Genomic DNA, 121,896 nt, shown 5'->3' on the forward strand with positions numbered 1-121,896 from the left:
AGTCAGAGGAGGAAGGTGGCTTTGTGGAGGAGGAGGAGGAGGACCAACAGGAGCAGGCTTCCCAGGGGGCTAGTGGTGACCTTTTGGGGACCCCTGGTCTTGTACGTGGCTGGGGGGAGGAGACCGTGGATGATGCAGTCCTTGATAATGAGGAAGCGGAGATGGATAGCTCTGCATCCAACCTTGTGAGAATGGGGTCTTTCATGCTGTCATGCCTGTTGAAGGACCCCCGTATCAAGAGGCTTAAGGAGAAGGACCTGTACTGGGTCGCAACGCTACTAGACCCTCGGTACAAGCATAAAGTGTCAGAAATGTTACCAACATACCACAAGTCCGAAAAGATGCGGCATTTACAAACCAGCCTGCAAAACATGTTGTACAATGCTTTTAAGGGTGATGTCACTTCAGGAACTCATCAACATTCCAGGGGCAGAGGTGCCAGTAATCCTGCCACGAGCACACCTGCAAGGACAAAGCCCTTTGGCCAGTCTGTAACGTCAGACATGCAAATGTTTTTCTGTCCAAGGCAGCGCCACAACCCTTCTGGATCCACCCTCAAAGAACGCCTCGACCGGCAGGTAGCGGACTACCTGGCATTAACTGCAGATATCGACACTCTGAGGAGCGATGAACCCCTGGACTACTGGGTGCGCAGGCTTGATCTGTGGCCAGAGCTGTCACAATTTGCCATGAACCTCTTGTCTTGCCCAGCCTCAAGTGTGCTCTCAGAAAGGACCTTCAGTGCAGCAGGAGGGATTGTAACTGAGAAGAGAACTCGCCTAGGTCACAAAAGTGTCGATTACCTGACCTTTATTAAAATGAATGAGGGGTGGATCTCGGAGGGTTACTGCACGCCGGAAGACTTGTTCTGACTTCTATGCAGCTGTCCTTCTCTTCAAGCCTCATGACTCCACACACAGCTGTCCTTTAGCGTCCTCCTCCTCCCTCCGCCACCGTTACAAACTAGGGTGCAAACCCTACTGGTTTAATTTTTTCTGGCCTCTGTGCTTCAGTGGCTGCAACCAAAAAAACTGGGCAAACAATGTCTACAAGGTCAACGTATGGCAAAAAATGACTATTTTCAGCATTTATATGGCATATTTTTTCTGGCAACTGTGCTTCAGTGGCTGCATCCAAAAAAATGCATATTTTCTGCATTTATATGGCATAATTTTTCTGGCCTCTGTGCTTCAGTGGCTGCAACCAAAAAAATGCATATTTTCTGCATTTATATGGCATAATTTTTCTGGCCTCTGTGCTTCAGTGGCTGCAACCAAAAAAATTTATATTTTCAGCATTTATATGGCATAATTTTTCTGGCAACTGTGCTTCAGTGGCTGCGACCAAAAAAATGACTATTTTCAGCATTTATATGGCATATTTTTTCTGGCCTCTGTGCTTCAGTGGCTGCGGCCAAAAAAACTGGGCAAACAATGCCTACAAGGTCAACGACGTTGACCTTGTAGGCATTGTTTGCCCAGTTTTTTTGGCCGCAGCCACTGAAGCACAGAGGCCAGAAAAAATATGCCATATAAATGCTGAAAATAGTCATTTTTTGCCATACGTTGACTCAACGTATATGGCAAAAAATGACTATTTTCAGCATTTATATGGCATATTTTTTCTGGCAACTGTGCTTCAGTGGCTGCGACCAAAAAAATGCATATTTTCTGCATTTATATGGCATAATTTTTCTGGCCTCTGTGCTTCAGTGGCTGCAACCAAAAAAATTTATATTTTCAGCATTTATATGGCATAATTTTTCTGTCAACTGTGCTTCAGTGGCTGCGACCAAAAAAATGCATGTTTTCTGCATTTATATGGCATAATTTTTCTGGCCTCTGTGCTTCAGTGGCTGCAACCAAAAAAGTTTATATTTTCAGCATTTATATGGCATAATTTTTCTGTCAACTGTGCTTCAGTGGCTGCGACCAAAAAAATGCATATTTTCTGCATTTATATGGCGTAATTTTTCTGGCCTCTGTGCTTCAGTGGCTGCAACCAAAAAAATTTATATTTTCAGCATTTATATGGCATAATTTTTCTGGCAACTGTGCTTCAGTGGCTGCGTCCAAAAAAACTGGGCAAACAATGTCTACAAGGTCAACGTATGGCGAAAAATGACTATTTTCAGCATTTATATGGCATATTTTTCTGGCAACTGTGCTTCAGTGGCTGCGTCCAAAAAAACTGGGCAAACAATGCCTACAAGGTCAACGTATGGCAGTTGTTTAAAGAGAACAGTAGATTACTAGCCAGCAAAGCTACCTAAGCTAAAATGTCCCTCAAATCCCTGCAGACTTCTGTCCCTCCAATACAGAGCAGTATCAAGCAGATTACTAGCCAGCAAACTTACTATCATCTGTCCCTGAAATCACTAACAGCTCTCCCCCTACACTATCTCTTCCAAGCACACACAGGCAGATTTTTCAGATACATTTTTGCCCTTGATCCCCCTCTGGCATGCCACTGTCCAGGTCGTTGCACCCTTTAAACAACTTTAAAATCATTTTTCTGGCCAGAAATGTCTTTTCTAGATGTTAAAGTTCGCCTTCCCATTGAAGTCTATGGGGTTCGCGAACCGTTCGCGAACCGCTCGCATTTTTGCGCAAGTTCGCGAATATGTTCGCGAACTTTTTTTCCGACGTTCGCTACATCCCTACTCACAGAACCAGTATAGGCTGAATCCCTGCAGGCCAGGGAATATACAGCAGAGAGTGTTGCAGCTTGTGAGGGGTATTGCCCAGTTTTCAGGATCTCTTTCAGTGGCAGTCTAGGGGAATTCCTATCATCCCTAGTCTCAACACTTTAGTCCCTACTCTGGGTCAATAATACCCTGGGATCTTAATCCCTCTAATATCCTTGTTGAGCCTTGAGCTGCTCAACTAAATAACCTCTCTATCACTCCTAGAGTGATCTATAAAAGAATATGCTATCTAATTACTAGGGCCAATGCGCCTAGGGTCAACATGTACCCATTCCCTTCCAGCCTGCTTGGTTGGGCTAAAGTAATGGACCCAGACCTCATGGTTTCCAAGACCTTTATACTCTGACACAGTGCCATCTGGTGTACACTGTGAGAACTACAGGGGTTACATAAGCACAAGGTCCCCATCAGGACCCACTTAGGCGTCCATATTACTAGGGATGTGCCTGTCAGTAATGTGTAAGGGTGTCTAAATTTTCACATCCCTATAGATAGATAGATAGATAGATAGATAGATAGATAGATAGATAGATAGATAGATAGATAGATAGATAGAAAAGGTCAACGATGCCCAGAGTCAAGGTAGTTATATCAAGGAGCCATGTACATTACAGAATCCCTGATGTCAAGGGATTGGCGCTGCCTTTATGGCTTCTGATATCAATGAATAGTGATGGGCGAATTTGCGCCGTTTCGCTTCGCGGAAAAATTCACGAATTTCGCGCGAAATTCGCGAAACGTCGAAAAATTAGCGAAACGGCGCCGGCGTCTCGTTTTTGACGCCGGCGCCCGTTTTTTTGACGCCGGCGAATTTTTTCCGCGAATTTTCGCGGGCGTTTCGCGAATTTATTCGCCTGCCGCGAATCGCGCAAATTCGCCGCGAATTCGCGCCTGGCGAATAAATTCGCCCATCACTATCAATGAATGTTCTCTTTGAACAATCTATTTACAGAACGTAGTAGGAGTGCAGAATGTTTAAAGAAAAACTGCGTAAAGGAGATAAAAACATCTGCACTTGAGTGTTTATTACAGTTTTACTAGAGGATTCCATAGTTATGCAAAGATTTGCACTTGGTATAATATAACTCAAACATTTGCGCACAGTGGTTACATTGGCTTCTTCCAATAAAACAGGCTCAAGAAAATGTTTCCATTTATACAGACTTCCTAAATATTTATCTTTCAGATAATTATCATCCTAACCTTCACAACATTCACTAACACAGTTTCTGTTTGGCTTTGTGTTAATCCCATTTCCTGATTCTCAGTTTGTTATGTTTCTATGTGGCTGCATATAACGAATATTTAAGAGTTGCACAATATCTCAGCCGCAAGCTCTATAACTACCCAGCCACAAAGCAATTCCACTACTCAGAGGCTCTTTGTATGTCATTCTATTCATCTGGGCAGGATTTATGGCAACCTCCCTGTCTCATACAAAATGGTTAAGATAACCCATTTTGTTAATATAATAGATATGATACTTTATAAATGGGAAGAATTAACCTTCACATGTAAGAATACCCCAGTGATGCTGTATAAATAAAAGGGCACAGGAGACAAATGCATGTGTATTAATTACAGCTGAGCAGCCTGTACAAGATATTGATGGATTGAGAAAATGTATTGATAAATAAAGGGAAATAACCCAAACAAATTTGATCAGAGTTTATTTCTGAAAATAAAGAGATAGTTTGGGATATTGATATTCATAAAAGGGAAGCAGAAATCTGTTAGGACACAACCGAGTGACTCGCACTCAAGGAATTCAAAAAGACCAAACACAAAGGTAGTAAAAAAATCCTTTATTTAAGACATCTCTTTCATACTCCAAAATAACACAGCCTAAGTGCTTTGGAGGATTTACATTCTTTTTTTTACTGCTTTGTGGATTTTTTGAGTGCCCCTCACACTGTAGTCTGTATCTATACATTACACTGCACAATGGGTGCTTAACTTAACTATCTGTAATGGTTTCACTCTACTAACTAAACCTCACATTTCTCTCTGGATCCAGCTTCTATATATGAGCATTTCACATTGTAAGGCTTTTGCTCTTGTCCTTGCTCTTGTAAAACTACTGAATTTATGCTTAGAACCCCTGCCTTAATGAAAATGTTCTGTAATGAAACTGAATTAATTGCTACTTAGCAAGCTTTCATAATTAGCAAAAAAAAACTAGCTGGATGCCATATAAATAACATTGCTCACCCGCCTTCATCCTAACTCTAATTCCATGTAACTGATGTCATGGGCACATGTTGGTGTTATGTACTAAAGGGTCATATTCACTAGTGGACAGATGTAGACTGTGCCGTGCTGGGCCATCCAGACGGACAAACACATTCCCCTTAACGAGACATCTATGAGAGAGACCTGTTAAATTTATTAAGCAATGTAGACACTAAAGGCAAGCTCCACACTTATTACTGGACATACTCCATGAACATAACCCATGTCTAGCAGGACTGTTGACATTTTTCTTGTTTGCTGTTTGACAGTGATCCAGAGTTCAGCAAATCTTCCTCTCTTTCTCCCGTGCACAGAACATTCCTGTTCAGGACCTACTTTTTGCCAGTGAAATTGAAATAACTGAAATCATAAGAAACAAAATATTCTTTCCAAACTAGATCATTCATATTCTTAACCATTATTTATATTGCACTCGTAAACCAATCTTAATATCTTCCACTGACTCTAAGAATAAGTAGTACCCACTGTTTTTGTGGTTGACCGGATTTTGAAAATAAAGGGGTTAACTGAGTATGGCCATCCCAGCAGGAGTGAAAGGAGGGAAATACATTTTGGATCCAGTTTATGAATCATGAATCAGAGTGACGCAGATGTACCAAAGTTTAATCCCCAGATCATCCATGTGGCTCCTTAAAGGCCTGACACTACTGGTTCCTGGCAAGACATCCTGTGCTCTCTCTGACCTCCCCAGCCTGGCCTTCCTACTGTTGTCTGTAGTGGCCAATAAATACAGATATACAGACAACCCTACAAACTGTGGGGAGTGGGATATTATGCACCACGAAGGAAAACAAACTTCCTTCAAAACATACACAACTCTGAAATGGGAAAGAAGCAAGTGTGGGCACAGGAGCACCTATTGGGGCAAATTTACTAAAGGGCAAAGTGACTAACGTTAGCGAAAATTCGCCAGCGTGACGTCATTTTGTTATTTTGTCAATGGGCGCTGGCGTAACTTCGCTAGTGAAGGAGATAGACTCTAGTGATACTTCGCACTCTTACGCCAGGCGAAGTTTCGCTCTGGCCAAAGAAGGTTACTTTGCAAATTCGCTAAGATGAACATTTTACTGAACGTTACCTGTTCCACCAGACTTGCCTTCGCCAGCTCAGAACAGGCGAAGTGCAATGGAGTGTATAAGGCTTCTTAAATTTTTAGTTGAAATTTTTCTAAGTCCCAAAAAATGCTGGCGTCTTCAAGTTTTTAAGGGTGATAGGTTGCAAAAGTCCGTAAATTTTTTTTGGGTACCCGGGCTCCCCCATACATTTCCTAACATATGGCACATAAACTATACACTGGGCTCATGGGTAGGGCATTATAACAACTTTATTTCATTGTATTAAGGTTTCCCTGGGCTTGTGTAGTGTAATGTATTTGCAGAAACCTATACGCCCATTCAACTTTAACTTCCCGCCGTATGCAAATTAGCCAATGTTAGCGCAACTTCGCCAGAGTTCGACGCCCGGAACTAGTGTTGTCCTGGCGAGTCTACCCCTGGTGAAGTGTTGTGCTGTAAGTGAAGCCGGCGCTGGCAAATTTATGGAGTTTAGTGAAGTTGCCCATTAGTGTTGCAGGCAGGGAAACTTTTTTTACTCCAGCTATGTAAAAGACAACTGTGTAGAAATGTATTATTGAAGGCAGAATGACAATTATAACAAATAATAAAAGTATATAATAATAAATAAATAAATAAATAATTGATCACCAGCACTTGGTATAATCCGTGAAGTAGATTTGACCAGCTGGTACAAGCAATAGAAATGTCAGTAGCAAGTGATCTTACTTACCTCAATTACAAATAGTGCATTCTAAATATATTAGACAATGAGTAATAACAATGATGCTCTACTTTGAGCTAAAACCAAGATATTGGTACAATATAATCATATCTCTGAAAGTGAGACTCTCTTTGAGAATAACCATAACACTAGAGGGCAGTGCAGGATTTCCAAACCTGAGGGAGAGAGAAGTGAAATGCTAATTGAAGAGCCTACCTCTAGGGGGGTATTTATTAAAACACATTTTTTTTCTCATTTCTATTAAAAAGAAATTCAACCAAGCACATACGTCCTTAATTTACTAAAAGATCCAAATGAAAACAAAAAAACACATGAACACATGCGGGAAAAGTTTCCCAAAAAACCAGCATCGAAATGCCCGAAACCCTCAAAGATCACGACGGCAAGAAACATCTTCCAATTGTTAAAAGGACCATCTGCCATTGACTTCTACATGACTTTGACAGGTTTTGGCTGCAGTATTTTCAGAATTGTTGCAGCTTTTTCTCATTTTTTGTGACAAAAAGCCCAACCAGAAAATTCAACCTTTGAATGTGCCCCTAAAGATATAATTTGATCAAATCTGCTGTTGGCTGTTACAATAAGTGATCTAGGTAACATCAGGATAAAATGACTATTTGTCAGTAGAACTTGGGGATTGGCTCCAGTAGTCAACAAGCACATTATTAAGGCACCGTGCTTGGCAATGGAATTTATTGAAGTGTGATTGTGATCTTTGTATGGAACCTGCATTTGCAGCATAATTTAAAGTAACGTGTTCCTTCCTCTTTTGATTTCAGCAACTGACTGCAGGATGCATAAGGTGTCCCAGGAAAAACAGCTAAGAATGCAGTTGACTCTCAAATGAGTGTATTTTCTGCCCTTTTACATTATATTTGAAATTTTTTGGTGTTACTGTTCCTTTAAGATCAATTTACTCATAAGTATATTCATATATGGTATATTCCCTATTTAGCCCCTCTGGTGACATAGTGCCCAGTGTGTTAATTCAGTGCATTTCTTATTTCTTTATTCTGTCATGTTTATATGGTTTACTTTTTATTTCTAAATTACACTGCTAATAATTCACTCCAAAATTTTAAATGTTATTCTTGAACCAAGACATTTTTTAGCTGTAATATTGGTGTGGGGCAGCCATCTGAGCTCTGAGAAGGAGCTAGCACTTCAGGATGGAACTGCTTTGAAAAAGCTATTGTTTCTCCCCTTCCCATTGTATTCAACCACGACCCAAGTCACAGGATTTTCCTGCTGGGTTACTATTCTCATGCCTACCACTAGATGGGGCACTTTTAGCAATGCAAACAAATCCTTCAGCAGAGGTGTCGGGAGCTGCTATCTGGTTAGCTACCCATTGTTCAGCTGATGGGCTGCTGGGGGGGTGATATTACTTCAACTTGCAGTGAAGCAGTAAAGAGTGACTGAAGTTTATTAGAGTACAAGTCACATGGTTTGGGGGAACCTGGGAAATGGACATCATGTCCCATGCCAAATTTCAAAATTATATAAAAAAACAATCTGTTTGCTCTTTTAAAAAATTAATTTCAGTGTTTAAAAAAAACAAACATGTTTTCCCACAAGAGTAGTGATGGGCAAATTTGTCCCGTTTCGCTTCAACAAAAAATTGCGGATTTCGCTGAGATGGCGAAAAATTTGCAAAACGCATTGAAGTCAATAGGCGTCAAAAGTCAATGGGAGTCCAAATATTTTGGATGCGCGAACATTTTATTTGCGTGACTATTCTGACGGCCAATTTTTCCTTTCTTTCACCTTCTGTGTTGTTTCCCCTACATATGCAAGGCCACAAGGACACTTAATAAAATAGATTACGCACGTAGAGTCACAGGTGTAATATTTTTTAGTTGGAATATTTTTGCCGGTGTGTGGATATGTAAAACAATCACCTTTTGTGATATTGTTATAGTGTGCACATAACAGACACGGAAATGTTCGCTTTTGAGGGGTACCCAAAAAAGTTGTATCTGCTTCTTTTGCGGCCCTTTATCAGCCTATACCAAAAGATCTTTTAGGGTCAGGGCACACACTCAGATTCGGGGAGATTAGTTGCCCAGCGACAAATCACCTCTTCTTCTAGGTGACTAATCTCCCCGAACTGCCTCTTGGAGTGCTTCATTTTCCAAAGTCGCCCTAAGTTTCCTCGTGAGGCAACTTTGGGCGACTTTGGAAAACAAAGCACTCCGAATGCCATCCCTTTGGGCGATTTACATTCTAGCCAATGGGAGGCAGTCCAGTGTGCACCTGGGTCTGCAAAGAGCCATTTTCCATTGTGTAGCACACTTTCACCATTTCTTATTTTATGGACGCCACTTGTTTATTCTTGGAGTAATATTCTTACACCTTGACGAATAGGCCTCACTTAACCCTGGCCTATTTATAAACTAACTGACATGGCATCCTAGCTATCTATTGCATTGGATATATGTGGAGTTTATGTCAATAATGCTATGAATCTTTCAGTATACTCTCTTTCTACCTATGTGCTAATACAGTCCAACGAGCCAATGTTCCTATTTTAAAGTAATAACATTTAGAGAATGTACTGTGCCTACATAGCTGGGGAAAATAATCCCACCTAGCCAACCGTTGAAATCACAACAATGTAGTTTAACACATGAAAAACACTGGGCTGATGTTCTTTTGTGTCATTTAAATAACAGATGGTCATATCTAAGGCATGGACAGAATTCCAAGGAATTTTCCTATGGTTTCCTCCTGCTTGTCTTTTAATTTGTTAAATGTTTTGCATCCTTGTCTTTTTCCTCTGTCCCTTCCACATAAACTGGCCAATTAAGTCTGGAGGACTTCCAGTGGAAATTTGACAGGCATCACAACGCACACATTCTCCGTGTGTTTATTTAACATTAGACGTTTGCCTCAAACAACGTTTTTCCAGAGGGAAAAAAGGAGACTGGGGAGCCAAAACATTACAAGATGAGTCTACCAGCTATAAGATAGGCTCATTCATGGATGAACAGCAAGAAGAAGGACAATATGTGCAGAGTCAGGAGGACCATGATGGGTTGTGCAGTTAATTCCTCCCAAAGAATACTGTATGGAAAATACAAACACACATAGGGGCAGATTTATCAAGGGTCGAATGTGAAAATTCGAATATCGACATTCATCATGTACTGTCTCTTTAAAACTTTGACCATTCTTCATGTAAAATCTGTCAAATTGCTGCTTTAGCCTATGGGACCTCCTAGAACCTACTTGGAGTCAATTGGTGGACTGAAAGTTTTTCAAATTTAAATTACTTCGAATCGAATTCGAAGCTCTTATTTCGATCCGAACAATCAAATACAGCCTATTCAGCCGCAAAAAAAACATAGATTTTTTTAATACATTTTGGATGGTCTTTTTTATTCGAATTTAGAAGTTATGGAAGTTCAAAAAAACTCCCATTACTTGATAAATCTGCCCCTTAGTGATGGGCAAATTTATTCGGCAGGCACGAATTCAGAGCGAATTCCCACGATTCACAGCCGCCGAATAATTTTCGAAACTGCCAAAAAAATGGACGCCACCATCAAAAATGAGACGCCAGTGCCGTTTTGCGAATTTTTCTCAGTTTCCTGAATTTCGCAGGAAATTCGCAAATTTTTCGACGAAGGGAAACGCCCCAAATTAACCCATCACTAGTGAGAGTAACTCCAGTTACAGCTTCCCGCTGTGAACGTTACACAAATAAGCATCCACCCCATATTGGAACAAATATATTAAAAAAAAGAGAAACTTCAAAAAAAAAAAAGTAAAAACAAGGGTTTTCAGTGGGCAGTTTTCCAGCTGTGGAGCAACCAATATCACAGGGGCTGAGTACTGCCTTTCAGATACAGTAGCTGGCAGTAGATTTCATTTACAAAGCACAGGGCAGAGTGGAAAAGTGCAACAGGCAGGCACATACTGCAAAATAATCCTCATTGGTTGCACCATTATATGAAAGTCTTTGAGCACCAGAATTCATTTCCAATAAATACTGTGCTGAATTTGGAATTTTGTAGTGCGTCAGGTGTACTTTACTGATATATGCAAAGAAACCACCTCTATGACTCAACTGCAATATTCATTACTCTACCAAAACCAACACCCACCCAATACATATAACAAAATTCAAAAGCCTCTAAAAGTCCAAATTGATTAAAAATGGTCCAGTAAGATCAGTGCAGCCCCATTGAATATTAAGAGATATATGTGAAAAAAATAGAAATTCAATTGTTATTAAATCGTCTCCATTCTGTAAAATGTGTGGCTTTTCTATAATTTTTAAAAGCTCTAAAAATTCGAGATCTATTAAGGGGCAGATTTATCAAGGGTCGAAAAGGAAATTCGATATTCGAATACTTTTTATGGTCAAATTGGGAATAATCCAAACTCAATTCGAGTTTGAATTTCGAGATTTATTAAACCATTACCCTGGGAATAATATAAATTTGACTTTTCGCCACCTAAAACCTGCCGAGTTCATGTATAAGTCAATAGGAGAGGTCCAGTAACCCATTTGAAGATGTTAATAGCCTTTCTAACATTAGCGTTTTTTTCAGACAAAAAACTCCATTTGAGTTTAGTCGAATACGATTCGAGTTTTCAGGTCGGTAATATTCGTTCGAGTTTTAGATATTCGGGTTTTTTTCTTAAATAATCTCCCAATCAAATTTTGAGTATATTCGAATTTATTAGAGTAAATTCACACAAATTCAAAATTCGACTGTGTAAAAACCACGAAAACCTGTAACACAAAAATTAGCCAGGTAAAAGTTGTTGAGGTCTTATAGAAGTCAATGGGAGCTGCGATGATCCGTTTTTAATCAGTTTGGACTTTTACATATTTTTGGATATTTTATACCAGTAACTCGAATTTTAGGAGGTTTCAGAGATATTTAAAAAATTTTCTCATCGTTCAGCTTTTTTTTTTTTGTCATTCATACTTTTGATTTTAGAGAAAAGTGAGTTTAGTCGTGGTTTCAAAAAACCTCAAAACCTCTAAAAATATAACTTTAATAAACAGGCCTCCAAGTACCCCTGACATGTGCTCTTTAGGCTCTAGGTGGATTGTAGGCAAATTCCAAAATACTACTGGACTGTGGTGTTACTGGGGGTGGTTTTTTCCCCATGTATCATACAAAAGCTTCTGTACTGTAGAATAATATGCATGGGAAGGTTAGCGTCTTGTCATGAAGTTGACAGCTAATTACTTTACTGCATGTCCTTCCTTCCTCCTTGTGATCACTCGCTCTTGTCATTTGCATGAAAGCATTCCCTGACTCAGGAACATGCAGGGAACTAGATTATTCTCTTGACTCACATTCACAAGTCAGTCTCCTTATGCTCTTAAACATCTGCCATGTGTTACAATACTTTTTGTGTTACAATGCTGTGCCACACACTTATAACTAGCCATTCTTCAAAGAACATTCACGTAGTCATGGGTTGCTATCAGGTAATGGTTTCTATTATGTGACCATCGTAAATATTCCAATAAATGTGGGAATACAAGAGTTCTGTGACCACAAACATCTGCTCAATAAAATGCATTGCTAGTAAGGAAAAGAACAGGGAAAATATCAAGAAAGGGATAACAGCAGCCCCTCTTGGTTGTACACATTCATGATAACTGGCACAAACTTGCACTCATCAACAAGCAATATGCGCCCTTATGCTAATTGCTCATTGGTGGAACCTATGGTGCAGAGATTCGCACTAGTAAGTGCAGGGGATTCTTGTGCATAACACATACCCCAGCAGGCATTAAATACACAGCTCTGGGGCACATGTAATCACTACACACTGCACCTTATCAAAGAGCAAAATGCTGTAGAACAAAACATATTGGTTAGTTAATATCATTTAGGGCAAAACAGCAAGGTGGCTGAATGGTTTGCTTTGCTGCTTTGAAAAGTAAGTTCTAGTTTGTTTCGTGTCCCTGTGCTTGCATGAGTTTCCTTCAGGTACTCTGGCTCCCTTCCACGTGCCAAAAACAAAAAATACAGGCAGGTTAATTGATTCCAAATAACATTGAGTGTGTGTCTGTGATATGAACCTTAGCCTGTGCTCCACTGGGGCAAGGACTAATGTCTAATCTGTACAAAAGAATATATTGGTACTATAGCAATAGAGAACAGCCTAAATACAGGTCTTAAGGATGTAAATTATATCCTTATAATCTACAGTCTGGTCATTTCTCTATGGGACCAGACTGTAAATTATATCCTTATAAACGGTGCGTTCTGACGTCACAACATGCCGTTTATAACACAGGTCCCCGGCTGCTGAATTTGACGCAGTGTGTCCGAATTTGACGCCACTGCGTTCAAACTAAATGCCGGCACGCCCGTATTGGATGCCGACGCACCCAATTTGGACACCGGCGACCAGAATTGGATGCTGAACCCCCCTCTCAACATTTCACACAAAAAGTAGATTATAATGCATAACGTACCCCCCTTCGGCCTCGTGCTTTTATATGGTCACATAACTCCTCGGTGACATAATATCTTTATAAATTACAATAGGGGGTACATTATCCACTATATCATCACTATGAAGATGATATTTAAGCCAAAGCCAAAGGATGAAATGAGATCTCTCAAAGGCAAAGTATGCAGGATGAATAAATGAGGATCTTGGGGCAACGCCACATTAAGGGGCAGATGCATCAAGGGTCGAGTATCGAGGGTTAATTAACTCTCGATATTCGACTGGGGAATGAAAATCCTTCAACTTCGAATATGGAAGTCGAAGGATTTTGCACAAATACTTCAATCGAAGGAATAATCGTTCGATCGAACGATTAAATTGAAGGATTTTAATCCAACGATCCAAGGATTATCCTTCGACCAAAAAAAGTTAGGCAAGCCTATAGGGACCTTCCCCATAGGCTAACATTGACTTCGGTAGCTTTTAGGTGGCGAACTAGGGGGTCAAAGTTTTTCTTAAAGAGACAGTACTTCGACTATCGAATGGTCGAATAGTCGAACGAATTTTAGCTTGAATCGTTCGATTCGAAGTTGAAGTCGTAATTCGAAGCATTTTTTCTTCTATTCCTTCACTTGAACTTAATGAATGGGCCCCTAAGAGTACAGTATAGTACATTATTTTATATTAAAACGTAAATTTTCACACTATTTGGGTGTAGTAAGAAATATGTTTCATGCCACTTCTTCTGCTCATGGACATTATATGTTATTTCTAAATTAAATACACACGCATGGCAAATCAGTGCTGACCATCAGGTTAGAATTATATGCAGTGAGCATTCATGAATGATTTAATGTAGGGGATGATTCAGGGACCCCAGCAGTGCAGGTGTTAAGCAGGTGAATGTCATTACCACGAGAGATGTGTCAGAATGATTCATTTGCTGCTTAAAAGCTGGTGGATATTCACAAGATCTGTTCTCCTGGTGGTCCCCGCACAATAGAATTGCAGCAACATGATTTAAAGAAACTTTTTAGAGTGAAATGCAAGAATATTAGAGTGTGAAATGCAAATGTTTATTCTTGTTTGTGCAAATTGTTTTTCCTTTTTGGGACTTTTATTACATTCCTCCATTAGTATTTTACTTAGCAATTACTGGGGGATAGTTCTCTGATCTCCATGTTGTGGTTGCTCTAGGGCAGTGATTCCCAACCAGTAGCACGTGAGCATCATGTTGCTCTCCAACCCATTGGATGTTGCTCCCAGTGGCCTCAAAGCAGGAGCTTATTTTTGAATTCCAGGCTTGGAGGCAAGTGTTGGTTGTATAAAAACCAGGTGTGCTGCCATGTATGCCAATGTATGTTGATAATCCACATTGGGGCTACAAAATGGCCAATCACAGCACTTATTTGGCACCCCAAGAACATTTTTCATGCTAGCGTTGCTCCCCAACTCCTTTAACTTCTCGATGTTGCTCACAGGTTGAAAAGGTTGGGGATCCCTGCTCTAGGGGTATCAGTCTTACAACTGCTGGAATAACAAAAGCAGTCAAGACTTGCCATAATCCACTGCTCCTTAAATAAAAAGCACCATATACTGTATATAATTGTGATGAAGCTGATAATAATAAGAAAGCATATGGATATATAAAAATACACTTATAAGAAGAGATATATATGTATGACATGTATGTGCATCTCGGTACCTTGTCTGATGTGCCACACAGTTTACTGTGATCAATACACACTGATATTCATGAGATCCCATTCCAAAGGACCTTTTGCAATTTCCCTCCCTGCCCCTAATTTGAATATGCAAATTAGGATTTGGATTCGGTTCGGCCGGGCAGAAGGATTCGGTCGAATCCTGCTGAAAAAGACCGAATCCCGAACCGAATCCTGGATTCGGCGCATCCCTACTTAAAGGAGAAGTAAACCCCAAAAATTTAAGCTCTATGGTAAGTAACTCAAAGCAATTTTCCACTATATATAATCATTACAGACTTTTTATGGCTATAAAGTTATTTGTAATTGTAATTGCAATAGCATTTTTGCTTTCTGTCTCTTGGTACAATGCTACACTGTTTTAGAATGGAGAATAGAAAGGAGGCAAATAATGCTTTCAATAATATTTACAAAGTACTTTAAAACCCTAGCAAATGTATAACAAACGTATATTGAAAAATTGCTTAGAACTGCAATTTTTTAATTAGAAGATTGTTGTTTTTAGATTTGCATCCTCTTTAAATGGCACATTTACAAAGCATTTTCATTTAACAGCTTATACATGTAAAATATAGGATTTCGGTTATGCGTTAACTTCCAGATTAAAGGTGATGTCTATGAAAGTTTTATAAATGTATTAAAATGACAGTAACAGAAGGAAATAAGGCTTAATAGTTCAAGCGCATTCCAAGGGAGGAAAGAGTGATGAAAACGGTGAGAGATGAAAATTGTTGGGTATACTTTCTCTTTATATTGCCCGGGGTGTCTAGACCAGATGTGGATGAGCTAATGGAACACTTGTAGGGTTTTTGAAATATTCTTACTTTGAACCTACAATGGGATTTTATAGAAGCTCTGCTGTAAGAGACTGGGAATGTCTGGCCTATTCATAGCAGCAGCACTATGCGGATGAAACTCGAGGTCATGTAACGACTTGTAAATCAGGTTTGTAGGGGACAACTGTGTAGCGGAAGAGAATGCCTTTCACTTACATTATTTAGCCATGTTACTGGCTCAAGGATATATATTATTTGCCAGCCGAGTGTGGGGTGGGCACAGGATCATTATCTTATTCATCCTCTGCCTACAGTCAGTGTCATTTTACATCCATTACTGCTCCTCCTGCCTATAGCTATCTGCCCCCTCTGCATCAATAAGTAGGCCACTACAGTGCTACGCAATATGTTGGCGCTATATAAATACATGTTAATAATACAGGTCGCATGCTACAGATCATGGATAGATATGGGATCCATTATCCAGAACGCGGTTATCCAGGAGCTCCAAATTACAGGGAGACCATATCCCATATGGTACATTTTAAGCAAATAATTATAATTATTTTATTTTTTTATTAGTTTCTTTTTCTTTGTAATAATAAAACGGTAGCTTGTATTTGATCCTAATTAAGATGTACTTAATCCTTATTGGTGGCAAAACTATCCTTTTGGGTTTATTGAATGTTTAAATGATTTTTAGCAGACTTAAGGTATGGAGGTCCAAATTACAGAAAGACTCTTTATACAGATAACCCCATGTCTGGAATATTCTAGATAGCGGGTTCCATATATTGCTAAAAGGGTAAAAGGGAAAGATGTAAGTTTGTCTGAGGTTTGTGATTGCAAATCCCTAGTGAAACGGCTGGACATGACGGATATGTGGTTTTGTTTTTTCAGTACCGTAGTTAATACAGTATGTCCTCTCTTGAGTGTAATGAGTGTATATGAAATGAAACAGCCTGGTACATGATCTTACATATAACTGTACCGTGCATCCCCTCTCAGTTCATGCCCTCTTTCACGCATATTTTATGTAATAGGAACTTCACAGCGGCATGGCACAAAAATGCTTGCAGATTTACTTACCGTAACAACACGCATAATGTTTCCCATTGAATTTTAGCAAACGACTGAATGAATAACGACTGAGTCAGAGGAAGTCAAGTCATGATCGCAGTGTACTTTTTCAGGACACCCTACACCTAGGATATGGTTTTGGAAGACTAAACATGCCCTTTGTTTTTCAGTATTTTTACTGACAATCCATGAAACTGATTTGAAGAAAATAACCACAGGCTGATTATATATTTACTGTAGTGTAGAAATAGCAGAGCTAACAGGGTAGAAGTTAAATCCCAGCTGCTAAAAAGAATCTTAGCAAAATCTTACTGATGTTTAGTCACCGGTATAACAAGCTACAAACATCTGCACCGCTCATCTTTGGTGAAAAACGAACACAAAATAGAGACATTTAAGAGTGGAAAAATGAAACTGCCTTGCAGATAAATCTGATACAGTATCGGGATCCATTATCCAGACACCCATTATCCAAAAAGCTCAAATTACAGATATTTAATTTTATCCAAATAAAATCCAAATTTTTAAAAATGATTTCTTTTTTCTTAAGTCTTGTCTTGTACTTGATCCCAACAATGATATAATGAATCCTTACTGGAAGCAAAACCTACTGGATTTATTTAATGTTTGCATGATTTTCTTGTAGACTTAAGGTATGAAGGTTCAAATTACAGAAAGATCCCTTATCTGGAAAACCTCAGGTCCAAAGCATTCTGGATAACAGGACATATACCTGTACATGATTTATGTTGCTCTTAAATGTAATTATATATGGGGCAACTCCGGGGTTGTACTGGGCCTGAGGAACACCAGCTAGGGTAAGGGGCCATGGGGGTAGCAGAGGGTGTCGGGGAGCTGAAGGGGGGGGTTGTGAGCCCCTGATGTGGTAGCCCTGGTTTGGGAGCCGAGGGGGTGAGCTTCTGATGGGTTAGCCCTAATGTAAACCTGCAGGTTCAACCATTTCCATAAAATGAACAGGAGTTGATTCTGAGCTATTGTCGCCTGCCAACCAAGGGTTTCAGATTCACAGGAGGAGAGGCATCTCAAAAACCTTTAAAAAGCGCCCATCTAGAATACGTATATTTATTCATCTTAAGGTGCAAAAGATTTGTTTTTTTTTCCAATAGGAGCTGTTACATTTTGTAATTCTCTGCCTTAACCAGTTGTACTGGCGGATACATTAGTTTTAAGAGTTTCTCCCCTGCAAAAGCAAATTTGAGAGGTTTTACATGGGTTTTTTTCACCTCCCTCTGGACCAAGTAGAAGTAAGGCAGGATTTACTTGGTTGATGAATGTTTCTTTTTCCGCCTCATCTTCTTAGTTACTATGTAAGTAGGTATAAAAGGCAATGCTGACAGCACAGAGAATGTTCTAGGATACATATTTCCCTGGGAAAGAACTCTATCCTTTTGCTTGATTGCACAGTTGAAAAGGAGACAAGTACGGCAATGCAGAACCAATTAGACTTTTCCTGTCCCAGCATATTTTATTTAATTATAATAATTATATAAACTCATCAGGGGCGTAACTACAGAGGAAGCAGACCCTGCTCTTGCAGGGGGCCCAGTAGAATAGGGGGCCCAGTGAGGCCCTAATAAATAGCCAATTTTAATATGTCTGGGTAGAACAGGCCACCTTATCAATATTTTGGGGCCCTAAATTTAATCTGCTGTGGGGCCCAGTGACAAATAGTTAAGCCACTGAAATTCATTCTTTCTCTATATGTATTCAATCCAATTTTAAAACCACCAAGTAACTCATCAAAAGGGAATTTCATAGCTTGATGATATGCATGTATGACCTCCTTTATTTTTTTCCCTTTTCATCTTAAAGTTGTAGCCAACATGTCATGCCCTTGCAGTAGCAAGTAAAAAAAAATAAAAAAATAAAAAAAAGACCGTCTGGAAAGTTTCTAAGAATAGGACATAATATACTTAACATGAGGGTTACTACCCCTTTAATATATTTATATTTTAATTTTTCCCCTTCCTTTTATCTAGATAGGTTAATGCTGATTTGGATCATCATTATGGTTCTCCCTATAGATGTAGGGGATATAGTGGTTGAGAAAACTATTCTACACGTGTAGAGTAAAATCAAATATCCAGCTTTATTGGGGTGATTAAAACAACAAACAGGCATCCATTACACCACCTCTGATGAAGTGCCAGAAAGAGGCATGAAACGCGTCAGGTGACCTAACATGTCATAGGGTAGGAGTACATCTGTAATGGATGCCTGTTTGTTGTTTTAATCACCCCAATAAAGCTGGATATTTGATTTTACTCTACACGTGTGGAATGGTTTTCTCAACCACTATATCCCCTACATATGATGTCGACTGGAATGGAGACCAACATGAGGAAACCTGCACACCATTAGGAGTGGGCACAGTGGAGAAGTTGCCATAGCACGGGCATGTGAGTTTTTCTCTTAATCTCCCTATAGATGGGCTGGGTGGCATACACTATAACAAACAAGGGAAAGTTGTGCTCACCACTAGTTTTTAAAACCACTAGGCAGGGGGGCAATGAGCCTGTGACCACAAAATACATATAGACAAATACAAGCATCCTCTGCACTCAACCCATTATCAATATATTTAAGACAGAGACATTTTGTGCATACTGCTACTGAAAAATGCCTTACCCTTTAAACAAAACAGGGATTGTTTGTCCATATATTGCAATATATTTAAGTCATCCCATATCTGACCAGTCCTATGCTCAATATTCATCTGATTAATTAAGAATTGAATTGCTGCATTATTCATTTTACACAGGGACTTAGGGGCACATTTACTTAGTTCGAGTGAAGGAATAGAATAAAAAAAACTTTGAATTTCGAATGGTTTTTTTGGCTACTTCGACCATCGAATTGGCTACTTCGACCTTCGACTACGACTTCGAATCTAACGATTCGAACTAAAAATCGTTCAACTATTCGACCATTCGATAGTCAAAGTATTGTCTCTTTAAAAAAAACTTCGACCCCCCTACTTCGCCATCTAAAACCTACCGAACCTCAATGTTAGCCTATGGGGAAGGTCCCCATAGGCTTTGCAAGCTTTTTTTGGTCGAAGAAAAATCGTTAGATCGATGGATTAAAATCCTTCGAATCGAACGATTCGAACGATTTTTTGTTTGATCGAACGAATTGCGGTAAATCCTTCGACTTTGATATTCGAAGTCGAAGGATTTACCTTCGGCAGTCGAATATCAAGGGTTAATTAACCCTCGATATTCGACCATATGTAAATCTGCCCCTAAGTGTTACCTGCAATTTACTTGCTGCTTTCAAGGTTAAAACTCTCAAACATGGCTGCCCTTTTATTAGCCACCAGTGGGATCACCTGGCTATAGCTCGGAAGGGTGGGAGCTACAACATGGAGCTGGCCACTTCTCCTATATAAATTATAACAAGGAAATACACCACATTACAAATAGTATTCTGGTACAATGAGCAATGTTTCCAGTTCAGGGTCAGACTGGGCCAGTGGACACTCTGAAAAAGCTTTTGTGGGCCCAGACGATCCTTTGTGACTGGAGACAACTTTGTGCTGTCTTCCCTGGCTCTGATCACGAGTACAAAAGTATGTGTGTAGAGAATCAAGGTTGCAGGTGGGGTAGGGGGGCTGCAGCTGAGACAGGGGGCCCGGGGGGTTTGGGGTCCCTCAGGTGGAAGCCCCAGTGGACCCTGCCACCCCCCCAGACAATGCTGTTCCAATTGCCTGGGCTGGGCCATCTGTATAAACTACATATAATAAAAACTTCATTAACTACTAATTCTGCTCTCTAAGAGCTAATGATTATTGGTTGTTTTGTTGTAGTTATGTTTTTTTTTAATATAAAGCCAACCAATTATTCATATTTCCTACTGCTTGAAAGCCTGGTATCTACAATAAGCAGTTTCTTTTGACACAGTTCATAAGTGTTTACATTCTGTGCATACGTTGTTCTTTCCAAAGCAACATATTTGTCAATATTAAAGTTGCCATCTGATATAAAGTTGGTCAATTTATCATTGCACAGTATTATCTCTGCGGGATAGAAACAGCCTGTTCTGGAAACATTAGAGCGCACAATTCTCTGCTGTCAGTGGTGAGAGGCTACTTCTTATGCCAGCATTAAAGTCATTGGGGAAATGTAATTAAAGTCGCAAGAGCAAAACAATTCACACCAATAAGACTAAAAATCCACATCTCGCAATGCAATATTGTTCCTTAACCTCTTAAGAAGTCCTTGAAGGTGTCGTAATATTTTGGAGCAAACATAAATTTAATGTCCAAATTGAATTGCTTATTGGTTGCTATAGGATACAGACTGGGGTTGGACTGGGCAGATGGGACACTAGGAAAAAACCTGGTGGGCCCCCTGACCCAGACCTGCTGTCTACACTGGGCACTGCACCCTACCTTCTCCCCACAGCCCCAATCACGGCCACATAAAGGTAAACTAAGGTTCACGTGGGGGGATAGAAAGGGGGCATTGTGGATGGGGCTGTGGGCCTGCGGGTGGGCCCAGGGGCGGAGTGAAATATTTTGCCAAGTTTGGATGGGAGAAAAAATTTGTGTGTCAAAAAAAATGTTGCCCATAGACTTCAATGCATTTTTCGGAATTTTCGGCAAAGCGAAACAGGGAAGAATTGCCCATCACTAATCACCAGTCATATTTATCTCCAATGTTAGTAAACACACCCCCAAGCCAGGAAAAGGGACCCTGTGCAAGAGGCTTTGATGCCCTTCATGTGTTAAGCTGGCCATAGACGCAAAGATTTCCCTGCAATACCGGACGAATGATCGTATGTCCTCATCTCCCGACCTGCCACTAACCATTCAGATCAAACAAAGAACAGATCAGCCGATGTTCTGCCCCACAGCAATCATAGGAAAGTTTTTGTCCAACAAAGCTGACAGTGACAGTCTCCCACTGAAGATCTTCAGACACGCTATACATGCAGAGATATGATCGTCAGCTGACAGAAATCTTTTAACCTGTCCGATCGACTGAACGAATGATCAGCATGGCAAGATAAATGTCGGGACTCTCCACACATGATCCGAAAATCGTACCAATCGAGGATTCGTACGATCGGATCTTTGCGTCTATGGCCAGCTTAACTCTAGAAGTGAGAAATTTTAGATTTTCTTAAATGCAATAGATAAGTATGTCATTTGCTGGAATTTGTAGTCTAACTAAAGCTCGAAGGATACAGAATCTCATCAGATTGATCATGTTGATAGCCAAGGTGGATGAATACCTGACCACACTTGGGGGCACACTTACTTAGCTCGAGTGAAGGATTAGAATAAAAAAAAAATTCCGACGTATTATTTTGGCTACTTCGACCATCGAATTGGCTACTTCGACCTTCGGCTACGAGTTTGAATCGAACGGTTCGAACTAAAAATCGTTCGACTATTCGACCATTCGATAGTCGAAGTACTGTCTCTTTAAAAAAAACTTCGACCACCTACTTCGCCAACTAAAACCTACCGAGCACCAATGTTAGCCTATGGGGCAGGTCCCCATAGGCTTTCTAACCAATTTCTGATTGAAGGAAAAACGATATTTGAAGTCGAAGTATTTAACTTCGAGGGTCATATATAGAGGGTTAATTAACCCTCGATATTTGACCAATAGTAAATGTACCCCTAGGCATAGGATAGCCAACATAATGCCTACAGTACAGCAAATTAAGAAATGGTTTAGGACTTGCATTGATCTTCTTGGCCTTTAAAGCTTTTCCTTTTTTCTGCTTGGTTCTTTGCAAGTTCTGTCTTCCTCTGTAATGATATGGTCCAGTTTCAATTTTATGCAGATCACAGAAATTTTCAAAAGACAAAAGGGATGATTGATTTCATGGTTTATTTTTTGGCACATAAATCACAGAGACACATCCATTTGTAGTTTGTGGCATGGCAGTGTGAGAGGTACCATGGGGGTATAATCATGTTTGGAGGGGCTACGGTTGCCCTCATAAATGTTTTACTTATTATGCTGGTGTGGAAGAAGCCAGAAAAAATGTGAAACTCTTTGGGAAGTGGCAGATAGTTACATAGTTACATAGTTACATAGTTAAATTGGGTTGAAAAAAGACAAAGTCCATCAAGTTCAACCCCTCCAAATGAAAACCCAGCATCCATACACACACCCCTCCCTACTTTTAATTAAAATTCTATATACCCATATCTATACTAACTATAGAGTTTAGTATCACAATAGCCTTTGATATTATGTCTGTCCAAAAAATCATCCAAGCCATTCTTAAAGGCATTAACTGAATCAGCCATCACAACATCACCCGGCAGTGCATTCCACAACCTCACTGTCCTGACTGTGAAGAACCCCCTACGTTGCTTCAAATGGAAGTTCTTTTCTTCTAATCTAAAGGGGTGGCCTCTGGTACAGTGATCCTCTTTATGGGTAAAAAGATCCCCTACTTTTTTGTCTATAATGTCCTCTAATGTAGTTGTAAAGTGTAATCATGTCCTCTCGCAAGCGCCTTTTTTCCAGAGAAAACAACCCCAACCTTGACAGTCTATCTCATAATTTAAGTCTTCCGTCCCTCTAACCAATTTAGTTGCACGTCTCTGCACTCTCTCCAGCTCATTTATATCCCTCTTAAGGACTGGAGTCCAAAACTGAACTGCATACTCCAGATGAGGCCTTACCAGGGACCTATAAAGAGGCATAATTATGTTTTCATCCCTTGAGTTAATGCCCTTTTTTATACAAGACAGAACTTTATTTGCTTTAGTAGCCACAGAATGACACTGCCCAGAATTAGACAACGTGTTATCTACAAAGACCCCTAGATCCTTTTCATTTAAGGAAACTCCCAACACATTGCCATTTAGTGTATAACTTGCATTTATATTATTTTTGCCAAAGTGCATAACCTGCATTTATCAACATTGAACCTCATTTTCCAGTTTGCTGCCCAGTTTTCCAGTTTAGACAAATCACTCTGCAAAGTGGCAGCATCCTGCATGGAACCTATAGTTCTGCACAATTTAGTCTCATCTGCAAAAATAGAAACAGTACTTTCAATGCCCACCTCCAGGTCATTAATAAACAAGTTGAAAAGCAAGGGACCTAGTACAGAGCCCTGCGGTACTCCACTAACTACACTGGTCCAATTAGAAAATGTTCCATTTACCACTACTCTTTGTAGTCTATCTTTTAGCCAGTTCTCTATCCAGGTACAAATACTATGTTCCAGGCCAACATTCCTTAATTTAACCAGTAACCTTTTGTGTGGCACTGTATCAAATGCTTTAGCAAAGTCTAAGTAAATCACATCCACTGCCATCCTAGAATCGAGGTCTCTACTTACATTCTCATAAAAAGAAATTAAGTTAGTCTGGCAAGATCTATTACGCATAAAACCATGCTGGCACAAACTCATAGTATTATGATTTGCTATGAAGTCCAGTATCTTATCCTTTATTAACCCTTCGAAAAGCTTTCCTACCACTGACATCAGACTAACTGGCCTATAGTTTTGAGGCTGAGAACGGGATCCTTTTTTGAATAGAGGCACCACTTTAGCAATTCGCCAGTCTCTCGGCACTATGCCAGATCTCAATGAATCCTGAAAAATTAAGTAAAGAGGTTTGGCAATCACAGAGCTAAGCTCGCTAATTACCCTGGGATGAATACCATCTGGCCCTGGACCTTTGTTAATCTTAACATGTTCAAGTCTCTTTTGAATTTCTTCATGTGTGAACCATGCATCATTAGTTGTATTACTAGAATTGGGACTGTTAAGAAGGAAACCTTCACTTACTGGTTCCTCATTTGTGTAGACAGATGAAAAATATGAGTTCAGAATCTGTGCTTTTATTTTGTTTTCATCAACCAGCTGACCCCCCTCTGATAGTAAGGGTCCCACCCCTTCCTGCTTAATTTTTTTACTATTAACATATTTAAAAAATAATTTTGGATTTTTTTTACTGCTTGCTGCAATATCATTTTCTATAGCAATTTTAGCTTGCCTTATAGCTTCTTTGCATGATTTATTGGCCTCCTTGTACCTTATAAATGTTTCGGCTGTACCAGCTAACTTGAAAGCCTTAAAAGCACATCTTTTCTTACCCACCTCAACACCAACGCTTCTATTGAACCAAAAAGGTTTTGCTTTGCAACGGCGTTCCTTGATTACAAGTGGAATATACTGACAAGTATATTTATTAAGCAGCATTTTAAAGACTTCCCATTTTTGTTCTGTGTTTAACCCTGTGAAAAGCATTTCCCACTTAATAGGTTGCAGAGATGCCCTTATACTGTCAAAGTTTGCACGTCTGAAATTTAGTGTTTTAGTTACTCCCTTATAGAATTGCTTCTGCAACAGAATCTCAAAGGAGACCATGTTATGATCACTATTCCCTAAATGCTCACCCACACAAATGTTAGAGATGAGTTCAGTATTGTTCCTAACATTTTATCTTTTTATACCTGGTATTGAAACTGACTTTATTCTGCTCCAAAACTTTGTAAAACATAGGTTATTTTTTTTTCAAGAAGTCTCATTTATTTGCAAAATTGTTTATTTACTCTATATGAAAAATGGTTGCTATGATGTTCCTGAGCTAGATTTGAAGTCTCATCCATGTGCTACCTGTTTTTGGAGCCTTAAAGGAACAGTTTGGTGTAAAAATAAAAACTGGGTAAATAGATAGGATGTGCAAAATAAAAATAGTAAGCCAAAAATGTGATATATAAAGATTGGAGTTAACGGATGTCTAACAGAACAGAACACAGCTTCCTGCTTTTCAGCTCTCTAACTCTGAGTTAGTCAGTGACTATAAGGGGAGCCACATGGGACATAACTGTTCAGTTAGTTTGCAATTCAGCTGAGATTCAAAAGCATCAGTTATTTTATGTGCACCCCCCTCAAGTCACTGAGGGGGATTCACGCACTCTATTAGACAGGAAACAGGGAGCTTATGAGATTTTCATTACTCTCCCTTATGAATTGTATCTTTTTTGCCTTGACCTTTCCGGGGTTCACTTAAATACCCTCTGGGTCAGAAAGTTTTTGTGATACTATTATCAGCTCCATGCTGTCTGGTGATCCCTCTGCTGTCCAATATATACCATATAGGAGTTTTTAAAAAATTTGTCTCCATACCTGAAGAACTGTCGGAAACCATGGGCAAAAATGGAAGCCTTTCTTCAGAAAATCTCCAGGGATTAAAATGCTTATGAGAGATCCAAGCTATGTACTTTTTTTTATGATAATATTTTTTATTAATACAGTTTTCCCAAAGAGCAGTCTTCCCAACAGACATGTGCACCCAACAAACTTTTTGAATTTTACACATCTGTTGGGAAGACTGATCTTTGAGTGCCTGCTCTATATCAATTTGGTTTTGATCTGCTCCCCTATCTGAGGATTATTGCCTCTTCCAGCTTTTGGTGAATTATGTTAATCTTGATTGTTTCTCTATATCAGAAGGGATGTTGGCAAGGTTTATATATAGAATGCATTGTGAGACTGACATATGAGATAATGGATTCTGCCAAGCAACAAGATATTATATTTATTCCATGTCACAAGATCTTTCAGTAGGCTATTGATTAGCCCATGATAATTATTGTGGCTAAAATCTGATTACTTTTTACCCCAAGGTATTCAATATATTTGTATTTCCATCTAAAATCAAAATTTATTGGAACACGTTTTTTATTGTTGACAAATGGCAAATGGCCAATGCTGTTGATTTGGAAGGATTGATCACCAGACCTGAGTTGCTGCCAAAAAGCTCTAAAATGTGGCACAGATTAGGTAGTGACATCATTTACTTCATATTGTAGTATAGTATATCATCTGCATAATGGCAGCACTTATATTCATAGTCACCACCTGTACAACCTAAATATCTGGATACTTTTGGATAACTTGGGGTAGAGACCTGCGCGGGTCTATTTTTTTGGACCCGTACCTGCAACCTGCAATCTGCAACCCGGGCCCGCAACCCGCATTCTTACACGCTACCCGACCCGCAAGTACATTATCCACAACCCAGACCTGCGACCTGCTAACCATCAAGAATCAGGAAGTGCTGTCATTGTAAACTGGAAGTTACATCATCGGAAGTAGACGTGATCAGAAAAAAAGAGTAAAAATTGCTATTGAGAAGACCCGCAGGCCGACCTGCGACCCGCCGACCCGCGTCTATACCCGCACCCGGAACCTCTATCCGCAATGCGCAGGGTACCGCAGGTTTTTGCGGGTACCCGACCCACTGCAGGACTCTAACTTGGGTTGGTGGCCAAGCTATGTATTTAATAGGAATCCTCTTTCTCAAAATAACCAGGGGGATCATAGCCCTTTATACTAATAGAAGGCTCAGAAAGACTCCTGTTCAATATTTCCTCCGCTGATAGTTAGGGGGTTATTTACTAAAGCCCAAAATTTTTTTAAAGGGAAAACACAATTTTTTGTGGAAAAAAACCTTATGTTTTTCAAGATGTATTATACCCCAGAGGCTGCTAAAAGTCAGAATACAAAAATGCTCCATCCCAAACCTGCCGAGGACATGTAGAAGTCAATGGTAGATGTCCCTTTTACAACTGGAAGATATCCTGATCTGCGCTGGTTTTCGTACGATAATCTGAAAAAATCATGGTTTTTGAAAAAAGTTTTTTGGCATCAAATCCAAAAAAATCATAAATTTTGATATTTGAATTTTTGAATTTTTTTCAAATTCAAATTGAATTTGGACTATTCCTTAGTCGAAGTACACAAAAATTTGCTTGAAATTTGAATTTTTTAAATTCAAATTTTCACTTCGACCTTTGATAAATCTGCCCCCATATGTATCAATTTAGAACATAGTTGCCTCCCAGAGCTGCTTTAGAAGGTGAAAAATGACATTTTACACTTCAATATTAAAAAAACGGTCACAAATAGAAAATAGAAAGTAATTGGAAAAAGTCTTTATTTCTGGTGAACTATCTGAAACCAACTGAACTGAGAAGGTGAACAACCCCTTTAATAAAATAATGAGAAAAATGAGGGTTTTAGTGAATAACCTCCAAGGTGTTAGTTATACCCATGAGGGGATAATGCACAAATACAAAGACCATCCATTTCTTGCTGACCTTTTAATAATACACTATGGGCGTTGCTGCTGGATAATAATAGGTAGTGGCCAGCATAGATCATGCAGTGAATTAACACACTCATGGAAACTTGTATCATGCCCCTTATTATGTAACTTGTTATTGCACTTCTGGCTTCAGTCATATAGTGCAATTTTCTTTAGGAATGCTGGCCATTTATTAAACTCCTTTCCATTTGGTTAAATACTACTTTTGGTGGGGGGACAATTTCAATAAATGGCATTACTTATAAAGTGCCTAATAATAAAGCAAGTCCTCCAGTGCCTACACTAGATGCAAAAAAAGACACCATACTATTTATCCTTTCATGTTTACCACCCGGTTGGACTTATCATAGTTCCATAGGTAATAATTCTTTAACCCATTTTCATCCCCAGAAATATGTCCACAATAAAAAGCAAGACTTTTATTTCATCTGTGCATCTGTCCTTTACAGACTTCTTTATTGTCTCGGATCTGGTTTCCTCTGTGGCTGCCTGCCACTCCTGGACTGCTGGCTGTGCTGCTGTATAAAAGACTCCCGCACTGTTCAGCACTAACAACTCACATCTACAGGACGGCTGGGAACATACAGCACTTTGGTAAGACTGTGAGCCTGACTGAGAAATCAGCACATTGCCAAATGCTCATGCAAATACCATTTATCATGTGCAAGAGAAGTAATGCCCTGCAGGGTGATATACTGGATACACACACAACTACTGGTTATTGTAGCTACATGTAAATGGCTATGATTGATTTAACTGCTATAGTTTGTTGGTAAATGTATGAAATGCTGTCATGGTCTGACTATGTGGAATACTTTAACACTCTGCCACATTTGCATAGTTAAATGAAAGTGTCGTTGAATGAATTCAATGAATAAAACAGTTGTCTGAGTGCACATAATATAGATGATGGCAAATTAACTAGATACTATGGTAATTCAATCCCTCTAACATTTTAGTGACTCACTAGGGGTCCAAAAGGCTTGGCTCTTTCGTGTTATGTTCATTGTTTTATTTGTTTAATCTATTTATTTATGAAATATATTATATTTACTATGTTTTTTGGGAGCTTGGCTCCTCTTTTCTTTGTGGTGAAATATATTTACTGTGTTTTTACTTATTCACTGTTCAGAATTTAGCCCATTTATTTATCTACGTATGTCAAACATTGTTATTAGTTTGGGGAAATGCATTTTTTTTTATATCTATTGCACATGAGAAGGGCGACCTCCCGTTACAATGCATGCCATGCTGATACAGTGAGAGCTGAGGCTCATTTCAGCTTGCAATCTATTTTGGGTGAATATGCACTAGAGGAGTAAATGCTTCCTTTTTATAATACAAGGATCAGTTTTAGTTGGTTCAGTTGGACAGTCGGGTGGACAGAATGCCTCGTTCATTTCTAAGATGCTGCTTTTATGGGGCAGAAATAAAAAGAATGAAAGCGCAGATACAAGAGATAAATCCACAAAAGAGGCAGCTCTCAGATTATGACAAGTCGCATACTTGATACTGCTCTTAAAATGATGATAAACAGTATATGTTGTGTACAGCACTTGTTACAAGAGAAGCAGCAAACCAATTATATTACATTGAACAGGTTCAGATGTAATGTATTATTGGGACGTATACTGCAAGCCAAGCGCATGGGAAAGCAAGGATCAAATGTGTATTATGGTGTTTCTTTGTCTGTTATAAATAACTTCCAATATAACCTAAAAGAGTAGCTCACCTTAAAATGAAACATAAATGCAGAGTTAGACACAGTATTCTAAGACAATTTACAACTGCTAATCAGTTTTTGTTGTTGTACAGGTATATGATCCGTTATCTGGAAACCCATTATCCAGAAAGCTCCAAATTACAGACAGGCCATCTCCCATAGACTCCATTTTATCCAAATAATCCAAATTTTTAAAAAGGATTTCCTTTTTCTCTGTAGTAATAAAACAGTAGCTTGTACTTGTTCCAAACTATTGAGTTTATTTATTGTTTACACGATTTAGTAGTATTTTCTAGTATTCTGGATAACAGGTCCCATATCTATAGTTCGTATACTGCCAGAGAGTGCTGGATTAGACAAAAGTGACCATTGTGACAGACTTTGACTGCTTTACACAGTGGCCACTTTCTTTTTTCTTGCTATCTACATGCTTGTTGTGACTTATAAAGTTACATCTCTATACATATATATATGGTGGGGAGGGGATACATAATTTAGTCTGGGATTGACCCAAATGTCAGATTTATTAATGGATTTAACCCAGTCCTCAGGACTTTGGTTTCGTTCTGAAATACTTACAGATGTATTGTGAGAATTCTAAACCATATCACACACTTAGGGGCAGATTTATCAAGGGTCGAAGTGAAAATTCGAATTAAAAAATTCTAATTTCGAGATTTATCATGTACTGTCTCTTTTAAAATTGGACTTCGTCCAGTAGCCCACGATTTGAATTTGATTGAAAACATACCTATTCGATCGAAAACTGACCTATTCGCGAAAATGTTGGTCTTTTTGAATTTGAATGTTGACGTTTATCGACCCTTGATAAATCTGCCTCATAGGGGGTTATTTATCAAAATCCAAATTTTTCTAATATTATATCTAAAAAAGGTCCGACCAAACTAGAATCCACGATTTGACATTATTTATTAATAAAAAAGCACTGTTTAATCAGAAAACTCGATAAAATCGAGTGAAAACCCAAATCGCAGTTTTTTTCCGAATCGTATGATTGTTTTGGGTGTTTTCCCAGAAAGTCCCAATTTTTCAGATTTCTGCCCGAAAAGTCTGAAATAGTCAAATTTTCAGGCTAATTCTAGTGCAGACCACAGAAACCTTCAAATAGGAAAGGGACCTCTGCCATTGACTTACATATACAGCCTTGGCAGGTTTGAGATGGTGGATTTTTGCATCCTCGGGGTATAATAAATCTCGAAAAATGTTAGTTTTTTTTCCACTAAAAATTTTGATTTTATAGTAAAAAAAATAGTTTTTAGCATTTGGACTTTAATAAATAACCCCTTAGATGCACAATTTGAGATTTGGTATTCAGCATGATTCAGATGATATATATATACACGATACATATATTAAAATGCATGGAGATTTGTTGTCCATGAGACAGTATGGTACAGCAGAGTTTATATGATGGTGCTCACATGATAGAAAAATGTTAATGCCATTTTGTCCCAATCAACAGTCCTAGTTTTAACATAAACTCACAACTGAAGAACATTGCTGGTATTGCCGCTCTCTATGACCCTAAGGGGTAGTGATGGGCGAATTTGCGCCATGGCGAAATTCGCGAAACGGCAAAAATTTGCGAAACGGCGGCCGTTTTTGACGCCGTTGTCCGGTTTTTCGTAAAAAAATTTTTTGACGCCGGCGAATTTTCACGGGCGTTTCGCAAATTTATTCGCTGGTGGCGAAATGCGCAAATTCACTGCAAATTCGCGCCTGGCGAATAAATTCGCCCATCACTACTAAGGGGCAGATGTATCAAGGGTCGAATTTCGAAGGGTTAGATACCTCGAAATTCGACTGGGGAATAGAATCGAATAGGGAATTTGGGCGAATTTATGCGCTGGCGAATATTCGCCCGGCGAATAGTCGCACAATCGAATATTCGATCAAAGGATTTTCATTCGATCGAATGATCGATCGAATGCCTTTTTATTCGATCAAAAACGTAGAAAAAAAGCCTAATCTAATCTGGCGAAGTAGGCAGTCGAATGATTTTTAAAAGAGACAGTACTTCGACTATCGAATGGGCGAATAGTCGCATTGTTTTTTCGCTCGATCTATTCGAATCATTCTACTCAGGCGAATGTACGCCAATTCGATAGTCGAGGAGCACAAAAAACTCATTCACCCGAGCTTAGTGAATGTGCCCCTAACTGTACTTATAGTTATTTTGTTGGATCAGGTGACAGTAGACACGTCCTAATGTTGTCCCTGTTATCTGCGGAATCTAAAAGAAGGGAAAAAATATCTCTGACAAAACACATCTGACAAAAGATAGGCAGTATGAAAGATGTTAGTGAATAAGCTTATTATTCCATGATATTCCAAAGGTCTCTACCAATAACATCTTAGAGCTGCTGAATGGTACTGCAGAGAGTTCTACAGTTCAGTCCACAATCCTGTCCATGAGCTTAGTGCTATGGCTTAGCGCATCTCAGCTGTATAAATATAATAGATAATATCGATTTTTTTATTGATGTGATTAATATCCATTCTGTGAACTATTCTGTAACTATTGCTAAATTGCACCTCCCAGCACTACACAACACCAGATTGGACATCCCTAATGTATGGGTTTATTGTCTCAGTTTGGAGGCCCCAGTCATCCTACACAGTATCAATAAATTATTCTTAAAGCAATTTTAGACAAGGTGATATTACAAACCTCTAGGCCTTACAGTCACTGATCGGTGACATTATTAAATAAGCAAACGCCAAACCATTCTTTACCCATGGGACAATTGCAGCATACAACATAACAACATTAGTTGCTGTCCCAACAAGACATATCCTTTCCTACTTGCAGCTGAAATAAGTCCATTTATTAATCAGGAGTCCTTTGTATGATTAGGGCTTTCATTCTCCCCTAACTCTGCACATAGCACTGTATACAGTCAAGTACTTTGATTAAAAAGCCTACGTATTGCGTTATGTTTGTGCTAATATTACAGCAGATGAATAACTCCAGCAAAAGCAAAAGAAATATTAAAGCAAATAAACTGTTAAGCGGGGTAATATGTAATTTAAGTTACTTGGAAGATGTCTATGACAGATGGAACCAATATCGCTATAAAATGTTTTCTTCAACCAAGTGTTTTTGTAAAGCTACTGTATTATATATTTGCCATAAATTTCACTTTAATCTAATGACATTTCCAGACCAACAGACTAACCCACTGGGTCTGTGTTGAGGGATCTGAGCCAAGAGTAAATTGCTTTCTAAGCCCTAAGAATTTCAGTTTTTGGCCAAACTATGGTTATTTCTTGCCTGGGACATTGGACTGGGTGTGGGCAGTAATCAGGTTTATGGAGTTTCCAATTCTATTAAACAGGGATAAAAAGCCGAACTAAACATACAGTACAAGGGATCTGGGGTGTTATTATATGTTGATAGGGTGTTAAACCAAGTAAGATCCAAGTGCTGTGTACTCGGCCCACAATGTTAGAAAACATTTTATCATAATATCCACTGTATACAGAATGACCATAAAAAAGAATGAATGACTTTCAGTGAAATGCAGGGAGTTGTAGTTTGTTGTTCACAGCAGCCTTTCTGTGAGATTGAAATCCCTAGTTTAAAGTCTTCAACACGCAATAAAACGCAGAAAGCAACAAGGACTGATTGGGCACTTACTAGCTGAAATACATCCCCAACAACCAGAATTACATCTGTTATGGGGATTTAGGTTTCGATGGATTTTATCTGGAGGGGCTATTATGTGGCTACTGGAACTGCTACCTAACAAATACAAATCACTCAGCTACTCTGATCCATATGGGACCTGAAGTCCTGGATTGTTTTCAGCTGTACATGCCACATGGCAAATAAGAGGACATTGCACTTTCTGCAGGATCACTTAGGTGGCCAAAAATGAATGTGCAGGGCAACAAAGTTCTATAATTGGGAGCATGTACAAAATATTCCAATATCCTCTATTAGATGTTAATCAAGCAAGGATCCTGGGAGATGCAATGCACAACATCTGAAGAAGTAGGGGTCGGACACTCCTGCTACAGACATTTAGAGAAAGGCCATATGGTTAACCTTCTGGGACTGAATATTTTATGATGTGTGTGCTCATATTTTACTGACAAAAGAGAAGCTTCATTCATGGTATTAAAGTGGCAAGTCCGTATTCCATCATAACATTTTATGGTGATTTATTAAGACTCTGCACGAATATCCTTTTTTCCCAGCTTGCACCTGTGCACTAAAGTTATGCACCACATTTGGCGATCATATGATTGGAAGTATTATTTCACAATGTACCCAGGTGGTTCCCAGGGCGAACAATAGGAGCTGTGTTTGGATAGGACATAAGCAAAAAAGCCGAAGCTCTATGATTCTGGAGGAAAAAACATGTAATATTCTGTAAACTGACAAACTGCAAATTAAAATCCATAATGTATTTTTTAGCTTCACTCGGTGCAGATATATCTGTCATGGATTGGCACAAGTTTACACTCGAGACATTTGGTCTAATTTGATGGTTTAAAGTGGAACCATCAGTATTATAAAAAGACTAAAACTATAATGGACATTTAATAAATTTATTTTCTTAACAGACTGTTTTCATTTTTAATTTGCACTTTTTTCTTGATTCGTAGAAAACCTTAGGGGTAGTGATGGGAGAATTTGTCCAGTTTTCCTTCGCTGAAAAATTCGGCAAAAAATTCTGGAAATGAAATGAAGTCAATGGGCATCAAAATTATTTTGACGCGCGGCAACGACAATTTTTATACGAGCGCCCAGACCCGGATTTGTAGAAAGGCCACCAAGGCCCGGGCCTAGGGCAGCAGTATTTTAGGGGGGCGGCATGCTGCCCAACCACACCCACATTGGTTAAAAAATACTGGTGATGCGCAGGAGATACAATAATTTTTTAAATTTTATTTAATTTTCTTAATTTCCCATGCGCCAATCCCCATTGCTCATGTACCAATAAAAGGGACAATGAACGGCATTGGGCCTAGGGGCGCCCGGTATGTAAATCCGGCCCTGCAAGCGCCTATTTTGTCCAAATGCATTAAAGTCAATGGTTGTCCGAATAATTTTGATGCGCGACAATTTTTATGCACACGACGAGCGCCCAGATTTTTCGTCTGCTAATTTTCTCTACAGTTTCATGAATTTATTCGCCAGTGGCGAAATTCAGAAATTCACCGCAAATTCGCGCCTGCCGAATTTATTCACCCATCACTAGATAGGGGTCATTTATGACTCTACATGATGCTTGATCAAAATTATTCCAGCAGCTCCAAAAAATGGAGGGATGGATTTTGATCAGACGAGATGTATGTCCACATCCATCCATATATTCCAGTGTTGCACCCCAGCAAATTAAAATATGGAGGGCTAACATTGGTAGTAAATTGCAGCAGTACCGTTAAAGATGGCAAATTATCATAAATTTGTGTTGATCAGGCTACTAGTGGTGGGTGAATCTGTCCCCCTTTTTTTTCGAAAAAAAATTTACAAAACAGCAAAAATTCAGAAAACAAACATCTCAAAGTGCGTTTTTTTTTTTCAACTTGTGGCACTTTTTTTTTTTGGGGCGTTTTTTTCCGCAGCAAAACCTGACAAAAACATTTGCCTATTACTAAAGTCTACTAAAAGGTAGAGAATGAGTGCCCAAGTTAGTTGGTCAATGCTAGATTGCAACATTACCTGATGCTATTATATGAAAATAATAAATTATAAATAATAATAAAGTTATTTGAAACTATAGTGTTCATTTACAATCACCGTGTTCTACACAAGTATATTTTTTTTTTGGTTTAGACTAATATAAAGCTTTTTATTCAAAAATATGTTTCAACAGGTATCCGGAGTTATATACTCGGCGCTCGGTCACTGGTTTCCAGTGGCACAAAGCACAGTTACGATGAGGTACGAAGGCTTTGTCGCATGTCTGCTGTTCCTGGAATTAGCTTGTGTGTCGGGACAAGGTTAGTATTGACAGAAAGCATGGACACAACCTTAGCCATAGCTATTCACAGAAGCCACAGCTGCCTTGGCATAAATCAGGAGCAATACGGATGTGAAAAAGCAAGTGATAGTGGAGGGGAAAGACCAAGTATACAGTTGCTTTTGGCTCTTATTTCCAGGGCAAGATGTAGGAAGGCTATAGATGACTTGTTCATAGGGGCTCTTAAAACTAACTTTATTAACCATCTTGTCTGACCTTCATAGTTCTGATTCTGTCGGTTCTATTAGTGAGACGTGCTAATATTTGTTTAGCATTTGTTTTAGCTGGGTACATTACTCTCATGGCAGAGCAGCTGGCATGCCTTTTCCTCCTTTTATCACCCAGTCCTCCCTGGAATCTACTATTGAAGGAATTGAAGCTCACAGCTTTTGCTGTTTTAAGACTTACAGTTTCCAGCAGACCTAACTATAGAATCCCTTTGGTTTTGGATCAGATGTCCTGGGCTGTATTTTCAGAGTCTGAAATGCTTCTGCTGTCAAATAATAGATGAAGAATTGTCTATTTCAGTACACATGGCCCTATGGGGGGTCATTCTGTGACAATGATCAGAAAGGACAAGATAGGAGAAAATATAATGTCAGGGATATGGAACCATATTTGCCACTATATTCTTATTGCACAACTCAATCCAGGTAGTGGATCTAATACTATTATTTTCTTTTGCTTCTAGACAGCTATTTTTTTCTAGACAGTCTCTCTATGTAGGCTATAAACAAACGTATAGGGTTGCGCTATTGCTGCAGCTTTTCTTGGTTTTTGCCATGATGAACCTTTAAATTTGCTAATAGATGTAAATGCCCTATAAGAAGCCAGGGATGGCCCTCTAGCAGAATTTCACTATGCAGACTTCTTTAATATTTCCTTCTTGCATACAGTAAAGACTAGTAAAAAAAATAAAAACATTTTAGATGGAGACTAATCTCTAGAATGAAAGTGAACTTTAGATTGTAAGCTTTTGTGAGCAGGCCGCTTCAATCCAATGTTATTGCTGAGCACTTTAAAATAAATAAATATATATATATATGTTTATATATCTTCTGAGACATTAGGATAAATGTGTACTGCTAAAATATTGAATTTTGAAGCAACACCATTGCTCTACTCTTAGGAAAGACACGAGAAAAGGTATTTGAGGTTTGTGATTTCTTTCTTAAACAGAGCAACCAGAGGCAATCCTGTCTCTGCCCCCCACCACCTGCTCCACAGTTAAAACTATAGCATCAGAGAGGGTCAAAGGTGTCCACTTCACTAGTGCAATGAGTGTTATAGTGCTCTCTGCACTAGCAGAGCCAGATTTCCAGAAATTCAGTTCTTAAAATTACAGGAGGTGCTTTTTTTGCCATCCCTGGTAACTGGTTGTTCACTGCCGTTTGCCTCATGGCAGGAGTGGCCTTTAGAGCAACATCAGACCCATTCTCTTCATTCTAACACATTCTCCTGATCGGATCACAGTCGAAAAATGTATACCAAAAATAATTTTTAAACGTTTACAGTTCCTATAACAGTTTAGATATTGTCATTACATTTCAGTTTTGCAGATGGCCATTATATGTACTAGAGTTTACTAAATGCCAAAGTTTGACTGGTATATCTGATTGGAGATTGGGTTTAATTAAGATTTCACTTTCCATTAGTGTTTAAAATTCCATTAAAGGAGAAAGAAAGCTCAAAGACAGTTTATTGCCAACAGATTAGCCACAATAGTGCAAGCTAGAATGCTATATTTATTCTGCAGAATGCTTTACCATACCTTAGTAAACAGCTCTAGACACTGTCGCTGTTTGTTTAGCAGGGGCGTAACTATAGAGGAAGCAGACCCTGCGGCTGCAGGGGGCCCAGGAGGTATAGGGGGCCCCATGAGGCTCAAATTCTTATACAATTTCAATACATTTTGGTAAAACAGGACAACCTCTGGATATGTTTGGGGCCCTAAAATTAATTTGCTGTGGGGCCCTGTAACATCTAGTTATGCCACTGTTGTTTAGGATAGGAGCTGCCATATAAGCTTGGTGTGACATCACTTCCTGCTCACTAACAGCTCTGGGCTCAGATTACAGCAGGGATGGGAGGAGGGAGGGGGAGAGGAGCAAACTGAGCATGCTCAAGCCCTAGCCCTGGAGGTTTAAGCTGAAAACAGGAAGTCTGATACAGAAGCCCATGTGTACACAATAAAAGGAAAGAAATGTGTTTCTTTTGACAGAGGTCTCAGAGCAGCATTACTTTAAGGGTTTACTGGTGTATTTATATAGACCTTTCTGATAAAGCTTACTTAATTTTAGCCTTTCCTTCTCCTTTAATAAAGTTTCATGAATTTTAGGTTTCCAGAAACGTGATGAAGTCTTAAGTCATTCTACAAGGAGAATTCGCACAGGGAAGAGAACCACCAGCTCCCCAGCAAAGAACAAGGCAGAAGGTGCAGAACCTGAACATGCTCAGGGCATGGGGATCATGCAATCAATAGAAGAGTTTGCTTCTTGTCTAGTAACCCATAGCAACCAATAATTCTGTCTGCTTTTATCTTTCTGCCTCTCAGAGTTTTTTGAATGGAGCTCTTGGTTCAATATTGATCACCCCGGTGGCAATGGAGACTATGAGCGTTTGGATGCCATTAGGTTTTACTATCCCAGCAAAGTCTGCCAGATGCCTCTGCGCTTGGAGGCACGGACCACAGACTGGATTCCTGCAGGCAGGACAGGGGAGGTGGTTCACTACAGTGTGACAAAGGGATTCTGGTGCATTAATAAAGAACAAGTAAAGGGCAAAAACTGCTCAAATTACTCTGTCCGCTTCCTGTGCCCTGTAGGTGAGTACACGGACCTGCTGCACACTGATTTAAAAGATCTTTTCAAGGGTAGAGGTAGAGCTTAAATAGAAACAGTAACATATATAGACTACAGTTTCCAAATTTCAAAACATTGTAATAATTGTCTATAACCCATCGCTGAGAATATTCTGGTTGCAAAATTAACTCTGCTCGCATGTTTACTAAATCGTGATGAGACTAATTTGCCTTGCGATAAGTGGCGTTAATTACAAATTGTTTGGTGCTTATTTAGTTTAACTGCATAATCTGCTTTAAATCTTGCAGATTTTTTTTTGGCACACTAATGAATATATATATATATATATGAATTTGTTTATATAAAATAGTAATTTATTACCAGTCGTATTATTACCAGGAATACATTATTTTCCCATTATAGTCATTTTCTTAATAAATTCACTAAAAATACATTTATAAGAATCATTCTTCCCCAGTACAATCACTCATTTTTGCTGCTTATGTTTAAAACACCTACTATACAATTTGTGTCTTTTTTTCACATGACGCCACTCTGTGGGTGGCGATAAAAAATTTTGAAAATGTTATCTATAATTGGCGACAATTCTGCCGATAATCTTTAGTAAACCTTGCAAGACAACCTAAGTAGCATGAATGCGATAATAGGTGTTAATATATATTTTCGCCAGAATATTTGCAAAGACAGAAGTGCTCACACTAGTAAATTTGCTACTGCGCCTTTTAATCGCTGCTTATCACGCCTTAGTAAACTGACACATATGTATGCAATAATCTTTATTAGTACAAGGGAATAGAAATGTTTGGGATAAATAAAAATAGCTAGCGGACCCTAGGGACCAGAAAGAGAACTCTGAACTGGTTTCACAGAAAAAATACCCGAGGACGGTGAAACAGAGACCTGCATTAAAAATTCTAGTTTATAGTTGGGAAATGATTGATAAATATACAAAATAGGATTTGGTTTTTTTCAGTACTCAAATTTAAAAACTGAGGATCAGTGTATCCCTAGCAATAATACACATTTGAAATATTCGTTAGTAAACTAATGTTTACGGTATGAGATCCATTATCCAGAAACCCATTATCCAGAAAGCTCCAAGTTGCCTTTTATAAAAAAATCTAAGGGGCAGATTTATCAAAGGTCGAAGTGAAAATTAGAATTAAAAAAAAAGGGACAAGGGAACAGTCCAAATTCGATTTTGAAAAAAAAAAATTCGACTTCGACTATTCACCATCTAAAACCTGCCGAATTGCTGTTTTAGCCTATTGGGGACCTCCTAGAACCTATTTGGAGTCAATTGGTGGACTTTGAAAAATCAAAGTTTTTTTGGGAAAAATTATGAATCGTACTATTCGAATTTGATCAAAAACAGACCTTTTCGATCGAAAACTGACCTTTTTGGACCAAAAAAACTTTGATTTAATTCCGGTTGGACTTTTGAATTCGAATTTCGAAGTTTTTCAAATTCGAAATTCGACCCTTGATAAATCTGTCCCTAAGTAGCAATATGCAAACGAGTGAGTTGTAAACTGCCCATAACATTTGATTCATAATTATATTGTAACAGTTATACACCCAAATATTCCAGATCAACCTTGGTCTGAATGGTCAGCATGGAGCAAGTGTTCAGCCAGTTGCGGTAGTACTGGTATGCAGACTCGGACAAGGAAGTGTCTAGCAGAGGAACATTGGCAAGAACATTGTAATGGTCCCACAGAGGAAGGAAGGAGATGTGTTGGCAACACCTGTGCAGGTAAACAGTCCACTGCAGCACTGTATATGATAATAAGTTCCCTTGTAATTGAACAATGTAATTACTTACAGTATACAGTAGGTAGCAAACTGTAATAATATGCTTTATTGAAACTAGTCTACAAACCGTAGTGAGTAACTTGATTTATGATATTTGGTGGTAAAGAGAAGATTTGTCATATTCCTCCAAAATACTCTAAAGGTTTCCATAAACAAATTGGACATTTAAGTTGTTTTTAGAAAACTGTGCCTTCATCAACTAATAAGCATTTGCTAACTATGTATAATAAACAGCAGTGATGACTTGAAAAGATTTAATTAAGATTTAATCAATAGGGCATTTTTTTTCTTTTGCTCTTCTTCAGTCTGTGACCTAAGCTGTCCTTTTGGTAAAGTAAGTGCAGACTGCAATATCTGCGTGTGCAAAAAACATATCTTATATGGCATTGCCACGTTGCCTGATGGAGCACCTGCGACTGGAGCCAGTGTTTACATCATAACCAAGAAACCCAAGCAGGTGGCAGTATCAGATTCCCAGGGGAAATTCCAGATTCCAGGATTGTGTCCAGAGACCACAATACAGCTGAATCTGGAGAAGTATTCTACAATCATTATAACAATTCCAGACACTAACGGCACAGCATCCTCCATCAAAGTATCATTCAAGAGGAAAGGTAACAAGCTCCACTTTTAGAATCACTTGGGACTAGTGATGGGAGAATTTGACCCGTTTCGCCAAAACATTTTTGAATTTCCTTTAGAAATTTGCGAAACGTCGCAAAATTTGTGAAGCGCTAATTTTGATGCCCACATTAAAGTCAATGGGCATCCAAATAATTTTGATGTGCGACAGTTTTTATGTGTGTGACGAGCCTTGACGAGCGGCCACATTTTTTTGGACGTGGCAAATTTTCGCAAATTCGCGTCTGGCGAATTTATTCGCCCATCACTACTTGAGACAACGTACTTACAAAGATTCCATAAAATATGAATCTAGTCTACAGAGTCTATATGAGTCTAGATATCATATTGCCACCATCAGACACCCCACTCCACTTCATTCTATTGAGTCTTGTACATATTATACATTTATGCCCCCCAATGGTATGTTCACCACTGCTTAAGACTGCTTCCCAGGCTCACAAATATTAACGGTGGAAATTTGTGCAGCTATAACCTAACGCATGCCCTCAATTAGATGATCAATCATGTTTTTATTACTATATGTTATTCATATATCATTTATATAGTGCAGACACATAGATATATCCGTGCCACACACAGACATGGAGACAATTTGTAAACTCCTTGCAAGCTGGAATCAAACTCACACTGAGTCACTTATCTCGCATGTGTGTAAATAACTTTTCATGGTGGAAGTTGGACAAAGAAAGAACATTTTAAATTCCACAGAATCACCCTGCTTGTAAATAGTGATGGGCGAATTTGGGCCGTTTCGCTTCGCCGTAAAATTTGCGAATTTCGTGCGAAATTCGCAAAACGGCAAAAAAATTCGCGAAACGGCGCCGGCGTCTCGTTTTTTACCCCGGCGCCCGTTTTCTCGACGCCGGCGCCCATTTTTGACGCCGGCAAATTTTTGCCGCGAATTTTCGCGGGCGTTTCGCGAATTTATTCGCTGCCGGCGAAACGCGCAAATTCACCGCCTGTCGAATAAATTCGCCCATCACTACTTGTAAATCTTACTCAGAATTCATTGGGGCCATCAACATAATGAGTCCAGGTGTAAACTAGCATTCTACTAATGTAATGTACATGACATGCTGCATATGGCACTGAGAAGTGTATAGATACTATGCACCATATGGTTCCCAATGCATTATAGATTATATATTTCTATAGAGCTCAGTATTGCATGGAGAATGACATCATTATGGCTTTCAGAGCATTATAGAAGATATGGAGTTATGGTTCTCAATGTTATGGTGGTTAATGGTCCATAGAATATATCTTTATATACCTCTGTGTTGTATAGAGGATATGATGATTATGGCTCTCAAAGCAATATAAAAGATATGCAGCATAGAACCCGTTGGGCAGTATTTATGATATGCTCATTATATTATTATTTCTGAGCAGTATAGGTGATATCTGCAAACATTTGTTATCTACAGAGAAACCTTACATAGTGGAGAACCCTGAAAATAAAGTGAGAAGAGTTGGGCAGAGCGTGACATTCTGCTGTAATGCTGTAGGGGAACCAGCAACAGAGCAGTACCTCTGGTGAGTTGTTTGTCACTTATTATGTCTGTTAATCTGCACCAAAATAACAATAACAATGGTCAGGGATAAAGAGTTGCATTAAGGAAAAAAAATAGAACGCACAAGTACTGTTAACTTCTGTTGAGAAAGTATTTCTATTGAGAAAGTATTTGGTAATATCTCTCTCTTGCCTGCAGGTACCATAATGGATCCCTAATAGACCAGAAAGAACTGAAGTATGGGAATCAGCTGATCCTGCGCTCAGTGCAGATGAGCCATGCTGGAGCATATTATTGCAAAGCCAAAAACAAGGCAGGAGCTGCAAAATCCCAGCCCGCTCAACTCAAACTCATTGGTAATGTTTACCCTTTATTCCACTATTGCAGCAGAATTTGACTCTTTTTCTAGGACATGTTCACAAATACTTCAAAATGTTTTATTTTTGCTCAATGTTCATTTCTTTCTACATCTTCAAACTGTAATGGTTTTTACTTTAATATATTATGCTTAGGGGGAACATGCACCCAAAATTTAAAACATGGTTAACCTGTTTGTCCAATAAGTCTTCCATAAACTATTGTGATACAGTATATTCATTAGCAAATGCCCTTCCACAGCAAAAAATAAAATGATGCCTATAGGTGGTCATACATTTATGATCTTTCCTGGAAAAGATCTTTCCAAAAAAATTGTTCATTTCAACACACAAGTGTAGAGCTGAATCGTAGTAACAAGAAAAATCACAATTCAGCAATTTCCAGTGGCCGGTGTCTGGGTGCCGATCAAAATTTTCTGCCTGGCCCGATCGACACGCCGAACGGTATCCAAGCTTTCTGCCGATATCAGTTGGCTCGTCTACGGCTATACACGTACTGGAAATTGTAAGAAAAAGGGTTTCGTACGATAATATTGGCGCATGTATGGCCACCATTAATCAGCTTGTTAGTTTAGGTCAATCAGACACATGATTAAAATGTTTGCAACAGGAAAAAATGCCAGGCTGAGAAAAATAGTAAACAACAGAAATTTGTTGACATGACCAGTAACTGATAGCTGCAGAAACCTGAATTCCAAAATTTGTAAAAATAATTTTAATAATCTCTATTTGAAATATGGGTCAATATCAGGAGTTTTGTTGGATGTGGGTTTTTTTTTAGCAGCCCAGTCATAGGGTGTCCTGTGTATGTCTGCATTGTGCTTTTTTAGTTAAAAAAGCACAACAATGTGTTTTTGAGCAATATGTCACTGGACAATACTAATGAAGGATTCCCATTCACTCTGAATGATGGGTTGATTTCTAGTTCCTCCTGCAGAGCACAGCTATTCGCCCTAGATCCCTCTCCATTTGTGGTGTGTCATAAATGGTGGTGTTTTAAGAAGTGCTGATTTATATGCCATTTGTGTGTAACCCTGAAATACGTATAAACAAAACCACTTTCAGAAAGTAAAAGTCTGGTTCTACAAAAGTTCTCTTGAAAACAGGACCCCTTTCTTCTGTTGCATCCGAAATACCATTAGATGTTTGCCCTCGTTTTAAAAGAATTATGCAACCACCTGCAGCTTATAGTAAATCTCTGAAGACAGAAATTTGCCTCTGCTTCCCCTACAAAATACAATTCAGCAACACTAATGTGCTTCTTATAAGCAAAGAAAATGTTGCTATGTGAATGAACTTAATTTAGATTTTTAAACCTAATTCTGCTAGATACTGTACATAGAATAGTGTGATTCTACAATAGAGAGGCTTACTGTTATACACAACCCTGTATGCCTGCTAGCATAGTGCTTTAGCAAAGCTGGTTCCAGGCTAACTTTTCCCAATGCTACAGTGTGCCCAACCCTATCTCTCTACCCCTTGTCGTGGCCTACCTTTTATACACCTCTATCCTAAACCTACACTATATTTAGGAGTCGGACTGGGGGGCCCAGGGCCCACTGGTGCTGCTGTCTCAGGCCCCCCTGCAGACCCCTGCCCTCTGCTGCAGTTTTTTTTTTTTTGACGCTTGTGCGCATTTTTATGAGCATGCGTGTTGTTTTTTTTGGTGTGCCTTTTTTTATTTTTTTGGCTGATGATCCAGGGAGCGGGTCTTGGCCGGCGGGGCCCACAAGAGCTGGGGCCCAGTCCGAACCTGTCTGTAAGCATTAAGAATGTCCATAATAATGAAGCCAGCTAACTATTTAATTTCTACCTTTTTACAGGGAAAAAAGATCCACCATGCAACCCAAAACCAGAGAGACATCTTATCCGTCTTCCTCATGACTGCTTTCAAAACTACACAAATTCTTTTTACTACAATGTTGGAAAGTGTCCCTCAAGTGCCTGCACGGGGAATCTGGACAATGAACTGCGATGTAAAGATACAGTACCCTTTTGCTGTGGACTTATCAAGACAGAAACAAAAGAGATAACTTGTCAAGGTTATACCCTTCCTATAAAAGTGGCTCAGGAGTGTGGTTGCCAGAAATGCATAGACACCAAAATAATTGTACGTGGGAGAGCAGTGGCAGCTGATAATGGTGAACCATTGAGGTTTGGATACATTTATATTGGAAATACCAGAGTTGGTATGACAGGCTATAAAGGAACTTTTTCTATTAATATTCCTTCAGAGACAGAGAGGTTGGTGCTTAATTTCGTCGACCGTTTGCAAAAGTTTGTAAACACCACGAAAGTGCTCCCATTCAATAAAAAAGGTGCTGTCTATCATGAGATCCATCTTCTCAGGAAAAAAGAACCAGTGATATTGGACCCTATGAAAACAAACCAGATATCTCTGGGAGATATGGAGGACAGCGATCCCATAGCTGAGCTTGAGATCCCTCCAAATTCTTTCTATAGGCAAAATGGAGAGATTTACAATGGCAAAGTGAAGGCTAGTGTCACATTTTTGGACACTCGAAATATATCAACAGCTACTGCTGCCCAGAGTGACTTAAACTTTATCAGTGAGGAGGGAGACTCCATGCCATTGCGCTCCTACGGAATGTTTTCAGTGGATTTTACAGATGAAACAAACAAGGAATCACTAAATGCAGGAGCAGTAAAAGTCTTCCTTGATTCCTCACAAGTTAAAATGTCAGAGCACCTTGACAACATGAAACTCTGGTCTCTGAACCCAGAAACAGGGCTGTGGGAAGAAGAGGGAGACTTTTTGCAAGCAGGAGTTCGGCGTGGAAAACGGGAAGAGAGAACTTTCCTTGTTGGCAATATGGAAATCAGGGAGCGAAGACTGTTTAACCTGGACGTCCCAGAAAACCGAAGGTGTTACGTCAAAGTTCGGGCATATAGAAGTGAAAGGTTTATGCCAAGTGAACAAGTTGAAGGTGTTGTGGTGAATCTTATCAATATGGAACCTGTGTCTGGTTATTCTTCTAATCCAAGAGCTTGGGGGAGATTCGATAGTGCCATAACTGGCCCTAATGGAGCGTGTTTACCAGCTTTTTGTGATGACAAAAACCCAGAGGCCTACTCTGCCTTCGTAACTGCTACTCTAGGAGGAGAGGAACTGGAAGCAGTGGAATCTTCTCCCAAATTCAATCCAAATGTCATTGGTGTGCCACAGCCATATCTCAATAAACTGAATTATAGGAGAACTGATCACGATGACACTAAAATCAAGAAGACAGCTTTCAGTATCAGTGTAGCAAAACCAAGCCCCAATGTTGCAGAAGAGAGCAATGGCCCTGTTTATGCCTATGACAAACTGCTAGAATGTGAAGAAGCTCCATATAATGCTGGACATTTCAGGTTTTATAGAGTAGAAGGTGACATATATGATTTTAACACAGTCTCATTCAATGAAGATGACCCTATGAGCTGGACTGCTGACTATTTAGCTTGGTGGCCCAAACCCATGGAATATCGGGCTTGTTATTTGAAAGTTAAAATTGCTGGTCCTAAGGAATACATAATCAGGTCCAAAAATATGGGTGGCACCCATCCACAAACAGTTGGGCAGCTCTATGGCATTAGAGATGTACGGAGCACTAGAGACCAGGAGGAATCCAATCTATCTGCAGCATGTGTAGAGTTCAAATGCAGTGGAATGCTTTATGACCAAGACCGTGTTGACCGCACTCTAGTAAAAATTGTCCCCCAGGGGAGCTGCAGAAGAGACAGTATCAACAACATGCTACATGAGTACCTTGTTAATCACCTACCCATAGCAGTCAATAATGATACAAATGAATACACAATGCTGGCTCCTCTTGATCCTCTCGGTCACAATTATGGTATCTACACTGTCACGGACCAGGACCCAAGAACAGCCAAAGAAATAGCTCTTGGTAGATGCTTCGATGGAACCTCTGATGGCACTTCTAGAGTTATGAAAACGAATGTAGGTGTGGCTCTTTCCTTCCAATGCACAGAGAAGGATTTGAAAGACCAAAGTGTGTTCCGTGGAAATGGCCAGGCTGCTTCTAGTGTTGCCAGGGAAGGTGGCAGAAGGCAGCAAAGATCCAGACAGATGAGAAGAAGCAGTAATCAGTCAACAGCAATGCAAGGACAGCGTGTGTCAGCTTAGTAGAACAACAAAGAATATTAATTCTGGGTGTAATTAAGTTTTATTATAACTTGAAGAGGCAAAAGAGATCAGTAGTTGCTCAGAAAATCTGTGGTTCTTTTAGGTTGTGGGGCCTTATTTTTCAATATATCCACATATCAACAATATTTGTATTCAGAACTTCTTTTAAGTATCCACATTCTATGTAAAAACGCAGAAGCAGAGCCTCAAGAGAATGTATGTGACAAAAACGGATTCGGCCTAATCCTTCTGTCCGGCTAAACTGAATCCTAATTTGCATATGCAAATTAGGGGCAGAGAGGGAAATCACGTGACTTTTTGTCACAAAACAAGGAATTAAAAAAAATTTTCCCCTTCCCACCCCTAATTTGCATATGCAAATTAGGATTCGGATTTGGTTCGGTATTCGGGCGAATCCTTCGAGAAGAATTCGGGGGTTCGGCCATATCCAAAATAGTGGATTCGGTGCGTCCCTACAAAAAAATAAACCAAATAAATGGTGAAACAAAAGTCAACAATAGATAGATGGCAGGTCTATTTAAACATTTAGCTGGCTAGCAGAAATAGCTGAGAGAATGACATCTAGAGCACACTAATACAAGAAAATCATGTAGTTGCAGCAGTAAAAATAGGGCAGAAAACCAGTGACACATAGGGATGTATGAAATTGTACTGGCTTATTAATATACAACACATACAATATTGCAGTTATAGATATTTATGTGTATTCTTGCCTCATGTGCTCCCAAATGGTGCCTTAGTGGAAAAACAATGAGTAAATAATGGAAAATCACATGTTAAATAGTCACAATGATTTTATTTTCATCTATTCATATAGCCTGGCCCACAGGTTGGAGCTGGGGAAGAGTAAAATGCTCCAATGTCAAATGGTGTCAACAAGAAAACAGGAAATAAGTCTTTCATTGATTATGTTGTTGATCTTACAGTCTTGCCCCAAGTCAAGGTGCATACCCCAGAACTTCCTTTCCTGAAGCACTTGCTGACTAAAACCAAGCATTAAAAGCTTCCAGCTGTGGGTGTAATTAATATGTGTCAGTGCTTTAAAAACTGCTTAAAGGAGAAGCAAACCCTAAAGTTAAAAAACCCTATCCCCCTACCCTACATAGACCCCCTCCCTCCTCCCCTCAGCCTATGTCTTACCCCAGGCAAATGCCCCTAAGTCTTTACTTACCCCCGGTGCAGATTCTGTCCAGCGGAGTTCACGGACGTCATCTTCTTCTCTTCAATAATCATTGGAATAAGACCGGCGTACCAGCGCCTTTGCAGTTGGAGTAATTTTCTGTTCTGTGACAATTGTGCATGTGCCGAAACTCACAACAATTGCCCAAGCGATAGTCTCATTCCGAAGAGTACCAAAGCGGCTGAAGACGGCTCCCATGAACTCCAATGGATGCACCGAGGGGTAAGTAAAAAGTTAGGGGCATTTGCCTGGGGTAACACTTAGGCTGGGGGGCAGGAGAGAGGGTGGTCTATTTAGGGTAGGGTTTTTTATAACATTTGGGTTTGCTTCTCCTTTAAGAGGGCGGCAGCAGTCCCTGGATCACCCCTGTATTTCTTATATTCACACATTTATCTACTCGGCTGTTTTCAGTGTCAGCGTCACCCTTTCTGGTTCATGAGCACAATACATAGTGAGTAACATTTTGTTTTTACTCCTTTTATAGACAAAAAGATGTAGTTCAAAGAAAAAAAAATTCAGAGCTTAAAAAAAGAAGAAATATTTATGTATTAGTTTAGTCTTAGGTATCATAAGGAAGCTTTGTATATACACAACTACCATTCTACCATAATAACTTGTATATTTGTATACAAGTGTCATAAGCTACTGATTCCCATTCTCTGGGAATCAATTTAAGGCAATTCCTTGAGTATATGTTGTTTTTTTCCTGATGATGGCAACACAATTGCAGTGAATTATAGTTCCCTCATTCTTACTGATAAGAACGTAACTAATTTTAATGCAGTTAGTAGTGCAAATATGGAGCTGCCATTAGTGATGGGTGAATTTGTGGTGTTTCGCTTCACCGAAAAATTCGCAAATTTCCTGCGAAAAACGGTCCTGGCGTCTCAATTTTGATGCTGGCATCTGTTTTTGACGACGGACAAAAAAAGGATGCCGGCTTCCAATTTTTTTTTTTGACGCCGGCGAATTTTTGCATCGGTTTCGTGAATTTATTCGCTGGCGGCGAATCGTGGGAATTCGCCCATCACTAGCTGCCATAGATCAATTACTGGCCAATTTGTCAGCAGTGGGAAACATATCAATGGCAGTGGCTGTGTGCCAGAAAGCTGACTAAGAAATACAGCTTCAAAAACTATCCAGGCTAGCAAATGTGCTATATCTATCATTTCAATTGTGCATGCATGTTAGATTGCTTCCTCTCTCCAATGGGTCTCTCCCTCGGGAACCATTATTCATTCAGAATTCCAACTCTGTAATGTTGTACTTGAAAATGTAAATAAGATTATATTTATTTCAGTGTTTTTCTCCGTGTAATCATTTTGGGATATAGAGCCTCGCATAGTATAGGTTATGGAGTAGTACAGGAATGCTAACATGGTTTCAAATGAGTATTTTATTTTTTTATACTGTCAGAGGTAGGAGCGGGATTAATTACATGTAGTAGCCGCAATGCTGGTTATATGCCTAACAGACAAGAAATATTGCTGCCATGTTATTTATTTAAAGGGAAAAATAAACTTTCTTTAAAAGCTATGTTTATTATCCATGTTGTTCCTTTTCACCGATTATAGAAGAACTTTATATATTCAGGATAACAAGGGAACCCGTGGAATATATTTTATAGGTGTCCTTTATTCCTGGCAGTGGCATAAAAATGGATATAGCAGTCACAGAATTTGCAACATAGAGAACAACATTGTTTTAGAGGTTTTTTTTTAACTTTGACTAAACTATATTTTTAAACTGAATATAAAAACGTTGAACAAATCTGAATAAAGATTTTGAAAACCTCAAAATTCTTGCTTAGGTAAGAATTTTTGTATGATTACAAATTAAAAAAAACTAAGAACGTTTAAAAGTGCAAAGGAAATAAAGATTTTACATCTCCAAAAGGGACAGCTCCTATTGACTGTTACATGGCCGCACCAGCTTTCAGATGGAGTTTACACTTTACGAATCTTTCATGGTTTACAGTCATTTTTCAAATACATCATTTTTAATGATAAAAAGTTTGGGGAAATTTTTAGAAAATATGAACAATAATAAATAACATTCATATATAATACATATTTAAAGGGGGGGAAACTTTTTTTTTCTGCAAGTACCAATTTTTTTCTGTGTATCAAAATCAGAATATTTTGTATCTCCTATCTTTTGCTTCTCATTTTTGTAAAAAAACAGTGATTTGTTTTTTCAATTTGCAATAGCATTTTTGGAATTCCTCATGGATTTTTTTCTAGTGATCTGTCCGGAGCTGCCCTAAATCTTTATAACCTAAGGAGATATTATAGCATATATTTCCAGCTTACTGTAAAAATATTGCTTTGAAAAGTCAGCAGAAATGTTTTTTTCTACAGAATAAATTTAATTAATTTAAGATAAGATGATGGGTAAATCTAGTCTTCGGACAGAATACATTTTTACTATCATCGTAAAATTAAGGGCTGATTTGCTAAGGTTCATTATTGTTTTATTTCACGGTAATGATGAACAATTAAAAAAATAATGTCACCTATAAATATACAGAGGTTTTATCCCTGTAACGGTTCATTACAATGTGGAAAATAGCTTTTCCAAATCACCTCCTCATTGACTGGCTTTGCATTAATTTTAATGTAGTGCTCATTATTCCCTGGGGTTTAACAAGTCAGTGGGGTGTATAATGAGCTCTAGTCAGCTCTAGGTCAGGAGGTGGCAGTAGCTTCAGGGATCCCCTGCATCAAGAGGTGCAGCAGTGCTTAATTCAAAACAAGAAGGACGGAGTGCCGAGCACATCTACTGAAGCCCAAGGTGTGTATTTTGAGGAAAGTTATTTTAATAAAAGTGTGTTAAAGTGATAGTGACACTTAAAATTTTACTTTTAAAAATATTAATCTACATTAAAAGTTACCTATGGTTTATGTTGATTGTTTGTAGCTGATAGTTCTGCTTTTGTTAGTAATTTTCACTTGAAGTTCATAAACCTGACAGTTTTGCTAACCTTTCAGTTAGAGTTTCTAATGCTAATGGACTCCTGCTGCATAAATATGGCAGCCCCCTCATAGAGGAACATGGGGGTAAGAAAGGTAGTGTAAAAGCATAAGGCAAATACTTTTATAGCAAAATTATAAATAGCATTTCAAAGATAATGTTATGGTAGATATTAAAAAAAATATTTTCTGTATCTCTTTAAAGGGATACTGTCATGGGAAAACATTTTTTTTTCAAAATGAATCAGTTAATAGTGCTGCTCCAGCAGAATTCTGCACTGAAATTCATTTCTCAAAAGAGCAAACAGATTTTTTTATATTCAATTTTGAAATCTGACATGGGGCTAGACATATTGTCAATTTCCCAGCTGCCCCAAGTCATGTGACTTGTGCTCTGATAAACTTCAATCACTCTTTACTGCTGTACTGCAAGTTGGAGTGATATCACCCCCCCTCCCTTTTCCCCCCAGCAGCCAAATAAAAGAACAATGGGAAGGTAGCCAGATAGCAGCTCCCTAACACAAGATAACAGCTGCCTGGTAGATCTAAGAACAACACTTAATAGTAAAAACCCATGTCCCACTGAGACACATTCAGTTACATTGAGAAGGAAAAACAGCAGCCTGCCAGAAAGCATTTCTCTCCTAAAGTGCAGGCACAAGTCACATGACCCGGGGCAGCTGGGAAATTGACAAAATGTCTAGCCCCATGTCAGATTTCAAAATTGAATATAAAAAAATCTGTTTGCTCTTTTGAGAAATGGATTTCAGTGCAGAATTCTGCTGGAGTAGCACTATTAACTGATGTGTTTTGAAAAAAACATGTTTTCCGATGACAGGATCCCTTTAAGTGCAAGTGACTTTTTAAAACTGATTTTAGTAGGGCACTATGTAGCTTTTTTAGCTTCTCCCCTCTAGTCCTTCACAGTGCTCATTGAAAACCCAATTAATGGGCTATTTATGTCTGCCTACTTCAATAAACTGTGCTGGATCATTTTGCTATTGCCATGGCCAAGCCTCCTGAATATCCTGTCGGGGTATTAAGTTCCTGCTCTGCATTTGTTTCTGCATTGTCTGACTCACCAATTTTGACCCTTGTCCTATTTTATGGACTTTGATTGCTGCCTGCCCTGACCCTATGTTTCTTTTCAGAAGTGTGTTTTGATTGCTGCCTGCCCAGACCAGTTGCCTGTTCTTTAAAATTGTTTTCTGCCTGTTCCTGTTTGTTTTTTCATTTTCCTTATTAAAACAAGTAGTTCTTGTTAAGCAGCTCAGCACATCAGCTCTTGTCAGCTAATTTAGTGGGTAATTCTGACACTGTTCCACATTTTCCAAAGCTAAATCAGCCAGCCTTTAGGGAAATGACAAGGTTAGACTAAGCATTGAGTATACCTGATACCCTTCTACATACTAAAAGCACTATCACTGTGAGGGTCTGCTTACTTTACGGTTATTTTTTTAACAATCTTTTTTTATTGCTTTTAACATAAGACAAAAAGAAAAACATAACATTAAGATAAAATACATAAAGAGAAAATAGTTGATTACATAGCCTTTGTCTTTTGATTACAGTCTTTTTACATATACGGCCCATTACAAGGTTATAGAGGCAAAATCAAGGTACATCATTAAGATACGAATAATAAAATGGTAATGTTAGGAGAGACTGTCCCAAGGTCTCGTGAGTCTAGCCACGGTTGCCATACCAATCCAAATTTATCAGGTTTACCCCTTTGAATGCACACCAAGCGACATGTGTTCCCACAATATCGTTTTCTACACGCCAGTATCAGGGGATCCCCTCAGAGCCATTTCAGAACAATATATTTACGTGCTAGAAACAATGATTCCTTCAAAGATGTGAGTATATAATGAAATTTTGTAAGATACTGTATGTTATAATACCCAGTAGACATGTCTTAGGGGAGGTGTCTTAGGGGCAAGGTAGTAATTCAGGTAAGCGCTTCACAGATCTCTGTCCAGAATGTAGCGACTTTGGGGCAGGTCCACATTAGATGGAAAAAATCCACACCGGGCATTTTTTGACAAATAGAAAGGCACATCATTTATCCACCATGACAACCAATCAAAAGTTTTTTTTGCACAGTGTCCTTTTTGTATCCCAGAAATCTCTGTCTTCTCCTAGCACTGTGATCATGTTTGAAATATGTGCAACCTAACAAACCAGGGGGGCACAAAATTTCCATTTCAACCAACTGCTGAACAGCAGAGCATTGTCACTGTCAGGAACTTCCCGGTTTATAATAGGTGACCTGAGGTATTTTCTACTAGGTGGTTTGTACAGAGTTAGTTGCTGAATAACCTTTAGCACTAACTGAGGTTCAACAACAGGTTTTAGTAGAAAATTCAGACCAACACAAACCTCAGTAGACAATAACAAGTCTAAGTTCAGGAACAGGTTTGGACAGGCAGCAAACAAACATAAGTACTTAAAGGGGAACTATTGCAAAAATTAAAATGTAATATAAGCTTCCTCATACTAAAGTAAGAAACTTTCTAAATACAATCAATTAAAAATTCTGCTTTGTTTCTGAAATAATCAAGTTTATCTTCACTATCCCTCTCTCAGCATCTGTTTCTGCTCATTCTGTGTTCATGCAGTAGTTGGGTGTCAGATATATGATCCAATATATCTTATAGGGGGGCTTCTTTTCATAGCAGATGTATTAGAGTTAACGCAAATAACTGTTTCCAGTACAAACAAAATAACTGCCTTTTGCACAAATTCTGCATGTAGAGAGACATGATGTCTGGTGATTTTAATAGAGTGAGCTCTAATACATCTTCTAGGCAAAAGGAGCCCCCCTATAAGATATATTGGGTCTAAAGGTGGCCATAGACGTAACAATTACGATCTTTCTTGGAAAAGATCTTTCCAAGAAAGATCCTTCGTTTCAATACACACGTGTAGAGCTGAATCGTCAGATATACAGGTAGATATACAGGAAGAAACAATAGAATTTTACCTGTATCTGACGATTCAGCACTAACAATGGCCGATGTTTGGGTCCCTTCAAAGGCACCTGATCAAAATTTTCCGTCCAGCCAAATCGACGAGCCGACTGATATCCAAGTCTTCTGCCAATATCGGCTCTTTTTCCACCATACACGCAACGAATATCGGCCGAAAATTCGTTTTGTACGATATTATCTGTGCGTCTATGGCCACCTTAACTGTCAATGAATATCTGACACCCAACTGCTGCATGAAGAGAGAATGAGGAGAAACCGATGATGAAAGAGGAATAGTGAAGATAAACGTAATTATATCAGAAGTGGTACAGAACGTTTAATTGATTGTATTTAGAAAGTTTGTTATTCCAGTAAGATGAAGCTTATAATAAATGTTCATTTTCACGATGGTTCCCCTTTAAAGGAAAAATTAACCTATGAGAAAAAACCCCTACCCCCCACCCCAGGTAGACCTCCCTCCTCCCCCCAGGCTAACTACCCGCCCCCGGGGAAATGCCCCATACTTCATACTTACCCCTTGGCGCAGATTCTTCCAGCGAAGTTCCACGCGTCCATCTTCTGCGTCCTCTGTAAGCTGACTGCGAGATCGGTATTTCAGCGCATGCGCAGTTGAAGCAGTTTGGCAGTTTGCACAACTGCGCATGTGCAGAATTACACAGAAATTGCTGATCTCCCAGTCAGCTTATCGAGGATGCAGAAGATGGACGCGTGGAACTTCGCTGGAAGAATCTGCGCCGAGGGGTAAGTATGGAGTATGGGGCATATCCCCGGGGGGGGGGGTTAGCCTGGAGGGAGGAGGGAGGAGTCTACCTGGGGTGGGGGGTATGGGGTTTTTTCCCCACAGATTGATTTCACCTTTAAGACAGGCCAATGGTTAGTGCAGGCAGAAAAGAATAAAAGTCCACAAAATAGGCCAAGGATTAAAAAAATACAGAGAGTCAAAGCACAGGGGGACAAGGGCAAGACAGGAATTGACTTACAGAATGTCGATTCGTACGATTTTCAGATCGTATGTGGAGTGTCCTGACATCAGTCGTGCCATGCCAATCGGTCGTTCAGTGGATCAGACAGGTTAAAAAATTTCTGTCGGCTGCCGATAATATCTCTGCATGTATTGCCGATCTAACGATCTTCAGTGGGAGACTTTCACCAGCTTTTGTCGGACATAACTTTCGTACGATTGCTGTAGGGGCAGAACATCAGTTGATCTGTTACTACTTTATTTGATCTGAAAGGTAAGTGGCAGATCAGGAGATAGGGAAATCCGATAAGTCTGATCGTTCGAGGATTCGATCGATCGGATCTTTGCTTCTATGGCCAGCTTAACAGTCACTGATATTAAGATAACCAGACAGATTACAATCACAGTGCATCCCATGGCTCAACCTAGAGGATTTGTGGCCAAAGTTGGAAACAGGAACTGGAGAGCTGCCAAGGTCAGGAGCAGGCCCAGTACACAGCATGTCCCCGGTTCTAAATTAGGGAGTTCCTGTCATTATTCCCCCTTCAACAATTGCCCTCCAGGCAATATAAGAATGAGGGAATGTTTTTAACAATATGCCCAAATTCAAATATCAAAGCAGGTGATTAAAATGGAGTCTATGGAAGATGGGTTTCCTCTAATTCGGATTCTTGATAAGCGGTTCCCAATAACAGATCCCATACCTGTACTATGTCATTTTGACTTTTCTCAGTACAATATTAAGGAAACCCTCTGAGGCTACTCTAAACCAGCCCTTTTTCTATTTACATATTCTGGGCTAAAAAGGACACTAGAATGCTGAGCCTAATGGCCTCCTTGACATCAGGGTTGACGTAAAAAAATCCCAGGGCCCCGTATGACAAATTTTTCTGGGCCCTGCCCACCCCAGACCTTGCCCAATCCACTGGTGGCCAGGGTTCACCGTACAAGCTAAAAAATTATATTGGTGGCCATGTATCAAAAAACATTGGTGGCCAGGGCCCCCTAGAAGCTGAAAAAAATTGATGCCAGGGTCCCTGGAAAGTTAAAAAATTGGTGCCAGGGCCCCCTACAAGTTAAAAAAAATGAATGGTGCCCGTGCCACCTACAAGTTAAAAAAAAAGCATTGGTGTTTAGTGAAACTTACCCTTAATTTCCTTTCCGTCATGGGCTTCTTCATTCTTTTTGGTTGCGGGTTTCTTTATACTTTTCCAACGCGGTTTCTTTGTTCTTTTCTGTCACAGCTTCTTCGTTCTTTTCCGTCGTGGCTTCTTAGTTCTTTTCAGTTGCCGTGGCTTTGTTCTTCTCTGCTAGGCCTGGGACAATAGTCACCCCTTTGCACCCCTGTTGGCAGCCCTGCTTGACATCCCCTAGTCCAGCTGCCAGAACACTTTTGACTCCCTTTAGCAGTGCTGCCTAACTTTCAGCATCGCTAAAAGCAGGGGGAATAGAAGTTCAGGCCCCTAGACCAAAGAAAAAAATGTGTAATGATATGAGTACAGATACAACATGCAACAACTTTGAGTCACAGCAAATCAATGAATCTGTGGAATGTTACACACACACTAATATATACACACATATAATATGTAGTTACTTAGATACTTGTATACTTAATACCAAACTTTTACTTTACCATACAGCGGCACATTGCTTGCTTTTCAAAAAGGCTGAGAGAATCTGTATTCTTTCTTTGACTTTGTAGGCATTTAGTTCAGATAAAAGGAATTTGGTTTGATTGAAGATAATGCCTTAGCCGTAGGTAACACAATCTGTGATGCTGGTTTCCCGATACCATTAAAATGAATGCTATACATTCATTTCATTTCATAATAAGATACACACCCCCCTCTGCTGGACACATACAGTAGTGCCAAATCAAGTTGTGGTATAATTTCATTTAAATAAGTTTTATTGTAACTGTTAGCTTGTTTTTGTCAGGTGGTTACACATCTGCTTGAGATAAATAAAGCTTTTTGTTTTTTTCTATACCTCTGGTACAATAGTACTAATTTCACTTGACTTAATATTCAGCTCTAGAGACATTTCTTAAAGGGCATGTAAAGTCAAAGAAATAAAATCCAATTTTTACTTTATTCAATTGAAAAAAAACCTATCTCCAATATACTTTAATTAAAAAATGTGTATGCAGTGAAATTCTTCCTTCATTTACTGCTGTGGAATGTGGATAGGAATTGTCAGATGGTCCCTACTGAGCAGGGAAACAATCATACTTATGAACAGTAGGGGGAGCCCCCGCCTTACTTACCAGCCATGCAGAACTCAAGCAGCTTTGTTTATGACGATCCCTAAGCAGCCCAGACCACACTGAGCATGTGCACAGTCTTAGTCTTGCAAAGATGTTTAACAAAGTTACAAGATGGTGACACCCTGTAGCCAACTTTGAAAGCATAAATCATTTGTTTGATTAGGCTTGTGGTGCAGTAAGTTCATGTTTATGTTTAGTATACAAATTACAGCATTTCTAGCTTTATTCTATTTTAGACTTTACATGCCCTTTAAAGCATTATTAGTAATACATTTTGAATGGCAAGCAGGACAACAACAATTAATGAGATTAAGATTAACAGGTATGACTTAGAAAAGTTTAAAGACAGGAAAGCTATGGCAGAGATTCAAATAGTGAATTACTTTATATAATATATATTATAAAATACAAACCATTTGCATGAGAGAGAGCAGAATTAAACAAAGCCTGGAAGTCCAAGGGCAGATGTAGCCTTTTCAAAGCAATTTTTATCTGGCTCAAGCCTGACCAGTGGCTCCAGAAACTTCTTTTTAGACACCTTAATATAACAGAACTTAATACAAGCATAATGTGCAATAGAAGCAGATACAGAGTTGTTGGATGAACTAAGATTTTCTCAGCAAAAAAAGAGAAAAATTGCCAGCGCACAGTTTACCTTTAAAAATTATTATTACAAAAAATTAGGTGTTAGTACCATACTTTGGCCAAAATATGTAAACTCACGTGCCATGTCAAGGCCCCTCATTGTATGTGAGTCCTACACTACCCGTTAGCATTCTAAGTATGTAGTGCATTTAACATCATGTCCCTCAGCAAACAGTGCGATTGAGTAGTAATACCAACAGTGCAATTAACTCAAAAGCTTTAGTGAGACAGCAGGGAGCTTTTAAATTAGAAGCAAACCCTAAAGTTAAAAAACCCTACCCACCTACCCTACATAGACCCCCTCCCTCCTCCCCCCAGCCTAGCTGATACCCCGGGCAAATGTCCCTAATGACCCATCCGTGCAGATTCTGTCCAGCGGAGTTCACAGGCGCCATCTTCTTCTCTTCAGTAATCTTCAGAATGAGGCCGGCGTATCTGTGCATGCTCAGTTGGAGCAATTTCCTGTTTCGCGACAATTGCACATTCTCCGAAACTCACGAAAAATGCTGAAGCGCCAGTCTCATTCCGAAGATTACCGAAGCAGCTGAAGATGGCGCCCGTGAACTCTGCTGGACATAATCTGCATAGAGGGGTAAGTAAAGACTTAGGGGCATTTGTTCGGGGTAGCAGCTAGGCTGTGGGGGGAGGAGGGAGGGGATCTAAGTAGGGTAGGGGGGTAGGGTTTTTTAAATTTAGGGTTTGCTTCTCCTTTAAGTCCCAGCCCATTAACATATAACTATAAATCATTCCCTGAATTAAAGGCTGAATGGCAGCTATCGGCAATATTTGGCTACAATTTGTACACGAAACACAGGAAGAAATCGCCAACGCTCGGTCTTATCCATGTTGTGGTGTTTACCAGCAGCTATGTGCCAGCGCTCAGTCTAACCCTCTTTCTGGAGTTGACCTGCTGCTATAAACGATAAAAAGGCAATATTTGTATACAAAGAAAGAGAAAAATTGGCAGCACACAGTTTGCCTTTAAAAATAATTATTATTAAACGATTTTCTATTTTTCTGTCTATCATTTCATTTCTATACACACATACTCTGAATAACATGCAATACTAAAAGGAGATTGAAAGTCACAACCACTGGGGGGTGCCAAACATTACTCCTCTTAGCAGAAAATTGCAATCTTCCTCTTCTTCTTTCTTTAAAATCTCCGAGCCGACATATGCACACTCAAGTGAAAAAATCTTTTTTGTTTCGGCTTTACGCTCTACTGTGCATGCACCACCACGCGAAGAAGGAAGAAGCAGGAAAAGGGTCACTCTGTGATGCTTGCTAAGAAGAACCCCAGGCCTGGGCAGTTTTCTGCTGATAGGAGCACCGGCCCGGGGTATCAGGTAAGTGAAATCTGTTAATTTTCCTGCACTCGCGGAACTGTTACCCCACTCATACAAATTTTTTCTAAATAGTGGGGGTTCGTTTTTTGTGCACATTTCTCAATAAATTCAAGCTGTCATGTACTTTTATTAAATATTTGTAGTGATCCTGTTTATAATGAATTGAGTTTCAATTCTTTATAGTGAAATTAATAAGATTAGTATTATTGTAGCGGGCAATGCAAATCTTTTTAATATTTATGACTTGGTACTTGGATCTGCTATTCTGTTTTTTTTATTAATTAGTTATTGCTATCCTATCCCCAAAGGAGAGTGGTGGTCTTAAAATACAAGTTACATTTTTCTCCTTTTAATTTATATTAAGAATAATTTACAACAGGCTTTTCACAACAGCGAGACATGGCTATTAACAGCTATATATCTTTATGTTGAGCACTGAATAGTTGTTGGAAAAATATACCCAAGGAACTTCTTATCTCCAAACTGCAGAACAGTTTCAGTAACATCCGTATTCAACTGTCTATGGCAAAAAGGAATCTGGGCTTCTTTCCCTGAAGTCTTGTAATGTTGATTAATCTGAAGAATATTGTTATTTGCTACACAACATTTATCTGGGACATCTCTGGTACTAAAGTACCCAATATGTCAGTGCTCTGCATAAACCTTCTGTATTTCTCTGCCAGCCTGTTGTTTCAACTCTTTATAACAAGTCACTATATGTCCAAGTCATTCACTCCTCCACTGGCCACTGACCAGTAGAGGCCAAAGTAGTTTGTGGGCATACAGTAGGGATGCATTGAATCCAGAATTTGGTCGGGATTCTGCCTTTTTCAGTAGGACTCAGATTCACCCGAATCCATGTTCCTGGTTGAACTGAATCTCAGTCCATAACATCATATGACTTTTCTTCACAAACACAAGAAACTAGAAAAATGCACAGGTTATCCTAGGCCCATCTAGCCTTTTTCTAAAATTATTGTTTGTATTTTATTAATTTTTATTTGCACTCCGCCTGCTGGTAGAAGAAGGCAGGAAAGGCTCCTAGCCTGACCCTGTGTAGAGAGCTTTTTAACTTTTTCTGGCCATAATCTGCATTTGCAAAATAGGATTCAGATTCGATGCAGTATTTGTACAAATATTTCACAAAGAATTCAGGATTCAGCCAAATATATATATATATGTATGGGATCAATTATCTGGGAAACCGTTATCCAGAAAGCTCCAAATTATGGAAAGGCAATAGACTCCATTTTATCCACTTTTTCTCTGTAATAATAAAACAGTAGCTTGTACTTGATTCAAACTAAGATATAATTAATCCTTATTGGAGGCAAAGCCAGCCTATTGGCTTTATTTAATGTTTAAATTATTTTCTAGTAGACTTGAGGTATGAAGATCCGAATTATGGAAAGATCTGTTATTCAGAAAACCCCAGGTCCCGAGCATTCTTCTGGATAAAAGGTCCCATATCTGTATATGTATATATAGGAACACCATTATGCTACAGTATACACACTTGAACTGTGGTTGTAATAGAAGGCATTACAGTAACACAGCAGCAAACTAACTACAGGTATGGGACTTGTTATCCAAAAAGCTCCGGACCTGGGATTTTCCGGATAATGGATCTTTCCATTATTTGGATCTTCATACCTTAAGTCTACTAGAAAATCATATAAACATTAAATCAACAAAATAGGCTGGTTTTGCTTCCAATAAGGATTAATTATATCTTAGTTTGGATCAAGTTCAAACTACTGTTTTATTATTACAGATAAAAAGGAAATAATTCTAAAACATTTTGGATTATTTGATTATTATGGAGTCTATGGGAGATGGCCTTTTCGTATAACGGATCCCTTACCTGTATAGTCCTGCTTGTGACTGACAGGAGCCCCCCCCCTTAAGTATCTCAGGTAGTGCATTTTTGTCAAACATGTTTTCAACACAGGATATTTATCTCTAAAATGCATCGAATGGATAGAAGAATAGCCAAAATGGCAAAGACTCAGCCAATGATCAGCTCCAGGAAGATCAAAGAAGGTGTAAAGTTACCTGTTGATACTGTTACAATTATAAGACACCTATGTGAAGCCAAGCTATCGGCAAGAAGCCCCTGCAAAGTCCCATTGTTAAAAAAAAAAGACTTGCTGAAGAGTTTACAATTTGCTAAAGAACACATTGATTCGCCCAAAGAGAAATGGTGCAACATTTTGCGGATGGATGAAAGCAAGATTGTTTTTTTTGGGTCTAGGGGCCACAGACAGATGTCAGACAACCCCAAACACTAAATTCAAACCAACGTACATTGTGAAGATGTGAAACATGGTGGCACAAGCATCATGATATGGGGATGTTTCTCATACGATGGTGTTGGACCTATTTATCTCATACCAGGGATCATGGATCAGTTTCAATACATCAAAATACTTGAAGGGGTTATGTTGCCTTATGTGAAGAGGAAATGTCCTTGAAATGGGGGTTTTCAACATGACAATGACCCCAAAAACACCAGTAAATGAGCAACATCTTGGTTCCAAACCAACAAGATTGACTTGATGGAGTGTTCAGCCCAATCCCTGGAACTTAATCCAAAGAAAACTAGTGGGGTGACATAAAAAATGCTGTTTCTGAGGCAAAAGCAAGAAATGCAGAAGAATTGTGGAATGTAATAGGTGCCAGAAGTTGGTGGACTCCATGTAACACAGATGTGCAGCAGTTCTCAGAAACACTGATTATACAACTAAATATTAGTTCAGTGATTCAAAGGAAAGCAAAATCTTGAAACATTTTTCAGTTTATACAGTGAATGTGAGATTATAAAGAAGAATGCAGACACTGCTATTTTTTGGAACAGCCTAATGTTCCCATTTCTTCACTGTAAAAGAATAACACAAATTTGATAAATTTTTCTTCATGTTTTGATTTGGAATAGAATGTACAGTTTTCCCCCAATGCATTTGCATGTATAGAAATAAAAGCTATTATGAGATTTTGAGCTTTATTCACTTTATTAAAAACACTGCTATCCTGAACACAACTGTATATGCTAGTCTTGGCATTTGTATCCAACAAGCAAAGATGGTAGTAGTTCCAGGTGTGAACAAGCCCGACCCTATTAGCAATGATATGCCTTTAACTATAATGAGCAGTGAACAAAATGTTAGTGTTCTGCCCCAGCAGTTAAAGGTTTATTATGTTATAATTTATATGTTTAATGCTTACAGTACATGCTTACTCATTATTACGTTGCCACCTAGTGACCAAAGCTATACGGTAGGCTCTGTATTTCCTTGTTTCCAAAACTCCCCCTATTCCCTTTCCTCATGTGTAATTTCAGTTCCTCCCATCATCCTTTTTTGTTCCTGCTTTCCATGAGAGAGGAGCTACTCTGAGGTTAGGTTATTTTTGACCAATGGTCGAACTGGGGGGCCCGGGGCCCACCGGGGCTACTGCCCCAGGGCCCTCCTCTGGCCCCAACCCTGTTGCGCCGTTTTGCACCTCGTCTATGCGCATATGTTTGTATGCATGCGAGCGGCGCAGTTATTGTGTGCATGCACGTGCAGAGTCAAATTCTTTTTTTGCCGCGACCTCCGGCAAAGGGGGACAAGGCATTAAGGGGCAGATGTGGGTACGGACCTGGGCTGGTGGGGCCCACAAGAGCCGGGTACAAATAAAGCTACAAATAAAGCAGTGTTGTGGATTCCAAGTGTCTGGTGAGTTTAGCTATCTGGCAAAGATTGCCCTTAGTGGTTGTTACAGCTCCTCCAGGGAGGTCACACAGGGAAATCAGCCAATATCACAGAGATTGGAGTCAGAATAGTTAGAAAATTAATGTATGTAGAATTTTAATCTATTTATCAGTATTTTGTTTCTCTTGTATCAGTGGTACTTTTCTTGTTAAGCCATCCTAACTTTTCTACACCAGCTGCCTCTGCAACTTCCGATGTCTCTGTGCTGGTTTTAAAGCACTTCCTTAGCTAAGGAATAGAGGATAGAGGAATCTTAAGACAAAGAAGAATTCTGCCATTTCTGTCGAATGAAGACGCAACGTGCATCGTTCGCATTGTTCGCATCCTGCAGTCGTGACGGATGCAATCAGTTTGTAGATGCAACATTTGTATTACTTACAATAGATTCAGCGCATCCGACGTGACGCCTGTGTTTCCTCTCATCATGTCTGATCAGAAGGACACGCACTGTGTAGTTCCAGCCTTAAACTGCTGGGCCTTTGTGCCAAATAAATTGATTGCTGCAGCTCAGGGAAAAAAAAGCAAGAGATAGTCCTAAATATCCAAGAAATAAAGTTTGTTGCATCTTGAGTTGGATTTTTAGACCTTCAAAGTCTTTTCCACATTTTCTATCTAATAAGAAAGCTGGGCAGGTGGGGGTGGAATGTTAGATGTCAGTCCAGAATGGTTGGACCACCCCCACTCTTTTCTGCTCGGAAAACACAGCTAACTGTCAGTACTTGGCCAAGTAAAGCAGATTCCAATTCATCATAATTTCCTGTTTCAGTAACGATACAGAATATTTAATTGATTATATTTATAAAATTTCTTACTTCAGTATGAAGAAGCTTATATAAAATTTTCATTTTTACAATCGTTCCCCTTTAATATTCATCTGTTCAAAGGTTCTGATGCTCCCCGTCTCCTGCCAAATGTTTTGCATTTTCTTTACCCAAAATATCACTTACTTTTCCTATTGATGTATTTATAGATACTGACCTGGAACTTTAACAGAGTCTGGAATTTCCACAAAGTTAAGAAGTTTAATGGGTGAGCCAATCCAGACAGCCTGAAGGGGCATCTATTAAAGAGAACAAGAAGGAATCACAACTGGATTATTGTGTCTTTGAGGTGGATGCAAGAAAGGCTCATTTATTTAAGAAAAGCATGGTTCCAACCTCTGTTTTTTACCATAATACATCTGATTCCCATGGCTTTCAACTTGCACAATCCTTATATGCTATACAAAAGCTGTTAGAAGGAGCATCTGTGGGCTCAAGGCATAGCAAGGGAGTCCAGTGTTATATACTGGACTCCCTTGCCATACCATCACCATTAATAACTGACTTCTAGGTTGCCTTACTGAAAATCCAACAGCTTGTTTAAAACGTATAATCTGCTCTGGCGTTTGCTCTTCCCATTTAACACAGCCCATAGAAGCTGTAATCTTGGGGGCTGCAAACATAAATACAGCGATAACAATGTCTGGACTTATACCATACAGAGTGCTCAGTATGATATACAGAGTATATACTGATAGGCAGTATAATACTAATAAGATGGGGATAAGCTTACTATGAGGAATATAGAACATCAGGTGTTTTGAAAACTATGGATTGTTGGGAAAAGCTCCAGGATTCTAACAGCAGCACAAAATAAGACAGCCTGTGCATTTGAGGTAATAAGAATAATGATTCTAGGATGATTCAGAGTGCTACTAGTAGCAAAAACCAACATCTTATGTACCATAGGCCTACGGTATAACAAGGGAAATGGTGTATGACCAGATATATTTACAAGCTCTAAAGAACAATACATATGCAGAGAATAACAGTAACAAAAAAATATTCCTTATGGAAACGCGTACCAAATGTTTCTCCTCCTTTTGCCTGTTTTGTACTGTGTTCAAGGCACTGGTGTAAATTGTTCAATACAGAAATGAGTGAAAGTGATAAATACAGCAAATTAGCACTAGGCACAATGAACAGGGGACTGCTCTACAGTAAGCAGGAACTCTCCAGTGCCTACAATAATCCATTTGTTCTTTCTGGATATAAATATTTCATAATGGGGGGGTTAGCATGTTTGATGCTACAATGAGCAGTGAAATAACAGCATGCTAAAAAGGAAAACTATACCCCCAAAATGAACACTTAAGCAACGGATAGTTCATATCATATTAAGTGGCATATTAAAGAATCTTACCAAACTAGAATATATATTTAAGTAAATATTGCCCTTTTACATCTCTTGCCTTGAACCACCATTTCGTGATGGTCTGTGTGCTGCCTCAGAGATCACCTGACCAGAAATACTACAACACTAACTGTAACAGGAAGAAGTGTGGAAGCAAAAGACAGAACTCTGTCTGTTAATTGGCTCATGTGACCTAACATGTATAGTTTGTTGGTATGTTTGTGTGCACAGTGAATCCTACGATCCCAGGGGGCGGCCCTTATTTTTTAAAATGGCAATTTTCTATTTATGATTACCCAATGGCACATACTACTAGAAAAGTATATTATTATGAAAATGGTTTGTTTACATGAAGCAGGATTTTACATACGAGCTATTTTATGCAATATATTTTTATAGAGACCTACATTGTTTGGGGAGTATAGTTTTCCTTTAACAACCATGGACAGTATATGGAAAAATGTGATTTAGTAAAATGTATCTTTTGAGCACCAAAAAACTGTCTGGTTAACAGAAAACCCAATCACAGGGTAGTCAGCTTGCCCATTATGCATTGTCTTCCCCAACACCCAAGTATATACATTATTATTCACACCTTTGAGTAAGAGGTCATTAAGCTTTTACCATTTCAGCCTCATTTTTAGAAAGCTTCCAGATCCTTAGAAGTGCACCTTGGGGGAACAGGGTACATCTTCCGCATCACAATAGGGTCAACATCAAACCTTGGGGAATAAAAAGAAAAGATTCAGTTATTAATAACTCTGAATTCATTCAGAAGCAGCAATACAGAAAAAGCAAATGAGCAGAATATCATAATATTAAAAGAAGACAATTGTGGCAACCTGCCATAAATGACTGTGTGTGGCATAAGGGAATGTGCGAGACAGATCGAAAAAAAGACAGATGGGAACCGAGGCTTGAAAAATATTTGGCCTCCTTTTGAGAAACGTCTTGCTTTACCTTTTTTGTCTAATCTGCATGATAGTGACACCCGTCTTCTCATCTCCATTTAGAACAGTTTGGATCACATTGTCCAATCTGGGGCCATACATGGAAAGGGATCCCGTGCGGAAACACGCAGTGCGCCTTCTTCAGATGCAACGCGATGAGAGAAAGTGGATGCGATGAGACAGATGCACTGAATATAATGTAAGTAATAGGAATGTCGGACCTACAAGCTGCGTGCATCCGACATGACTGTCGGATGTGAATGCCGCACTTTGCATCTTCATCCGACAGTCGTGTCACCAATCCGTCGCGTTGCATCTGCTTCCTCTCATCGCGTCGGACACCGTGTGTTTCATCGCTTAGGCAGATGTGTCGACAACGTGACCACCTCCAAAGTTCCAATTACTGATTCATGAGTGGTTTGGCTAAGTAAAGACAAAAAGAATCATATTTAAAGGTGGTGGTTCACATTTAGATTAACTTTTATTATGTATCCAAGCAACTTTTCAATTGGCCTTAATTTTTTCTTTTTTTTTTAGTTTTTTTATTTATTTGCCTTCTTCTTCTGACTATTTCCAGCTTTCAAATGAGGGTCACTGACCCCATCTAAAGAACAAAGGCTCTCTAAGGTTACAAAGTTATTGCTATTACTTCGTTGCTAGGATAATCTGGACCAATTGCAAACAGAATATCAAGGTCTACACTATACTTAAAGGTAATTTCAAGGTGAACAACCTTTTTAAGGGAAAAAACACAAATACAAATCAAACAACTTTAGTTTTTTTGATACTCCTTTATTTAGCAACCTCTAACATCACCTTCATTGTTGGAAGTATATTACAGACCAGCGTCGGACTGACCCACCGGGAAACCGGGAAAAAAACCCGGTGGGCCCCGGGTCTTGTGGGCCCCACTGGCCCAGATCCTTTTCTTAATGCCAGCGTGTAAAAAAAAAAATTTGTGCATGCGCAAAAACGAGGCTACGCGCGTGCACACAGACCCAGCACCGCGCGCATACTCAAAAATGTGGTGCGCCAGAGCAGCAGGGGGGCTGGAGTAGCCCCAGTGGGCCCCAAGCCCTCCAGTCCAACCCTGTTACAGACATATTGTTGCATAAGAAATATGAGCTTTTTATGATTACTTCCACACAATGCTTTTCATCAAAATTAAGGGCTTTCATATACACCATAAATTGTGAAGATAAAAAGATCTTACATACAGTATAAAATGCTGACAATAAATGTTTTAATACAAAACAGGACAATGATGCTAACAAGGACCTCTCAGAACACTGACACCTTGCCAATAAATGAAGGTCTCATAATAGAAAAATCACGTTATAAAACTCAGTGCCAGGAAACCATGGGTGGATCTGCCTTTATAAAGCCATTCTAATAAAATAACTCAGGTTGCATATACAGTAGCTCTCCTGTGCCACTGGATTAGTGTTATGCCATTTACACTTGAAAGTCCAACCTTTAGTATAAGGGCCATCTTTAGCTCAGATATAGCTCATTCTTTCTAAATAACTGGCTCTCACAGAAATCCTGTTTCTCTGCATACAGAATGCATGACAGTTAGAGCTGGAGACAGATGGTGAAAGGGGGATAGTAAAGAGTAACTTGATTATTTCAGAAATGGTACAGAATGTTTTAACCGATTATAGATTTTATAGATCTATATATTTTAGATTTATAGATAATAGAAAATGTCATATTTCTAAGAAAAAAAGCATGAAATAATTTTAGAGGAAGGAATTAGAGGAAACATTGTAAACCGTGATAGTGATCAAGCAGTCAGAAAAATGGTGGAATATTTCATTGTCTTTACTAAGTAATAATCTTAATAAGTACAATAGCCATTCATTGACACATAACCATATGCTACTATCCTGCTGTATTCATTGAAGGATTTGCACTCTTGCAACAGCCCATGAGCACCCCTTATAAACAGTTCCTCCTAATCACCTGTAAGTGTGTTGACATCACAGAAATGTCTCAAATAATATATATATGACATCATCACATTTGCATAAAGTCCGGCACAGTACCGGTACCGGGATGGGTAATTACAAAGTATTACAGCCTTGCGACAATTTCTTGCTTGATCACTGAACCATTTCATCCCAATTAAGTACAACAGAACTGTCAACTACTATGGAATAATGGACTGGGAATGAAAACTGGGTTACAAACCCAAACAGGTAGAACATTAGAGAAGTGGGTGGACAGCTATACTGCGTCATTGAGTTGAAAACCACATTTGGTATGCTGCTGTAAGTCACAGGTGCCCTAATGTGTTACACTTTTTACACTCTTTTGGCAGAACACTAGAACAGTCCCTAATTGGGTTATATTAGAGCATGGAATGGTGTAGTCTTGGGCCTGAGCAGATATACGTTACATAAATGTCCCATATCGAAATGCTGGCAGGTATAGTCTAAGGCTTTTTTTAGTGATTCCACCATGTTACCAATGGTGTAGCCAGTGGGTCACGTTGCAAATTGTTTCCTTATATACTTCTCCCAAACATTTGTGACTTTACTTTATGTGAGTATCTTTATTCCGCTTCTCTAACCAACTACAGTATGGATGTCTACCCCTGCTTGCAGTATTGTGCATTGAATACTTCACATTATACTTTAATATAATTTTTTTGTTTTGGATGTTGGAAAGGAAAGAAGAAAAAATACCTTGGAGGCAATTGCATAATTATATGTTACTGGGCCCCACAGCAAAATTATTTTAGGACTCCCAAAACTTACAAAATGATACCTATATATTTTATATTGAAGTTGATCATGAATACGTTCCCCCTGGCCCTCAAGCCCACTTGCAGGGTCTGCTTCTTCTATTGTTACACCCCTTTTAAAAAGGATGAGAACAAAGCCAATAGGTATTTTAAACGGGGTTAGTTAACGCAATTTAATTATAATAGATCATCTGTTCATTTGTGGGTTTCCCTGCCGAGCAGTTTGATACCACACCAATGCTTTTTCTGTCACCTACTTGGAATCTTGACTACTTGGCCCCCTACAATTCATCACATCTCTATGTATTCTTCTTGCTCTGTATGTACAAATTGCTGTCAGACTTTATATAGGTGTGCATCTACAAGGAAAAACGAATGTAAAAACAGGAAAGTAGTCTGCATGAAACTCTAGTACGAATGCAGTGCTATCACTAAGAGTGAAACAGAGATTGTATCAGGGCTTTGCTTTCTCTGTTATTGGGATAGGCTGGTTACAGTGTAACCAGCCAGTTAGGGTCAAAGGCACTAGAGAAATCAAAAAAGTAATTTGCACAGCCAGATAAGCAGGGTGAGATGCCAAGGGCACAGGGCATTCCCTCCTAGTTGAAATATCAAACACGTGTAACATATTGCCACTGTGCCAATGACTCTTCACCTGTTAGGACCTGATACAGCATTGTAAGGTAAATATTTCTGCTCATGCTTATGCGTCTTTTCATAATGGGAATAGATACTCCTGTAATCTTATTACCTGTCCGGGCTGCTTCATGGTGTGGGGTAGGAACCAGGAGGGCAGGGGTCTGTAGGGTTAGATTGTATTTATGCTGTATGCTTAGAGGAGGTTATTGGTACCAAGAGCACCAGTAACATTCACACGAATCATTGGGTAATGTACAATATACAATACGAAAATGAGCTTATACAAGAATTCTGTTTATTTACTTGTCTTGTTCAAACATAGCACTTGTACCCATACCTATACATGATATGCTTAATGCAAATGGAAACAATAGTAAGAACAGACACAGTGCTGATTTACAGTCCTAAAAGTATTGAAATATGTATTTGAACTTGGTCGAAATTAAGAAACCAGATGCATTTCCAAGTAAAAAAACAGACCATCACTGAAAATATGGTCAGATGGCAACTAAGTTGTGTACAGTTATTTTATGTCAAGTCGTGGTTTGACCTGCATTGATCATTCATGTGACTGAAATGCAGAAAAGTAACTTTTTTGTTAGCAACAGAGATTGTACATTTTACCATTTATCGTTCAGACGGTTAATACTGATGTTATTAATGAATATTCGCTAACAGGGAAGTCCATAACCACCACCATTCGCACCCCTAGTTACATTTATTTTACCATCAGATAGACCAATACCGTTCAGATTTTACCATATAGGGAGATCACCCTTTATACCCCTTTTGGGGATGGATTATTATAGAATATCATCTTTAAAAAGGAACTAGGGCAGCATGGGGGCCACATAAAGCTCCTCATAGCCACATTTGACCCAAGAGCTTACAGGGGGTCAATCCATGAAGCAAGCAATGCACTGAATTCTGTATATTAAAGGGCAAGTCAACCCCAAAATAAAAATTTGCCTAATAAAAGAAAACAGAATTCTAAGCAACTTTCCGATATATATTCATTACAAATTTTAGTGATTTTAAAGTTATTCGTAAAAACAATTGCTATTGAGCATTGGGTTAACTCCTGGTTGTTACTTTTTAAACAATGTTGCAAAACTCTTGATTCCCCAGCAAAGACGGGTCTGTTAATCAACTGGCTTGTCTTACATTGTATTAACAATCTTATACATCAGGACAGAGAATAGAAAGGGACAGACAAACACTGTTTTCAATAGTGATAAAAATAACTTAAAAACCATAGAAAATTTGTTATTAGTGTATATTGCAAAGTTGCTTAGAATAATATTTTATTTTATTAGGCAAAATGTTATTGTGGGGTTGACTTGTCCTTTAAAAGGGGTGCTAGCATTCCAGTCCTGCAGAATCTGTATAGCTCATACTAGGAAAGATTGTTTCGGTCAGTGCGATTGGTTGTTTAGGTTTTATTGGACGTGTTATCCATGTAACAAGTTGCTGAAGCTTTCAGACTGCAGATATAGGCACATATGCTGACTAATTACCATGCTAAAGTCTGAGTGGTTTCTATAAATTGTTGGATTGTAGCTTGGCAACACGATTGCTCCAAATTAAATGGGAATAATCACCCAATGCGTTACTATTATTAGGAACATTTTTAGAGAAAGGCAGAGAGGAGTTTTGCCCTGTTTTCAAGAACATATAGGCTCCTTGGGGTGAAATTCTGATAAAAATAAAGTTAGTTAATTTTAGCATATAGTGCTGGGAGTTTTAGTTAAATAAGAGCTGGAGGCTTGCAAAACTGACATCCTGGGGTGTATCAGGCATTAAAGCCAACTGAGGCAGCGTTCGCAATGCCGCTTCTCCCAACCCCCCTCCCATTTACCTTAATTTCCTTAAGTTTTGCTCTCTGCCCCAGAAAAGCTGAATTTCCAATTTAATTGTGGGAAATTCATCTCTTAAAGTTACCAGGAGCAGCTATTTGCCTCTCCTGGTAACTTCTGGGGAACTGCTCCTAAGAGATCCCTTAATTACATTAATTTCCCTTAGATGTGGCACCAGCCTTCCTACAATGCCATAGGCACCAATTTCTCTAACTCCAGCTATAGTTTCCTTTCTGAATGTACAGTAAGGGAGGATGAGGCTGTAGTTTATTGCATGTATGGGACATTGCCACCGTGCATATTTGCATTTATATAAAGATGTCACCATAGACTGCGACAGACAAATTTAATTTGGATCATTATACATGGCAACTGATTTTAGAAATTAAACATAGATTTTCTCAGACCCATCTCCGTGTTAGAAATGAGTGGTGAGTGTGTCCTCTGAGTCATTCCACAGAACCAGAATAGGATGAGTATCCAGTTAGAGCTCTGTCCTCATACAAATAAAAATGCACTGCTGTTCTCTGTCATTGGCTGGCATCCTACAGTACAAGTGCTATGTGGCGCCAACACTCCTAAACAGCCTGGGAAGCAGCAATCAGTACCATCAGTAAGTGCAATGGTTGGCTGGTGCTGGCAAGTAAAACAAGGTCACTGTCATGTCTAACAGATATTAAGGCTTGGTAAACTAAGCAGGTACAGTACAAATTATTATGACATACATTCTTAGGGACAATATCACATGGGGCAGCTCTCTATGCTGTGCATAGCATAATAATTATTTCTATATCTGTCTGTGCCCTTCACTGATTAAACTAACTACATCTTCTCAATGACATCCTCCTGCCACTTCAAGCTGCTACCAGCTCTACCAGCTCAGGTATGTCATAGGTGTGAGCAATTAGCTGCTCTTGATTTATTTGCCATCAGCCAATAGCAAGGATCTTGTGAGTTTGAGGTTTCCTGGAACAGCTCGTTCCTCCCCTTAGCAGCTGGGTGTTGCTGTGTCACGCTGCACCTTAGTTCATGCCTTGCATCATATTCCCTTATATCCACAACGCAGATTTCCTTCTGCAATTTATTGGGATTGCAGTAATCTGTTTTATCTCTTTGTTACTATTATCTCTACATATATATATATATATATATATATATATATATATATATATATATATATATATATATATATATATAGCACTGCGTATCTTGACAGCGCTATATAAATAAATGATGATGATGATGATTATATATATATATATATATAGTCATAGCAAGAAGCCATAAAAGAAACTTCAGAAGTAATAGATAGATTAACTCTGCTAATGACTGTTTCATTTAGTAAAAGCAAGCTCATTTTCTGGGCTAAACCTCTGGATATAAGGGAAAGAAGATTAATAATTATGTAATATAAAAATATATATTTATTCACGAGTATTCCCATTGCGGTACTATGTTACTTTATTTACCTTATTTACCAGCACCTGGGCAAGTTGCTAAACAAATTGTAAATCAGCAGTCCCCAACTTTTTTTGGCCCAGGAAGCAAAGAAGAGGAGATTTTTTTTGCAAGGACTGGAGGTGGGGGGGGGTCGGAAAGGGGTCGATGAGGGGGTTGGACGGGTCGGCATCCAATTCTGGCATGCCGTAGTGATGGGCGAATTTATTCGCCAGGCGCGAATTTGCGACGAATTTGCGCTTTTCGCTGCCAGCGAATAAATTCGCGAAACGCCCGCTAAAATTCACGGCAAAAATTCGCCGGCGTCAAATTTTTTTTTCGAAAAAAACGGACGCCGGCGCCAAAAACGGACGCCGCCGCCAAAAACGAGACGCCGGTGCCGTTTTGCGAATTTTTCGCCGTTTTGCGAATTTCGCACGAAAAACTGCGCAAATTCGCCCATCACTAGCATGCCGTCGTCCATTTCATTTAATTGTTCGGCGGCCCATTTTCAGGACTGTCCGGCGGTTGGGGACCCCTGTTGTAAATTATATTCTTATAAACGGCTCTTAGTGATCTCATCAGTTATAAATGGAGCTTAGTGATGTCATTTTTGTCATATAACTCACTAAAACTTATATTATAATAATTAAAGTAAATTATGAGGATATTAGAAGTAACCTCAGAGTTCTATGACCTGTATAAAAGCATGAGGCCGAAGGTCATGGTCATGGAACTCCTCTGTGACTTGCAAAATCCTTATATTTGACAATAGGGGGTACTTTATAGAGCAGGGGCATTACTTCTTTGCTACAAGCCCCCCACAATCCCAGGCCCTTTTGACTTGAATGAGTATCAAAGCCTTCTCTTACTGCAGGATTTAGCTATGTTAAAGTAAGAGTAACACCAAAAAAGTAATTAAAATATAATGTACTGTTGCATTCACTACTAGAACTGTATGATTGCTTTAGGCTACTATAGCTTATATAAAAAGGCTGCTGTGTAGCCACGGGGGCAGCCATTCAGTTTATCACAGGTTATATTGTATATCACAGACAAGTCCTGTAGAATCCCATTATATTCTATAGAGCGTATCTGTTATGTACTATGTAAACCTGAGCCTTTTTTCCTTTTTCAGCTTTTAATGGCTGCCCCATGGCTACACAGCAGCTTGTTTCTATAAACTATAATAGTGTTTTTGAAGCAAACTTACTGTTCCTTTCAAACTTGATTAATCTGGGACCAAAGTCCACCTGTACAAACAGTGAGGTTGCCATTCTAGTTAATGACACAGATGATGAAAAGCATTTCTCTGCCAGAGGAAACACTGGAGGTGCCTTATACATAGAAATCAGAAGCTTCCCTAGTTGCTGATGAGCCGTAGCAGCTTGTTCTCAGTGTAAGAGTCATACTCAGCTATTAAATGTATAGTATTTCCTAAGGGGTCACATCAGATACTGCTGAACAGGGTGAAATTCTCTGTGTCCATTGACCTTGGGTGGGTTTACTTGGAAGCAGTGACAGAGGCAGGCAGGGAAATACACAGGGTATGTGGGCAAATTATTCTATGTGACCTGAGGGACATGCACCCAGCAAGAGTGAATGAACCCATGGGACCCTGAGCAGGGGAACAGAGTAGGTGAGTTACGCAAACCTGTCATATAAAGACAGCAGCACAGATCCCTCCCTTATCTTTTCTCTTAGGTATTTAGCTGAACTACAACCACTATCAGGCTTAACATACTGTTCCTTATGATGTTCCATATGAGGCCTCCCAGCAGCTGTTGAACTACACCTTTCAGAATCCCCCCTAGAGTCAAAAGCTAAAACATAATCCAGCAACAACTGGACGTCGATAGGTGGTATAACCCTAATATGTACCTGTAAACGATCATTTGTGATGATTTTTAGTGTATTCTAGATAACAGACCCTATGTAATACAATATCTGTGCATAAATTACCTTAGAATACAGTACAATTACAGTACAGAAGTTCTCTGTTTTATGAAGTTTGAGAGTACAACTTATTATTAGCAACATCATGGAAATGTTGCACTATAAGACACCTATCACACGACCCAGGGGCGTAACTACAGAGGAAGCAGACCCTGCAGCTGTAGGGGGCTCCAGGAGTTATAGGGGCCCCATGAGGGGCAATGTATATTGGTAAAACAGTATAACCTCTGGATACTTGGGGGGCCCTAAAATAAATTTGCTGTTGGGCTCAGTAACATCTAGTTACACTATAAACCTTAGCTATCCAGCTGACTAAGCATGCTGGGAGTTGCAGCTGTAGGGTCACATGGTTAACATCTCTGAACTACTGGAATGTGTCATAAATTATGATTGCTATAAAAAGGAGAGAGCAGGCCGTACCAGAGTGCAATAGCAAAAGATGCACTTTGGAGCCTTTGTAAAGATAGGTAAAGTGAAACCTAATAAGGCCTGTTTATAAGCAGCCATTATCTCAAGATGGATTAAAGAATCTGGATTAAAGAGTCTGTGCACACAACATCCCTGCGTTTTTATTTAGATCAATAAATGCCACAGTCACTGGTTGTGCTGGAGCATTTCTCAGAGCACAGAGTATCAGCCCAAGCAAGCAATATGGTAGCTCCTATCCATATGTGTATTGGCAAAAACAGACTATACCCGTAAACTTCTCTGGCAAGGGAAAGTAATGTAGCTTGGTTTTTATTAAAGGATAAATAAACCTTTAAAAACTGAATGTGAAATAGCTAGGGGGCTTTTCTAAGCAACTTTTGCAATATTTTTTTTTTACTTTCAAAGCTTTTTAAAGAGGATGCTCACTTTTAAATTAACTTTTATTATGACGCAGAGAGTGATACTCTGAAACAGTTTTCAATTCGTTTTCATTTTTTATTATTTGTGGTTCTTGAGATATATAGTATTCAACAGCTCTCCAGTTTTCAGTTTTGCCTAACTGGTTGTTAGGATCCAAATTACCCTAGCAACCATGCATTGATTTGAATAAGAGACTGAAATTTGAATGGGAGAGGCCTGAATAGACAGATGAGTAATAACAATAAATGTGTAACCTTAAAGAGCCTCTGATTTTTAGGTGTGGTCAGTGACCCCCATTTGAAAGCTTGTAAGAATCAGAATAAGGCAAATAATTCAAAAACGATATATAAGAAACAATGAAGACCAATAGAAAAGTTGTTGAGAATTTGCCGTTCTATAACAAACAAAAAGTTGTATTTGAATTACCTCTTTAAGCATTTATTAACTGCCAAAATAGACATACCTTCACAAGGAAATCAGAGAAGTGTTCTAACGTTGCTTGGCTCAGGAAGGGGATCAGAAAGAGCACCTGAGGCTTCATCTCTTTTCCGAGCAGAGCAGGCAGAGCATTTTTCCATTTTCCAGAGCAACATCTGAACACTTTTTTGTTTTGCTTCTGAATGAATAATGTCTGTCACTGTCTTTGACATGTACAGTAACAAGAACTGACCAACAGGTGCCACTTGTTACAAAATTCGTTCTACTGGCAGTTAATAAAAACTTAAATAGCTCTGAAACGAAAACAAGAAATAATGTAAATTGTTTAGAAAAGCACCCTGGGCCATTGTACATTCAGTTTTTAAAAGTTTACTTATGCTCTAGGGGATGTTTAACTTTTGTGAATCCTTTTCCATGCCTTTCATAAAAATGAGCAGGATGATAATAGAAAGTTTGCAAATTTTATAGTTTGTGCCAGTGCGCAGTGAATGTAATAACAGTTCTTACTGAAAAAGATGTTATGTTAGCTCCAAAAGTTTGTGACTCCTTCAAGCTCTTCTTAAAGTGATACTGACACTAAAAAATGAATTTTAGCATATGAATGTACATTAAATGTTACCTATAGGCCATGTTGATCATTTTTTTGCTGAGAGGTTTGTTTTTGTATATAATTGTTAGTTGAAGTTCCTAAGCCTGAATCTCTGACACTCTGACTTTGCCAACCTGACTGTCCCATCTCAGCCTGTTAGTTACAGTTTCTAATGCTAACGGACTCCTGCTGCACAAATATGGCAGCCCCCTCATACAGGAACATGGGGGATCAGACAGGTAATGTAAAAGCATCATGCAAATACTTTATGGCAAAGTTAGAAGTAGCTTGCAAAGCCAATATTATAATAGATGTAAAGGTGTCAGTATCTCTTTAAAAGTGAGCAATTCCCAATTAAAATTTGCAATGCGATAACAGTTTAAAGGGGAACGCCACAAAAACATAACTTAAGCTTTTTGAAAATTAAACATAATTTCAAGCAACTTTGAAATATACATAAATTAAAAAAAATGCAGATTTTTTATGATTTTTAATGGTTTCTGACAGTTCCCTAAACCTAGCCCCCTGCTCTTCTGCTGATTTCTACTTTGCTGAGCTGGCTGACTACTGTTACTTTGTATCAACAGTCATCTGTCCTTAGCCTGCATCCTTCTGTGGAGAAGTTGTTACATAGTAACATAGTAACATAGTAAGTAAGGTTGAAAAAAGACACATGTCCATCGAGTTCAACCTTTTTTTTTGTTTTTTTGTTTATTAACTACCTATCTGCCAGTTGATCCAGAGGAAGGCAAAAAACCCATCTGAAGCCTCTCCAATTTGCCTTAGAGGGGGAAAAATTCCTTCCTGACTCCAAAATGGCAATCGGACTAGTCCCTGGATCAACTTGGACTATGAGCTATTTCCCATAACCCTGTATTCCCTCACTTGCTAAAAAGCCATCCAACCCCTTCTTAAAGCTATCTAATATATCAGCCTGTACAACTGATTCAGGGAGAGAATTCCACATCTTCACAGCTCTCACTGTAAAAAACCCCTTCCGAATATTTAGGCGGAACCTCTTTTCTTCTAATCGGAATGGGTGACCTCGTGTCAGCTGGAAAGACCTACTGGTAAATAAAGCATTAGAGAGATTGTTATATGATCCCCTTATATATTTATACATAGTCATCATATCACCCCTTAAGCGCCTCTTCTCCAGCATGAACATCCCCAATTTGGCCAGTCTTTCCTCATAGCTAAGATTTTCCATACCTTTTACCAGCTTAGTTGCCCTTCTCTGTACCCTCTCTAATACAATAATGTCCTGTTTGAGTGCTGGAGACCAAAACTGTACGGCATATTCTAGATGGGGCCTTACAAGTGCTCTATACAGTGGAAGAATGACCCCCTCCTCCCGTGACTCTATGCCCCTTTTTATACAGCTCAAGACCTTATTTGCCCTTGATGCTGCTGACTGGCATTGCTTGCTACAGCCAAGTTTATCATCTACAAGGACTCCAAGGTCCTTTTCCATAATGGATTTGCCTAGTGCAGTCCCATTAAGGGTATAAGTGGCTTGGATATTTTTACATCCCAGGTGCAGGACTTTACATTTATCAACATTGAATCTCATTTGCCACTTAGCTGCCCAGATTGCCAGTTTGTCAAGATCCTGTTGCAAGGATGCCACATCCTGGATGGAATTAATTGGGCTGGATAATTTTGTGTCATCTGCAAACACTGATACAATTACAATTAACATCAGTGTTTAGTCCCTCCTTCCCTGCCAGGATTTCAAATGATGCCGCTGTTAAACAGCTGGATTTCAGCATAGAAACGGTATTTATTCATACTTTTTGACAAAACAGGTAACTGTGATGGGTATTTTAGGGGTTTCTGTTGTTATGTGGGCCTTTTTATTAAATTTTGGTTTGGAAGCCAGAGTTCCCCTTTAAGGAAGAGTATTGCAAAATGAAATGCAAATTGTTATTCTTCTTTGTGCAAATTATTTTGTGCTTTGCGACCTTTATTACATTCCCCCATATGTGTCAAAATGAAAGCAATTGTGTTTGCTTATAAATCTGGTGCAAGTTGCGGTTAACAGTTTCAGAGGGGGCAATGTGTCCCTTCTTGGCACAGTTTTAAAACCGCATTTGTCTGGTGCAAGTTTGCTGCATCTATTGACCTGCTGTGAACCCTGGAATTACCCCCATATTTAGAATTGTGGTAGCTGCAGGCAGGGCTGTATTTATGTATAGGCAACCAATGTCATGTGCATAAGGGCGGCCCTCTGGTGCCTATATAATTGAAAATAAATTTCAAAATAGTTACATAGTTATATCGGTTCAACCCTCAAAATAAAACACAGCGTCCATAAATACACACACTCGCACTGACCCCTCCATACACTCACATTAAATATATATATCTATATTAATTGTAGATTTTAGTATCACAATAGCATTGGACATTATGCTTGTCCAAGAAATCATACAAGCCACTGCAGGAGACTTACCACTTAAATCCAGCTGGGGGAGGGGCGGCGAGGGGAAGAGAGTCCATTGAGTGACATCCGTTAGTGACGTTTTTGAAGAAGTGACGTAACTGTAAGGTTCAGTGCTTAGAGTGGTGTCAGCCCTAAAGAGAGCCCAGTTGTGCATGAGCCATTAGAAGAGGTATGACATAAATAATGGTGCTTAGCACAACTATATGGAAGTGCAAGAAGTGTGTTTATCTGCAAGTCCCTAACCAATAGCATCAACAAGCACATCATTTCTGGACATTTTAGAATGACCTCGCTTGCTGTAAATTGCCTTTATAGTATTGCAGTAAATACAGTGCATATTCCATGTATAATACCTATTTAAAGAACCAATGGCATTCCATGTATAATACTTCTGCAGGAGATTTATTGATGTTGATTTTGAAAGACTGGCCCTCTCTAAGCACTTCATTAAAATCCACCTACTGTGTGCCCTTCTCTTTGTAGCTCGACCCAAGTGAAACGTTCCTTTCGTTGTTCATTTCTTCTGTTCCAATCTTTTGGTGATATTTCCAAATACCTGTGGTTTAATGCCCTGTTGTGTACTTTTGCACAGAACAACAAACACTGAGTGAGATATTCTGAACCATGGCTGACTCAAGCCAGCAAGATGATATTACAACCACTCCATCTGCAGCCCAAAAGAAGCTTCAGAGAGCGATCTGGTTCTTCCGCTCAGGAGACCGTAAGTAGCACCTATAATCTCGGGGAATGGTTTTGGGAACAAACTGAGTGTTATATGGTTTTGCCTGTTCTGTATATACCCTAAGGATTTAATGAGTATTCTTTCATTTATGTTTTATAGTCACTACCTGGAACTATGCTATTCTAGGCCTGGCGCTTGCTGGACTTGTCTTGGGAATGTTCCTTTTGATACGAAATATACTTGGGAACAGGTAGGTTCAGAACTGATGTATAAAATAGCACCTTGTCATATCCATATTTGAACACACACATATTCTTCTTCTCATCCTGTTGTTTTAGTTTGCAGCGTTAGACAGGTTACCCAGTGTTTCTCATTTGCTACACCACCTGTATTTTGCCCACTTAATCTCTGGCATTTGTAACTGCATGACAAAGAGATAGCAGTGGGAGGTGAGGATACAAAAATAACTCCTTGAATAGCTTCACCCAGCAGCTTTAGAATCCTTTACCAAGGAACAGCTGGGTAACTGTATTAGCCTTGTTCACTTAATTCAGTGAAAACTATTTTACTTATATGAATTATAATACATGATTACCAGTGTAATTGGAGAATGCAGTCCAATATTGAACTGAGACCAAAGGGGATCTTCTGCTGTGTATCTATACAGGGATTACAAACATTGTGTAACGTGCTGAAAAAATGTATTTGTATTCATTTTAAATAGATGGGACCAAAGGCAAAGTGCAAGATACTAGGGCAAAACTTTGGGGCCTGGTTATGATTTCTTGAGCTTTTGGCTCACCATGAGTTTTCGTACTCCCTTTGGCTACGAAAGCTTGGCAAAACATAAATATGTCCATTGTGATTTTGGATACAATGCATTTTGACCCTTCCCCTGCACTTTCTTTACAGGGAGTGTTGCCATGTGCAAACTCTATGGGCTATTACACACAAACGTTCTGGGCTGCGCTCCCCTGCATTCCGTTTTAATCACTTCGCCCACAGGGGAGCACAGCCCAGATGCAGGCAATGCTTCTCTATGGTACTGTCCTCATGATAACGCAAGTAAATGCTGAACACAAGTGGAACACAACACGCTGCATTCCACTTGTGGTCAGTGCTTACAAACATCTGTGTGAGTATGAGCTTGTTTAAATGAATAGAATGCTTTTGCTGCACTCCCCTGTGGTTGACAATATTAAAACTGACCACAGGAGAACACAGCCAAACCCACTCGTGTGCCCTTACATGGAGAGGAAATAATTGTGCCTGACTTTGAATGCTGAACTACTGGCATGTTAATACAGTATATCAACTCACCTGTATTTCCTGGGAGTCACTCTAATTTAAGTCCCCATCACCCAATCACCTACCGTCCTACAGTATGGATGCTGTGTTGTGATATTATGACCAGAGGTTTCAGAGTTCCCTTTTCAGCTGAGACTGAACTAGAATCACAGCACTGGGAGAAAGCAGAGAGGTCCACACATGCCAACAATTGTGTAAACATAAAAATTTAAAAAGTATAGAATATGTTATTAGTAACTTCCAGAAGTACAAAGTCCCAGACTTGCATCTAGTACTTCATTTAAGTTCTTATTTGGGATTTCTATTGCAGAAAGAGGAAGATGATTGAAATGCATAAGAAAAACGAGGGTTCTGCTTTGCCAGAGGAGGTTGATAACAAACAGGCAGAGGTCCACTTGGAAAAAGAAGACCCTTTGACTAAGAATAATCTGTTGCAGCAAGAGATGAAGTCTGGGGATATCACAATGCAGTGGAAGGACGGCAACATTGAATCCCTTTACACCATACTGCCAGAAGAGGACGTATAAGACCTCTGCATTATATTGTATTAAAGGACAGCATGTGCCCAGGCCTCCAGAAAAAAAATCCACATTGCAAACACATTTCCCATGGTCATAATATTTTACAGCATCCAACTCTCTTGCTGGATCTCCTTAAAATGGAAACTATGAACAGATAGAATTAGCGAATTACAGTGTATTACAAGCCTCTACCTCAGTGGTTGTAAAACTGTTCCAGTTCAAGCCACAAGGTCCAGCTTTCGCCAGGGATGTCTTTGATGGTCTAACCTTTAATCAGGCCCCTGGCTCATGAAAATAGGTACAGATGTAAGAAAGTATCATTGTTTCAGTTATAGTGCCTAGGACAGCAAATACACATTTACCCCAAATCTTACCCAATCTGGGCTTTCATGTGTATCTAGGAGAGCAAATAAAGAGCATGTCTACCAGTTCTCAGCCTAAATGGCCTTCCGACTGAGACCCCTGCCACTGTTCCAAGCTTTCTCCCCACCCCTAGTGGGTCCAGCCACACAGTTTGGATACCAAACCTACCTGTTACTATATTTGCTGTTAGGAATTCATGAATGCTATGTTGTTCAAGCAGAATAGAAAGGATACTATATGTGTGGGAGTATTAAAAAAAACTCAGATGACAGTACTTTGCTCCCTTGGATGGCTGGTTGCAAGCAAGCACAGGTAATGTAGGACAATGGGATGACAGTTTAGAGCAATGAAGTGTTTACCATGAAGTGTTAAATCAGGGAATGCCAGATATTATGCCTGTGAACTGCATTAAACCTTTAGTATTTTACATTTTGATTGTAGCAATATAATTGTAATTTAAATTACAGCCATGTTTTGAGTGAGGCAGTGAATTGTGTAAAATAGCTAAATGGAACTTACAATTATAATAATAATTTATTATAAATAATAATTTAGTTACTTATAATACTTTATACATTGCTTAATAGCGCTGTGTCATTTTCTGTTACATTAGAGATACGGTGTTCATAAAATTCTGTATTTTAAAGTATTATGGATTTGCTTTTCTCCCTTACCATACCTTCCAACTGTCCGTTTTACACGGGACAGTCCCGATTTTGACGGCTCAACCCGCAGTCCCGGATTGTTACTGAAATGTTCCGACTTTCTCTTCGATCTCCTGCACTGAACAGCCAGAGAAAGATACAACGTTTCTAAAATGTAATTGGCTTTTGGCAGAGATCCCAGTTGCATGGCAGGAGTACTTCGATACATTTGTAACAATTTAAGAGGAGCAAACAAACAATTGCAACATTTATATAAGATTAGCAGGTCTCTTGGGAAAACTGTAACTTGCAGCTTAAAGGGCAATTCACTAGCAAAACTGTAATGACACATAAAACCACAGAAATGTGTTCAAACTTTCATAACCTGCCAAATTTTGTAAAATGAACATGATATTAAGGGGTGTGGCCACAAAATGGGGGTGGTGGAAAAATTTGACTCGCTCCACGCGGCAAATATTTTTGTCCCTCTTCCTATTTCAAAAATGTTGGAAGTTATGCCTGGCTAACTGTCACTATCTCCCAGTGGATTCCCCCCATAACAGATTAGTCCAATACTGAGCCAAACCTGAAGCCTAGCTAGCATATCAAAGTCTGTTAACAAAAAGATGATTCTGTTGTTGAGAGCTGTAAAATGACATAAGTTGATGGTTTGTCTTTGTCTGAATCCTGCGTCTTAGGGGCAGATTTATCAAGGGTCAAATTGAAAACATGAATATTCGAATTTTCATTTTGAATTTTCGAGTTTATTTTAGTGTATTTCGACTAGGGAATAGTTAAAATTTGATTCCAGTTTTTTAAAAAAATCTAATTCGAATGTTGAAATTTATCATATACTGTCCCTTTAAGAATTCGAATTTGACTATTTGCCAATTTAAACCTGCCGAATTGCTGTTTTAGGCTATGGGGGACGTCCTGAAATCAATTTGGAGGTGTTTGGTGGCATCTGGGAAATCATTTTTTTTTGTGGCAGAAAAAACTAGAATCAAATTTGATTTGCGGGTTGATCCTATTCATCATCATATTTTTTTTTAAAAAAAAATGAGATTAGGTTGTTTTTAACTTGAAAATAGAGTTTATGGGAGTTTTTATTAACTCCCATAAACTCTAAATTAGACCCTTGATAAATCTGCCCTTAAACTGAATCTACTTAAAGGAGAAGGAAAGGCTAAAATTAAGTAAGCTTTATTAGAAAGGTCTATATAAATATACCAGTAAACCCTCAAAGTAATGCTGCTCTGAGTCCTCTGTCAAAAGAAACACCACATTTCTCTTTCCTTCTATTCTGTACACATGGGTTTATGTATCAGACTTCCTGTTTTCAGCTTAAACCTCCAGGGCTTGGGCTTGAGCATGCTCAGTTTGCTCCTCTCTCCCTGACCCTCCCTTTCCCCCCTCCCTGCTGTAATCTGAACCCAGAGCTATAAGTGAGCAGGGAGATACTCAAGCAGGAAGTGATGTCACACCAAGCTAATATGGCAGCTGTTATCCCAAACAAACAGAGAGAGCTTCTAGAACAGTTTAGTATGGTAAAGCATTCTGCGGAATAAATACAGTGTTAACGTTTGCACTACTGTGGCTAATCTATTGGCAATAAACTGCTTTGGTACCTTTCCTTCTCCTTTAATACCATTAAAGTTTCTCCAATCTGCAGAAATCCTTTTAGAAAGATGATCATTTGTAATTTATACACTTTCATGAACAGAGCACAAGCCCTTCGGGGCACAAAATCTCCGATGCTGGGGCTGCCAGTCCCCTGTGCCTCGGTTGAGATATTGGTGTTTCAATTGGCGTTATGTCTGCCCCTTTGGCTGTGCACTTTATTCTTAAGAAGTGAAGCCAGTTCTGAGTCATTACAGAACAGAGCCAGAAATCAGCTACATTCCACATGCTTGCACAGAGTTTAATTTCAGTCATACCCAAACTTCTTGCAAATCAGCCATGCAGTATAAGTATTTTATAGACATGGATTAAATAAACACAACTAGGGCTCATTTATAAACACTGGGCATTGGGCAGTAACCCATAGCAACCAATTAGTGATGAGATTATTTTCAGCTTTTACAATGAAAGCAAACATTTAATTGATTGTCATGGGTTATAGCCCAGGTGCAAATTTGCCCAGTGTTTACAAATCCCTGTTGTCCTGGCATGTGAAGAACATGGAATACCATACATGGAATACCTTACATACCAGGTCTATGTTAATAATAGATTTATCTCATGTACCAACTTTGTTCAGAGATACTGATGGGCGAATAAATTTGCCTGGCGCGAATTCACAGTGAATTTCTGTGTTTTGCCGCAGGCGAATGAATTCGCAAAACTCCAGTGAAAATTCGCAGGTCAAAATTCGGCAAGCAACTTTTCGGGCGTGTGCCAAAAATTGACACAGATGGCAATTTTTGAGTTTCACAAATTTTCAGCAAATTTTTCGTCTTTATGTGAATTTCGCGGGAAATTCCCAAATTTTTCGGTGAATCGAAATGGGAGAAATTCACCCATCACTATTCAGAGACTCTGAGATTAACAGGTTCATTCACAGACCAGTTTGTGAGCCAACTGCTTCATACCTGTGTGTATCAGTACGAATTGTTTTCAGCAGATGACAAAAATAATGGTATATAACTACGTAGTGCCTAATAGGGACAGAAGCTTTCAGTCTTAGACCTACCTATCATTATACTTCAAATACCAGTCTGCAGCAAACTGAGAATTCTGGGAATTGAAAGAAATTGCGATGTGATGCGGAGCCCTGACATTGACGATAGTGTTTGGGAAGTGCTTTTTCACCATTGAGATCCGAAGTTGCGCACAAGTTACCGATCGTTTGAGAAGTTGTTCTAGCAATGTTATGATCAGCAGTTCGAAGTTACGCTAGCGGCATGCAGTTAAAGTACAATGGCCGTATATAGCCGAATTTTCGCTAGCGTTGGCCACTTTGCCATTTTGTAAATTTGCCCCCAGGAATCCACTATGGTTTTGTCCTACAAAATGTGAATCTTGTCTCTGTCTCTCTCTCTTTGTAAATCTACAGTGCACAGGAAATTCTAGTCTCTCATCATAGTTATGGTCTGATTATTCCTTTCTTTCTGTGTATCAAAAGCATTTATTCTTGGAACTAATTCAACTGAAATGTGTCTGCAGTCTGGAATGTGACTTAGGTACTGTACCTTCTAATAGAACAACCTATCCCTGCCGCTGGCAACTGTAGCAGTGTTCAGCACATTCTGTCCACAAGCCTAAGAACAGCACATTGCACTCATACTAGATAGTGGATTATTCCATTATTTAGCAGTTAATGCAGACATGAGGGGGAAAAAAAGGGGCAGTTATAGACTCATCTCCACGTATCCTTCCTGGTTATCATCTCACAAAAAAAGGGGAAACAAAAGCAGAAGCAGAACCTATTCTACTGAGAAACCCTAAAACAGTGGTCCCCAACCAGAGGCTCATGAGCAACATGTTGTTCACCAATCCCTTGGATGTTGCTCTCAAAGCAGGTGCTTATTTTTAAATTCCAGGCTTGAAGGCAAGTTTTGGTTGTATGAAAACCAGGGGTGCTGTCAAACAGAGTCTCATGTAGGCTACCAGTCAATTTAGAGGCTACCAAATAACCAATCACAGTCCATAATTTGCACCCCCAGGATTGTTTTGCATTCTTTTGTTGCTCTCCAACTATTTTCTAGATTTGAATGTGGTTCATGGGTATAAAAGGTGGGGATCGCTGCCCTAGAAGATAGAGGGCCTACTGGGAACTTCACTGATATGCAACTTTAAAAATTTTTGAGAAACTGGTTATTTCCCTTAAGTTTTGGGGGTTCCGACAATGATTTTGCAGTGGGGCCCACAAATCTCTAGCTACACCTTTGGTTCAAAGTAATTGCTTAGGAATATCAACAAAGCATTAAGGTTGCAGACAGAAAAGCCCAGATTTCCTGATAATGAGGGTGGTCTATGGAAACTTAGCAGGGGTTGTCAGTGGAGTGTTGGGTCCTTAATGGGAAAAAAAGATTTTCTGTTACTGACTGACCTAACAATACATCAAAGGTAATTGGGGGAAGGGGTTGCTCACCTTTCAGTCAACTTTTGTATGATCTAGAGAGAGTGATAATCTAAGAGAATTTGCAACTGGTTTACATTCTCTATGACTTGTGTTTTTTAAGTTATTTCATTTTTGCAGTTAGTATAGGGATCTCCTGTGCCGTGTGCCTGCTGGCATTCCCAAGCTTGTGCCTTTAAATGACACTCAAGGTAGAAAGCATGAAAGGGAATACCTAAGTCCAGTCGGTCCTTCAACTCTGTACCAAGTTCTGCTGGCATTGTATATAAAAATGTGTTGCAAACTGGGAGAAAAGAGTTGCACATTTGGGACCAACATGAGAATGACATAGAAGCAAGATTAAAACTGCAAACTGTTTGCCGGATACAGGTTGGCTATGCCTGATTGCACTTTAAATGTCAAATGTGGTTTTAGGGATCTTGAACCACTTTCTCTAATTCCAGCCCCAGGGCCATTATACGACAGATTTATATATATATATATATATATATATATATATATATATATATATATATATATATATATATATATATATATATATATATATATATATATATATATATATATATATACATATACATACACACACTCACAGGGTTTAGTGAAAAAACAAAAAATGTTTTATTATTAAGCCTCAACGTTTCGATCCCCCACAGGGATCTTCATCAGGAGCAAAAACAAACAAATTTTGTTTTGTTTTTGCTCCTGACGAAGATCCCTGTGGGGGATCGAAACGTTGAGGCTTAATAATAAAACATTTTTTGTTTTTTGACTAAAACCCTGTGAGTGCCGCAATCCTTTTTCACTGCTTATTTCCCATGCTGGCACCCAGGTATTAATTTTGAGTGCACCATTCCTTTGGTTATATATATATATATATATATATATATATATATATATATAATGTGATATTCAAGAGAACCAGCACTCCCATGTATAAAATATTCTCATTATAAAATATTCTCAAGGAAACAAAGGTCCTAGCAAGGACCGAAACGTTGGACATTGATGCAACAGAAATAAATGAGAATATTTTATACATGGGAGGGCTGGTTCTCTTGAATATCGCGTTATATATATCCTAACCATGCACACCGGCTATACAAGCCACAACAGAGTGCCTTGGAGTGCGGATACTCACTGGACTGTGAGTAAATAATTATAAAGAGGACCAGCACTCCGTTTCCAAAACTCAATGATTTATTGTAGTATCACAGTGTCTCCAACGTTTCGGCTCACTTTGGGGCCTTTATCAAGGATCCTTGATAAAGGCCCCAAAGTGGGCCGAAACGTTGGAAATCAGAAACTTGTTATGCAGAAAGCTCCGAATTACAGAAAAGCCGTCTCCCATAGACTCCTAAAACAGTACCTTGTACTTAATCCAAGCTAAGATATAATTAATCCTTATTAGAAGCAGAACCAGCCTATTGGGTTTATTTAATGACTACATGATTTTATACTAGAAGTAAATTATGTACCGGTAGATCCAAATTATGGAAAGATGAATTATCCAGAAAACCCCAGGTCCAGAGCATTCTGGATAACAGGTCCCATACCTGTGACATATATATCTATCTATATACATATATATATTTATATATAAAAATATACAAAATGCTGTTGCACTCTAGGGACTCATGCAGTAAAAGGCTGCACAAGGATTTCAGGGATAATTGATCTGATGTTGGACACCTGTTGTTATCACCTGTCTGGGGGGAGTATACCTATGAGTGTATAAATGTATTACTTTGACCAGTGTTTTATAATCTTGATAAAGATCCCATTGAGGGTCAAAACGTCGATTCAATAAAGCCTTTTACTGCATAAATCCCTAGAGTGCAACAGCTTTTATGTAAATTTTTATATGATACTACTGTTAGCACCAGGGCATTACCGTAACTCTTTTTATTGTGTGCAGCAGCCCTACGGACTTAATATTTATATATATAGATACATATATATATATAGCGAGAGAGAGAGAGAGAGAGATACATTGCAAAAAGATTCCACACTCGCAGGACTTATAATTATTTAAAAATTATTTTATTGCAATAAGTCCTGAGAGTGCGGAATCTTTTTGCAGTGAATAGAGACTATTTGTTGACTCTGCACCCAGGCATATCTATCATCTGTATCGTGAGTGCCGGCAACCTGTGGAACTATAGATAGATAGATAGATGATAAATAGATAGATAGATAGATAGATAGATAGATGTTTATCCAGAATGCTCGGGACCTGGGGTTTTCCGGATAACGGAGTCTTTCCGTTATTTGGGTCTTCATGCCTTAAGTCTACTAGAAATTCATTTAAACATTATATAAACCCAATAGGCTGGTTTTGCTTCCAATAAGGATTAATTATATCTTAGTTGGGATCAGGTACAAGCTACTGTTTTATTATTACAGAGAAAAAGGAAATCATTATTAAAAGTTTCGATTATTTGGATAAAATGGAGTCTATGGGAGTCTAAGCCATTCCGTAATTCGGAGCTTTCTGGATATTGGGTTTCCGGATAAGGGATCCTATACCTGTTTCCTATACCTGTTTCCTATATTTAAGACCAAGACGCAGAAGTGCTTCAAATTATCACTTTGTTCTTTGGACTGGCAAATGAAGTAAAACTTGTCCTTATTGGTAGTGAATAAATAAGCAGAGTGAGACTTGACACAAAGCTGCAGTGAGGGCAAACACTTATTTCTGAAAGCGAATATGGTACATTCTCTGTTTGCGAAGATTCTCATTCATCCAGGTCATGTTATATCTGTAGAAATAAGTCAAATCAACTGGACTTGCTGTGTTTTTCTTGAAGTCGCTTCACCAGTCATTTAACTGGCTTTCTCAATTTCTCAAATAACTACAAGATATTCTGAATTAAGAAAGCCAATTGGATGACTGGTGCAATGTAAGGAAAAAACAGAGCAAGTCCAGTTGATTTGATTTATTTCTACTGAATACATTCTCTCTTTCTACACTGTCATCTGCCTCACTGCATTGTCGTTACTCCATTCTGTCACATGATGCCGACATAAAATGTGCACATTGGCATAAAGTGCCTCCTTTCTTTTGAATGTAAGTCAAAAACAGGAGCCCGTCATATTTCCTAAAGCTGTGCAGTCATCAGAATATCTTGAAGCCTTTCAGCAGGGTAAGCGTGGGTGCTTTGCGTTTGCTCTGGGCTCTGGAGGACTTCACAGTGACAAGTTTGGCTTGAGCCACAGAGGGAATCTCCTTGTAGGTAAGAGGAGATAGGGCACTGAGGGGAGGCCTGGTAGCAGCCCCAGGGGATGAATTATGGGGCAGTCCAAGAGCCCTGTCCTCACTGATGTAAAGTGGTGGTTTGATGAGCGCAGCCCTCTCAGCTTCTTTCCTGACCTCTTGAATAGCCTCATGGAAAACCTGCTGCACCAACCGGAAATCCAGACAGGCAGAGACTTCACGGAACAAACAGCCGTGGCGGGAGGCAAGAGCTGAACCATCTGCCTTACTGACTTGCCTGAAACAAGAAATACACAGTCTCATCTATATGCTCAATATAGTATAAAGCTACAAATTCAGCAATCGAAATAAAGACCTGATATTTTATTGACATCATCTGAGTTATGCAAGCCAAACATTGGAAGCCACTTCCTTTGAATTGTTATACAGTAGGATATTTGAGAGGCTTTGCCATATACTGTAAGTGGCTGGTCAACTCAGTATAATTTGATCTTTTGGTGTCCAAGACAATGATCAGATCAGATGAGTCCCATGCAGACCTGTAGAGAAAAGTCAAACCCACATACTTGTCCAAGGGTTTTTTCCAAATTATTCAATAAATTGATGACCAAGCCCAAAAAAATATCTTTCGGGGAGGTCATGATTTTGTCTCCACACAAGAGTCTATAAGCTTTTGACTTGTTAAGGAGTGGTCAACTCAGCAGTCAATATCAGCCAGCTACAGGCAGGGGCTTTAAAGCATAGCTGAGTGAAGGATAAATATGGCTGATAAATTGAAGAGTTGCCAAACAGCAACCTTTTTAAATAAAATATTGAACTTACTGAAAAGTGTTTCTGTCTCTTTGTGTTTGTAAGAACTTCCAGTAAACTCTATCAACATCTGTTTGTCAGAGGATGCCAATATATCACCAGCATCATACTACTTGTCCTTGTGGAGGTTGTGGAGGCAACAGATAAAGCATGGCAGATTTTTATTCCTAGCAACGACTTCTCCTGAGGGATTCCCAGGTGCTACCAAAGCAATTGGAAGATATTCCTATTGTGTGTTCTCCTCTAGATTTGAAGGCAATATATATATATATATATAAACAGCATTGGGTCGGTGCACCCAGAACACAAAATGGATGCCTAGGTGCTGGAACTTAATAAACAATAGTAATTAAAGTAACAAGGAGTTACTATATATATATATAATATATATATATATATATATATATATATATATATATTTATATATTTATATATATATATATATATATATATATATATAGTAACTCCTTGTTACTTTAATATATATATATATTAGTTAAAGAAAAACCACACCAACCAGGGCTTAATATAAAGACAAAGTGTCAAAATTTATTTTCAACGTTTCGGCTCTGTAGCTCGAGCCGTCTTCAGGAGTAAGACGGCTCGAGCTACAGAGCCGAAACGTTGAAAATAAATTTTGACACTTTGTCTTTATATTAAGCCCTGGTTGGTGCGGTTTTCTTCTAACTAATATATATATATATATATATATATATATATATATATATCTATAGGGAATACTGTACCCCCCTTCCTACTGTTAAACATAAGGCTATTATAAGTCACAGAGGAATTCCATAATCATATTAAAGTACAAAACGAAAGCAGAGTGTGTTTATACAGGTCATAGAACCCCAAGGGAACTATTAATATGCTCATGTTTAACAATACAGAGTATTCGATTTATTATGACACAAGTTTTAATGAATTACATGATACAAATAACACAGAATATAGTTGTAATAAACAAATGCCATGAATATCCCGTAAATTATATCCTTATAAATGGTGCTTAGTGATGTCATCAGATTCGTATAATTGGTGTTTAGTGATGCTTAGTCATTTTTGTCACATGGCTTATAAAAACTTGTGTATTATAATAAGTAAAGTACTCCCGAAGTCACCTTTGAAATTCCATGATCATTAAAATAGCACTCAGCCGGGGCGTGACCGGAACTGCTAGATGTAAGACGCAACTCCGGGAGCTCCGGGGAAAATAATCCTGTATTTACCCGCTACGGCCCATTACCGGCTTACACTGGCTTCTACACGGCTCAGTACCTCCCGTGGCCCGCTCCGGTGCCAGCAACCCGACGTTATGGGGAGGAATAAGAGCGCGCCGCCTAAAACCCGTCCGGCTGAGACTCACCACGCGGCTTCCCAAGATGGCGGCGATGCACGATCCCTCAGCAAAGGCGGCATTGACACAGCACAGCGTCAATCGGTAAGCCCCAAAGTGAGCGCTTCCACTGCACTGACCTTAAGCAAGTACGCCAGAACTGTCCCAGCCGATTCCATACCGACTAACTCTATGGATTCTATGGCTCATAGGGACCAGCATGTCTCCCCTCCTCCCCCTGAACTGCCACCAGAGGAACCCACGTTGGGGGAAATTGCGTCCCTGATAGGATCCAATCATGCCTCAGTTCTGAATAAATTGGATGAGCTTAAAACTGATTTTAACATAATTAAGCAAGATATGCAGAAACTTAGGGAACGTACTGCAGAATCTGAGAGACGTATCTCTGATTTGGAAGATAGTTCCCAGCCTCTGCACACTACTATGGGGGGAACATGCCCATAAAATCTCGGAGTTACAATTTAAGTCTGATGACCTGGAAAAACCGCCTGAGGCGAAACAACATTCGCATTGTCGGTATCCCAGAAAGGGCTGAGGGCAAACATGTGGAGAGTTTCCTGGAACACTGGCTTTTGCACACATTTGGTAAAGAGGCATTCTCTATCTGCTTCATTATTGAACGGGCCCACAGGGTCCCCAGCAAGCCCCCCGCCTCCAGGGAATCCCCCGAGACCACTTATTGCTCGTCTCCTTAATTATAAGGATCGTGATGCAGTTCTCCAAGAGGCGAGGCTGAAAGGTTCCCTGCACTATGAAAACCACAGAGTCTCTATATTCCCCGACTTTTCTATGGCTGTCCGCAACCAGAGGCTCAAATTCAATTGCTGTCAAGGAAAAGCTCCGCACATTGCAGCTTAAATACTCTATGATCTTTTCCTGCCCGTTTGCGGGTTATCAAAAGACGACAGGGCTTATTTTTTCAACGCGCCCGCCGATGCGCTTCAGTGGATAGAATCAGCGGCTTATTCCTCCCCAGCCACAACGCCCACCAAGGGAGCGGAATTCCCCACCACCGGTATGAGCTGCAGCTCCGTATCTGACCGGCATGGGCTACGGAAATCCTCTCATTCCCGGTATCTTCCTGGGACTAGCTGGAATCAACACACACCAGCACAGACTGTAATCTGCAGTTGGTAAGGTACTGAACTAAGGAACTGTTACTACACATACCTTAGTTCTACCCTCTCTCACAAATGTTTTCTGTTTGGGGACTAAGACCTGCTCAAGTGGGGTGCAGCGGGTAGGGAGGGACGGGCATCATTACACCTTTGGATATTCTACCTTTTTCCTGGCTGCTTTTTCCCCTATTTTTCCCCCTTCATTTATACCCACCCCCCACGATTATGGCTGAACTGCGTTTGCTGTCATGGAACGTCCGGGGCCTAGGCACCCCAATAAAAAGGGGGCTGGTCTTCAAGACACTTCAAAGATTGAAACCTCATATCACCAATGCTTCAAGAAACCCACTTAGACGGAACTAAGCTACTGGCTCTTAGACGACCATGGATAGCGTCTTCTTATCATTCCACCCACTCGACCTACTCTAGAGGAGTGTCCATACTGGTGTCCAAGGGCTGCTCTTTTAGTCTTAAAGCGCTCATTACGGACTCTGAGGGCCGCTTCCTTATTCTACATTGCTCGGCTAATGGAGGGACTTACATCTTGGTGAATGTTTATCTTCCACCCCCTTTGAGGTGACTCTGTTGTCCACTATAATGAGCAAATTGCTACCCTTCCTCTGGCCCCCACTATTATAATGGGAGACTTCAATGCAGTAGTGTTGGAAATCCATGGACAGGCTCTATCCCTCCTCCCGACCCTCCAACAGTTTACAAACATGGATTTCTACCTTTAAACTTCGCTGATTTGTGGCGGGGGAAAAAACACCCTGTGGACAGGAAACTTTACATGTTTCTGCAACTCATAACACTATGTCCAGGATAGACCTGGCCCTTGGCACCCCTGCAATTTTATCTCACACTTTACGGGCGGATATTTTACCAGGCGGGATATCGGACATTCCCACTCTCCATAACCCTGTTAACTGGTTCACCCCCACTGGACAGGATTTGGAGACTAAGCAGCTTTTGGTTACATCAAGACAAGATCACGGAACCGATTGACAGAGTTCAGTAACTTCATTGAGACGAACACCAACACTGCTTCTTCACCAAGTTGTCTGGGACTCCCTGAAGGCCTTTGCCAGAGGTCAATATATACATCGAATTAAAACATTCAACAAGCACACCAACAAGAACTCACTGAGCTGGAAACAGAAGTTGCTCTAACCCAACAACAATTTACTCTGAACCCGTCTCCACAGCACAGACTTGGCTCTCGAGCCAAACAGCTTTTGCAGACAGTTCGAGTCAACCAGGTCAAAAAAGCCCAACTGCGGCAAATCGCCACTACCTGGCTACAGGAGATAAAAATGTAAACTCCTGGCATTGCTCTCCCGGGACTTATCTCCTCAACTTCTATTACCTGCGATTCGTGACACTTTGGATGTTATATAACTGCCCCCGTTTGGGAATTAACCAGGTGTTGACGCAGTACTATTCCTCCTTATACACTTCCAGGATGGCCCTTACGCTAGAACAAACTAGAGGACTACTTTGGAAGAAATCCCACTCCCACCGCTTGGATCGTACTGAACAGGGACTCTCTGGACGCCCTCCATTACAGAATCGGAATTAGTGGAAGCTCTTTCTTCGCTTGCCCTGGAAAACGCCTGGTTTAGATGTCTCCCGACTGATTTTAATACCAAGCATGCTAAACATTTATCTCCACTGTTACCTCTTTGTTTAAACAATATACTAGACGGGGCGGGGCCTGCCTGAGTCCATGAGCGAAACATTGATAACTTTAATTCTAAAACCTGACAAGGACCCACTGAATTGCGCCTCTTACAGGCCGATATCGCTAATTAACGTTGATGCCAAGATTTTAGCAAAAATAATGGCCCGTAGGCTCAACCAATATATTACAAAATTGATATCCCCCTGATCAAACGGGTTTTGTACCGGGCCGCACCACAGACATTAATGTCAGGCGTGTTTTCACAAATATAGCAGTCCAACATGACAACTCGGGGCATAGAGTGTTAGCCGCTCTTGACAACGAGAAGGCTTTCGACTCTATTGAGTGGAGCTTTCTCAGGGTCACCATGGCAAAAAATGGGTATAGGACCCAATTTCAGAAAGTGGGTTGATGCCTTATATCATGCTCCTAAAGCCCGTATAAAAACCAATCACAACGTATCTGCATCGGTTTCGCTCGGTAGGGGTACAAGGCAGGGTTGCCCCCTCTCCCCACTACTCTTTGCACTGGCAATGGAGCCCTTGGCTTGGTTACTAAAAACTACGGTGGGTGTCAAGGGGCTGAGACTGGGCCCTATCACTGAAACAGTGGCGATGTATGCGGATGACACCATCCTATTTCTAGAGAACCCTTATGAAGCCCTTACGTCTGCCCTAACGGTGATAGACCGGCATACCGCATACTCCGGATTGAAATAAACTGGGCAAAATCAGTTATCTTTCCCATAGACTCCTTCCGAGTTGATCACCAGAGAGTGCAAGTGAGACTACAATGGGTTGATACATTTAAATATTTGGGGGTGCACATACATCGCCAATTGGATAAATTTATTGAGTTGAACTTAACCCCCCTACTGCTAACACTGGAAAACAAATCCAAAGTTTGGAACGCTCTCCCCTTAACTCTATTAGGTAGGGTGAATCTATTTAAAATGGTCATGCTCCCAAAGTTCACATACCTTTTTCGGCAGGCCCCTGTAGTAATTCCTAAGAGCTTCTTTCGCAAATTGACCTCCTTAACTACTTCCTTGTACTGGGCAGCAGCGACTCCTAGAATCGCAATGCACTCTTTGCAACTCCCAGTGGCCTCGGGAGGACTGGCAGCACCCAACCTATATTTCTACTACCTTGCCACCAAACTGGTTACTGCCTGGTGGTGGATAGTCCCCTCCACTCAAAACGCCACTACTAATCTAGAAGCCCAAATAGCTGGCTCTTATGAAGCTCTTAAAAATATGTTGTACCGGGGCACCAAAGACTACGAGTCTCCCACTCCACTAATGACAGCCACGGTCAGAACTTGGAAAATTGCCTTACAACTTTGTCCGAAGCATGAAAATCAATTCTCACCTAACCAGCCTCTTTGGTTTAACCCCCAACTCCCACAATTACGGACTATACCGGACCCTACAATCTGGGCCCGGTATAACATAAAATACCTAGGGCAAGTCATGGCACAGGGCGAATTGCTTACTTTTGACGAGTTGAAACTTACTTTCAGTATGCCTAATAAGATGTTTTTCCGTTTTTTGCAACTGCGCCAGGCCATTACTACACAGTTCGGACCAGTCCGCCCAGACACTTCACCCCAAAAACTGGAGGTCCTGGCATTTACTCCAGATCTTGCCAAGCCAGTCTCCCAATTTTATGCTCTTTTGAATACCCCTAAGGACCCTATACTAAGTAACTTATACCACAAATGGCTACAGGATGTTCCGCAGCTCACCACTGATATGTGGAAAACTATTCTGGAATCGCATAGTTCAAAACTTGTTAGCTCTAAAGATAAAATGATTCAGTTTCGGTTCCTTCATAGGTCCTATTTGACGCCCCATAGGCTCCATGTCATACACCCTAATGTACCAGACGTTTGTCCTAAATGCTCTCACTCCCCAGCGAATTTCATACATATGGTGTGGCTTTGCCCAAAAATAAGGAGATTTTGGGGAAAAGTGATAGAGGAAATAGGTCTTGTCCTAGCGCTTATTGTCCCTTTCAACCCTGAAACGGTTCTGTTAAACCAAGTTGAGGACACTACCCCTGCCACTGCAGAGCAGACTCTCCTTAATTTCCTGTTTATACAGGCAAAACGACTCATTGCTATGAGGTGGAAATCGGCTCTCCCCCCTCAAAAACTCCATTGGATACAGATGGTCAATGATGCTGTCCCTCCGTACCAACTATTATATTTGCAGAGAGGTTGCCCAAACAAATTTAAGAAAATCTGGTCACCCTGGATCTCTGAGCACCTGCCTGCTCTAGACTGTCATTTAACTAATCCCCAGGGAACCCACAACCCCCTTTCCCCTTGATTTACCCCCCCCCCCCAAGTTAGCCAGGGAAGTAATGGTGGAATAATATCTTCAACAATGCTGATGGGTATTACGTTCTTTTATTTGTTTGTAGGATAGTTGACATCCAGGTATTCTGACGTTTTCCATTCTATGCAAAGGCTTATGATTCAATTTGTGTCCATGGTATATTTCTGACATATGCGTTGAACTAGCTATTCTTTGTCATATTTGCATACTAGATAACGAATGGACGTTGTAAAATCTGATGCACTTGTGATGTGGATGTATGTTTGTTTGAAAAGCAATAAAAAAAGAAATTTGAAAAAAAAAATAGCACTCAGCCTTTTGTCTCTGTGACTTTTAATAATATACTTATTATAGGGGGTAATTTAGTCACTATATTACTAGCTAAAGAGCCTGAGCTTGAAGATCTATTGTGATTGTTGAAAGAAAGAAAGACAAACTCACACAGAACCAAAGAAGGTGAAATAGGTAGTAATTATTTAAATTTGTTGTTTATAACATACCTTTTTTTATCCATCGGATGTGGAGCAACACTTTGAAAGTGAGAAAGGTTTAGCTGAGAGTTACAGAAAGTAGAGAGCAGTGTATGCTGGGCATCTGCAACATGTTGGTGCCAGTAATAATGCACAGGTAACAAAGAGAGAGAGAATCAGCATAGAGCAAGACAGAGCAATAAAAGTGCAACAAAAAGAGGGGCATTAAGAATTCTGTTCTGGTCTTGTAGTGAAGATGTTTGAATTACATTACATTGCTGTTAATAATATTTTATCCATCGAATGCAGAGAAACACTTTGAAAGTGAGAACGGTTTAGCTAAGAGTTATACAGGGGAATGTAATAAAAGTCGGTAACGGAAAAACTATTCACAATGCTAAAAGTTATGCCTTTGCGCGAACAAATTTGCTTTGCTAAAATTTAATATAGCTTTTGCGAACCCGGAAACAGTTTTAGCGACCACTTCCGACAGTGGAAGACCGTTTGCGAATTTTATAGTTTGTGCCAACGCACAGAAAAATTTAATAAAACTTCTTACTGAAAAAGTCGTCATGCTTGCTCCAAAAGATTGCGACACCTTCAAGCACTACTTAAGAGTGCGCAATTAAAATTCGCAATGCACAGTTTAAGGAGAAACATTACATTGCGAGATGTCGATTTTTAGTCTTATTGGTGTGAATTGTTTTTCTCTTTGCGACTTAAATTACATTCAATAACAAAAGTGGTGTATAGGTGATACATTTATTGGCTAACTAAGATGATAATCACAGCAAGCTTTCAGAACATTTCAGTTCCTTACAAAAAGCAGAGAGCAGTGTATGCTGGGAATCTGGAACAAGTTGGTGCCATTAATGATGCACAGATAGGGAAGAGAAAGAGAGAGAATCAGTAAGTGTCATAAAGCAAGACAGAGCAATAAATGTGGAATATAAAGAAGGGCACTGGGAATTCGGTTCTGGTCTTGAAGTGGAGATGTTTGAAAGTGCAAAAGCAATAGGAATATACTTAGGATTCTAGTCACTATCCATTCTACACATTTTGCCTTTTATACTTGATAGGCTATAGCTGGCCTGCCTATCAGATGGGTATTAATCCAAGCTACCCTGAGCCCATTAGCTGCCTTATGTAAACATCATGGAACATTGGTAAATAAGATTGCCATCCATTCCAAGTACAGGGAACTAGTGAAGTCAAACGGTATCAGTCTTATTAGTGAGGAAATAAATAGTATGGTATCTGAATTAGGATACATTTTCTATTACATCTTTCTCCCAAGTTTACCTTAAAGGGCATGTAAAGTCTAAAATAGAATAAGGCTAGAAATGCTGTATTTTGTATACTAAACATAAACATGAACTTACTGCACCACAAGCCTAATCAAACAAATAATTTATGCTTTCAAATTTGGCTACAGGGGGTCACCATCTTGTAACTTTGTTAAAAATCTTTGCAAGACTAAGACTGTGCACATGCTCAGTGTGGTCTGGGCTGCTTAGGGATCGTCATAAACAAAGCTGCTTGAGTTCTGCATGGCTGGGAAGTAAGGCGGGGGCTCTCCTTGCTGTTCATAAGTATGATTGTTTCCCTGCTCAGCAGTTAGGGACCGTCTGACAATTCCAATCCACAGCAGTAAATGAAGGGAGAATTTCACTGCATACAGTCAGGTTTCTTATAAAAACGGTACACATTTTTAAATTAAAGTATATTGGAGATAGATTTCTTTTTCATTAAAGAAAGTAAAATTTGGATTTTATTTTTTTGTCTTTACATGCCCTTTAAGCACTGCTAAATTAACAGCCCCATAAGGCTTTAACAGTACTAGATAGTATCTGTATTATGCCCTGCTGACCTTACTTACAAACTGTAGGTATATATATCCATACAAGGAGCCAAGTGGTGTGCAAAATCTACTAATTCAATTATGTAGTCAGCCTCGATTACATTCTAGCCCAAAATACAGTGTAAATTATTAACATTTATGTTATATGCATTTTTTAATTGAATAGCTGGATTAAATATTTTGTGCTTAGGCTCTACAGAAGTAGCAGTGACTAATGTGATGCATGGAGAGACATAGGTTTGCCTTCCAGATTGAGAAACACTTTCAAGATCGTTTATAAGGCATTTAAGAGTATTAGTTCCATACCTGTATCGCTCCATGTCCAATTTATTCCCCAGCAGTAGGACAGGGTTCTCATGGAGGGTGCCTCTGTTATACTGAGAAATGATATCAAGGTACTGGCAACATCCCTCAAAACTCTTCTTGTTATCAATGCTGTACACAACTAGAAAGGCATTTGCCCAGTGTAAATACCGCTCCGGATTCACAGGCCCATTCTGAACAAATGAACAACAAATTATTATTACCTTATTTATCCTCAATTTTCTTCCCAGAAAGAGGCATTATCACTCATATGATCAAGTTTTCCCTAGCTATACATTAAATATTATTATATACCATCTATATTAACTTTTTTTTAAAAAATAAAAGTTCAATAAACATATAATAGTTATTATTTTACTATAAACATTTTACCGCAAAGCTTCAATTAATTTTTAAAACACATTTACATGAAAATGTTGCTATAAGAATAGAGGAAACACAGATATGTAGACATAGTTGCTCTTTAGGACTAGTCGGTGCCTACCTGATGGCTTGCCCAAATGATATCTGGCAGAAAATTAGCCAGATTTTTATCAGGCTGGTTTGGAAATCCCAGTATATTGAGAAATATATTGGAACGTTGATTTGCTCCTCTTCCTATGATTCTCCTTGTAGTACTGAATTTTGGATATTTAACAGTAATCCCATACACACAATGGGTTAACAGATATCTGACTTTCTATCAATGGCAAATGTGAAGGTTCAAGCCTGGACAACAGCCATCCTGCCATAAAACAATCCTTGCAGCTACAGTAATATCCATATCAATGAGATGCAAATAACTGGACACACTGGTGTGGGGATAGCAAGAGTTCCCAAGGAAATAAGACTCTGCTGGGCCAACAAAGGGACACCTGGAGCATTGGATTATGGGATTTCTTTCACAGTGCATCCTAACTTGATTTCACTCCCTTGTCTATCTAAGAATAGATGCATTACCTTCAAAAACAGCGAACATCGACCTGATTGGCTGGGACTGTCTTTTGGGTGTGGCTGTCCTGAGAAAAGGGTAGTATGCTTGTTTGAATGGTCTTCCTTGTGTACATATAAAGAGCATTTGTAAATACTTACTTAGTTAGGCACTTTCCTCTCCCCTTCATTGCACCTTTCCCTAGCCCTTTCTACCTCCCTCCATCTTAGTTATCTTTTTATTTTATACCTTTTATTTCCTTTGTAAATAAATACCACTTATTTAAAGATCAATCTGTCATAGGTCATTAGCCTGGCACCCCAAAATAGAGCAGATCCAACACTCCCTAGTCCTCATTATGATCCGATCTTATTGGGGGTGCATTATGGTGAAATCACAGTGGTTTGACACAGTGTGTTGGTGGCAAAATCCCCTAAAGATCTGTTTGTTTGATGACCTCAAGCAGATCTTGGAGTTTGAGCCAAGCTTAAGATATAGATGCAGGGACTGAAACCTAAACCTGTCATCATTCTACAGTTATTTTACAACCTTATTTTAGGCAGAACATATCTAATGGTGTTAAGCTTTTTTAATTGTCTACCCAAAGAAGACACCTTTCATGATAAAGACACCTTAGGGCACCTGCAGAGTTTGGGATCTGAAAAACATTTGTTGTAGTACTAGTTCTCCCTTTGTAATGCTGCCGGCTCTGGGAACAGGGAATTGAATGGCTCAGAAAAGTGAGTGAAATAAAAACCTTGAAGTCCATCTCTTTCTGCATGTGGGAGAAACAGCAGAACAGGTTTTCTTCTCACGGCATCGGTTTCAAGCACATGAAGAACTCCTTGTATTCCGTGCATTTAAGTCACCTTACCATTAGACTGTAACAATAAAGCCATGACAGAGGGAAGGCAATGCAGGATCTGTTACTGTATTTCCACGCTTGGAACTGAGAGGTATTATTATGGTGACTGAATCCTCAGACAAGTTCAGTGAGCCTCAATGCAGATACCACAGTCCATGCTCTGACAGGCTTGTACATTGCCAGATACTATCAAGTTCGAATGTTGTTCTCTTTCAAAGGCTTCTTTAATGTGGACGAGGCAGGGAAGAAAAGGTTCATTGTTGGGCACAGGGAAACTTTGTCTTACTAACAGCACAGAGCAAGCTGTATCCCAAAATGTTTGTAACCAAAACAATTTAAAGTAAATTGCAGGAAAATGGAGCACCCAAAGCAAAAAGAAGGAACAAGGTCAACATAATCCTTTTCCTATTATGTCTGATTTAATGTTATCATCTTTATCAATGTGAAACTAAATATGGATCACAAGAACTTCATCAAGAATGCAATACACTCATGTTTTCCACCACATTATTTTAGCATTAATCTACAGTATGTAAACAAAGCAAATGGAAGAGGAGGACAAGGAGAAAATAGTTACTAAAGACACAAGTTACACCAGACAGAGCAAGCAAATTAAATGAAAGCTGGTTACACATGATATGATACGCTTGTTTGGCAAGGTCACCAGAGTGACCCTCAGCCTGATTTGGCCACTCCCAGCATCCATACAGCAGGACCTATGTAGACCCCATTGGACAAGGTGCATAACAACTCACTGATGACTCCTTGACTAACAGCATTTTCAAACCTTTTCAATAAATATCTGACCAATTTTCAGACAGTTATTGGTTGGGCAGGCCAGTCGAAGGCATCATACATGGGCCAATAAGCTGTAACCTGGCCAGCTTTATTCTTTTAACTACATGGGGAGGGATGGGCAGTGGCAAGGATAAAACATGACAATGATCCATTAATGCCTTGAAACAAAATAAAGAAAATGTATTTTTTTTTTCTAACTTAATTGATGAGGCATTATACACAGGAACTTTTGGACACAGACTGTGGGTAGACAATAAAACCCTTCAATAGACATATGCCTGCTCTGGAAATAAGGCCATGACCAGTGGATGTTAAAAGTTTGTCACACAAGTCGCACAACACAGAGATGGAGCGTCTTGCAGATAATACACTGCCAGTAAGAGCCACCAGCATATATCTAATCTGAAATAAACTCATATGCCTTGTGCCAAGATCTAATTGCTGGTGGAATTTCTGAATAATAAACACAGGATATACTGTAGTTATAACTGTGTCGTGTATCTGGAGTTTGAAGCAGAACTCCTCTCATATGTCTGACAGCCGAAAATAGCATGCGTGCATCGTTAGCAAGTACAGATAATGAACGAATACTAAGCCTATTGTTTTAGGTAATGAGCTCATTATCTCTGTAGCTTTTGGCATGTCCGTAGTCTACCCATAACATCTGCAGCATAAGCAGAACAGAAATAAACCATTTTAGGCAAAAAAAATTAGTGTAAGCTAGTGCATAGAAAACAAATTTACCAGGCATCATTTAAGTGCAAAGAAACAGGCAAATCCCACCACGTCCAGCTAGGGGTACCCGGGTACCAATGGAGAGAGGCCTACTACTTACTATAGTAACTATATGCAACAGGGCTGCATTGTGCTCACAGTGCTGAACCTTCTTCCATATAGTGCAGCAAGGTTCAGTTTCAAAGCCAGGCTGCACTGAAATCTGCAGGCACAAGTATTCTGTAACCCAGTCATTTGCATTCAGCAATATATGGGGACATATCTTTTGTGCATGCATATAGCACTTTAGCATGTTGCACTTATAAATGCCAGGAATGTCATAACTGTTGGCTTTAAGATGGAAAAAACAGAACAGTATGAGTGAAAGGCTTAATATGTGTATGGAAGATACTGTCTCTGCTGATCTGATCTGATCTGAATTATACCTATATATATTATTTCCGCTCACCATCTACGAGCACACTACACCTAGGCACAAGTAGAACATACATATCTGCATATACTGTAGGCAGCTTTTAGGCTCCCATAGTATGTATAGAAAGGAATACTATGCACATTACAGGTGGAAAAACCCCAAATGTAGATTTGTAATGGTGTGCATAACATCGCCCTCACTAGACCACACAGATGTGCAACTTTCTATCATTAAGAAGGGTTTTAGATGCCTTAAAGTGTTTTTGCTTTGTTTGTTTAAATAATTATCCTGGAAATTCCAGGCAGTCATTAAGAGAAAGTAATAAGTGATTTTTTTCTGGCTGGATGTATAAATACAGCTTATAAACAATAACTTTCATCTTCCCCAGTAAAATGAGAATTCAGGATTCAGTACAAAAGGATAGTGAAGACATAAACAACAGTCTATGTAAGGCTCAGGGCCTATGGCACATAGGGAGTTTGACTGTTACTGTGCTCAGGTGAAAAAGAACACCTGTAAAGGCACCAAATACTGGCTGTCATTGCTCTGCGAACCATGCCAATTCCTCTGCTTATGGTACAAGCTGGAGGCCAGTTTCCTCTTATAAACTGAGCAGAGGCTACTAGTGAGCTAATAAAAGCAGAGCATTTGCCACAACCTTCCACTGCAAGGTGTGACCAATGAATACAGGTGCTGTTTTCTGCTTCTGCAAAATGGCGCTCGTCCTATAACTGCTAAGCATATATGTTGTATTTTTATTTCATACAAGGAGAGTTACTTTGACAAAACCTTTGGACCAGATCGATAAGAATTGCTGTTAGTGACAACTGGCTGTTTCTGCCTCCAAACTCACAAAGGTAACACTCAAAAGACATAAGGCACCTAAGGCGCCCAGGTGGCAGACACAAACCAACTTACACAAAAAGGATGAGGAAAGACAAGGAGCTGTTTATTGATTGTTAATTTTTGACAACAAAACTGAAATATCTATCCACAGTGTTTAAATTCAGTGCCCAGCCATGAAATGATGTCAATATATTTGAACAAATTCTCATTAAAGGAAAATCCCTATTATAAGCAAATAGCCCCTGCATAGGCCCCCTCTCCAACTGCACCAACCACACTCTCCAGAAAGGCTCAGTTTCCCATATGCGATCCCGAAAGGCAGATCTGTGCATCAGGGTTGGCAGCTGCCATATCTGGGTGCATCACTTTATTTCTCAATCCCTGGCTTCAAGAGCATGGGCAATGGCAACTGCCAACCCCACAGCTCAGACATAGGGGAGCAGTACATTCTGGGGAGACTGGTTGGTGAGAGAAGCCTGTGCAGAGGCCCTTTGCTCACAATAAGTGGAATTTAGGGAATGCATGTAGTTCAGAAGTCAGTCACCAGCTCTCTCACCTGGTCTGCAGTGTCCATAACCCTTACAAGGACTGTCTGCTGGTCTACTACTTCCTCCGAGGTGTACGTGTCCTCTGAAATACAAAAAACACATGTCAGAACAATAATGAATGAAGACAATGCGCCATGTCTATATCGGTGATATTCAGTCTACTTGAAACCTGTAAGTCCTTTGATCGTTATCACTGTTTTATCCTATTGGTAATGCATCTTCCATGTAGGGTTGCCACCTGGCCGGTAAAAATGATGGTTGATCCCAATGTTATTAATAGGAAAAAAATTAAATATATAGGAAGCGCTGTATTTTTTCCAGAAAAGGTGGCAACCCAATGCTCCATACTTGCTTGTTATCTGGCTTGCGGTGTAATGGTGGAATATATGTGTGGTATCAGCCAAAGACAAGAGTAAAAGTCTGACATCTGCTGCTTTGAACTACAACTCCCGGCATCCACATATGCCATATATCTGCCATACATTTTACTGGGAAAGACATGTATACAACCCCTATGTAGGTGAATAAGATTGAAACTGTTATTAAGTGGCAAAGGGGTTAAACCATTTAAGTGAAAATGAATGTTCTGGAGAGTTTCCAACCAAACTGTGAGAGAATGACATTACACTTCTCTGGTAAAGGGTCTCCAAGCAAACATTTCTCCTGCAGCTTGTCTGGGCACTCTTAGCTTTTAGTCGGCCCCAGGAAAGGATTTGCTACGCCTTGATCTCTGCCATTAATCAGTCCCGATTCCTGTCTCACTCCTGCTTCTTGTCATATTAATAAAGCAAGTTATTCCCATTCCACATTCCCTCCCCTTGTCTCCCAACACTCCAATAACTCCAGCACTCGCTCGCCTTCCAAATATAACTCTGTTTCCATCACAAGCACACCCACAGTGGGACACATACGGGAGAAAATAACCCTTCAGAATGTAAGGCAATAGCCATGGCTCAATGGCTTCATGTAACAATATATAATGATAAATAGTAGGCAGTATGTTAACCCTACAGGCCTGCCACATGTTGTCCTGTTCTTTATATTAATTTTGGATCTGGGATGAGCAACTCTAGATGCTGCTGAGTTATAACCCCGCTAGCAGAGGTGATGTGGGTTGTAATTCATTGACATATGGAGCTTCTGGCTGTCAGAGGTTTTTGTGAACTGTAGTTTACCTAAATTTGGAGGTGGGGAGGTTGCTCAGCCCTGTTAGATATCTAGAGAGCCCACACAGGAAGAGATTGGGTGGTGGGTTAGATGATGGTGAAAAAACAGATTCTACAACATGATTCTCTATTATGATCAAACCACATGGGCTAGTACTTAGTTCTACAGATAACATCTGTCACATAGCTTTAAAAGGCTCTTTGAATCCTTCTGTGTCTGGGCAGGTGTAGCAATATCTGCTCCCTGATGGCACTAACAAAAAGCCCACTGTACTATTGGTGGGGGGTCAAAACAATTAGATGTATGGGGCCCCAGGATTTCGGTTAGCCTTGCTTGCACATTATTTTCAGGCAATGACAATTTTTAACATTCAATGAACCCAATAGGGTTGTTATGCCACCAATATGGATTCATGCAGCTTAGTTACCTTTAAGAGCAAGCTACTGTTTTATTATTACTGAGAAAACAGAAATCAATTAATAAAATTGGAATAAGTCGCTTAAAATGGAGTCTGTGGGAGAAGCCTTTCTGTAATTCAGAGCTTTTTGGATAATGGCTTTCCGGATAAGCGATCCAATACCTGCATCCCTTTAAAAATACCACCACCTTTAGGGAAGGATATCAGTAGTATGTTTTGCCCCTGCCACTTAAAACTCTTGCCCCATAATAAAAATTACTCACCAAGGAAGGGGTCATATTCACTTATAAATCTCCTGGTGAGAAACTTCACTGTCAGAGCTGTGAGAAGAAACAGTGGTGTGGTTAAAGAAATGCTGTAAATCTTTCATTTATACATACACAAGGATAAAAAGAAGCACAGAATGGAAATGTGGCAGCACTGACACTGTTTGGACTGGTTTCAGTTATAAGGGTACCCTACATGGCCACCAAGGTACTAATCAAAGGGACCACAATGCTTAAAAAGGTTTTGCCTTCAAGGAAAGCTCATGTTGTACCACACCCTCGGCTACACAGCAAAGTTTCTGAACTTGGTGAATTTTACTGAAAAGATGTTTTCCCTCACACAAAATACCACAAGGCTTATTTCCCAACACAATCACACGTACAAAATTGTGCATTTAGGTTTTATAAACTAAGGTGCTTCTGTCTATACACCTTCCTTACACCTTGCGCCTTCAGCCTGCTCTAATGAACAAGTGCACAATCAAAAAACTAGAGCCCCTGGACACAAGAGAGCTCTGATATTAAAGGACAAAGGCAGTCCAAAACACTGGTCAATTTGTTCAGCAACACTCAGTGACCAAATGGCTAATCTTTTGCCAGAACTGTACCAATCTTCTTTAAAATACTCTCTGGCTCAGGGTATTTACTGCATCTCCATTTTTCTCCCATTCCGAGCTCCTGAAAATTTCCAGTGGCACTAGGAGCCAAAAAAAAATAATTGCACTCTAGTCTAGAGGAAAGGTAGACATTTTGGTCACGGAGGTGATGTCCAACATATGGGCTCCGCTCAGTATTTTAGGCTTTCCTTGTCCTGCTGAGGAGGTGTTTCTCCTAAGGTGACATGAGAGTGTTGTGCCTAGTGACCTAAATCACAAGCGTATCTTGACAGCGCTATATAAATACATGATGATGATGATGATGATGATAATACCATTACTGACATGAAATGCATCAGAGTGCTGGAAATCCATTCGCTGCACACACACAATAACTAAAACAACTTGGGCTGCAACTCATGCATGATTTACCGGTATATGGAATTCTGGAAGAGAATGCTGCATTGCTGGTAAAAATAAAATGGCTCTGATAACGTGCACTTGGCACCTGATGCATAATTTGCCTTTGTATTGTAACCATCCCACTGAGATACAAAGCAAAATAAATGTTACTGCCATACTGAAAAACGGGAATGTGTGCTCTCCTGCATTCCTCACTTCCTGCTCTTTCCTACCCTGGTCATACACAGCTTTTTTTCCATCACATCTGGCCATTTAGAAACCACAAAAATCCATAAACATACCTTTCTATTACATCATTTATATTTTCCACTATTCGAATTGACATTCTTGGCCAGATCACTCTTTACAAATAGTTAAAGTGGAATCGTGTCTCAGGATATAATCCATGCACATGGCTGCTCTTGGCAGGTGGGGTATAGACAATGTATAGAATGAATGAATTGCTGGGTACAGACAATGTACAGACTGAATGAATTGGTCAAGACAATGCATAAGAGTGAACGTATTGCTGGATCCGGATAATGCATAAAGAGAATGCAGTGCTGTATACAGTCAATACTTAGGGGCAAATTCACCATGCGCCGTAGCGCCTAACGCTAGCGTCAATTCGCTAATGTTGGCCATTTTCGTTACTTCGCAAATTCACTAACGGACACTGGCGTAACTTCGCCAGTGTAACTTTGCACCCTTACACCTGGCGAATTTGCGCAACGGACGTAACTACGCAAATTCACTAATGCGCGCAGTGTTCTGAACGCTACCTTTTACGCTAGACTTCCTTCGCCACCTCAGACCAGGCGAAGCACAATAGAGTAGATAGGGATTTCTTCAAAAAAAGTTAAAATTTTTTCTAAGTCCCAAAAAACGCTGGCGTTTTTTCTATATTATGGGTCATAGGCTGAAAAAGATCGAAAAGATTTTTGGGGCTCCCCTCCTTCATCCCTACTTTTCCTAACTCATGGCAACTTAACTATACAGTGGGCACATGTGTAGGGCAAAATAAAAATTTTATTTGATGTTTTGAAGGTTTCCCTGGTATTTGTAGTGCTGCTACATATTCCTCCATTGAAATTTGAATTTGGCGCCGTATGCAAATTAACCATCGCTAGCGTAACTTCGCTTCGCTTAGCGAATCAACGCTAGCGCAACTTCGCAACCTTACGCTACCCCTGAGTGCAACTTCGGATTTTAGTGAATTTGCGAAGCGCTTGCGAAACTACGCCTGGCGAAGTGCGGCGAAGTGCGGCAAAGTTACGTCTGGCGCAACTACGAATCTTAGTGAATGTCCAACATAGAGAGGGGTGCAGGTAGTTTCTGCAATGCCAGGTTCAGGCTAACTGTACTTAGCACCCAGAATCTTACTGGATTAGCATTTATGACACTTTACACTTTCTGCATTTGTCTCACCTGATTTCCCAGCCCCTCTGCACCCCAGCAGCACAATGTTACATTCCAAGTGCACGTTGCGCTCATTAGCCCCAGAAATGTTAACAATATTCAGAGCTCTTGGCTTCCCAAACATCATCGACATTGTCTACCCTGTAGGAAACAGGGTTAGAAATCTCACGTCTGCAAAAGAGAGAAAAAAAATCATTATCAGTTCATGCAGGCAGGACATACACGCCAACTGTCATCATCCCTCACTGGAGCACTTTCCCTTCAGCTGTCACATAAACCTCTCAGTCTGTTCTTGTCTTCCCATTCCTAAACAGTATCTTCTGCGGAGATTGTGTGCAGACAACTTCCTGCCTCTACCAGGTCTGGATGAGAATCTGTTATTCTTAGGTCCATCAATATATCATTCTGGGCTCCACCCAGTGGTTAGAATATTCCTTAAAGAGATACTACCATGCCATTTTTTGTGTATCTTTCTAATTAGTGCTGAGTGTTTTCTACGTTAAAATGTTTGCATGTTACAAAGCACCTTTTTAACCAAACTTTCAACAGGATGTAATATTCACCTTTTTCTTCTGCTTAATTCTAGGCTATAACTGTTAATGCTCATTGTTATCTGGTTGTCAGGGTCACAGACCCCATCAAACAGATAGTCTGTGAGGCTTTACTTTTACTTCCACAACAGTATTTTAACAGTATTTATAAAGGTTATTTTTCTATTTGGGACCTTTTCTTTTCATCTTCCACCTGACTGTCTACCTAGTTGCTAAAGTACTTAAGTCCTAGCAACCAGGCAGAAGGAAAATTTCAAGCATAAATACGGGACCAGTATGAGCTGCGGCTTTCTGCCTAACCAGCACATCACTACTGGGAGAGTCAAGAACATGGCAGGGTGTATATCACTAGGATAGTTCCCCAGGTTGGCACATTTTTCAAGCAGAGAGGTTTCTAATAGCTAACTGCTTGGGACAAGTAAAGCATACCTCCCAACCGTCCCGTTTTCAGCGGGACAGTCCAGATTTTGACAGCTCAACCCGCGTTTGTACTGAAAAGTGCTGACTTTCTCTGCACTAAACAGCCAGAAAAAGAAACAAAGTTTCTAACTTAATTGGCTTTTGGCAGAGAGCCTAGAACAGCCACCAGGTGCAACTAAGATACGTTAGAACAATTTTGAGATAAGTAAATAAGTAATTGTTACAATTTAGATAAGGAGGTGCCTTGGGAAAAGTTAGACTCACAGCTTAAAGGGCAATTCATTAGAAAAACTGTAATACCTGAAAAAAAACCACAGGAATATGTTCAAACTTTCATAACCTGCCAAATTTTGTAAAATAAACATTAGTAATTAGGGGGTGTGGCTACGCACGGCAAATATTTTTGTCCCTCTTTTTATTTCCATAATGTTGGGAGGTATGGTAAAGACACAGCATGATTCTAACAGAACCAATTGGATTTGTAACGGCCAAAGAAACAATTAAGGGCTCATACACAGGCATGTTTTTTTTCTGCTTGCTGAGCATATATTGTGTTTAAACACTTTTTTTTAATGCAACTAGGCACATTTTTGTCCAAATGCTACTCTCTATTCTAATGACAGCTGAACACGTGTCACGCGGAAGATAATGCAGCATGCTGCATCTAAACAGACACAATGAAATCCAAATGGAGTAAAACACAACTCAGAACGCTTATGAGTACAAACAGGCAGAATATAATGGAATCAATTAGCGAATGCACTGAAACCTGCACCTCAAACACATGTTAAATGCATAAAAAAACGCCCTTGTGTCAGAGCCCTCTGGCTACTAATCTCACATCTGTATATGCAAATTATTATTTGGAGTTTGTTCATTGGTTGTTACCTGAAAGCACCAGTATTATAATTTTTAACCCTGGAAACATCAACTACAGACTTTAAAGCTGAAAAGCATCATTCCAACAAATTTCACATTTTTAGGAAGGTGGCAGGAAACCATTCTATTTCTTCCCAATTCATATTGACATTGATGGTCATTTGGCAACCCCAGGAGAAATGCGAGTTTATATATGAGATTCTCAGGGGTCCAACATTGTGTCTGAAACCTACTGATTGCATCACTGCAGGACAAAAGCCGGGCAAAGCAAACGAGAATGGGGTTGTTCACCTTTTAATTACTTTTGATGTATGGTGTAGAGAGTCACATTCTGAGACAATTTGCCGCAGGGCCGGAACTAGGGGTAGGCAGAGTAGGCACGTGCCTAGGGCGCAAAGCTGGGGGGGCACCTGCTCTGACGCCTACCCCATTGTCCGGTCCCGTGTCTCCCCATATTTTTTGGTAATAATGCACTTCTGTGCATGCGCGCTCGAGTGCACTTTGGCGCATGCGCGCTCGAGTGCACTTTGGCGCATGCGCGCTCGAGCGCACTTTGGCGCATGCACGGCACTTTGGCGCATGCACGCTCGAGCGCACTTTTTGGCGCATACGTGCTCGAGCACACACTCAGCCGGCGCCGTGCCCAGCCAGGTTGCCTAGGGCATCTGGCTGGGTTGGCCCGGCTCTGATTTGCAGTTGCTTTTCATTTTTTATTATTTTTGTTGTTTTTTAGCTTTTTATTGAGCAGCTCTCCAGTTTGCAATTTCGACAATCTGGTTGCTAGGATCCAAATTACCATAGCGACCATGCATTGTGTTGAACAAGAGACTGGAATATGAATAGGAGAATTAATTAAATTGGTATAACACCCACCGAGCCCACTATGTCCAGCTGCCAGGCAATGCCACTGTTCTACATACTTTCTGCCAGTATTATAGTTGTGTGTTGTGTGCTCATCACTCAGGGAGAGAAAAGAAGTGTGCCCAGTCCTTACCATGGGGTGTCGCACGTGTTACCGGGAACAATCCAACCATGTAATGTACCAGATGAGAACTAGAGACCTGCAGGCATCACTGGCACTGAAGCTCGGTACTTGCACTCCTGAACTCCAGATTCAGTTCCAGATGGCAGAGCACTACATCTACTTGCTGCCTCTGCAGCTGGAACCAGCCCGTACATATGGAAACCATTTTAGGACATCCTCAGGAAAAGTCTCTCTGCTTTATGCAATATTTCATAGCTTATACCTCCGCCCTGTCTCACTTGGAAAGTCCGTTGTCACAGAAATCTTTACTTGCACCTCAGCCCTCCTCGCTCAGTCATTCTCCCTCCTCAGTTATTCAACATCCTCTCTCTTTCCTCAGTCATCCTTGCTCCTCCCTTAGTTATCAGCCGTCCTCCTCCGTTCTTTTTCCTGACAAAATCCCAGTTAGTGTTCAAATGAAATGACTGAAACAACGGAAATGTAATTAAACCTTTATTTAAACATAATCCAAATACTAAATGTAATATATATATATATATATATATATATATATATATATATATATATATATATATATATATATATATATATATATATATATATATATATATATATATATGCAAAGAAATATTAAGAAGCGTGAATAAAATAATAAATCATTAATTTGTAGATATGGACATGAGACTAATTACATATAGGGGCCTATTTATTAAATATCAAATCTTTCTGGTCAAGGTTTTACACGGGAAAAACTTGAATTTTTGGAGATTTATTATGTTCTGAAGCTGCTAAAAATGTGAATCCAGAAATACTCCATTTAAAACCTGTCAAAAAAAGGTAGAAGTCAATGGTAGAAGGTCCCTTTAACAACTAGAATATGTGTTTTTGCTTCAGGATTCTTGATACTTTCGGACTGTTTGCGCCGATTTGCGACCGATAATCCGATAAATTCAACCACAATTTTATAAAATCGTGTTTTCCAGAAATGTGTCAATTGGAAAAAGTCACATGATTTGACTTTGACTTGAGCTCTCTAACTCTGTGTTAGTCAGTGACTTTAAGGGGGGCCACATGGGACATATCTGTTCAGTGAGTTTGCAATTGATCCTCAACATTCAGCTCAGATTCAAAAGCAACAGTTATGGCCCATGTGCCTCCCCCCTCAAGTCACTGATTGGTTACTGCCTTGTAGTCAAGAGAGCTGAAAAGCAGGAAGTAGTGTTCTGGCTATTATGTTATACATTCAGTCACTCCAGTCTTTATATGTTAAATTTTTGCCTAACTAACTATATTAGAAACATTTTATATTTTGCACAGCCTATCTATTTACCCAGGTTTTATTTTTATACTGAACAATTTCTTTAAGAACGCAGCTCCAGCAACCAACCCCCCTGGCTCTGCCCCCAGGCCCGCCCCTCTTTTTCCCATCACTGAGCAGCCACTCTATTGTTCTAGCCTGGGGGCTGGGGGCAGCCAGGTACTATGACACACCTCGGGGAAGGGACAGGGCCCTGCCTAACCTCATCTAGGGTTGCCACCTGGCCACCTCCTCACAAATTTTGCAGTGCGCCCTCCTCCCTCCATTCTGCAACGGTGACTAGGGTCGCCTGGCCGCTAAAAATGATGGTTGATGTAATTAATAAGGAAAAATTATAAATATATAGGAAGGTGGCAACGGTGACTAAGTTGGGTCCCCATCAAACTTCTTGTATGGGAAGTATCCCAGTCCAATAGATGGGCACTCTTTGTGTAACAACATCGTGTGCAGAGATATTCCCTGGGCTAAACCCTAGTTCCTTTCCCCTTAATATATTGCCACACAACCACCTGACAGATAGCCACACTGCAATTTAGTCTGTGGGCTTATTTATAACAGGGCAAAACCCCATGCCTAGGGGCAAATCCACTAACCTGCGGAGTTGCGCTAGCGCAGCCTTCGCCGAACTTCGCTGCACTTCGTCTGGCAAATTTTTGCCAGGCCGCCGCTAATTCACTAAAATCCGAAGTTTCGCTCAGGAGGTGACAGGTAGCAAAGTTGCACTAACGTTAATTCGTCAGGCTAAGCAAAGTTGCACTAGCGAAGGCTAATTTGCATACGGCGCAAAATTAAAATTTTAATTGACGTGTATGCTGCAGCACATACAGAACACTACACAAGCCCAGGGAAACTTAATTAATTAATTAATAAAGTTTATATAGGTCTTTTAATGCCCTACACATGTCACCCAAAAAATGTCAGCGTTTTATTGGGATTTCAAAAATTTCAAAATTTTTGGGACTTAGAAAATTTTTCAACTTTTTATTTACAAACTCCTATCTACTCTATTGAACTTCACCTGCTCTGACCTGGCGAAGTAAACTCTGGCGAAGGAGGTAACGTTTCCAAAAAAAAAATCTTAGTAAATTTGCGTAGTTTCGCCCCCCTTCGCCAGAGTGCAACTTTGCCAGGGTGCGCTAGGCTATCCACTTTGCTGGCGAATTTTCGCCAGGGTCACTGACAGTAAATTTGCGAAGTGGCAAAATGATGTCACGCTGGCGAATTTTCGCACCTTGGATTAAATTTGCTGTGGGGTCCAGTAACACTGATTTGCATCACTGTTCCCTGCTTACTCCTATTCCATCGACATCGGGCCCCCAAAATTTTCATGACACCCTTTTGCTCCCCATGGATTTCATAAAACACAATGCATTTTATGACACAGGGTCAGTCCCCCACCACAAGCCCTGTTTTTACATCTATTACCTCCAAGTCTCTTGTCTGCAGGCAAATGGGCACAGTTTATATTATGTGGGAAGTGACACCACAGTCTGGTCTCACAAGATTGTGACTAGCACTCCAGAGGAGGGGGAGACAGAGCTGAGAGGTATATATTCAACTGTTTGGGGCCCCAATAGGCATGGGGCCCAATATGTTCAATGTGCCAAAAACCCACCCTACACTTACCCTATAACGTTTATTTATCCCATATATTTTCTAGGTGTTATTTGAAATAGACTATTTAAAGCCTTGGCAAGGTTGTTAAATGTTCTCCTGTGGAAATCATGCTGCTATCTGGTTTCATTGAGTGATCACAAGGTTCCATTTGAAGTAAATGAACGGCAACCTGAGCAAAATGTTGCCTTTGGCATCTCACAACTAAAGAAATAGCAGCAAAACCTATAAAGCACAGGATTTATTTTTGTGGGTGATGCCCTACTGGTTCAAACGCCAACAGAGCAGCCTTGGACGGATCCTAGTTTCTAACCTATTTTAACAACACTCCTATATTTTGGCATGAATGATGTGAATAAATAACTATGGATGCAGAAAGGAACTGGATGTGAAGGTGTTAATGAAACTTATTTTCTGAGCCACTGTGGATAAATAGCCAGGATCCACTCCAAGATGTACAGGTGCAAACTTGCCTTGCCAAGTGCTGCCTGAAACAGACTGTGATGTGAGGCAGCAATGCACAGCCTGCCAGGCAAGGGCATAGCCAGCAATATTATGCCAGCTGCCGTTGATAGCTCAGCCTTGGGCCCTGCAAGAAGCAGCATTTCCTTACTTTAACCACAACTCCAAAGAATTCCTATAATTTCTCCATTTATTAAATCTGCTTGTGCCAGCCTGTACATCTGAAGGAAAGAAAGGAGTGCCCTTTTCTTTAAAGGATTACTAGTGCCCAAAAATGTTGTCTTTTTACACATTACTCATTTATTGCACTTATTAAACTTTGAGAGTACGGCCATCGCTAAGGCGGCTGAGAAATAGCTACTCCACTCATCTATTCAGTTTCTTTATCTGCACCCTGAGCCACTGCATCAACCTGGGTGCAGACATACGGAACAGATTTCAGCTTTGAAAACCTTGAGTATGCACAGTGGTGTCTGCATGCATTTAAATATTATGTACTGTCTGTTACCCTGCACACACACACTACCACACACACACACACACACACTGGGCCCCTTTTTTGAAATTTGTACACTGCCTCCCTCCCTTCCTCCCAGAATTGCACTATGTCTCTGCTTTCCGTTTCAGAGCACAGAGACCTGCAGCAGCCCTGATGAATACAGCATAGCCTGTTTTTTTTAATAAAGGCAGGAGGGGGCTGGCATTTATGGGGGTACATTGCATAACTCAGGCAGTAAGTAAGGAGTTTTGTTTGGCCCTTCTTAAGTTATTTGTGCTTTTCATAGCAAGAAGTTATTTCTGGTCATACATTTCCCTAGAAGTGAAAGAACAATGGTATGTTCTGGGCAGAGATCCCACAAAATGAAGAAGAAGAAAAGTGCATTCATTTTGTTTAATTTTTTACTTCATTGGAAACAACCCTCCATCTTGGCGGGAGTCACAAGTGAGGGGTTTAGGAAGGATTCTTTAATAATTCTTTTATATCAGCAGTCAGGCTCTGGGGGCAATACAGACAGACCAGTCTACAGATAAGATAAGCTGCATTGTGGAAAATGTGTGTTATAAAGCTGGCCATAGACGCAAAGATCTGATCATACGAATGGATGATTCATACGATTTTCGGACCATGTGTGGAGAGTCCCAACATTTTTCGTCCGGCGGAGATCGGTCGTTTAGTCGATCGGACAGGTTAAAAGATTTCTGTCGGCTGCCGATAATATCTCTGCATGTATTGCCGATCGTAGGATTTTCAGAGGGAGACTGTCGCTAGCTTTGTCAGACATAACTTTCGTACGATTGCTGTCAGGGGCAGAACATTGGCTGATCTGTTCTTTTACTACTTTAATTCATCGGAAAGGTTAGTGGCAGGTCGGGAGATGGGAAAGTCCGATCGTATGATGATTCGTACGATCAGATCTTTGCGTCTATGGCCAGCTTAAGTTCAACAGAAATTAGACATATAGAAAAACCTCCATTTTGCTCAAATTGTTGGGAGTCTTAACTGCAGGAGAGCTCATTTCTGTCATTTGACAAGATGGGTAGAAAATAGCAAAGGATGAAAAATTGTTTCAGTTGCATTTTACTTACAAATATTATTATTTGGTTGGAATTGGACATCACCTTTCCAGGGCTCAAGATTGTATCTCTTCAATCCTACATGTAAACTATTTCTTGGCAACAAATATCCTTTTCTATATACTGTAGCTCTGTAGGGAGCCACAAAAAGCATTATGGTGAAACCTTATTTTTACATCCCATGATTTTAAGTTTCCCTTCCTTTTTTTGTGGTCGCGCCTGTATATCATACATAATACATTCTGCATTCACCAGTAAAATGGGGTTTTACTATGACTGGAAAACAATAGAAATATTGCTATATTACAAGGATTCTGGATCAACAATCAGCATCAAAGTAAATGTCCTACAAGACATATCAAAGCCAATTACTCTTTATCTAAATGGCTCATTGACATGAATTACTCTGCTGCACAGAATACCTGGCCTGTGGCTAATGTGTGGGTTTATGGTTCCTTATAAATAGGGTTGCCACCTATCCATATTCCACCTGAACAGGCCTCCTGAAAAATGCCTGTCCAAAATTCCAAATGAGGAGATCCTCACGGGTCTTTGAAATGAATGGTGCGGTGAACATCCAATCGGCGATCGTCATGTCGTAACGCTGTCCCCGACATCAGGGACATCCCCCCAGATTGTCAACTGAACCACCCCTTGATATCAACTGGCCGCCCCAAATGTCACAGGGTCCGCCTCCTGATGACACTGGGCCTGCCCCCTGTCTGGTCTCACTGCAGGCAAAATGTGGCAACCCTACTTATAAACCATGTAAATATATATCTAAATCAGGGTTGGACAAGAGCCTTGGGGGCCCACCGGGGCTGCAAAATGATGGGTACATAGCATACCCATCACCTTTTCATACACAAATGTACAGGTGCCTGTGTTTCTATTGCTGAGAATACTCATGTTAGACTGTGCCTGTACCTGTGTGTGTCAGTTGTGCCCCTTTGAGCCTGAGCCTGTGGTCTTAAAGGGGAACTTCGGCTTCAAAAACCAAAACATCCCCACATAAGACAGAACCCCTAATATACCCATCACAGCTATATTATATTATTATATTATATTATCTGAGCAGTTGATGCAGAGGGTGCGGTGTTGATTTTGTGTTTGGATAACTGGATCTGTGTACTGATGATACTGAGAGCTAGTGACTCTGGGCATTACACATATGGCAGCACTAGAGGTGCCAATGTGTATTATTTTCTTTTGGGGATGTGTCCCTTTTTGGGTTAAATCACCAACACCATTAGAGATATGTAATTCCCCAGTATCGCAGAGCTATTTGAAAAATGCCTACTTCTTTAGAAAAATATGATTCCACATACATATTGATAATGCAACACGGCCTGTCATTTTTCACATTTTCTCCATTCTTAAGGTTTTTCCTCCATATTTAGGCAACAGACTGTTTACCGTGTAAGGTCTGGTGTCAACCATTTTTTCCTTTAGGAGGCTTCTTTCAACTGCAAGAACAAACTATAGAAAATATGCTTAAAAAAACATTCAAAATAACTATGAAAGACTGTTGTGCTTTAATTTAATAAGAAGTGCCCTACTGTATGTAATAGAGTCAGTATGATCTTTTTTGCCATCATTTTTACAATGTATTATACAACTTTGTAAATCACTTCTCTGAAACATAGATTGTCAGCTCAATGGATCTCCTTCCATCTGCCTATTTAGCACTTAATTGTAGCTGTATTTTACTATTGTACTCGCCCACTTGTTCCATTAATGTATAGTTCTACTGTACAGCACTGTGTGCACAATAACCTCTATAAAAATACTAAATTTCATTCAAATTTCAAATATCATTTAACGTTCTTTTGTCAAGAGAACTTACTATGCACAAAACAAGTGGCATCTTACTTTGGGACAAGGGCACCCCTAGGCCCACTTATCTTTGTCGCCCCTGTACCCTCCCCTTTATTCATGCAAATGTTAAAAACGATTGTATGTCCTGCGCATCCCCAGTGTTTCTGAACCAATGTGGATGTGGTTGGGCAGCTTGCCACACCCTAAAATCATGCCGCCCTAGGCCCGGGCTTTGGTGGCCTTTCCACAAATCCAGGCCTGCTTTGGGATGCCAAAATCTGCATTGTCTATCTTTCTTTTATAGTCAGACAGTTTTAGATAGGGCCACCCTAACCAACTTACAAACAACCATGTGGTTGCAAGGATGTATAGGGTGCCCATATGGTAAATAAAAAGGAAATGCCCCCTGTCCACCACCAGATACCTTTGGCTGAATTGAGTGCGTAGCTGAGGGGGTACCTGTTTCTTTGGGCATTGGCAAAATCACAGTTATAACAGCACATGCCAAAGGAAGGGGACATAATTGGGTTCAGTGCAGCACCAGACCTAAATACAGCCCTGTGTGGTTGAAGTATAAACAAGCCACTGTATAAATAAGCCACTTCATTCCCGTACCTCCAGCCTGTGTCTTGGATCAACAAATAAGATGGAGTTCATTATACATTGGGTTTAACAGAGGGATATTTTGTTGAACTCCCACCTTGTTCTGCTACAAGTGCTCTGAAGAACCTGGAAGTTGGAAATTGAAGTTTCAAAATGTGTCATAAAAAAGCCAATAACCATAGATTATTAAAATATTAGGAAAGGTGAACCCCAACCCATAAATGTCCACAATCCCTCCATATTGCTAGTGCGGGTGGCAAGGCACAGTGGTGGCAGGGTAGCCTAAGGGTTTCAAAGTTAGTGAAACAAAGACCAGTGAGTGGGACCAAAATATTGGTCTAGATTTACTCTCAGTCACTGTGCAGAAAGTCTAATATATATATATATATGTTCCGTCTGAAAAAGATAATTAGTAGTGACTCTGTATAAGGAGATACCATAAAACCATGGCAGCATATAAATTCCATTTTACAAAGCACATTTCAGCTGGAGCATTTCCTTATGGAATAATGGCTTTTTAATTCATTCATTCGGTTTTGTTTGGCCAGAAGCTTTGTTGCTTCAGGAATCCTCAGGAAGAATGTGTGCAGTGATCCTCCTCTGTTAAACCCAGCCCTCTCTTTTTTGGGTTTCCAGTTGTAGATATCCACACTGTAAATCAAAGTAAGTGCCCTGTTCAGGGTAAAAACTGTATCTCCTCTGATTACAGCTGTGAAAAGAGCACCCTTACTGTTGACATACTGTCCAGACAGAGTTGTCCATTGCTTGGTGGTGAGGTTAAAATTCTCAATGATGCAGCGCAGGAAGTCATCAGAGGGACCGTTCCTCATGACATAAAGATTGTCTGTGTGCCCAACCATGCAGTGTCCATAACTCTGCTGCCTCATTATAGATGAGACATAAATCCACTCATCTTTCTGGATGTCATATTCATAGATAATGGTGGTATCCAGTGGTTTCCAGAGACAGATAAAAATTCTTCCCATGGCCTTTGAAGCTGGTGGACCTGCTGCTGGCTGAGGAAGCTCGCTGAGAAAGCTCCAAGTCTGTGAAGATAGACTGTATTTCTCAAAAGAAACAACTGGAACCTTCTCATATTCCCCTCCAATAGCATATAAATGTGCCTCGTGTCCTACCAATGTCACTTCATATCGAAGCTGATGTGGACTGGAAAATTCACTCCAGCTATTGTTGTCTACATCATAGCAAAAACTCCTTTCCACCACTTGCTTATTGGCACCACGTGCACCCCCTACAATATAGACCTTGTTGTCAAGGGTGGCAACTCCAGCTAGAAAGGTGCTTGCATTGTCTGGGATACAGCCTAAGCTCTCCCACTGGTTATTATGTTCATCCAAAAAGTAGATTTTACGGGAAGCATCCTCAAGAAAACCGGAGATAGGAGTGTGAGCCCCCACAGCCACAAATGTACTCGGCAAGAGGGACTCAACATACTGCAGAAGATCAGGGGGAAGTAACTGTATATCCTCTTCCAACAGCTCATAACTATCTCTGATATATAACGCCGCAGAGTGAAACAGATCTAGGAGCCCATATGTGGCAGCAGCCTGGTACATAAACAGGCAATTGTCTGTGTTGATTAAATTGACCAGGTGTTTGGCCAGAAGTTGCACCTGTAGAAAAGCTGCACATTCCACAACTTGCAGGATTTCCTCACAATTCAGTAGAGGTTGTTCTCCTGCCAGAACTCTGAGCATAATCAGGAATCCCTTGGCACTCAAGCTCTGAAGGTGGAACTCATCCTGAGTGCTCTCCCGCATCCCAGATTGGAAAAGGGCTCGGAAATATTCACTGTGCATTATCAGCTGGTCCTTGTCTGTCTCAAACAAAGACTCTTCCACTTTTACAAAGATTTTGGCCATTTTCTTGGCTAGGGCCAGTTGTTTTCTAAAGATGATTCCTGTGCAACATGAAGTTTTCTTAGGCCTTAAGCAGCAACTTGTAGGTTGTTTCTCGTCTCTTGCTAAAATTAGCTCTGATCATGTGATGGTATGTGCCGGGGGGAAGCCAACAGCTAGACGCATGTCTGTACTGAGACTGATATCATTCAATCAATCAAATACAAATACTTATAATTAGTATTACCTATTATTATTATTATTATTATTTTTATTATTAAATATGAATAAATACTATTTATATTCTTGTATATCAGTCATTAACTTGTATGAAAACAGAATGCTTTATCTTCTCTGAACTCATTAACCTTTTTCATAATACTGCTGGCATTACAGTCTAGTTGTGCAGGCTGGGTATTGCCCCCCAAGAGTTGTTTTCTATTAGTTAATAATTATAATATAAAATGGAAATACACAAGGAACACATAAA

At 39.7% G+C, this 121,896-nt stretch overlaps 4 protein-coding genes and 1 long non-coding RNA gene across 11 annotated transcripts; 2 read left to right on the forward strand and 3 right to left on the reverse strand.

Annotated features, from left to right (window-relative positions):
* Nucleotides 1-28,399: 28,399 nt before the first annotated feature.
* Nucleotides 28,400-47,235, forward strand: cilp.S (cartilage intermediate layer protein S homeolog). 2 transcript variants are annotated; one of them, XM_018255255.2, is made up of 9 exons: nucleotides 28,400-28,482; nucleotides 35,461-35,587; nucleotides 37,946-38,041; nucleotides 38,162-38,431; nucleotides 40,000-40,185; nucleotides 40,550-40,858; nucleotides 42,317-42,425; nucleotides 42,602-42,759; nucleotides 44,604-47,235. In XM_018255255.2, the coding sequence occupies exons 2-9, from the start codon at nucleotides 35,524-35,526 to the stop codon at nucleotides 46,928-46,930; spliced, it is 3,519 nt and encodes a 1,172-aa protein (XP_018110744.1). In that variant the 5' UTR covers nucleotides 28,400-28,482; nucleotides 35,461-35,523; the 3' UTR covers nucleotides 46,931-47,235. The 2 variants fall into 2 exon arrangements, with proteins under 2 accessions (XP_018110744.1, XP_018110745.1); XM_018255256.2 differs by having other exon boundaries at nucleotides 40,021-40,185.
* Nucleotides 47,236-54,976: 7,741 nt separating this feature from the next.
* On the reverse strand, nucleotides 54,977-66,295 carry LOC121402141. Its single transcript, XR_005966605.1, has 5 exons — nucleotides 66,208-66,295; nucleotides 65,843-65,969; nucleotides 64,051-64,132; nucleotides 56,205-56,520; nucleotides 54,977-55,279 (listed from the first exon to the last, which is right to left on the reverse strand). It is a non-coding gene; the product is annotated as an uncharacterized LOC121402141 (long non-coding RNA).
* On the forward strand, nucleotides 59,069-82,710 carry LOC108712811 (organic solute transporter subunit beta). 2 transcript variants are annotated; one of them, XM_041588199.1, is made up of 4 exons: nucleotides 59,069-59,320; nucleotides 79,749-79,877; nucleotides 79,998-80,088; nucleotides 81,457-82,710. In XM_041588199.1, exons 2-4 carry the CDS (start codon nucleotides 79,781-79,783, stop codon nucleotides 81,671-81,673), a joined length of 405 nt encoding a protein of 134 aa, XP_041444133.1. In that variant the 5' UTR covers nucleotides 59,069-59,320; nucleotides 79,749-79,780; the 3' UTR covers nucleotides 81,674-82,710. The 2 variants fall into 2 exon arrangements, with proteins under 2 accessions (XP_041444133.1, XP_018110746.1); XM_018255257.2 differs by lacking the exon at nucleotides 59,069-59,320 and adding an exon at nucleotides 69,534-69,629.
* A 6,620-nt stretch (nucleotides 82,711-89,330) lies between these two features.
* rasl12.S (RAS-like family 12 S homeolog) lies at nucleotides 89,331-112,521 on the reverse strand. 5 transcript variants are annotated; one of them, XM_041588201.1, is made up of 6 exons: nucleotides 112,167-112,521; nucleotides 109,332-109,493; nucleotides 106,903-106,959; nucleotides 105,063-105,136; nucleotides 99,920-100,110; nucleotides 89,331-90,249 (listed from the first exon to the last, which is right to left on the reverse strand). In XM_041588201.1, the coding sequence occupies exons 2-6, from the start codon at nucleotides 109,453-109,455 to the stop codon at nucleotides 89,874-89,876; spliced, it is 822 nt and encodes a 273-aa protein (XP_041444135.1). In that variant the 5' UTR covers nucleotides 109,456-109,493; nucleotides 112,167-112,521; the 3' UTR covers nucleotides 89,331-89,873. The 5 variants fall into 5 exon arrangements, with proteins under 5 accessions (XP_041444135.1, XP_041444136.1, XP_041444137.1 ...); XM_041588202.1 differs by lacking the exon at nucleotides 112,167-112,521 and adding an exon at nucleotides 109,569-109,696; XM_041588203.1 differs by lacking the exon at nucleotides 112,167-112,521 and adding an exon at nucleotides 109,545-109,696 and having other exon boundaries at nucleotides 109,332-109,463.
* A 6,610-nt stretch (nucleotides 112,522-119,131) lies between these two features.
* Nucleotides 119,132-121,579, reverse strand: kbtbd13.S (kelch repeat and BTB (POZ) domain containing 13 S homeolog). Its single transcript, XM_018254670.2, has one exon. The coding sequence runs from the start codon at nucleotides 121,428-121,430 to the stop codon at nucleotides 120,030-120,032; it is 1,401 nt and encodes a 466-aa protein (XP_018110159.1). The 5' UTR covers nucleotides 121,431-121,579; the 3' UTR covers nucleotides 119,132-120,029.
* Between the last annotated feature and the right edge of the window lie 317 nt (nucleotides 121,580-121,896).

This window comes from Xenopus laevis, chromosome 3S, assembly GCF_017654675.1.
Source record: "Xenopus laevis strain J_2021 chromosome 3S, Xenopus_laevis_v10.1, whole genome shotgun sequence".
In the NCBI taxonomy this organism is placed as follows: domain Eukaryota; kingdom Metazoa; phylum Chordata; class Amphibia; order Anura; family Pipidae; genus Xenopus; species Xenopus laevis.

What these genes read in the sequence shown, in the direction of transcription:
- cilp.S (XM_018255255.2), top strand. Translation starts at nt 35,524, where the DNA reads ATGAGGTACGAAGGCTTTGTCGCATGTCTGCTGTTCCTGGAATTAGCT. An exon ending in AGTATCATTCAAGAGGAAAG is followed by an intron (nt 40,859 to 42,316) that starts GTAACAAGCTCC and finishes TGTTATCTACAG; the next exon opens with AGAAACCTTACATAGTGGAG. An exon ending in CGCTCAACTCAAACTCATTG is followed by an intron (nt 42,760 to 44,603) that starts GTAATGTTTACC and finishes ACCTTTTTACAG; the next exon opens with GGAAAAAAGATCCACCATGC.
- LOC108712811 (XM_041588199.1), top strand. Translation starts at nt 79,781, where the DNA reads ATGGCTGACTCAAGCCAGCAAGATGATATTACAACCACTCCATCTGCA. An exon ending in GTTCTTCCGCTCAGGAGACC is followed by an intron (nt 79,878 to 79,997) that starts GTAAGTAGCACC and finishes TATGTTTTATAG; the next exon opens with TCACTACCTGGAACTATGCT. An exon ending in CGAAATATACTTGGGAACAG is followed by an intron (nt 80,089 to 81,456) that starts GTAGGTTCAGAA and finishes TTTCTATTGCAG; the next exon opens with AAAGAGGAAGATGATTGAAA.
- rasl12.S (XM_041588201.1), bottom strand. Translation starts at nt 109,455, where the DNA reads ATGTCGATGATGTTTGGGAAGCCAAGAGCTCTGAATATTGTTAACATT. An exon ending in CAGAGGGGCTGGGAAATCAG is followed by an intron (nt 106,960 to 109,331) that starts GTGAGACAAATG and finishes TTCTTCTCACAG; the next exon opens with CTCTGACAGTGAAGTTTCTC. An exon ending in TGAATATGACCCCTTCCTTG is followed by an intron (nt 105,137 to 106,902) that starts GTGAGTAATTTT and finishes TTTGTATTTCAG; the next exon opens with AGGACACGTACACCTCGGAG.
- kbtbd13.S (XM_018254670.2), bottom strand. Translation starts at nt 121,430, where the DNA reads ATGGCCAAAATCTTTGTAAAAGTGGAAGAGTCTTTGTTTGAGACAGAC.